Source organism: Nicotiana tomentosiformis, chromosome 2, assembly GCF_000390325.3.
Source record: "Nicotiana tomentosiformis chromosome 2, ASM39032v3, whole genome shotgun sequence".
Lineage (NCBI taxonomy): Eukaryota > Viridiplantae > Streptophyta > Magnoliopsida > Solanales > Solanaceae > Nicotiana > Nicotiana tomentosiformis.
The window spans coordinates 88,478,138-88,622,316 of NC_090813.1; the positions used below are offsets into that span (position 1 = coordinate 88,478,138).

Sequence of the window (144,179 nt, forward strand, 5' to 3'; positions counted from 1 at the left end):
CGACTCCGCCTCTGCGACCTTCACATCGTACATGTGACCACATGCCATTTCCTCTAGTTCCGCTCTGCTCCCAAATGCTCGCTTCTGCAGGTTCGCACATGTGGTCAATCTTGCGCAGGTGCGATTACACCAGAACTGGTGCCTTCAGCCATTCTCACAAGTTAAAATTTGATCCGTTAACCATCCGAAATCTACCCGAAGCCTCCGGGACCTCAACCAAACCTACCAACAAGTCCTAAAATATCATACGGACTTAGTCGAGCCTTTAGATCGCATAAAACAACGCTAAATATACGAATTGCACATCGATTCAAGCCTAATGAACTTTAAAACTTCCAACTTCTACATCTGACGCTGAAACCTATCAAATGAAGTCCGATTGACCTCAAATTATGCACACAAGTCATAATTGACATTACGGACCTATTCCAACTTCGGGAATCGGAATCCGACCCCGATATCAAAAAGTTCACTATCAGTCAAACTTTCCAAAAATCATCCAATTTTCCAACTTCCGCCAATTGACGCTAAAATGACCTACAGACCTCTAGTTCAATATCCGAACATGCTTCTAATACCAAAATCACCCCACTGAGCTATTGGAGCCGTCGAAACTCCATTCAAGAGTCATTTTCACACAGTTCGAACTACGGTCTATTCCTACGACTTAAACTTCCATTTTAGGGTCTAATGTGTCTCATTTCACTCCAAAACCAAAAACAAATCATCCCGGAAAGTTATGTAACCAAAAAATGAAATAGAGGGAGCAATAAATAGGGGTGCGGGGATAACTGTAATGACCCGACTTGTCATTTTAAGAATTAACACCCCGTTCAATGACTTAAGGTCTTGGGCAACTTCATAATATGTATTATGACCCGCGGGTGTGGTCGAGTTTGATTTTCGGAAGATTTAAAATTTAATTGAAAGAGAAATTCTCAATTTGAAGCTTAAATGGAAAGAGTTGACCAAAGAGTTGACTTTTTAGCAAACGACCTCGGAATAGAATTTTGATGATGTCAATAGCTTCGTATGGTCATTTTGGACTTACGCGCGTGTTCGGATTTGGATTTGGAAGTCCGTAGGACAATTCGACGCATTTTGGCAAAAGTTGAAAAATAGACGATTTTCGGAAAGTTTGATCGAAGGTTGAATTTTTGATAACGAGGTCGGAATCTGATTCTGGAAATTGGAATAGGTCCGTTATGTCACTTATGACTTGTGTGCAAAATTTGAGATCAATCGGACTTGATTCGATAGGTTTCGATATCGAATGTTGAAGTTGGACATTTCATAATATACTAAAGTTTTAAGTGAGTTTACACAAGAACTAACTTCAAATGAGCATACCTATCTTGATATGAAGAGTTATATGGTGTGTTACCTATCAAAAGAAATATCTATATGTCTAGTTTCCAACGCTTTAAACCGTTTGTTATTTGGACATTTCTACAAGAAGTTATGACCAAATTACCAAAGGCTGATAGAATGCGATTCTGCGACCAATTATGCGACCACTATGCGACTATTATGCTATCGCAAAATGGTTATGCGACCACAAACTGGTCGCAAAATGGTCCAGAATAGCCCAGTTCTGGGCACCGATTTGTGCGATCATTTTGCGATCCGCACACCAATTGTATGATCCATTGTGCGATCGCATAACTAAGTTCGAAGGGTTAATTTTCCTATTTTCATAACCCGACCCCATTTTAATAAATAGGCTTTGGGGTTTATTTTGGGGCAATTATCTAAGGTTTTTTAGATATAAGTGAGAGTGTTCTAGAGAGAGGAAGTAGATGAAGTGTTTTGTTCATCAAAATCTTGTCCAAACTTTGAAATCCAACAAGGAAATCTCACAAGTTCTTCATCTAAGAGGTAAGGTTCCATACCCTAGTTTTCAATTTCGAATTTGGGGTAGAAGATGGTTGATTAGGAGTATGATTCTTGGGTATGAGAGTATTATTTATACATGTATGTACCAATAAGATTTGTGGGAAGATTGTTGGGCTAAAATAAGTAAAGATTGGGTTGAGGAGTGAAGGAAATCTTGTAGAAGAACCTTGTAGCCAAATTTGCACACCTAATGATTGATAAAATACTCAAATGAGCTGCAACCATGAAAATCTTCCTAATTATGGTTCACTTTTGTTATGTTTCTAAATAGATTGAAGTTGCTAGGATTTCTGAAACCTCGTAGTAATGTAAGGAAGGCTCAAGAAAGATTGGAGCCGTCCGGAGGTCAATTCACGTGAGAAAGCTATTTTGGAATATCGACCTAACTTCAAAAAGGTAAGTGTCTTGCTTAACCTCGAGTGGGGGAATTTCCCCTTAAGCATTGAGTCTTATGTGCAATTTGAGCAATTGAAAACTATGTACGCGAGGTGACGAGTACGTACTTGGTTTATATGTGCAAATTTTATTGAGTTAAAGTCTTGAGCATATTGTGCAGTAAATTGGATAATTGTTGGCATATATTTAATCATCTATTTGTCGTGCCTAAATCCTTGTTGTTGACTCTGTTATTATATGACAATTTGATGTGATTGTTATTTGATTATTTATGAAATTCCGTGAATTTGCTAGTTTGATAATTATTGGAATTTAATTTTATTTTGGATTCTCTCCTGTGTAAATAATTAATTAAATGAGCTTAAGAAGAGGTGTTTATATAACTATTCAAAATTTGGAGTTAATGAAGACTTTGCTTTATGTTGAGTAATTTCTATCCCTGATGATTTTTTTGGGTGTTGTACACATTGTGTGGAGCCTTCGGCTATTTGTTGTGAAATTAATTGATTTGGTTATATCTTTGGAATTTTGGTTGTAGCCATTGGGAAAATTGTGATATGAATTGATTTTGTAATGTTTCCATGATAATTTCCCACGTAAATTATTGTGTTGTGTGTAATTATTATTTTGAAGATATAAGGGTGGCATTTCACCGTTGATATTATGTGGGTATAAGGGTGGCATTTCACTGTGGTTGTGTTTGTTGGAATATTGTCTGGACGGAGCGATAAGGATGGAAATAGGAGCGATACGGGTGGCTATTGATATTGTCTGGGCGGAGCGATAAGGGTGGCAATAGGAGCGATAAGGGTGGCTATTGTCAAGGACGATATGTGATGATGTGGGGTTGTTGGGTTGATGATTTTCATGTGATGTTGTGATATTCTTGTGTTTATTTTTATACCTTGTGCAATTTTTTTTTTGTTAGTAAATTGATGACAATCTGATTTATGTTGAAATTGAGAGCTTGTGGCTATTGCCAGGCGGATTATAAAATAAAATATGGGCATGAGGTATCGTGAGTAAATAATGAGGATATTGGCACATGAATTATCTGTGCAGTTGTGATATGAATTGTGGGCACGAGGTGTTGTGATTAAATGATAATGATATTTGGTACGTGAATTGTCCGTGCAGTTGTGATATGAAATGAGGGCACGAGGTGCCGGGTAAATATGATAATTTAATTATGGACATGAGGTGCCGTGGAAATATGAAAAATGGGTTAAGACCCGTGTTTACGAAAAATATGAAAATGGGCTGAGACCCGTATTTTTATGATAATGAAATGAGGTGTCACATGGTGACTTTTTAATTGAAAGAATTATATTCAAAATATTTATTTGAAGGGATTTTTATGTAGAAGGTATTATATGAAAGAATTATATTTGAAAGGTAATTATTTGAGAAAATTATATTTGAAAGAGAGTTATTTAAAAGAATTATATGTGAAAGACATTTATTTGAAGGATTTAATTTATTGTGTGCAATCGTATTTATTAATTGTTGAGCGATATTAATGGTATTCTTGTTGTCTGTTGTGCATATTACTGGTTGTTTTATGTTGCCCTTATTGTTATCTGCTTCCTATTATTTTGTATATTATATTGCACAAACTATTAGACTAGTGAGTGTCTTGACTATACCTCATCTCTACTCCACTGAGGTTAGTCTTGATACTTACTGGGTACCGACCGTGGTGTACTCATACTACACTTCTGCACATTTTTGTGCAGAGCCAGGTATTGGAGTTATTAGACTTGAGACAAGTTAAAGCGGGATCGTAAGGATTCAAGGTAGAGCTGTCTGGTCGTCGCAGTCCCTTGGAGTCTTTTCATTTTATTGTACTGTTAATTTTTAATCAAACAGTATTGTATATTCGGTCCTCGTGATCATTCCATGTATTCAGTTAGAGTTCGTGACTAAACCAGTCTTGGGAGGTTGTACATTCATATTTGTTCCGCTGTTAGTTTTGGTTACTTATTTAATAAAAAAAAATGGCTCCAAAAATGTAATTGAAATTGGCTTACCTAGTCTTAGAAACTAGGTGCCATCACGACGCCTGTGGTGGGATTTTTGGGTTGTGACAAGTTTGTATCAGAGCTCTAGGTTCATAGGTTCTACGAGTCACGAACGAGTCTAGTAGATTCTTGCGGATCGGTACGGAGACGTCTGTACTTATCTTCGAGAGGCTATAGAACTGTTAGGAAATTTCTATTTCTTTCATTCTTGTCGTGCGGAATTTGTTGAATTTGGAATTTGAACCTTTGTATCTCCATTCTCTCACAAATGGTGAGGACACGTGCTACTGGGTTAGCTGAGCAGGCATCCGCACATACTACTAGGGCTGCAAGAGGCTGGGCCGATGTAAAGGCCGAGGTAGAGGTCGAAGAAGGGCACGTGTTGCAACTAGAGTACCTGTCAGAACAACAATTGAGGAGCCACTAGTAACTCCAGTTAGGGGACAGGTACTAGAAGCACCTGTTGTTACCCCAGGACTTCAGGAGACTTTAGCACAGTTCCTGAGTATGTTTAGTACATTAACTCAGGGGATTGATCTATGTTGCACCAAACATTCCACAGATTGGGGGAGTAGCTCAGACTCCTACCACAACTCCAGAGCAGCAGGTTCACATTGGACAGGTTCCGGGTGTAGTACCGGTACAACCTGTTATTCTAGTTCGGCCTGAGGTCAGGCCCGAGGCATCAAAGAAGAACAAAAGAGACTTGAAAGGTTTAAGAAATATGATCCACCAACTTTCAGTGGCACAGCTACAGAGGATGCCCAAGGATTTCTGAAAAATTGTCACGTATTCTACGCACCATGGGTATTGTGGAAGTGAGCGGAGTTTCCTTTACTACATTTCAACTATCAGGCGCAGCGTATCGGTGGTGGAAAATCTATGAAGAAGGTAGACCAGCCGATGCCACACCACTAGCTTGGGATCAATTTTCGGAAATGTTCTTGAAAGAGTTTGTTCCCTAGACTCTCAGAGATGCGTGGCGCACAAAATTTGAACGGTTGCGTCAGGGCACTATGACAGTGTCAGAATATGCTATCAAGTTCAATGAGTTAGCCCGTCATGCACCTATCTTAGTTCCTACAATCAGAGAACGGGTCCGCAGATTCATTGAGGGGCTCGATTATGATATTAAAATATGCATGGATTGAAAGTTGCAAACTGATGCTTCATTTCGACAAGTAGTGAAGATTGCAAGGAAGATTGAGGGTGTTTTAAGCGAGGAAAGGGACTCTAAGGAGGCCAAAAGGTCTCGAAGATCTGGAGGGTTCAGTGGGTTTTACTCTTCAGCTAGAACCCATTATAGCGGAGGCTTGAGCAGTCGGTCAGCTCAGTCCGTACATCAGATTACTCGGAGTGCTCCAATTTACAGTGCACCACCGACACGAGATTCTTACAGTGGTTATTCCAGTTATCCGACACAGACTCAGTACGAGCAGCGGCAACCTCAGAGGGGTTGTTATGAGTGTGGTGATACTAGGCATATCATGAGAGATTGTCCCAGACTTGGGAGGGGTGGATTTCATCTGAACACTCCAGCCACAAGCTTTATTCCAGTTGATACTCCACGTGCACAACCAACTAGAGGTGGAGGACAGACGGGTAGTGGGCGCTTAAGAGGTGGAGGCCCGACCCGTTGATTTAATCACTATGATTTGGCTGAGGCCAATACACCAGATGGTGTTGTTATAGGTACAATCCTGATTTTATTATAAAAAGGATATTTTCCTTAATTTGATTCGGTTCTGAATATTGAGGTGAGTCCTCCTATTATGCTCCACTTATGGGTGAGCTTCATAAATTTGTGACCCACTTATATGTTTATCCCTGTTGGGAGATTTAAAGATGTGAACCCGTGTCTGTCATTTTATTTTTGGTACACCATTGAGGGCTATAAGCCCAAAAGTAATTTTTATTATTCATTACAATGGATTTAATGTGTTTCAGAAATAATTGATTTCAATTTTTATGAATTATATGCCCTACCGGTAGGAGGGTTCATTATATGTTGTGAAAATTATTTATGATATATATTGAAAAGAAGAAAGAAAGGAAATTGAAAATTCCAGTTGGCACAATGTGCAACATACTTGTGATTCGGAGTTAAGGACGAGATCCTTGCATTTTTACATGATGTGAGATATTTAAACCGGACTGCAAGTCGTGATGGAAGTTATGTAAGGACGAGGTCCTTGTGGTAAAATATTTATGAGTTTAAAATTTTCCCTTTGTGAAATTTAATTGTACAATAGTATTAATAGGGAGTCATGCCTGTTAGGCTTATTTGATAATTCTTGTATATTTTTCTGTGCATATTCAGTCATTTTCGTGATGTAAACATTGAGTTTTAACCTATGAGTTGAGTGCCCAGGTGGCGTTAAATGTGACTCATTAATCCGAGTAAGTAATCATGAGGTCTTCATGCCTCACATTCTTTGTTAGTGTTGTGAAAATTCGAAATGAGGTGGTGGTTAATATGAGATTAATTGATGACACTGGAATAAATTATGAACAACTTTTAAGACCAGAGATGTGGTGATGAGCATACATATGATGTGCTTTATGTCCTGATATCATTAAGATAATGCAATGCTTGTAATGCTGAGATTGGTGTTATTGATATATACCTTGTAGTATTTTGTTGGGTTATGGATGTGTTGTTAGGAGTTATTTTGGTGCTACTCTGGCAGGTGGATAGGCCTAATTACAGGGGGGACTCTGCCGAAATTTCTGAAAAAAATTGGGAGTTAGTAAAATTTGGAGGATTGAGATTTGCAAAGGAAGAGATAAATATGTTATGTGATTGAGGGCGAATGATCCTAAGAGGGGAAGAATGTAGCAACCCGGAAAAAGTTTGAAGTACTTCAACACTATCAAGAAAGTTGATGTGTGCGTAGGCACGAGTTACTATAGCCAGTTAAAACTAATACCGCGTGTCGAATTGAAAATCATGCCTTTTGGAAATGATTGGAGAGTTAGGGAATTTGCTTTAAAGCTTATAAGAATGGAGAAAAGAAATAATCTCAATTGAGATGGTGTCGTCGAACCCGTTTAAATTGCAAGAACGAAGAATCACCCCAAGTATGTGTGTAAGAATACACTCGGTAATTTAAAGTCCTCAGAAAGATTCTTGGCACGTTCGAGGACGAACGTATGTTTAAGAGGTGGAGAATGTAATGACCCGACTTATCGTTTTAAGAATTAACGCCCGTTTAACGACTTAAGGTCTTGGGCAACTTCATAATATGTATTATGACCCGCGGGCGTGGTCGAGTTTGATTTTCGGAAGATTTAGAATTTAATTGAAAGAAAAATTCTCATTTTGAAGCATAAATGTAAAGAGTTAACCAAATAGTTGACTTTTGAGCAAACACCCTCGGAATAGAATTTTGATGATATCAATAGCTTCGTATGGTCATTTTGGACTTAGGCGCATGTTCGGATTTGGATTTGAAAGTCCGTAGGACAATTCGATGCATTTTGGCAAAAGTTGGAAAATAGACGATTTTCGAAAAGTTCGATCGAAGGTTGAATTTTTGATAACGAGGTCGGAATCCGATTCTGGAAATTGCAATAGGTCCTTTTTGTCACTTATGACTTGTGTGCAAAATTTAAGGTCAATCGAACTTGATTCGATAGGTTTCGGTATCGAATGTTGAAGTTGGACATTTCATAATATACTAAAGCTTCAAGAGAGTTCGCACAAGACCTAACTTCAAATGAGTATACTTTCTTGATATGAAGAGTTATATAGTGTGTTACCAATCAAAATAAAGGTCTATGTGTCTAGTTTCCAACGCTTCAAACCGTTCGTCATTTGGACATTCCTACAAGAAGTTATGACCAAATTACCAAAGGCTGACAGAATGCGATTCTGCGACCAATTATGCGACCACTATGCGACCATTATGCGATCGCAAAATGGTTATGCAACCGCAAACTGGTCGCAAAATGGTCCAGAACAACCTAGTTCTGTGCACTGATTTGTGCGACCATTTTGCGACCCGCACACCAATTGTGCGGTCCATTGTGCGACCGCATAACTGAGTTCGGAGGGTTAATTTTTCTATTTTCATAGCCCGACCCCATTTTGATAAATAGGCTTTGGGGTTTATTTTGGGGCAATTATTTGAGGTTTTTTTAGAAAGAAGTGAGAGTGTTCTAGAGAGAAGAAGTAGATGAAGTATTTTTGTGATGACCCAAAAGGTCATCTTATGTTTTAGAACTCGAATATGCGCTCTTAAGCATTACAAATCTCATTTTTACCCTCCTCGATTTGCGTGCACATTTCGAGTAGGTTTCCGAAAAGCTTTTATGTTGAAAACTGATGAAAATAAGAATTTTCGCCTTAAAAGTTGATTTTAGTTGATTTCGGTCAATATTTTTGGTAAACGCACCCGAATCCGTGCTTTGACGGTCCCGATAGGTCTGTATCGAATTTGGGACCTGGGCGTATGCCCGGAATCGAATTCGGAGGTCCTTAGCTCAAGTTATGAATTTATGATGAAAATTAAAAGTCTAAAAATTAATTATTTTTAAGAATTGATTGATATTTGACATTGTTAGTACCAGGTGCGTATTTTGGTTCCGGAGCCCGGTACAGGTTCATTGTGATATTTAAGATATGTCTGTGAAATTTGGTGAGAAATGGAGTTCATTTGACGTGATTCGGGCGTCCAGTTGAGAAATTATAAGTTTTAAAGTGTTCTTGAGAATTTCATTTGATTTGGTGCTAAATTTAGAGTTCTAGGTGTTATTTTGGCGATTTGATCGCGCGAGCAAGTTCGTATGATGTTTTTGGACTTGTGTGTATGTTTGGTTTGGAGCCCCGAGGGCTCGGGTGAGTTTCAGATAGGCCACGAGATATTTTGGACTTGGGAAAAATCTAGTTTCTGCAGATACTGGTGTCTGTCATATCCTTCTCCGCGTTCGCGAAGGTCCTCTCGCGAACGCAACTGGCTCAACGCGAACGCGAAGCATGTTGGGGACCTGCGGGGGGTCGTTCCTTCAGCGCGAACACGAGCCATTCCTCGCGAACGCGAAGGCCAGAAGGGAGTGATCATCGCGAACGCGAGCTGGGCCTCGCGAACACGAAGGCTTGGCAGCCAGTACCCTTCGCGAATGCGATGAACACTGTCGCCCAGCACTTAACAGAATCCAAAACAGGATTTTTTCCAAAAAACTCATTTTTCTCAAAAACCAAACGGTGATGGGCGATTTTTCAAGAGTCATTCCTTCCCCAAATTGTTGGTAAGTGATTCTAAACCATTTTCTTTCAATTACCCATTACATTTCTTGAATTTTCAACCTAAAATCTAGAGTTTTCATGGTAGAATTAGGGGTTAGGGTAGAAAATAGGGATTTCAGAAATTTGGGGATTTAGACCTCCATTTGAGGTCGTATTCCAAAACTAATTATATATTCGGGATCGGGGGTGAATGGGTAAAAGGATTTTGGTCCGAACCTCGGGTTTTGACCAAGCGGGCCCGGGGTTGATTTTTTGACTTTTTGGAGGAAAATTTGGGAAATTTAATTTATGCAATATAATTGATTCCTTTAGCAATATTTGATATTATTGAGTCATTTTTGAATAGATACGAGTGGTTTGGAGGTGAATTCCAAAGAAAAAGTTGTGATTGAGAATAAAGTGGCCTTCGGAGCGAGGTAAATGTTGTGTCTAACCCTGACTTGAGGGAATTAGGAACCTTAGATTATTTGCTACGTGAAATTCATGTGAGCGGCGTATAGGTGAGGTGAAGAGTACCTATACTCCGCCAATTTACCTGTTTTTTCATGTTTCTCTATTTTTCTGGTATTGTCTCATTCCTATGCCAAATTGCTACGTGTTACACTAGTGTTGTTCAAATTATCGTCCTTATCATGTTTACAGAATTTTCTGGTGATAATTGAGTTTTTATTTCAAAGTTAAGGTTGATATTATGGAACCAAATGTTGAAGTAAGGTTTGTACTTATTATTCTATCTCCCTGTTGTTATTTATGCATTGCATTATGGTAAGGGGAGTGTTAATGCACGAAGGGTGATGCCGTGCCATATTGTGAGTATTAATGCACGAATGGTGATGCCATGCCATATTGTGAGTGTTAATACATGAAGGGTGATGCCGTGCCATATTGTGAGTCTTAATGCACGAAGGGTTATGCCGTGCCATGATATGAGAGTAAAAGCACGAAGGGTGATGCCGTGCCGTTTCTATTAATTTTATGGTGAGATTGAGAGTAAAAGCACGAAGGGTGATGCCGTGCATTCTTCTTTACTGTATTCACAAATTCCTGTTGATTCATGGTATATTGACTGCTCTGGTGATCATTCTGTTGTAGTTCTTTATCTTGTATTCCCCACAGTATGTCTCCCCTCCCGACATTTCCTATTTAGTTCTTCATTCCTGTTATTTGCATATACACTGTTAAATTGTACAGGTTGATTGTAGGTGCCTTACCTTAGCCTCGTCACTACTTCGTCGAGGTTAGGCTCGATACTTACCAGTACATGGGGTCGGTTGTACTGATGTTGCACTCTGCACTTTCTGTGCATATTTTGATATCGGCTCAGGTTGATCGAGATTTGCTATTGGTCCGCTGTCCGGAGACTCAAGGTAGATCTGTCGGCGTTCACAGACCTTGAAGTCCCCGTCTATCTTTTATGTCCTACTGTTTTCTTTCATTCAGACAGTTGTATTTCTTTCAGACTATTACTTGTAGTAAGTTCTAGAATGCTCGTGAATTGTGACTCCAGATTCGGGTGGTAGTAGTTAATACAGATTTATGATATTCCGCACTTGTTATATTTCATCGTAGTTAATTATTGCTAATTACTAAACGGAAATAAAGAATTGGTAAATGATTCTCTAACGTTGGCTTGCCTAGTAAGTGAAATGTTATGTGTCATCACAGTCCCGTCGGTGGGAAATTTTGGGTCGTGACAGTTGGTATCAGAGCCGTAGGTTGCCTAGGTCTCACGATTCACGAGCAAGCTTAGTAGAGTCTGGAGGATCGGTACGGAGACGTCTGTGCTTATCTTCCAGAGGCTATGATGTCTAGGAACAAGTTTCACTTCTATTCTTCTTTGTCGTGCGATTTTGCTTTCTCAATACTGATTGAACTCTTCTACTCTTATTCTCTCGTAGATGGCGAGAACACGTACCGCTTCCTCAGCTGAGCAGCAGCCAGAGCCTCCAGTGATATCTCCTACGCGGGGCAGAGGCCGAGGCCGTGCTAGAGGCCGAGGCAGGGGCAAGGCTCAGCCTAGGGGCCGAGCAGCAGCCCCGGCAGTGGAGCCTCAGATAGAGATTGACGAGGAGGTTCCATCCCAGACTGTTCCTGTCGGACCAGCTTAGGTTCCGGAGGGGTTCATTGCTACCCCAGTACTTCAGGACGCTTTGGTCCGTTTGGTGGGCCTTATGGAGAGTGTGGCCCAGACTGGCGTATTTCCCATGGCACCAACAGTCTCTCAGGCTGGAGGAGGAGCCCAGGTTCCTACCACTCCCGCTCCGTAGCACAAAGCTCCCCAGTATCAGGCTCCAGCAGCTCAGCCAATCGGATTAGTTCAGCCGGTTATTGCGGCGCATGTCGGAGATGGGCCAACTATGTCTTCTGAGGCTTTATGGAGATTGGACAGGTTTACCAAGATCTTTCCTGTTCACTTCACTGGTGCTCCTTCAGAGGACCCCCAGGAGTATCTTGATAGCTGTCACAAGGTTCTACGGAACATGGATATAGTGGAGACCAATGGGGTCGATTTTGATGCATTTCAGATGAGTGGTTCCGCAAAGAAATGGTGGAGAGATTACTTGTTGACCAGACCAGCTGGGTCGCCTGCTCTTACTTGGGACCAATTCTCTCAGTTCTTCATAGAGAAGTTTCTGCCTATCACATTGAGAGAGGAGCGTTGTCGTCAGTTTGAGCGTCTCCAGCAGGGCGGTATGACTGTTACTCAGTATGAGACCCGTTTTGTGGATTTGTCCCGTCATGCCATTCTTCTGCTACCCACCGAGAGAGAGAGAGAGAGAGGGTGAGGAGGTTTATTGATGGACTTGCTCAACCTATCAGATTGCAGATGGCTAAGGAGACTGGGAGTGATATTTCTTCTCAGGCGGCTGCTAATGTCGCCAAACGAGTCGAGATGGTTCTTACTCAGGGAGGTCAGGGGTCTGACAAGAGGCCTCGTCATTTCGGTGAGTTCGGCGGTGCCTCATCTAGAGGCAGGAGTACTTTTGGTAGAGGCCATCCTCCCAGGCTGTTTAATTTAGCACTCCAGGCATCCCACGGTGCCTCAGGTGGTCGTGGCCCTCAGATGCATTATTTCGACAAGCTAGCCTACAGTGCACCACCATCTCCTATTAGTGTACCTCCACTCTAGAGTTATCAGGGTGGTCAATCAGGTCGACAGGGTCAGTTTCAGGGTCAGCAGTCACAGCAGCCGAGGTTATGTTATACGTGTGGTGATCCGAGGCACATTGCTAGATTTTGCCCTCGGGCAACGGGCAGCTCACAACACTAGAGTTCTCGTGCCATGGTTCCGGCACCAGTTGCTGCACCACCTGCTCAGCCAGCCAGAGGTAGGGGCCAGACAGTTAGAGGTGGAGGTTAGGCTGTTAGAGGTGGAGACCGGCCAGCTAGAGGTCTTCCCAGGGACATAGTTCAGGGTGGTGGGGCCCAGCCCCAGTGTTATGCTTTCCCAGCCAGGCCTGAGTCATCTGATGTTGTTATCATAGGTACTGTTTCAATTTGCAGTAGATATGCTTCAGTTCTATTTGATCCGAGATCTACTTACTCCTATGTGTCATCCTATTTTGCTTCCTATTTGGTTGTGCCCCGTGATTCTTTGAGTGGTCCTGGGTATGTGTACACACCAGTGGGAGATGCTATTGTTGTAAATCGTGTTTATCATTCGTGTGTGGTAACCATTGGGAGTCTTGAGACTCGTGTAGATCTTTTACTTCTCGACATGATTGATTTTGATGTCATACTGGGTATGGATTAGATGTCACCTTATCATGCTATATTAGATTATCACGCCAAGACGGTGACCTTAGCCTTGCAGGGGTTGCCTCGATTAGAGTGGAGAGGGAATCTTGGCCATTCTGCCAGTAGGGTTATCTCTTATGTGAACGCTCGGCATATGGTCGAGAAGGGTTGTCTAGCTTATTTGGCTTATGTCCGTGATTCTAGTGCGGAGGTTCCTTCCATGGATTTAGTGCCGGTTGTTCGTGAGTTTCCAGAGGTGTTTCCTGCAGACCTGCCGGAGATGCCACCCGACAGGGATGTTAATTTCTGCATTGATTTAGCTCCGAGCACTCAGCCCATTTCCATTCCGCCATACCGCATGGCCCCGCCAGAGTTAAAAGAATTAAAGGAGCAGTTGCAAGATTTTCTTGATAAAGGCTTCATTAGACCTAGTGTCTTGCCCTGGGGTGCACCTGTGTTGTTTGTGAAGAAAAAATATGGATTGATGAGGATGTGTATAGACTATCGGTAGTTGAACAAAGTCACCGTGAAGAACAAGTATCCATTGCCAAGGATTGATGATTTATTTGATCAGCTTCGCGGTGCCAAGGTGTTTTCAAAGATTGATTTGAGATCTGGCTACCATCAATTGAGGATTAGGGCATCCGATTTTCCTAAGACAGCTTTTTGGACTCGGTATGGGCATTATGAGTTTCTAGTGATGTCATTTGGGCTGACAAATGCCCCAGCAACATTCATAGATTTGATGAACTGGGTGTTCAAACCCTACCTGGATTCCTTTGTGGTTGTGTTTATTGATGATATTTTGATCTACTCCCACAGTCGAGAGGAGCATGAGCAGCACCTTCGGATCGTTATTCAGACTCTAAAAGACAGCAGTTATATGCTAAGTTCTCAAAATACGAGTTTTGGTTGATGCTTTCTTGGGTCACGCTGTATCAGTAGAGGGTATTCAGGTGGATCCTAAGAAGATTGAGGCAGTCCATAATTGGCTTAGACCCACATCAGCTATAGAGATCCGTAGTTTCCTGGGTTTGGCGGGCTATTACTACCGATTTGTGGAGGGGTTTTCATCCATAGCAGTCCCGTTGACCAGATTGACCCAAAAGGGTGCCCCGTTCAGGTGGTCAGATGAGTGTAAAGCGAGCTTTCAGAAGCTCAAGACAGCTTTGACTACGGCATCGATATTGGTGTTACCCACAGGTTCAGGATCTTATACAGTATATTGTGATGCATCTCGTATTGGTCTGGGTGCGGTATTGATGCAGGGTGGCAAGGTTATTGCATATGCTTCACGGCAGCTGAAGGTTCACGAGAAGAATTACCCTGTTCATGATCTAGAGCTGGCAGCCATCGTTCACGCGCTGAAAATTTGGAGGCACTATCTTTACGGCGTGCCATGTGAGGTATTCACTGATCATCGGAGCTTGCAGTATTTGTTCAAGCAGAAAGAACTCAATTTGAGGCAGAGGAGGTGGCTGGAGCTATTGAAAGACTATGATATCACCATATTGTATCATCCCGGGAAGGCCAATGTGGTGGCCGATGCTTTGAGTAGAAAGTCTGTCAGTGTGGGTAGCCTTGCATATATTCCAGTTCGTGAGGTTAGATGTTTCTGAGCCCAGTCGTGTTCTAGCTTATACAGTTGCTCGGTCTTCTTTATTTGAGCGCATCAGAGATCGGCAGGATGACAATCCTCATTTACTTGTCCTTAGAGACACAATGCGGCACGGTGGTGCCAAGCAGGTTACCATTGGAGATGACGGAGTTTTGAGGATACAGGGTCATATTTGTGTGCCTAATGTGGATGGACTTCATGAGTTGATCCTTGAGGACTCCCACAGATCCCGGTATTCTATTCATCCGGGCGCCGCCAAGATGTATCAGGACTTGAGGCAGTATTATTGGTGGAGGCGAATGAAGAAGGACATAGTTGCATATGTAGCTCGGTGCCTAAATTGTCAGCAGGTAAAGTGTGAGCATCAGAGACCTGGTGGTTTACTTCAGAGGTTAGATATTCCTAAGTGGAAGTGGGAGCATATCACTATGGACTTTGTTGTTGGACTCCCACGGACTCAGAGGAAGTTCGATGCAGTTTGGGTCATTGTGGACAGGCTGACTAAGTCAGCGCATTTCATTTCTGTGGCAGTTACTTATTCCTCAGAGCGGTTGGGAGAGATTTATATTTGTGAGATCATCCGTCTTCACGGTGTTCCTGTGTTTATCATTTCTGATTGAGGTACGCATTTTACCTCGCACTTTTGGAGGGCAGTTCAGCGTGAGTTGGATACGCGGGTTGAGTTGAGCACAACATTTCATCCTCAGATGGACGGGCAGTCCGAGCGTACTATTCAGATCTTGGAGGATATGCTTCGCGCCTGTGTTATTGACTTTGGAGGTTCTTGGGACCAGTTTTTGCCGTTAGCGGAGTTTGCCTACAATAACAGCTACCAGTCAAGCATTCAGATGGCTCCATATGAGGCATTATATGGTACACGGTGTAGGTCGCCAGTTGGGTGGTTCGAGCCGGGGGAGGCTCGGTTATTGGTACAGATTTAGTTCAGGAGGCCTTGGACAAGGTCAAGATTATACAGGATCGACTTTGTGCAGCTCAGTCCAGGCAAAAAAGTTATGCTGACCGTAAAGTTCGTGATATTGCATTCATGGTTGGAGAAAGAATATTGCTTCGGGTATCGCCCATGAAGGGTGTTATGAGATTTGGGAAGAAGGGCAAGTTGAGCCCTAGGTATATCGGGCCATTTGAGATCCTCGAGAGAGTGGGGAAGGTAGCTTATAGACTTGCGTTGCCTCCAAGGTTATCCTCAGTTCATCTGGTATTCCATGTGTCTATGCTCCAAAAATATCATGGTGACCCATCCCACGTGTTAGATTTCAGCTCTGTCCAGTTGGATAAGGATTTGACTTACGAGGAGGAGCCGGTGGCCATTCTAGACCGGCAGGTTCGTCAGTTGATGTCAAAGAGTTACCCTTCAGTTCGAGTGCAGTGGACAGGTCAGCCTATTGAGGCAGCTACTTGGGAGTCTGAGTCCGATATGCGGAGTAGATATCCCCACCTTTTCACTAGCCCAAGTATTTTTCTATGTACGTTCAAGGACGAACGGTTGTTTTAGAGGTGGAGAATGTGATGACCCAAAAAGTCATCTTATGTTTTAGAACTCGAATATGTGCTCTTAAGCCTTAAAAATCTTATTTTTACCCTACTCGATTTGCGTGCGCAGTCCGGGCAGGTTTCCGAAAAGCATTTATGTTGAAAACTGATGAAAATAAGAATTTTTGCCTTAAAAGTTGATTTTAGTTGACTTCGGTCAACATTTTTGGTAAAAGGGCCCGGATCCGTGCTTTGATGGTCCCGATAGGTCCGTTTCAAATTATGGGACCTGGGCGTATACCCGGAATCGAATTCGGAGGTCCCTAGCCCAAGTTATGAATTTTTGAAGGAAATTAAAAGTCTGAAAATTAATTATTTTTAAGAATTGATTGATGTTTGGCATTGTTAGTACCGGATCCGTGTATTGGTTTCGGAGCCCGGTACAGGTTCATTATGATATTTAAGACATGTCTGTGAAATTTGGTGAGAAATGGAGTTGATTTGACGTGATTCGGACGTCCAGTTGAGACATTAGAAGTTTTAAAATGTTCTTGAGAATTTCATTTGATTTGGATCTAAATTTAGAGTTCTAGGTGTTATTTTGGCGATTTGATCGCGCGAGCAAGTTCGTATGATATTTTTGGACTTGTGTGCATGTTTGGTTTGGAGCCCCGAGGGCTCAGGTGAGTTTCGGATAGGCCCCGGGATGTTTTGGACTTGGGAAAAATCTAGTTTCTGCACATTCTGGTGTCTGTCATATCCTTCTTTGCATTCGCGACGAGTAATCTGATGAGGCTGAGACTTCTTCTTCGCGAACGCGAAGGCCTGGTCGCGAACGCGAAATGATGGGGGATTTACCCTTCGCGAACGCGACCGGCTCAACGCGAAGCATGTGGGGAATTGGGGGGGATCGTTCCTTCAGCGCGAAGGCTTGGCAGCCAATACCCTTCGCGAACGCGACAGTGCTCTCGCGAACGCGATGAACACTGTCGCCCAGCACTTAACAGAATTCAAAACGGGATTTTTTCCAAAAAACTCATTTTTCTCAAAAACCAAACGGTGATGGGCGATTTTTCAAGCGTCATTCCTTCCCCAAATTGTTGGTAAGTGATTCTAAATCATTTTCTTTCAATTACCCATTACATTTCTTTAATTTTCAACCTAAAATCTAGAGTTTTCATGGTAGAATTAGAGGTTAGGGTAGAAAATAGGGATTTCAGGAATTTGGGAATTTAGACCTCAATTTGAGGTTAGATTCCAAAACTAATTACATATTCGGGCTCGGGGGTGAATGGGTAAAAGGATTTTGGTCCGAACCTCGGGTTTTGACCAAGCGGGCCCGGGGTCGATTTTTTGACTTTTTGGTAGAAAATTTGGGAAATTTAATTTATGCAATATAATTGATTCCTTTAGCAATATTTGATATTATTGAGTCATTTTTGAATAGATACGAGTGGTTTGGAGGTGAATTCCAAAGGAAAAGCTATGATTGAGAATTAAGTGGCCTTCGGAGCGAGGTAAGTATTGTGTCTAACCCTGACTTGAGGGAATTAGGAACCTTAGATTATTTGCTAAGTGAAATTCATGTGAGTGGCGTATATGTGAGGTGAAGAGTACATATGCACCGCCAATTTACCTGTTTTTCCATGTTTCTCTGTTTTTCTGATATTGTCTCATTCCTATGCCAAATTGCTACGTGTTACATTAGTGTTGTTCAAATTATCGGTCTTATCATATTTACGAAATTTTCTGGTGATAATTGAGTTTTTATTTCAAAGTTAAGATTAATATTATGGAACCAAATGTTGAAGTAAGGTTTGTACTTGTTATTCTATCTCCTTGTTGTTATTTATGCATTGCATTATGGTAAGGGAGAGTGTTAATGTACGAAGGGTGATGCCGTGCCGTATTGTGAGTATTAATGCACGAAAGGTGATGCCGTGCCATATTGCGAGTGTTAATGCATGAAGGGTGATGCTGTGCCATATTGTGAGTGTTAATGCACGAAGGGTGATGTCGTGCCATGATATGAGAGTAAAAGCACGAATGGTGATGCTGTGTCGTTTCTATTAATTTTATGGTGAGATTGAGAGTAAAAGCACGAACGGTGATGCTGTGCATTCTTCCTTACTCTATTCACTATTCCTGTTGATTCATGGTATATTGACTGCTCCGGTGATCATTTTATTGTAGTTCTTTATCTTGTATTCTCCTCAGTATGTCTCCCCTCCCGACATTTCCTGTTTAGTTCTTCATTCTTGTTATTTGCGTATACACTGTTAAATTGTACAGGTTGATTGTAGGTTCCTTGCCTTAGCCTCGTCACTACTTCGTCGAGGTTAGGCTCGACACTTACCAGTACATGGGTTCAGTTGTACTGATGCGGCACTCTGCACTTTCTGTGCAGATTTTGATACCGGCTCAGGTTAATCGAGATTTTCTATTGGTCCGCTGTCCGGAGACTCAAGGTAGATATGTCGGCGTTCACAGACTTTGAAGTCCCCGTCTATCTTTTTATGTCCTACTATTTTCTTTCATTCAGACAGTTGTATTTTTTTCAGACTATTACTTGTAGTAAGTTCTAGAATGCTAGTGAATTGTGACTCCAGATCCGGGTGGTAGTAGTTAATACAGATTTATGATATTCCGCACTTGTTATATTTTATCGTAGTTAATTATTGCTAGTTACTGAACGGAAATAAGGAATTGGTAAATGATTTTGTAACGTTGGCTTGCCTAGTAAGTGAAATGTTAGGCGCCATCACGGTCCCGTCGGAGGGGAAATTTTGGGTCGTGATAGTTTTGTTCATCAAGATCTTGTCCAAACTTTGAAATCCAACAAGGAAATCTCACAAGTTCTTCATCTAAGAGGTAAGGTTCCATACCCTAGTTTTCAATTTCGAATTTGGGGTAGAAGATGGTTGATTAGGAGTATGATTCTTGGGTATGAGGGTATTATTTATACATGTATGTACCAATAAGATTTGTGGGGAGATTGTTGGGCTAAAATAAGTAAAGATTGGGTTGAGGAGTGTAGGAAATCTTGTAGAAGAACCTTGTAGCCAAATTTGCACACCTAGTGATTGATAAATGCTCAAATAAGCTGAAACCATGAAAATCTTCCTAATTATGGTTTACTTTTGTTATGTTTCTAAATAGATTGAAGTTGCTACGATTTCCAGAACCTCGTAGTAATGTAAGGAAGGCTCAAGAAAGATTGGAGCCGTCCAGAGGTCAATTCACGTGAGAAAGTTATTTTGGAATATCGACCTAACTTCAAAAAGGTAAGTGTCTTGCTTAACCTCGAGTGGGGGAATTTTTCCTTAGGCATTGAGTATTCTGTGCAATTTGTGTAATTGAAAACCATGTACGCGAGGTGACGAGTACGTACTTGGTTTATATGTGCAAATTTTATTGAGTTAAAGTTTTGAGCATATTTTGTAGTAAATTGGATAATTGTTGGCATATATTTAATTATCTATTTGTCGTGCCTAAATCCTTGTTGTTGACTTTGTTGTTATATGACAATTTGATGTGATTGTTATTTGATTATTTATGAAATTCTGTAAATTTGCTGGTTTGATAATTATTGAAATTTAATTTCATTTTAGATTCTCTCTTCTGCAAATAATTAATTAAATGAGCTTAATAAGAGGTGTTTATATAACTATTGAAAATTTGGAGTTAATGAAGACTTTGCTATATGTTAAGTAATTTCTATCTCTGTTGATTTTTTTGGGTGTTGTACACATTGTGTGGAGCCTTCGGCTATTTGTTGTGAAATTAATTGACTTGGTTGTATCTTTAGAATTTTGGTTGTATCCATTGGGCAAATTATGATATGAATTAATTTTGTAATGTTGCCGTGATAATTTTTCGCGTAAATTGTTGTGTTATGTGCAATTATTATTTTGAAGATATTAAGTGGGTATAAGGGTAGCATTTCACTGTGATTGTGTTTGTTAGAATATTATCTGGACGGAGCGATAAGGGTAGCAATTGGAGCGATAAGGGTGGAAATAGGAGCGATAAGGGTGGCTATTAATATTATCCGGGCGGAGCGATAAGGGTGGCTATAGGAGTGATAAGGGTGGCAATAAGAGCGATAAGGGTGGCTATTGTCAGGGACGATATGTGATGATGTGGGGTTGTGGGGTTGATGATTTTCATGTGATGTTGTGATATTCTTGTGTTTATTTTTATACCTTGTGCAATTTTTTTTTTTGTTGGTAAATTGATGATAATCTGATTTATGTTAAAATTAAGAGCTTGTGGCTATTGTCAGGCGGGTTATAAAATGAAATATGGGCACGAGGTACCGTGAGTAAATAATGAGGATATTGGCACGTGAATTATCCGTGCAGTTGTGATATGAATTGTGGGCACGAGGTGCTGTGATTAAATGATAATGATATTTGGCATGTAAATTGTCTGTGCAGTTGTGATATGAAATGAGGGCACGAGGTGTCGGAAAAATATGATGATTTAATTATGGGCACAAGGTGCCGTGAAAATATAAAAAATGGGTTGAGACCCGTGTTTACGAAAAATATGGAAATGGGATGAGACCCGTATTTTTATGATTATAAAATGAGGTGTCACATGGTGACTTTTTAATTGAAAGAATTATATTCAAAATATTTATTTGAAAGGATTTTTATGTAGAAGGTATTATATGAAAGAATTATATTTGAAAGGTAATTATTTGAGAAAATTATATTTAAAAGAGAGTTATTTGAAAGAATTATATGTGAAAGACATTTATTTGAAGGATTTGATTTATTGTGTGTAATTATATTTATTAATTGTTGAGTGATATTAATGGTATTCTTGTTGTCTATTGTGAATATTGCTGGTTGTTTTATGTTGCCCTTATTGTTATATGCTTCCTATTATTTTGTATATTATATTGCACAGGCTATTAGACTAGTGAATGTCTTGACTGTACCTCATCTCTACTCCACTGAGATTAGTCTTGATACTTACTGGGTACCGACCGTGATGTACTCATACTACACTTCTACATATTTTTGTGTAGAGCCAGGTATTGAAGTTATTGGACTTGAGACAAGTTAAAGCGGGATCGTAAGGATTCAAGGTAGAGTTGTCTGGTCGTCGCAGTCCCTTGGAGTCTTTTCATTTCATTGTACTGTTAATTTTTAATCAAACAGTATTGTATATTCGGTCCTCGTGATCATTCCATGTATTCAGTTAGGGTTCGTGACTCAGTACTACCAGTCTTGGGAGGTTGTACATTTATATTTGTTTCGCTGTTAGTTTTGGTTAATTATTTAATAAAAAAATGGCTCCAAAAATGTAATTGAAATCGGCTTACCTAGCCTTAGAGACTAGGTACCATCACGACGCTTGTGGTGGGATTTTTGGGTCGTGACAATAACACTCTCAAAACGACCGGTCGGGTCATTATATTTTCTGCTGAGCCAAAAACAGAAAAATATTTTAATTTTATTATAAAATTTTGCAATCAACCTTTTATTTAGTTGATCAACATATTCATTTTTGGTAGCTAAGATATATTTTTAATTATATCATGCGATTTGTACAAATTATATTTTAATCTAATGATAGAAATATCTCTCTTATTAAATGTACTACTATTACCATTGGGATTGATAATCAAGTGTTCAGGAAGACCCAAATCATCTTTTATTAGATGCTCTTATTCGTTTCCGACATGAAGCAAGAAGACATTTAATACTAGATCTGTTCTTACTTTATATTTGTTGTCAGTTGAATCTTTTTTATTTGAGGCCAGAAGTATAACTTGGCAAGCTAGCTGTTACAGTCTCTGCTTTTGTCGATTTTGGAAGTACTGGTAGTGCTTGACATAAATTACCTCCCAAATCATTAATTTTTCACTAAACAGTTCATTAATATCCAATATATCTCTAGAACTCTGTTTGACACTTAGCTTTATCCCATATTGTCAATTTTGCTTTCCTTATAAATTTAGCACCATTGTTATACTTTGATATATTTGCGGTGGTTATTTAAGTTGTTTGAAGAGGTATATCAAATCTAAAGTGGGTGGCCTCACAATAAAATCGTAGTTGGTACACCACTTGCTATTATTGCTAATAATGACATGCCTTTTGGTATGATATTTGCAAGTAATGCATGACATAGAAATATTATTTCGATTTCGCCAGAGGCATCTACAAAGAATGATCCCGTTATAGCAGAGTCGACTCTTTATAATATAGTCTTGAAAGCTTGTTCTTGTTTAGGATTTAGCTTTAATTGTGCTTCCTCATACACTTGTATAGCATTTTGATTCTTAATAATATATTAACCTTTTTACTTTGTGTTCTAACTCTCTTTTTATGGAATAAATTTATGTACCCTAAGATTTTTTTAACTTGAATAAGAATTTTACTCATATGATGAATTTAAAAAATACTATTGAATTAGATTCTCTTGCTAAATAATTAATTAAAAGATTTAATTATTTGATTTTAACATAAAAAATAATTTATTCTGTGTTGATTCAGATCTTAATTTTATTCTGTGTTGATTCAGATCTTAATATTAGTTCATATCTTGTTTTGAATATTTAATCTTAATTATAATTTTATCCACCATAAATTTTATATTCAAAGAGTAAAAGATTGATATGACATTTTACTTTTAGATCTGTATGTCTATAGAATCATTAGTGGTATTGACTCTTACATATTATTTTTTTTATCTTTCTCACACATTTATATTCTTAAATATTTTTTTAGTTGTTGTTTAATAATTAGATATTTTTTAATAAGACACAAAAAATTGATAAAAAAATATTATTTGAGTAGAAAAATAATTCAAATATAATATAAGCATATATTATCGTTGGGGTATTTTTTTTTTTAATCAATTTCAACTCTTTATGCAGTCCATTTAATATTACTTTTATTTTGGTATTGGACATTATGGAGTGGTAATGTATTGTCAATATGGATGATTCTGATGAAAATGATTTTATTAAACCTTCCTACATATTTTTAATAAGAATTTAGTAGACAAATTTTATTAATTTTAAAATCTTAAATATTGAAAATTAGCATAGAAGGCATTGTAGTCCAAAAAATAAGTTATTGCAGTTATGCCCTTTCCATATGAGTTCTTCCGTTTAATATTTTAGGGTTATTTTGGTATATTAATATTATATTTATGCTTTAATAATAATATAGGCTCACATTTATTTCTAAATGGATTTGGACAATATAATACATTCTCAAATTAAATTAGTATTAGGACATTATAATACGTTTTCAAATTAAATTAGTAATAGGAATTTTTAAGAAGTATATCTTAAAAGCAACAAGATTACTTGACTAAAGATATTTACTTGTGCAATTTTATATGAATTAGACATCCGGAAAGTAACTATACTAATAGGATTCCTAAAGGTAATCATGTAGGATTCATAACGTGTAGTATTATGTTGTAAAACTAATATGATTATAAGGCTAATATCTAGAATTCCGGTGATGTTATTTTATTATGAGTTATTATGTTTAATATTATATGGTTATTTTTGTAAACTGACATTATATTCATGCTTAGATAGATATAGATGTATTTTCAAATTACAAGAATAATTATTACAAAACAATACTTTTATAATAAAAATCAAAGAGGAATTTGAAAAAAAAACGTCGTAGTAAATCAATATTTAAATTGATTTGAGCTCCTCAAAACTGTCAAATGCTTGGCTAGTGTTAATTCTCTGTTAGCTAATCGAAGATAAAAGCAACAAGATTATGATTAAAAGAATAAGGAGTCCATTTGAATGAATCACAATTAGCCAATGAAGTAATTTGCCTAGATTCCTTGCTAATCTAGTCACAGTAGTCAGTACGTTCTCGGCACTTGTCACAACCACATCCGTGAGTTTATGTTAGAATAATAGGTTGATTATCGTGTGATTAATTAATTAAAACTAGTATACCTACCATGGCCAAGTCTGATTTTTTTTTTTTTTTTTTTTAATAATTGCCGTCATTGACATAATTTGTAGTATTTCTTTTGTCGTCTAACTAATGATAATTACGTGACAAACACATCAATGGCCTACCTTTGATTGGGAAGGCACTTTGATGAAATGAAGGCTTGATTATGATTTCTTATTTCTTTTTCATTTTTGTTATCTAATGCTTCAGGATTATGAATTTACTGGACTTATCTTTTAATTTTGCAGAGGGCTAGATGAAAAAAGAGTGTCCGTGATATATTAAGGGATACAACCGCAACTCTATCGAATATATAGTGGGTCTAAAATTTGACAATTCACTCATTCTCAATGGCCATCCTTTAGTTGGGTTGTCAATATCCAGAACTGTAGTAGTGTTTACCCGTAAAATAATACAGTTAATTTGCAGCGTGATTTATGTTGGAAAAATATTGGTTATGAAGAATAAGAATTAGTTTGAGGCGTGTCAAGGACACTGTCCTTAAGGATATTTTGTTCACACAATGATAAATAAAATTAAACGTATCCCTCATGATTCAACAAGCTCTCACAGTTATAAAACTGGGAACAAAAATGACAAAAAATTCAAGAAAGAAACGAATCATATAGAAGGAAGAAGATGATTCAGAAAGTTATGTTAGAAAATATGTCTTTAGCTCTTCAAAGACCATATTTATATAGGTGTTGCTCCAATAGCTAGTTTGACTCTATTAAATGTAATAATTTATTAACTACTAAGTAGATGTCATAATATTTCAAAAGGAAAAGATTTTCCAAACCAAGATGAGCATTACCTTTTGAGATATCACTAATTTTCCAACAATCCCTCTCATATCTCAAAAGGTACAAAAAAATAAGTAGTAAATAAATAAAGAAAGAGAGATAATTTGTTGGGTTTCAGGTATAATGAAATTAATCTAGTGTCTTAAAAACTATGAACCAGATATAGATAAAATAAGATTTAACTTACAGAATAATTGGTGAAGTTGATAACTTCTATGAACCAAAAATTCTTGTTGTAAGCTAGGGATCTTATTCATCATATTACACCCCCACAATTTCTGTTGTTATTGCAGTTTTGTGCTAATAGGCCATGCGCGCGCCTGATTTTCATGAGTGCTCTAGAAATTTTGCCACAAATTTCATAGGAGCGGCCCCACTCCACACTCATATAAGTCCATCTACCAAGTGCATTCTGCATCACAATACACCACCTACAATAGGCTATGGATTATTAGATTAAGAGTATAATAACTCAATCTCACATTACGTACAGTCTTGTACTATATATACATACACCATATGAAGAGATATAATTTAATAGTGCATGTTTGATCAACTAATGACTTGTTATTACCCATATGAACCTACTTCATGGGATCTCCAATCACATAGGTTGGGTTACCATCATTGTTGATACATCTCAAATTGGCAAAAGTCTCAACCCTTATAAGTCAAAGAATAGGCCAAATCCCTTTTTGACTACACATAATATGTATAAAAAATTCTCATCTCTAAGCAATTGCTTTAAGATATTATATCTTAAAAAAATGTGTCTACTCTTCCCATTGAAAGAATTATTTTCTTATAATGGTTATTGCGCATTGGCAATCACAATTCATCGACATAATTATTGTCGGTTTAACTCACCAAAAGGTTGCTTAATCACCTCATTGCCAGACAATTCCAATATCATAACACCCAACCAAAAGGTAATCACAATTAATAGTGAATTTTTTCTCATTTGAATCAAAGATTCTATCACTGTATCCTTCTAATACAGTGAAAAATTCACACACACAATAGTAATATTTCTCAAATAAGGAATAAATACATCTCAAAACAAACTTTAACTTCCACAACTTATCTCATATTTGTAGAAACCTATCATAATTCAACAATTTCCTCAATATATTTTGACACAAAAAATCTCAATTGTGTAAGGCTTCATTATAATTTTAATAAACAGTTTTCTCACTTTTTTTTCCTTTTCTTAGGATCACACAACTCGGGCAAGACACTCAGCCCCCCACTTCAAAATTTCAGGTTAAAAAGATAATCTCTCCACAACTCGTAAGAAGTTTTACTAGTTTCTCATAAGAAAATCCATTAATTCTAACTAATGCAAATCAATACTCTTGATTGATTTTCTTCAAAAGAAACCAAATAAAATATTTGAAAATCCAACGGCACAATAAATCTAACCACATCAACAGTAGACAATAACACCAAATGCTTGTTGCAACACTTCAATGTGGTAAATTTATATAACATCTCATGTTTAATACTGAAAATATATAATGATATAATCTTAATAAATCTTAGTTTACTTTCCTGTGACCTCGCAAAAGCATATACTCATTTATTCTAAAAAATAAATTCTCAATAATTAGGTTGGAGACCATACCAGATTAATATTCATGAGGAACATCAACACCAAATGGATCCAATGTCTCCAAATAATGGTGTGACTCAGAATCCTTGCCAAGTTGTGACATCTTCTTTCATAAAGTAAAAAGAGTTAGAATCGTTTGACACACTTTACTTACTTTGAAGAAAAGAAGATCGATGAAAAAACCGGTATGTCGCTGGTCTAATTAGAACAATAGTTGAAATAGTCTGTGCATCAGGTATAGGAGCATCGGCCGAAATATTGCAATCGGTATTCTCCATAAGAACAAAGTGTGAAATATCCTTAAGATTGTTGGAAAAATATTGGTTATGGAAAAAAGAATTAACTTGAGTCGTATCAAAGACACTGTCCTTAAAGATATTTCGCCCACACAGTGATAAATAAAATTAGGCGTATCTCCCAGGATTCAACAAGCTCTTCCAGTTATAAAACTAGAAACATAACTAGTAGAAAATTCAAGAAAGAAACCCAGCATATAGAAGGAAGAAGATGATTCAGAAAGTTATGTTAGAAAGTATGTCTTTATCTCTTCAAAAATAATGTTTATATAGGTATTGCTCCAACGGCTATATAACGGCTAATTTCCAATGGCTAGTTTGATAGAAAGCAAGTAGATTGATAGAATAAGAACAAATTTAGCTTGTGTGTATAGAATATTTCATGTTTTACTATGGATACAAGTTCTATTTATAGCTATATTCAGGGAGACAAGATTCATAAATCAAGTTCTTCTTTAATGAGAATAAAACCCTCTTGATGGCTACATAACAACTGGATATAAATGATAAGATTCTTTGAAACAACTGCTCATTGAATGTAGTGTTTCCCAACCGATGTATTCCTTTCAAATCTTCGTCCTCGATTTTGCTGTCCTCAAAACTAACCCAGTACTGGTCACGTGTTCATAACCGATACCAATCTTTTGCTGACTCATATCTTACTCGATCGTCTTTGCTTACACATGTCAATTCATCAAACGACCACATGTCAATAATCAATTTTACCCGTGGATATAAAGTCTTTGGGAAATAGCATAGTAGATTATAGTATTTGGCTTTTGTGTTTCCTAAAGGACAACTGCGGTAGATACAAATTAAAGTCCCAATTCCAACCTCGTCTTATTTTATTTTATTTTAATATGAAAAAGGTCAAATTTGCTCGTTGATTATGAACAATTGTCCTACATTATACTTAGTCTAATATTATCTCTAGCTAGAAAAATATCGTATTTATCCTTCCCAAAATATGTATGACAGTTAAGGACTTTAAATCATAACCAAAATTATATTGGATAAATTTGAACCTTCTTTTTCAAAGTATTTATAAATAAAATCTACCCATTTTGCGCATGAGCTTCATAAATAGCAAGACAAATACGAGACTATTCGCTAACCAGAAGAATATAGATTATTTTAAATTATAATTGAGGATAAAGTAAATAATTCGAGTAGTATAGACTATAGAGACATTTGGGCATGTCTTTTTTGCTACTACTATGTTTAATTAGACATTTTATGTGAATAGAAAAACGAGTGCGTGTAATACCGATCCACCTAACCAAGTACTATGTACGTCAAAAGACTTTTCCACACGTGTGAATTATAAAGTCAGGAGTAGGCAACTGCTATTCTTGTAAATTCTTATTCTTATTTGAGGTCAAGTCAGGTCAGGGATTTAAATAAATTTGACACCGATAAGTATTCTCTTTAGTCTTTTCTCAGATGTTAAAAATTAAGTGTTGAGAGTAGTTGGAGTTGATAAGGCGTAGTAAGTAGTTACCATGAGAAGACAAATATCCAACTCAATCAAATGAAATCAACAATTGGACACAATTTAGTGTCGAAAAAAAATCTCCATTATAAAACCAATGACACACAAACCTTTTCCTTCTGTATCTTCGACAGCAACCAGTAATCTTAAGCTTTACAAATTTGAAGGGCAGAAAACCCATTAACAAGGACGTCATTTTACTATCCTTCTATTGGAAAATAAAATTAAAAAAACATAAAGGTATCGCCTTTATCCCACTGCCTTACATGGGAAAAATGTATGTAAAAGAAGAAAAAAACTCATTTCTTGAAAATTGCTGACAAGGCCATACCTTTTCTTTTATCTTTTTCCAAGATAAGAATTAATCAAAGGCCGACTTTTCTATTTTCTTGTCGAAGTAGTAGTCAATGAAACTGTTTGTTTGTATGAATTAGAAATTTTTCAACAATTCATTGCGTGAAGCTTTCTCCTTCTTCCCTCTCTGCTTCTTTCTTTCGTATATTAACACACGAAACCCATAAAAGTTAATTCATTTTATCTAGACCCTGTGGTTCTTGGTCTTCAATATTTTTCTAGGTGGCTGCTGATTTTTTATTTATTTATTCCATTCTGGGTTCTTGATTTATTCTTCAATTTTGTAAAAGAAGATTTATCTCAAAGCCTCCTGCTTTTTAGTTATTTCAATCCATTTCAGGTATGATTTTAGTAATCTGTACGCTTTAAAGCAAACTGAATAGATTCTGCTTTGGAGAAGCTTTATTTAATTATGCCTATTGCTTACCTCCTAATTGGTTTTAAAAAAATTGATACAGTATTGTTTTGTTGTTGAAACTATTGATGGCCACTTAGTGGGCTTAATTGTAGTTAGAAGGATTTAGTTTTGACTCTTTAACTTATGTAAATAATTGGACTTTTCCCTAATAATTGTTTCACTGGTTTAATTATTGTTTTAGAATGTTTGAAATCTCAGAAATGGATATTAGAATCTTAAGACTGATACTTGTTAAGTGCTATGTGCAGATTTTTTTCTAAAGGGACCAAAAAGTGTAAGGTGGTCTGTACATATAGTTGGTAAAGTTTCTAGTTTTCCGCTATAGGAACTGCAGAATTGAAACATGACAATTGGAAGCATTAAACCTGTAAAAGAGAAGAAACCAAGAAAGAGCAAACAAGCAGTGGTTGATGAGCAATCACCATTATTGCCTACCAAGCACCAGGAAGATGGCGGATTTGATGAGTTTAATGGGGCTTCTTTTAGTGGGGCTGTGTTTAATTTATCAACCACAATTGTCGGTGCTGGAATTATGGCCTTGCCCGCGACTATGAAGGTGTTGGGACTCATTCCTGGGATTGTTATGATCATCTTGATGGCTTTCCTTACAGAAGCTTCGATTGAGTTGTTAATCAGGTTTAGTAGGACTTCAAAATCAGTTTCTTATGGAGGTCTTATGGGCGATGCTTTTGGAAAATATGGGAAGATGTTGCTTCAAATATGTGTACTAGTTAATAATATTGGTGTTCTTGTTGTATACATGATTATCATAGGTAGGTGTGAACTATTACTTAATTGATTACCAACGCCTTATAGACTTAGTTTTCATGAGTACCAAGTTTACTGCTTTGTTACCCTCCTTTAATTCCATGATGATTGTTACACTCACTCTTTATATTCTCGTTTTAAAGGTGATGTTCTCTCCGGAACAACTTCAAGTGGAACCCACCATGCTGGTGTCCTGGAAGGTTGGTTTGGAGTTCATTGGTGGAATGGACGATTCTTTGTTCTTCTTGTCACCACCCTTGGCGTATTTGCACCGTTGGCTTGCTTAAAGCGTATAGGTAATCCTTTCCCGGAGATGTATAAGCTTTTCAAAGTATATTTAGTTATACAATCCTTTCATGCTATTTTTATTTCCCATATATAAGTTTGTACGTCCTTTTTCCTTTAAATAGAAGTTTTTCTGTACAGCAATAATCTCAATATCAGTAGTGCCATCTCTTTGTATTTTAAGTGCAAAATATGGCGATATTAAGTTCCTCATTTTGGTATTACAGATTCATTGAGATATACATCCGCATTGTCAGTTGCCTTGGCTGTTGTATTCCTGGTCGTGACTGTGGGAATCACCGTATTCAAGCTGATAAATGGATCTATTCTTATGCCCAGATTGCTTCCCGATTTTTATGATCTTACATCATTCCTCAATCTCTTCACTGTCGTTCCTGTACTTGTCACTGCATACATCTGTCACTATAATGGTAATAGCCCAATTATATCTTTTTCTAAGATGTTGCTGTTTGTTTGTTTTTGGCTGATATTTGAGTAATGAAGGATGAACTGCTAATACTTTATGATAAGAAAGGTACACATAGTTTCAAGTTTCAACCAAATATTAAAGGTAGAAACATTTATGTTAAGTCTGTAGTAATTGCTCTTCATTAATCTTTGGTACATACTTTCCGTAGCTTTTTTATTCTTATCTTATACTTTCAGACTTCTAAGTAGAAGGAGTCTTGCATATCTCATATAGCACTTTTAAGTGCAAAATGTTTTATCATATTGAAAGTACTATTAATGCAAAACTTCTGGTTATGTGGTGCATTAGCTGATGATTACCATCTGAATTACTCAAGTATATCATATCGATCAAAAGAATTACTCGAATATATCATCTCTCAAGGTCATTGATCCTTGCATTATGATTTTATTCTCATACTTTTGTATGTTAGTCTATCGCCCTTGATTTGATCTGTATCTATGAATGGTATCGAAACCATCAAGAATTCCTATTAGCTTAAATGATCCTACTTATAACTACTTTGGCCTCTATATAGTACTTTCAACCATCTACTCCACTTCATATATTATCTCTATTTGACTTATTTCAATATCCTATGTGAATTTTCTTCCTTGATGTGCATGCTTGTCAATCTGGACGATGCAGTTGTTAATGGAAAGTTAACTGTACATCCATCTTACGACCTGCCACAAAATATTAGACTAAAAAATGTACATCTGCAGTCCACTCCATAGAAAATGAACTTGAAGACGGCAGGCAGATCAGAGCGGTGGTGCAAAGTGCGCTAGCTCTTTGCTCAAGTGTGTATGTGTTGACAAGCCTTTTTGGATTTCTACTATTTGGCGATGCGACTCTTGATGATGTGCTGGCCAACTTTGATGCTGATCTTGGAATTCCATTTGGCTCCTTGCTTAATGATGTTGTGCGTGTCAGCTATGTTGCTCACCTTATGCTTGTCTTTCCCATTGTTTTCTACCCACTGCGGCTTAACTTGGACGGCCTTCTCTTTCCCTCTGCGAGGCCTCTAACCTTGGACAATTCGAGGTTTACATTTTTAAGCAGTGGGCTTATTGCCATCATCTTTTTGGGGGCGAATTTCATCCCAAGCATCTGGGATGCTTTCCAATTCACTGGCGCAACTGCTGCTGTTTGCATTGGGTTCATATTTCCTGCTGCTATTACACTCAGGTAATCACATTTCTGTTTGACAATTTATTTCAAGTATTACTTAACTGATGCTTTGCAAATCCAAAACTTGGATAATAGCTTGACTTGTTGCAAGCACTGAGTTTTATGGGAACGGGAACCGAGGAAAATCATTGTTGGCGCATTCGTTGGCCTGCATTTGCCCTTCATAAATTTTGGTGGTCACATTTTTACTCTGCCCTCCAGTCAAGAAAGCCATTAAGCTAAGAATATTTTGTTATCCACCTTCTCTCCCTTTATAAATAGCGAAATGTGAGACTAACATCACAGACATCTAACTTGTATGGGAGAAGAGTTGGTCAAAAGGCTAAGAATATTTTGTGATCCAAGTGTTTTTGCATTTGTGAATAGAAAGAGGTCATGGTTAAGAGAAAGGTCACATCTGTGAATTCTGTGGTAGTAAATATGGAGGTTCTTGGATATCTCACGGTTAAATACAATTAAAGGATGATTCTGCAACATCTTGACAACTAGCTTCAATCACTGATACAATTGAAGGATTAAAGAACTTGCTGTTTTTACATTCAGAACTATATGATCTACGGAATCAGATATATTTATATTTGCAATAGATTTTCTTCTCCGTGTTTTCCAAAGCCCACCATCCTCTTCTACCAGATGTATGGCAAATCAGATAAGCATTTATTGAATTGTTTGTATTTCTGTTTCAGGGATCGGTACGGCATATCAACTAAGAGGGACAGGATCTTATGTATTTTTATGATTGTCCTTGCTGTCTTTTCGAACCTGGTGGCCATATATAGCGATGCCTATGCCTTGATTAAAAAGAATTCATCACCGCGTGAGTAATTTCTCGTGTGCCTGTGCAACAGAGGAAGTGGAAGTATTAGTTGTACTCCTTTGTGAAGATCGGGCGAAGGCGGGATGATACTGGTTCGGGAATGGTGCTTTTCTTTGAAGCTGCTGGAGTCGCATTTTAATAAGTGTATAAATACTGCTAAAAATCAATATTTGAGTGCTTTGCTCAACATGTATTAAAACATGGCTCGATATTCTTGTACACTGTCCAGTAGCAGTTTGTCTTACATATATGATGTGTCAACTGAATGCAAAAACAGCAAGTTCAACTTGGATATTGCTTCAGTTCTCTGTATGATGTATGTTGATTCTTTTGTGTATTCTTTTTCCTTGGTTGGCTTTGATGTAATTTTCACATGCTGGTCCTTTTCTTCCTTTATGGATCTCCTCGTCCGATAGACAGGTCTATGTAGTTGGCTGGTATTTGCAATTCAGCCTATTTGTACTCTTTCATTTTTTTTTGCTGACAGTGCTTTTCTTTCATAGGAGATTTTTTATGGTGAGAGGAGTGAATGAAACCCTGTCAACCGTTTGTTATAATAGTTACTATCTTTTAACATGCATCCAATGGGCGATTTTCATTCTCTTGTTATGTTCCCTTGGCAGGCATAAAAACTTCATCTTCTGAAGGAATTCAAGTGGGTTGCACTTCCAATAGAACGATTTTTGAAGGATCTGCAAAACCATTTCAGTGGTGAAGCATAATTTGTCATTTGATAGATTAGATGCAAAACCAAAGTAATTAGCAGAACCTTGCTAGACTAATTGAAATATATAAAAATTGACTAATTGACTAGAGGCAAAAGCTATAGCTGATAAAAATCGATGTTTTACACGAGGGAGCTTGGTGCATTCTGAATATAGTAACTGAACTAATTCTACATAGTGAAACAAGGACTACACATATTTACAAAGCCAATCCCTGGATCTTCAAACTTTGTTCTACCAAAATAATGTGCAAAATAGATTTCTATAGGTTCCCAGTACTTGTTACAAAAGGAACCAATCTTCTGTAATCTCTCCTTCTCCCAAGTGCACAACTATCAAGCACTCTCCCTAGCATCAGCCTCGTGTTTTGCAGTGCCAACTCTCTGGCCGATAAACCCGATTCAGATGCATTCGGTTGGGAAACTGGTGTAGAACCAGCTCCAAGTCCAAAGCCCATAGCGAACTGCAATGGCCCACTACGAGCCTTAAATGAGGTTTGAGGTGCAAGAATCTTCTCTTCAGCGCCAGCAAGTCCACTCTCAAAATGTGCCAGCTCATGCGGATGTGATCCAGGTAAGCTACAGCTTTGCAAGAGGGCTTCCAATACACTAAGTGCCTCCCAACACAAAGTGCTCTCTACCAACTGAGATACAATTGCATACATATGTGGACTCTGAGCAGCATCCATTGGAGTATGCTGAAGCAATGCCTTCAGCATAAGAAGTATGACACGCTGATATTCAACTGGTCCCTTCTCAAGAAGACGTAGGAGGTGCCCAAATGCTAGAGCCGAGTGCTTGGGGAACCATTCATTGCACAGTAATGGTGAAACACAAGCTAGAAGGTTGTCTATACTTTTGATCTCACCTCGGGAGTAAGCCATGAACACAGCAGCCAATTCATCAATTGATTTAGCTCGACACCACACGGCTATATTGGTTGCAACAGAGCACGCCTTTTGATAATTGTGATGGAGTGGTGAAGCAGGACCGACCACTGCATCCTGGCTAAGCTGTAAGCAGAGCCAGGGAAGTAAGCCTGTGATGTGCATTAGTAGGCGTGTTTCTGTATCACCAAAGATGGAATCACACGAAGGCACAGTGATCCTTGATAGAACTTCAATGGAAACACCATGACTGACAGTTGACATAAGCCCTTTAAGAACCAGTGGCTGCACACCTTCAAAGACTGGCACCTTTGCATTGGAGGGTGATGGCTCACAAGCATTCCGTGATTCCAGACGCTGGAAGTCAGAACTGTCACTAACAGTTGAATCGAGCTCATCCCGGGGCATGCTTGAAAGAAGCACGTTCTCAGTAGTTCTATCTCGGAATGATAAACGATCAATTACACGACAAAAGAGCTCCAGCACCTGACAATACACATGAACGAAGTCTGTATGCATCATGGCAACACAACCCCAAAAAAGCTGGGGATATAATATCACCTTTTCTGGCTCCATGTTCTCCACCATCACCTGTAATGTCAACAAGATCTCCATAACAAATCCTAGAACAGCTGGTACTGGATTACTCAAGCACCTGTGAAGGCAACGTAGCAGACATACACAAGCATCATTAGTTACATTAGGCCGCAGAGCACGGTAGATCTGGTGCGAGCGGCATGCCAGGTGTCTAGATGTGCCTTCCATAGCCCATTTCAGTGCCTCTGCTCCCCAAGTTTCCCGTAGATCTCCTTGGAAGAAGATAGCATCCACCATACTCTGCACTAGAGCAGACAAGAGTGCGGCACTTGGCAGTTCTGTTCTCACAACCGTAGGGTCCTCGTTCTCCCACATCATGCTACCTCGCTTAGATTGAACATACTTTATCAAGCTCACTACTTGCTGCTTGTTCTCTCCATCACTATTTTCAACATCATACAGCTCCAAGTGACGCCCAGCAAGGGAATATAATAGATTAACAAGAAGATGCTGACAATGCTCCAAAACAATATCCTCTGAACTATCCATGGAGACGAAAGTGACATGAAAGAGCAAAGGTAAATGCTCTCGGAAATCTTCATCATTCTCATAAGCAATTTCAGCAAGTAAAATCAAGGCTATGTCTGCATGAGTGAGCAAGTGCTGCTGATGACCTTGCAATGCTGATTGAAGTTCTTTTGCATTAACAGCATGTGTTCCAGCCGCCAAGTGCAACCCTTCTTCCCCAGATTTTGGAGTATCAATGTGATAGTCTCCACTGTCTCGAGAGACATGGCGACTTCGCAGGCTTCCTGTTGAACTCCGTACTCCCATTAATGGCCCTGACATGTTCACCAGTGATGGAAGAAGTTGGCCAGACCGACCAGTTGTTAAAGGAACAATATTCATCTCAGGAGGCATAGGACTCAAGGGGCCCGACGCACTTCTGCCTCCAACTGCTGCTGTTCTCCAGCTCAAGCTCCCACTTGTGTTTCTTAGAGGACCATCAAGGGATCCACGAACTAATAAAGGTGACATGTGAGGTTGACTGTCTACAACTGATGCAACTTGAGCCACAGATGGCCCCTGAGAAAATTCCAATACGAAGCTTCCATTACCATCTCCTCTGTTTGCACTGGGCCTCAGAGGCTCTATGTTATCTTCAAGCATACGCTGAGCCAGTTGATAAACCAGGTGATCAATAGTACGTTGGGGGCAGATACGAGCCAAGTATAAACCAACCCTTTTAGCAACAGAGAAATATGTAGCAAATGCACCACTTATTTCAGCTGAAGCATTTGAATCACAATCTTCAATCCCTTTTGCAATCAAAAAGTCTAAAACTGGACTTATGTTCCTGGGCTTGCTAGCAATTGTGCTCCAAAGCTTTTCAATTTCATCAGGAAACTGATCACCATGTCGCCATGTCACATAATAGAGACTTTTCAATAATCTCTCACTCCAGCCAGAGTCCTTGAGTTTCCAGAAATTGAGATTCTCGATCCATGGAGCCATGCAGGTGAGGACTTGATGCTGTGCAATTATATCAACAGCATCAAGCTGCCTCTGCATAATTTCTTCACAAAGCAACTGGCTCAGTTCAGGATGATCTTTAGCAAGTTTGCAAGAGAGTTTGTATTGGAACTGTTGATATGAGTCTGGAAGGTTCCCAACAACAGCAGCTCTGTAGCTTCCTGAACCCTCCATCCCATCATCAGCCCATTCACGGATAGAAAGCGTCTCAAGCATTTGAAGGGCATCATCACGAATCTGTCTGGAAGGATCCACCACCTTGTAGAGGATCAGGCTTAAAAGTCTCTGTATTTCACATTTTGGAATCTCTTGACGCATGTAGACTTCAGCTAGCACGCTGAAGTAGCCATCTGCAATTGCAGCATCAGAGTAGTAGCACTGTAACAAAGAAAGACTTAATAAGTAATTCAAAGGTATAACAACGTATATGCTAAACATCTGCCTAGGGCAAGAAAAGTGATATAACTTGCTCCATGTCAAAAAAATTAAAGTAAAAGGATTTGAATGTTGAACTGTATTCACTGATGCTAAAAAGAGAAACAATAAAAATAATATAAGAATGCCAGTGCTGTACCAATTAAAGAGAAAGGACAACAGAGGCAACTCATTTCCATTTTCTCAAAAGAAACAGAGGCAACTCATTTTCCAACAAAAAGTTCCGTGAATATTATTAACCTACTAAAGCGGTTTACCTCCTAAAACAGCTGGGGGATTGTATAGCACATAAAATCACGAAACTATACACACCCCACCCACAATATTGACAAGTCACATAAAATTCATTTTTCAGAAGGTGAATATGATTATGGAACTTATTGATCTTATAAAAGCTTCAGCAAAAACAAATGTGGTGTATAATAAATGAATGAATTGCACCATGAACTTCCTACAAGCTGTAGGAAAAAGAAGCACCTGATCAATGCAAGCAGGAAACAAGTCCAAATTTGTTATAAGAAGATTTCTTAAAGCTAATTTTGCAAGTGAAACTCGAAGATGGCCTCCTCTATGCCTATCACGACCAGTTGGTCCTCTGCCAACTTCACCAGTGTACTTTGAATAAGATGGAGTTCTTGGATCAGCAGGTGAATAACCAAAGGGAGCCCTTGGTGCAGGCTCAATGAATAGACTGTTTATCCAAGATATTACCCGGCCACTCATCTTTCTTGCATTGTCATCAAAGCAGGGTCCATACAACAGTGAAGCCATTGCATTCATGGAAGCCCATTGGATGGCTTCTACCTGTTCATTCAGTTCTTTATCAAATGTGAGTTTGTCTATAGAATCTTTTGATCGAGAGTGCTGAGTAGATTTGTATCGTTCTACTTCGCGTCGATAATCATTAACACCATCCTGATTCCATGTATTGCCAGCATCGTCGCTCCAGGAGAGCAGAAGATCAAAAAGCCGCTTCCTAGTCCTAATATCAAATTTCTCCGATTTTGACTCAACAAATTCAGGGGCCAGAGATCTCAGTACAGAAGCAAGTGCATAACGGAGTGGTTGCATCTCGTGGAAACTCTCAGCAGACGCCGTTAATATCTGCCTGGTTGTTTCTTCAATGAACTTCAAATAATGTAGGCGGAAAACAGGCTTCCTACTAAGCATTCCAGGCCAGATGTTTTCAGCTACTGTGCGGTATATATTTGCAATGTGGACACGAAGTTCTTCTCGACGGGACCTTTGGCTCTGCAATAAAACAACTGAAATTCTACTAAAAAGATCCAGAGCACAGAATTTGTACTGATAATGACAGAGAGAATCAGCAATGTACAAGCTTTGGCATGGGGTATTTCAAAGGACTATATAGCTGCAGTTTCAGCAAGTTTCATCCCTTGCTGAAACTAGGAAATCTCATACGCATGTGATCAGTGTTGTGAAAAGCGCTCGCTACAGCGCTTAAAGCGCGAAGCGAGACCTCGGGCGCTTCTGTGATGTGAAGCGTAGCAGGTTGAATAAAGCGAGCGCTTCTGCAAAAAAAGCGAGAAGCGTAAAAGCGACAGAAGCGAGCGCTTCTACATATTAAGGGCTGCCAACGTTAAAAATTTAAAAAGTTTATCAAGTTCAAGCCCAGGTATGTGATTTCTTCCTCCTCCTCCTCCTCCTCCTTTTTCTTCTTTTTCTTTCACTGTTTCAATCCCAAAATAGCAGCGAAATGCTGGCAATTTTTTTTTCCCCTTCAGTTCTTTTTCTCATTCTCTTCTTCATCTTCTTCTTTCACTGTTTCAGTGATAAATTGCAGCGAAATGCTTCCCAATTTTTTTCGTTTCAGTTACTGCCATTTTTTTGTATACTTACTGCCATTTTTTTCATTTCATTTAATCTTGTAGAAGAATAGGATGCTCATTTTGTACTTTAATTGATGCTACTCTTTAGTTTTTACATTGAAGTATTGAACATTTGCTTACAGTTACATGTGTTGTCTATGCAGTATTTATTTTAATTTTTTTTTAAAATTCCACTTCACTTCAAAAAAGCGAGCGCTTCGCTTCTCGCTTTAAGCGAAAAGTGGCTTGTCGCTTTTCCTCGCTTCACGCTCTTCACAACACTGGATGTAATATATGTGTCTGTAAACTGTAGTATAGTTTTACAACACATGACTTTGACATCTCATTTCCTTCTTGCTTAACATCAATAGTAAAAAATTGTTGAAATTTTATGAACAGAGTAAGATGCTAGTATACAAGAACGTCATCAGCTATGCGCAACTATTAACATACCTACAAGCAAAAAAAAAAAAATTAACCTGGCATTTCAATTAGGCTTATTTCAAGCACAACTCTACAACTGAAAAAGCAAAGAGCTCATGACGACTCAAAATAACTGTTCTCTTTCCTGGCCCAAAAGCAATAGAGGGAAAAGAAAAAACAAAACAAGGGAAAGAACTCTGGTTTTGGAATACTTGCATAGTCTAACTTGTTCTATATGTAAAAAAAATTATCAAGTAAGCTATTCCATAAGTAAATTCTGGCTTTGCTTTACTCCAAATTCTTCGTGATTTCCATTGAACAAAATTTTTTGATAGTTCTTAACGATATTTTTTTTGACAAATGTGTTTCTTAACGATATTATCTGTCAATCATCATGGTTTTCACACCTATAGACAGATGCCTTTGGAAGTTCATAAAAGATATGACCATCTCAAGCGACATAATCTCATTTAATCCTCTAGTAGCACACATAGAGGATAAAGTAAGAGAAGGTTGCTTCAGATGGTTCGTAAATGTCCTACATAGACCTCCAAATGTGTCCTCCCGTAAGTGTGAACCAGGACAAAGTAGACCTAAAATCTCATGGAAGGAAGTTATCTCAAAAGACCTACAATCTTTCAGAGAAAATAAGACAAATTGGAAGCAAAAGATCCATGTAGGAGACACTGACTAGTTGGAATTAAAGCTCAGTTTTGAGGTATGCTTACATTAGGCCCAATGTTGCTAGGAGCCTTTATGTCTGTTTAGATATATGGATGTCAGTAAAACATGTAGAGAACCTTAGCATTTCTTTTATAAGTTAGAACCTCTAGTGTTAGAGAACACCCAAATATTAAATATTGGAATAAAATGGGTCCAAAAAGAGTGAAATGAATATGTCGACTCCAACTAGCTTAGGATTAAAACCCTAGTTAATTGTTGTTGTTTCTTAAATTGTTGTTTCTTAACAATATCATCTCCTTGCTGACCATTTCAAGTTTTTCTACAACACTGTATGCCAGATCGTTCTTACTGTAGTATTAGAACCATAAGGAGTTAAACTTTTAAATGTCTTAATACTAGCACACACACATGAAAAAACTCCCATACTTATTAGTACATAAAATGGATAAAACATCATTTTGCTCAATCCATCTGAAGAAACAAAAAGGAAAGGATGATCACATAGTTACTGACATTATATGTAAAGCAAGTGAACACAAAAAGAGAAGTGCAATGACAAGAAAATGTTTGAAAAGATTACCTTCCATTTTGGTTTCGCTTCTGTCTCCAGAGAGACCTCGTCAATGAAAGATGCAAGCTCACTAAACATTACCTCGCATATTTCAAGATGGGAGTGCCCTAGAGCCATTGTAGCGGTATGCTAAAACAAGCAAAAGAAAAAGCCATTTAACACATGGACACCAATTCAATGAAGAGTTTTATTTCACCCCTTTTAATCTTCCCAAACATGCAAATATTTCTTTATGGAAAAAAAGAAGAACTTATCTATAACATAGTTTCTTGGGCTCTTATATTTAATTTTAAAAAATCGGACAATAAAAGATCCAAATAACTTATTTCGATAAGTACCAATACTACAGCATTTGATGTGCACATGAGGCTTATCAGTATGGCTCTGTCAAATAGGGACCGGCTCAAGGATTATAAGAAAACCCTTAATATTGGATATAAGCGATCTCAGCCCACCATTCCCACGAAAATTCTTCCAGTGCTTACCAATTAAATCTTGATTTTGACACTCTTCAAAGTTCCAGCATCAAGGTATTTGTTCTAAGCAAGTCATTAATGGCTATATATCAGAAAAAAATTCAAAAAGTAGCGGCTTAATAACTTTAAAAACAAAATATACAGTTGGAGCTTGGATGCTCAAGTATCCCCAGTGAAAATAAAGGTAAGAGACAAATCAATCCAGGTTAATCACAATAATGCCATGTGTGAACAACAACAACAACAACAAAAACAACCCAGTAAAATCCCACAAGTGGGGTCTGGGGAGGGTAGAATGTACGCAGATCTTACCCCTACCCGGAGGGATAGAGAGGCTGTTTCCAAGAATAATGTCATGCGTGTGTTTCTGCCATTACAAATCTCCTACGTGTTAGCATGGGATTGTCTATAAATTTATAACACCGACATATAAATGTAGTGATATGAACACATAGGCAATATGACAACTTTGCTACCATGACAGATTTCTGGTAGTAGCTACTCACTATATTTGCTTCAGAACCAGACTTTAAGGACGGGAAGATGAGGTGAAAAAGTTCTTTTATTGCAGCCGAGCCACCACCTTCTCTACTATCAGGTGGACATGAGCATGCGAACATAGCATACATCAACCATTGATCTAGCTTGTTGTCAGTGTCCTGTGACTGATGGGCCTTTCCTCCCAGCTCAGCAGGTGTGATATGAGCAAGACGCTGAATAACTTCCAATCTGCAAGCAACATCAACATAACATGAAACTTCAAGCTTTCTGCACAGAATTACTTAAGTTTGAGACTTTAAAATAAGGAATTGCATGGATGATCAAGAAATGGAACTTCAAATATTCAATCTCTTTTACAATGACCAAAATAGCCCTACGGAAGGCATGTGTCATGGTAGAATATTTTCTGAATGATAAAGGAGGGATGCAACACAAGGACTTCCCAGGGAATGTGCCATGGTAGAATTGTGATATCCATCAAGTAACAAGCAATGCACAGCATAAACATATACCAAAAGTCAGGAGAAAACTATCACCTAACATAACGGGCATTCATAGATACTTTTCCTGAAGAAAGAAGGAAAAACTACTTTGTGAGTTAAGGGTAAATAGAGAATTTTGCTACATTTTAAGTTTTTTACATTAGGCTATTTGCAAAATTGTAGTTGTAGGTGGAATACCGTTACACACAAATCATTACACAACAGGGTCGTTTTGACTTCCCCAAATATACCAAGAAGTGCTCGCGAAAGATAAATGACATACTAAATAAGGAAGCTTTGCACATTTTCACGTGTTTCAGATGTCTAAATTTCCACAACTTGCTTACTTTGCTTCCTGAACAGAACTTGGACACAGCTCTGCTGCATACTTGACAAGCTCACTAAGACAGCGGGCCCATCTGTTCTTATCCGGGATCTCAAAGAGCATAGACTGGAGAGTAACATCAGGTGGTACAGGATCAGACTCTCGCCTCAAATCAAATGGACGCCCCGAATCCCAGTAGCAACTCTGAACAATATCATCCTGCAAAAGCAAAGATCCTTACTAGAAATGCACTTGAACTTCCTAATGAAAAATACAAGAATGTCAGGATGTATTAAAAGGGAAAGAGAATTCTGCCCACCCCATGCTCTTCTAAAACATCAATTATGAATATGGGCTCAGCTTCATTTTTCAAAATCTGATCTGATCGCTCAAGCAATGAGACTTCCCTTATATCGTTTCTTAAAGCACGAACACAGCGCAGTAACTCCAGTGCTGTGTGCCGGATCTGACTATCCACAGAACTAAGGAATATAAGACCAACTGCATCTATCTCTGAAGCACGAAATTCAAGTGTTTCTTGAGAGTGATGGAAAGAAGACTTCTTGAATCCCTCAGTTCGCTGCACACGCTTTGCATCGGAAACATCAGACTCCACCTTATCATCAGCTAGACAAGCTCTCCAAAAACGCATGAGCTCCAGAAGGCGCCCCAGTGAAGTTTGAATGAGAAGAGGGAACTCATCGGGAAGGCGTAAAATGAAGTTTGCCATCCCTCTCATAACTGAAAAGCGACGATGTGGCAGGTATCTCACGATCCGATTGAGTACCTGTACAGCTTCCTCACGCACACCAGGATCAATGCTGATGCCATGTTGAGGTATTATCTCAGTAATTTTATCACTTCGGCCAACTTCTTCAATCAGATATGGTATGCACTTCAGAACTGAGCGGAATAGATATCCCTGAGACTTCTCCTTTGTTACAGCATCTGGGCCATCAAAAGAGTTTTATATATAAAACCGCTACTTCAGACAATGTAGAGGGTAGTTCAATCTAACAAAATGAAAGATACTATTTAGGAGATCAATGGAATGTAAAGATGGCTAGTTTATTAAGTAGCAACCCAAAAAATGTGGGTGGTAAATCAAGATTACATCTCAAACAGCAAGTATTGAACAAAGCAGATATAAAGGCAAGCAGCAACTAGCAGGGCCAAAAGAGTATTCACCGGTGAACGGAAGACTATAAATGTTGTAAATTTTAGAAGTGAATAACGAAAGTTTAATATGTCAAATGGAAAAAGAAGACTGAACATGTGCTACATATCAATTATCATACAGTTTAATGGAACTACAAAATGAAAGTACAGGAAGAGTACTTCAAGCTTAAAATTATTAAATATTTATCCAAGCTGCCATAGAGCTTGATGCTGAAGAAAAAAGTTTAAAAAGCTGCTCAGGCAAATAAATAAAATAGATAATCAGTAAACAGCATAGAGTAGAAATCCTAAAAGAAGAAATAGCAATGCAGAAACTTCAACTGACTCAAGAAATTATATATGGCTGAGTAGTTGTTACAAGACAAAAGGCTGGAAAAGGGCTTGATAAAGTCCTCATCCTCGCCCCTTTTCCATAAGGAATGTTATAAATTATAGTCAGTAGCCACAAGAAAGAAGCACGATTGATACCAAAACTGAGGGGAAAGGTGCATCGACTGTATCCATTTTTGATACTAGCAACATCAATTGGTCTTATTACAAGTACAAAATTCTTGAATTAAATTCTCAGATGTCAGCTAAAACTATCATACAGATACACAAGTACCTATTAATCTTCAAGAGTATAAGCTATTTGTACCATAGATAATTACCTATGGTGGTCCTTGAAGAAGTAAGAAGAGCCTGGCTATACATCCTATGACAAGATCTCAAAATTGACTCAATTGCAGCCTTCACTTTTGGGATGAAATGGCCAATGCCACGAACTGGCATATGTGATAAAAGAAAGTCATGAATCCAGAATAGAAATGCCAAATGATTAGATAATGCCAATGAGACCAAGTACATTATCATTACCATGGAGAATTTCCAAGCCAACATGCTGACTGGTAGGAGACATGACAATGGCAAGCAAAGCACGGAGACCAATAACTTTCGCTTCACTTGGACTGTCTTGCTTGAGCAACTCCAATATCATATGATTCATAGCAAAATCAATGTTATGTTCAGCAATAGTCACACAGAATTCTACGAGCTTATCATGTTGTACATCCTGTGTAAGCAAGCCTTTTCTGAGAACTGTAAGGAGTTGTGATGTCACACTGTCTAGGTAATCCCATACACGATTTGGAGGCTGTGAATCACCATGAACACTCAAGTAGAATCGCAGCACACGATGTAAGCAGTCTAAGGCCATGAATCGGTGGTTCTTGTCCTGTGAAAAGGATCAACATTATATGTGTGCGGAAAATCTACAAAAAGGCAGTCACAACAAGGTTTCACTTTTTTGCCAATAAAAACTTTAATTATAACTCACCTTTAGATGCTTATACAGTTGCTCCATATGAGGACCAAAGTTACTGAGAAAAACATGCGGATCACCAAGACACAGAAGAAGCGTAACTAAAGGATAGCCAACCTGGGGTTGCAAAGCACATACAAATTAGAGAAATTACCAACAGTCTAAGAACATAGAAATAAGTAATTACAACCATTGGGAAGGGGGGGGGGGGTATGACCATAATATTAGCATTTATGGGAGGACTCTTCACTATATTCTGGTGTTCCTTCTAACGGAGAGGGCATGTGCTCTTCACATACTAAATCCACATGAAGCTGGGTGGTCATTATCCATTGTAACTTCTTAATGGCTAGTATATAATTGTGGTAAGCACTATGGTTTGATCTCTAGATGCCAATTTATACAGTCCATTGAGCTGACTGAAGGAAACAAGTAAAACAAGTTCCTGTTATTCCCTGGATTCCAAGTTTTTCTTGCAAAAATACCAGAATACTACAATAGAAGATTAAATCCATGAATCCTGTACGCGCTTAAATGACATTGTAGGCACAAACGATATAAAATATCTGCTAATAGTCGAGAAATGAGACAGCAACACCAAATGACAAATCCGACCCCAAAACCAATATGTAAGAATTCTTGCATGCTCTATGGAGAAAAGGATGATAAAGAAGCTAACTTGGTCAACAAGCAGGAAGTGGAAAACCAACTGACTTTGATATAGAACAAACTTGAGGTACTGTTTGACAGCAAACTACAACTTTTAAATTTTGAGACTCTTCCTTAAGTATTACTAAAGAAGATCATTTTCACATCTTATGACCAAATAAAGATGATACTGACAAGTGGAAGCTCTATAAAAGGCCTCCTATGCTTACTGAGATATGTTTGCTCTGTTTATCCATCCAATGCATGAGCTGCACCCTTATTCGTGCCACAGCTTCATACCATAGAGTTAGTGCAGGATCTACGCCTGAGGGAGGCCATTGACCTTTGCCACCATCTGCCAGAGGTGCTAGGATGTTTGATAGCATATTGCATAAGGCATGATGAAGTTCACTCTTCCGTTTATGAGGAGCACGATTCAGAGGGTTTGCTTTAGCCACAAAGGAAGCTGAAGCATTCAGTCCACCCTCTGTCTTCACCTGGAAATAATATCATTATGATACTCCTACGCATATTTATTCAGCAAGTACAAATAACACGTACCCCTAACTTCAGATAGCGCATCCCATTTATAATACTAAGTGCTTCACTTCGAGCAACACTAGTATCTATACGACGAGTATTGAGTTCCATGAAAAAGCGCTCTGTCACTGAGCTAAATCTGTTGACACATAAAGGGAAACATTAACACTCATATAAACTAACCATGGCGCTGAAAGTCACATTCTTATTTATCATCATGGTCTGTTGCAACAATTACAAATTCTATAATGTCTCCAGCGTAAAGATTTACCACACTTGTATGGAATTAACATGTCACTTTTCACGTGAAACACGTTTAGGGGTAAAGCACAGAGTTCTTCTCGCTTTGCTCTCTTAGGAGTAACTATCGAAGGATCAAGTGATTGAGTTTGAAGATTGAGCTATGAAAAGTTGGGTCCCCTTCACTTACCTGATCCGTGATAGAGCACCAAGGAGTTGAGCAACTAAGTCCAGAAGAAGCCCCCGCAAATCAACCAATGAAGGATACTCAACTTGGCTAACAACCCTGCAACAGGTAATATTGGCTCAGCATATAGACTTCAAAGTTTATCGTTACTTCATACTTTGACATCGGAGTCGAGAATGAGTAAATCAAAGTTGATCAGATAATCTCTCTTAGCCGTCTAAATAGCTATAGAAACAAATAAATATTTCTACAAAATAAAAGCAATGTTTTTTGGTAAGTACAAAATAGAAGCAATCATGCAAGAGTGATAATATCAGTACATCCGACATGGAAAGGCCTACAGAAATCCATTTAAGACCAAAACGTCTAATACAAATGAGGAAGGTAATAAATATTATACACATTCACTTCAATTACTTCACTATTCCAATACAATAGAAATTTTTGAAGAATAACCTATCAAAAAAAGAATTTTTTGAAGAATACACCAATACAATAGAATTATTGTGCTTTGCCAGTCATACCCTCTATGAAAACCAGGAACTTTTTTTTAAGGATGGTAAATTCCAATACAGCAGAAGTTGGAAATTATGTTGCTAGAATGTTGGACAAGACAAGGTCTTGAAAAAAAATTGTCCTTCGAATATGTTATGGCAAACAAGAAAAAAATGGAAAAAAAAAAACAAGAAGAGGAATGAAAAGCATACTGAAGTTACATTTATGGCTCTAGTAAATACGGATAAATCACAACAGGAGAAACGAACGAAAAAGGTGGACCAAAGCAGTTGCCAACAACTTATACTGTTATTCTGGAAAAATCAATAAACCGAGTGCCATAAGTTATGAACCAGCTTTATAACCGACCTGTCTGCATTTATTAGCCAATCGAATACAAAATTTTCAACTCCAATCCAAAGCTTCTCTGCAGTTCGGAAAGCACGTTAAACTCAAATAGCAGTGGATTAGGTCCCTAGAGAAAGGTAGATCTGCTGAATCTGTGAATCTACCTGTAAGTCCTTCTTGTGGACAACACTCCACAAAGCGAATACATGCAGAGCAAAAGATGCACTCCACTGCAAGCTGAACCACAGCAGAACTTACTATTTTAATAAGGATGTGAGAAATGCTAAGAACCATGGAAGAACTTACTCAGGAGCTTAAGCAAATATGACCACTTAAGTTGCTAAACCATACAAAACTTATTCGCATACTTAAAAAGGAATATATGCATGTATAGTTTGCCCATAAAAAAGCGCATGTAAAATACCTATGATATAGTACCACTTTGGTATCATTAGGCACAAAATGAGTAGTGGTCTAAATTATACATCAGTAATGTCTTCATGCTCGTTAGTCGTTACTCTACTATTTGAGGTTAAAATGTGTTACATATTAAAAATACTTCAGTTAGAATAGTTCAGGTTTATTTTCATATATTATAAGGGCAATCTCTTTCTAGTTTCTTCCTTCGCTGCATGGGCTTCTGTTTCTTTTTCTTTTTTTACAAGGCCAACTGCATGGGTTGCACCAATTTTTATTGGATGTCCCTGAGGGGACCCAACTGCATGAGGTTCTATACTAGGAAAGTTAGGTTTCTCTAAAAGTGAGAGCATGAGCACAACCATTTCACCCGGAAATAGTTAGGGCTGTATAACACAGATGTAATTTTGGCAGACATCTGTGATTAATAGAAGTGGCTTCCATAGTTCCATTCTTTTGCTTTTCCATAGATTATGTGATAAGTCATTTTCATCCAACTTGTTCAACAACCAGAAAATGGAAGTGCAGAGGAACAATCAGTTTGATACTTCAATGCTAGGAGTCAGGACTAGAGAGTTGGTAGATTAACAAACCTTTCTCTGAAATGTTGATGCATCATTTGCACCTTTGGGAGATTCACTGCAACCAACCATAGTACATCATTGGAATGGTGGCAAATATTTTGAGATGTCCCAAAATGAAAAAAATATTTATATTAATTGTTAACAAAGCTAATGAATAACCTATCACGGTTTATCATGTATGTGAATTTTTTTGAAATGAAAAAGTAGCTGTTGGCATCTTCATACAGCACATGTAAGGGGAACAACTGAACAATATATATTTACCAAATGGATCTGCTAGCACAAGTGCACAACTGTACAAAGTACAAAATTTATTTCACCTAAATGAACTTGCTCGAATTGGTAGCGAACGATGAAAAATACACTTGAACTTGACACATAAACAAAAACCACGTGCAATGCTTAGGACGAATTGTAAGTGGAAAAGTGCACCTTTCTCTCCATCTTAGAAGGGCTTCGAGAAGAGGAACAGGTGTGTGACGTGCAACCATGGCCAGTGAATCCAGTACTTGCTCATATGCTGGATCAGATGGCCGAAGGTACTGTCCATCCTGTATTTTCCCCAAATTTCAGATAAAGTTGCAAAACCTAAGTCAAAACAAAATTAAGCACAAATACCTATCAATTTTTTTAAAAAAGTACCTGAGCTTGAGCGGTTTCAATGCGACGTCTAGCAAGTGGAAGGAACCTCTGAAGCAACGCGTCAACTATTAGCTTTGCTGCACTCCCTGCCTTCATTTCTTCTTCTTTTTTCTCAATTACGAACTTCAGATTTCATATCCAACAGAAATATGTCCACTTTGTAACTTTGTGTGATCCCCAATTCAGATGGAAGCAAAAACAGACTTCGAAGTTTCTGAATATTCAACGGCGACTGAATAATTGTTCTTCGTCTTCTAATTTGATCATTGGGATCTTTTTTCCCAGATGGATACACCAATATTTCTTGTTTTTATTTCTGCTGCATCGTCCTGTCTGTTGCTGATTTCTTTCTTTTTTTTCCTTTTTTTTTTTTTGGTAAAGGAAGAAAAGGGAACCGGCTTAAAATGTGTTTTACAACCGGTTCTTTTCTGCAATTTTTTCTTGCTCTGCTGATTGGAATTTAGCTGTAGACCGGTTTTATGCTTACTCCGACCAGTGCTTTCTTCGCTGTCGTCAATAACCCCTCTTTCTTTCTTTTTCTCTTTTTCGTTTTTTAACAATTTCCGATTGACTCTACGTTGTCATAAATAATACAAGCTTATAATTGAACATTCTTACGAGTTAAAAATAAGAATTCCCAATATTAAAAACATTCTCAAATTACAATATTATAGTTTATAATCTTTTTAGAAAAAAAAATTGTGAACTATTAACTGTTACAGATAGTATGAATGCGGCATGTATAATTTATATATTTTTTTTTGGAGAGTGTTGAGGTGAATGTCAAACACAATCAAACCTTAGAGAGAGAAAATATAAGGATAGCGTGAAACTACTTGCATGTCATATTCTCTCGTTTTATAATTTTAAAACGCAACGTGATCTTATTATTAATATATCACATGATTGTTTTGGAACGAATAAAAATGACAAAAAAGACATATTTATTTGCTTGTATACAACTTTTGTGACTTTAACTTTGTACGTACAATGCTCGTTTTTTTTTTTAAGATGTAAAATTGACAATATTTTGTTATTTAGAACAAGAGTTGTCAAAAATTATAACATAAAAACGACACTATTATATATCTTATGGTTTTTATGATGACATTCACTTTGATATAAAAAATCGAATATTCATTGTGGATTGTATATTAGTCACGATGAAAAATAATTATTCTGAGCCGAAAGTCTATCGGAAATAACATCTCTATTTTTATAAGATAGGGTAAGACATCATACACACTATCCTCCCCATACCCATTTGTATAATTACACTAAGTTAATTGTTATTATTATTATAGTGAATAATAATAATAATAATAATAATAATAATAATAATAATAATAATAATAAAAGTAATAATGTAAAAAAAAAAAGAGAAAATATAATGTGACTACTTTAACATGTGAGTAATAGGAATTTGAACTATTAAAAGATGTTAATGAAAATTAAATAAGGATAAAATAGTGTCAAACAACTTCAAAGGACCCAGCTAGGAAAAAAATTACTTTTACCTTCCTATACACTATTCGAAACTTTATTACCCTCCCTACTCAAATTTCAATTTAATTAAATTATATACATTTTAACAATTAAATGAGTATCCCTATATATTAGGATTGAATAAGGAATCAATTATTTTTCATCCTTATTCTCTCCCTCCAACGCTATATCTCTCTCCTGCGCGCTCTCTCTCTCCGTCTCTCTCTGTTTCTCAATCTCTTGTTCTCTGATGTTCTCTATTTTTTATCCTTTCATGTTGTATATATTTTTAATAGAATTTATCAATGTATTTCAATTGTTTTACTATAGAGTTTTAACTTAGTAATTTCCTTTCGTGTTGCACAGTTGGTGTTTAAATTGAAATTGTCAATCAATCAATTTTGAAGGTATTTGACTCTCCACCATTGACAGCCGTTAAAAAGCTTTGAAGCTTTGAATTCAAATTTGGGTTTTCAAAAATTATTATTTTGTTTGGATTGGGTGTTGTTGCAAATAATTGAGAATATTATTTGGAGTTTATATCTCAATTTTGAGGGTTTTGGTAAAGATTAGATTTGATTTTGGCGGAATTTCATATTGAAACTTGAAGAAGAAGAATACATGACATACAATATACTTATGAAATTGTAGTAAATTAAAGTTGTAGTATAATTGTAGGTAAATTGTATTTTGTTGTAGTTATATATATTTTTTTATTTGAATGTTGTATGAAAGTTGAAAAATAATTGTATAATGTATGAATAGTTGTATAAAATTTGTATTTAAGTGAGCAATACTATCTTTTTTACACAAAGTTATTGGTATGTATCAAAATTATATTAAGAGAGGAAGTTTTGATTGGAATTTTAGAGAGGAAGAAGCACACACCACATACAAAATATATACAAATCAGATACAAAATATACAAAAGACATATTGTATAAAATTTGTATGAAAATTATATTTAAGTTGTATGGTGTTGCAGATGTATTTTAACAAGTAAAAAAAATATATGAAAGTTGTAAATAAGTGTATACTTCATAATTAATTGTATGAAATTTATTTTTAGTATGTATGAAAGTTGTAGATAAGTTTATAAATAAGTTGTATATTATATAGTTAGTTGTATAAAATTTAGTTTAAATTTATATGATGTTGTAGATGTATCAAATTTATACGAAATTTATTTTTAATTTATATGCTGTTGTACTATATAAATTTATCATCTCTCTGTTCTACTTACGTTTCAACTCCAACTAATCTCGAGACCATTGATATATATGTTATGTTTGCGATATTCACCGCCGTAATTTAAGTTGGGTACATGGCTATTGTTGGGTCCTTCACATTCTTAGAATAATTGTACCTTTTGTGATTATCTGAACATATATAAGAAACAAACAAAAAAAAGATTTGTTGAATGATGAGGGACAAAGATGAAATCTTGACAGCAGTGATTTTGTGTTTTGTAGGCACTAGTTAACTAATAAGAAAGAAATAAAGAGGAAAGTATTTGCCCACGGTGCATACTGTTGCTTTTCCTTTTCAACAATTTAACGAGATCAATCATGAATAGGGAGAATACGGAAATTAAGGGTAGGAGAGGAAAAAAAAATTGTGTAACTAAATTTTTTAATTTAAGGTATTAATAATGGATTATATATAAATAATAAAAAAAACTTAGCCGGTAATATACTAATTATGAATAATTTTAGTAAATAAATTTTAAATATTGTATAAGAAGGAAAAAATAAAAATAAAATAGAAAAAAGAGGAAGAAGAAAAAGAAAGAAAGAAAGAGACAAAACGAAAGAATCCTAAGCAAAACGACTTCTCTTTAAGGACGTCCAAGTTCTCCTTCTGGGTCGGTTTAGACCTGGATTCGGAGGCCAAATTTGGATCTCCACCGCCCCCTCCAACTCATCTTCGATTCTCCGCGTTCCTCCTTGCGATTCCGTGCCGCTACCGCCACCGCTATGGAAACTCCTGGTTCAAACCTAGACGTTGTTTCGTGTTCAAGCTCAACTCAGACTTCAATGAAACCTCCACCTCCGAAATTTCTAAGCAATTCGGACCCAAATTCGTCGCAAGAGAAGTCCAAATCAGACACCCCTGTTATTCCTCAAAGCTCTACAGAACCTTCTGGAAGTGGTGATGAGTCCAGCTCGAGCTCTGTTTCCTCCCAAAGTAGTAGTAAAGACATCAAGCAAGAGCAACGATCCTGTGCTGCTGCAGTTCCCTACACCATTCCCACGTGGAGTGGGCGTCCATGTCATCAGTTTTATCTTGAAGTGCTTAAAGATGGCTCCATCATTGATCAATTTGACGTGTACGTATTTCTGCAGACTTCAATTTTTTCGTTCCTCATAAGCTTTTTCTTCTGCTACGCTGGTATTTAAGTGCCATGCTTGTCACATTATCAACTGAATTGGAAAAAGGAGAAATTTACTGTGTCCCCTCCAGCTACAAGTTTTGTGAATAAATTGAATCTTTTTCTAGATACATATTTGCAAAAATTGAATCTTTTGGTAGAAACTACTTGAAGGTGTTATGGACTTTCTAATCAAGTGCTATTTTATTTTTGTTAGTTACTTATAATAAAACTATTTAAATTTGGTAGCTAGAACATTCTGTACGTATTTCTGCAGCTCTCTTACTATTCATCCTCTCATATGGAAAGGATGGTTCATTTGCATTGTCTGTGAAATTCTGTTAGACTTCACTATTTTTATTTACTAGACTTTTATTTTCTTTAAGGGTATCTTATCACCTTTCTACTGTTATCCAGGCACAAGAAGGGGGCTTACATGTTTGGTCGTGTTGATCTTTGCGATTTTGTCCTTGAACATCCGACCATCTCTCGCTTCCATGCTGGTATTCATTCTTCACTTCTACCACTATATACATGACTCGCTTTGCAGTTTTGGTAACCTTCCTTTTAAGATTTATCACTAGAGTTAATTCTGTAACCACATTCTCTTTGCAGTTTTGCAGTTCAGGGGAAGTGGCAATGCTTATCTTTATGACCTTGGCAGTACACATGGGACATTCATTAACAAAAATCAGGTACTTTAATGTATCTTGTTATACTTTCTTTGTTATTCCATTTAGCTCGCAATATATTACAGCTAAGGATGTTCAGATGAATAAAGAATCTTTTATAAGAAAAAAAAATTAATAAATAATTGCATGTCTTCAGCTTATGCTTCATGATTTGATTTGGTTTGTTGCTCTATGTTCCGCAGCTCTAGTTTTTAATCAATTTAAGCACTTCTCAAACTCCTTTTTAATCCACTACTAATGCCAATTGATTGTAATAAAAACAGAAATCTAGGAGAAGTTTGTGTGGTAACTTGGTGCTTCAGTGGAAAAAGAAATTGCCGATAATTGATATCTATTCAATTATTTTTTTCCGGCGATTAGATGTTACCCTGTCATTTTTAATGGAGTGATTTCATTTTAAAATCAGTAAAGAGCATATTCTAATGGCTGCCCATTTGCAAATTACTAGGTGGAGAAGAGAAATTATGTGGAGCTGCATGTTGGTGACGTCCTTCGATTTGGAAAGTAAGTCATAGCTCCTGCTTGTTTACTCCCGTGAAAAGAAAAATTGCATCCTCGTTGAATCCAACAAAAAGATCTCGCCGAATCCGTGTGCAATGTTTGCTTAGAACATAGATCTTTTCTTCTTTTATTATTGAACTCAGTATTCTTTAAAATTTTCTGGTCTTCTCATAGTATTGGGTTTTTATGTTTTTCATTGTCCTGGTTACTTTAAAAGGTCTTTCTTTGTTTTATCTTCATAATTGGAAGCAACAGGTTTTCTTATTAGTTGTGTTATAATGTTTTGTCATCATTCTGATGTTCTTCACTTTTTACAGCTCGTCACGGTTATATATATTTCAAGGACCAACTGACCTGATGCCACCGGTATGACACTTGTGCTACTGCATCTCCTTTCTCTTGCTTTGTTTTCTCTTTATTTCCTTAAGCATTTTATACAGTTACTCCTGCTTGTCTTGCTTGTGCAATGTAGTATTTTTTGTCAAGGAGTTCTACGAGAAATGATCAATGAACCAAATGATACGTACTTAACTACTCTAGGGAAAAAATTAAAGAAAAAGAACCCTCCCATTAGAATTAATGTCCTGTTTCAAAAGCATTACTTTGTTTTTATTTTGAAGGAAGCTGACCTGAAGAGGATAAAACAAGCTAAGATCCGGGAAGAGGTGCAAGACATGGAAGCATCACTTCTCCGTGCAAAACTGGAAGCATCTCGTGCCGACGGGATCTCATGGGGAATGGGTGAAGACGCTATCGAGGAGAACGAGGTCAGTTTGTTTGTCTCATTTTCCTTTTAGGTATTTGGGGATACATTGCTTTTTGGATAACAGTTATGAGTCGTTTTGCTCTTCGCCTTATTACAGATAGATTTCTAGGAGATGTTTACCCCATAGTAAAGTATACACATAACGATGAATTCTCCACCTACAGGCTTTTATCGTTGACTTCTCTCTTTTTTTCTAAAAATTTCCTCTCTTTGTGGTGCTGGGCAGAGGTGCAAAGTCCAATTCCCAAACAAGTCATTGTTTTTCTTCGTTTTAAAAAAAATGTTTATGTATCAAAAATATTCAGCGACACCTTCGACAATGTAAAGACACATAGTCAACTTATGATAAGTAATACTTTCAAGGAATGAGAGTCATTGGGTTGAGCAAATAGCTGACTGCTATGATTGCTTTCACCTGTTATAGATGAAATATACTCTTCATCCGAGTGTTGGTCCCTTGCACGCTGCATAATTTTCCTGCTATTATTTGTTTTTTTGAATTCTTATAGCATGCAATGCATCCTGATAGAATGCTAATAAATTGATTTTGATGCTAGGATGAAGTTGACGAAATAACTTGGCAAACTTACAAGGGACAACTTACAGAGAAGCAGGAAAAAACACGTGAAAAAGTTGTGAAAAGACTTGAGAAGGTAGCAGTTTACTTAAGTTCTCTATGTTACTGTTTCCTTCATGTACTAGTGAATTTTTATATTAGCTATTGTAGATCGAGGGAATGATATTCATAATAGAGGTTGACTGGCAGTATATAAATCATCTGGTCTTAATAATTTGCTTAATCACTTTTTCTTTTATCAGTAAAAAATAATTTTATTCAGCAAAAATGCACCATGAAAGTTGTTTGCTGTCTCTTTGTATCTGTTCATATCCGAATAATGGTTATTACTCCACCCCCACCAAAAAAAGGAAAAAAAAAAAGTAAAGAGCAAAAGTCAGGCAGATCACATTGTTGAAGATGGTTTACACTTTTAAGTACCGAAGACATCAGTGTTCTTAAATATTCCTGTCATGTTATGTCTTGAGGTAAGTTTTAAAAGCTTGATTCACACTGGTATCAGGAAAGGATAAAAGTGGACAAATAACTACATTCCTCTGTTTTTTTGCTTTACCTTTTAATGTTGTTTTCCCCTTCTTTATGTTGTATTATTTTTTTGCTGCTATTCTTCCCAAATAGATAATGCTAAAAGGATATCCAACTTGTAGATGGAGGATTTATGTTGAGGAGTTTGTATGACATGTCCTGCCAAGATCTTAATAATTAGCCTAGAGAAGCTGAGAGTTTCTTTATTCCATGTATAACAATCATGACTAGGCGTGAAGTGTAGAAGTGTAGAAATGTGTCTAGGTCTGCCTTCACTGTATAAATTTGGCATTACTTGGTGCTGCTTTTCTGGTGAGTAGAATCTAGCGCGGGGGGGGGGGGGGGGGGGGGGCACAACAAATTTATCTTGGAGTTGCTTTGATCTCTTGGCTGACCTAGATGAGCTGAATTGATTGAATGTTTTTGGTTGGGAACTTAGTTAGTACTAGGCAATAGCATCCAGGGTGTAACCTGGTGGTAAATAAAGTGGGTGCAAACCTTGGAAACATTCAAATCCCAACAAAGACAAAAACACTAGTTAATTTTTTCCCATCCGCTTAAGCCTTAGTGGATAGAGTTTACCAATACTTGTGCCAGTAGGAGGTAGCAGGTACCCGGAGGAATATGTGAGAAAGCACAGCAGAAAATATATTATTGCTTATTTTTCTATGTTACAATAAGCCCTATTTATAATTATACATAACAAATAACTTACTCCTATTACATAAGGGACTAAGACTAATTACATATATTCACATAACTACTCTAACACTCCCCCTTAAATTGGTGCATATAAATCATATGTACCGAGCTTGTTACATATGTAGCTAATACGAGGACCAGTGAGGGACTTGGTGAAAATATCTGCAAGTTGATCAGTCGACTTTACAAACTTCGTAGAAATATCTGCCGAGAGTATCTTTTCTCTGACAAAGTGACAGTCAATCTCAATGTGTTTAGTTCTCTCATGGAACACTGGATTTGATGCAATATGAAGAGCAGCTTGATTATCACACTCAACTTATCTGGCTCATCTCACCAAATTTCAACTCCTTGAGTAACTGTTTGATCCAAATTAGCTCACATGTCGCCATAGCCATTGCTCGATATTCTGCTTCTGCACTAGACCGAGCAACTACATTTTGTTTCTTGCTCTTCCAAGACACCAAATTACCTCCTACTAAGACACAATATCCAGATGTAGAACGTCTATCAGATGGTGATCTTGCCCAATCAACATCTGAGTATCCAACGATCTGCTCATGACCTCGATCCTCAAACAATAAACCTTTGCCTGGAGTTAATTTTATATACCGAAAAATGCGTACAACTGCATCCCAATGACTATCACAGGGAGAATCCATAAACTGACTCACAACACTCACAGGAAAGGAGATGTCAGGTCTAGTCACTGTGAGGTAGTTTAATTTACCAACCAGCCGCCTATATCTTGCAGAATCGATCGCTAAGAGGCTCCCCCTGTCCTGGCAGAAGTTCAGAATTCGGATCCATCGGAGTGTCAACAGGTCTACAGTCTGTCATTCTTGTCTCCTCAAGAATGTCTAAGGCATACTTCCGTTGTGAGATCACAATACCTGAACTAGACTGAGCGACCTCAATACCCAAAAAATACTTTAATCTGCCTAGATCCTTGGTCTGAAAGTGCTGAAAGAGATGTTGCTTTAACTTAGTAATACCATCCTGATCATTGCAGTAATGACAATATCGTCAACATAAACGACTAGATAAATACAGAGATTTGAAGTAGAATGCCGATAAAACACAGAGTGATCATCTTCACTATGAGTCATGCTAAACTCCTTGATAATTATGCTGAACTTACCAAACCAGGCTCGTGGAGACTGATTTAGGCCATAGAGGGACCATCGCAACCGACATACAAGGCCACTAAGACCATTTTTTCATTAAAAATATCCACGTGCACCTAGAATAATCATCCATGAAACTGGCAAGTAGCGGAATCCCAAGGTAGAACTGACTCGACTAGGACCCCAAACATTTGAATGGACTAAAGTAAAAGGTGACTCTGCTCGATTATCAAGACGCCGAGGGAAATGGGAGCGCGTATGCTTACCGAGCTGACATGACTCACACTCTAGAGTGTATAAGTGAGATAAACCAAGTACCATTGAAGTTTTGACAAACTGGGATGTCCCAACCGTTTATGTAATAAATCTGGTGAATCAGTAACAATACAAGTTGTTGAAGGAAGACAAGATGTGAGTCCATGTGATTTAGCAAGGATAAGGTAATAAAGTCTATCTGATTCACGCCCGGTACCAATGATCCGTCCCGTACTGCGTTCCTGTATAAAAACAAGGTCATCAAGAAATAAAACATCGCATTTAAATGATTTGGCTAAGCGACTAACGGCGATGAGATTAAAAGGACTACTTGGAACATAAGATGATACCCTCATTTTTTGTGATGCTGATGTGACCCAAGTAAAGTATCTAAGAGTGATCCTCATAATTTTCGAAGCTATTTCTGAACTCCATATCAACGGGAGGAAAAGTCAGATTTTTCCAGTCAATGAGGTATCTAATATCCAACTTTTGGCAGGAATTCTGGGAGGTGAAATTGGTTTTATCCCAACCATTTATTTGGGGATGCCTTCGGGTGCTAAAAGCAAATCCAAGGATATGTGGAATGGAGTTCTGGAAAAATGTGAGAAAAAGCTAGCAAGATGGAAATCTAACTACATTTCTTTGGGTGGTAGATTGGTCCTCATTAACTCTGTGCTAGATGCCCTTCCCACATATATGTTGTCCCTATTTCCTATACCTGCCAATGTAGAGAAAAGACTGGACACCTTGAAAAGAAACTTCCTCTGGCATGGAAACAAAGAGAAGAAGGGCTTTCATCTAGTCAAATGGAAAACATTGACCCTCAACAAAAAGAAGGGAGGTCTGGGGGTCAGGAACTTGAGAATGCAGTATAAAAGCCTATTGATGAAGTGGCTTTGGAGATTTACCAGGGAGGATCAAGCTTTGTGGAGCAAGGTAATAAAGGCTAAATATGGAAAGGAAGGATTCTGGATGACTAAGCAGGTAAACAATGCTTATGGTACCAGCTTGTGGAGAACAATAAGGAACCTGTGGACAAATTTTGCTGACAAGCTTCAATTCAACGTAAGAGATGGAAGGAAAACTCTTTTTTGGGAAGATAACTGGTTAGGATTTGGTTGTCTTATGAATCTTTTTCCAGACATTTATGCCCTGAATCAACAACATAGAGCTACAACAGTACATGAACTTCGGGGTACACATGCATGGAATCTCACCTTCAGAAGACCTTTACATGATTGGGAGTTGCCCAGAATTACAGATTTCTTTAACACTCTGGAGCTATGTAATGGACTGCAGGAGGGAGATGATACACTTAGTTGGAGCCAAAACAGCAGTGGGGTGTACACAGTCAGCTCAGCCTACAAGTACCTAAACCAAGATAGTGGACAAGTCAATCTATGGCCTTGGAAACACATATGGAAAGTCAAGATACCATACAAAGTGGCATGTTTTTCTTGGCTGGTAGTTAGAGAAGCAGTTTTAACACATGATAACCTGAGGAGAAGGGGAATGTCAATCTGCTCGAGGTGTTACTTATGTGGCCAAGAGGTAGAGACAATCAACCATCTGTTTCTACATTGTAGAGTGACTAGTCAGTTGTGGGACTTATTCATCAACCTCAGAGGCATTAGATGGTCAATGCCAGGAAGAATACCTGAACTATTGCCAAGCTGGAATGAAGGGGGGAAGTGCACTGCTTCCAACAAAGACAGATGGAAAATTGTCCCTGCAACTATTTGGTGGACAATATGGAAGGAGAGGAACGCAAGATGTTTTGAGGATTCAACTAGTTCTATTCAGAAAATCAAGATGAATTGTATTCTTCTTTTTTGTTTTTGGTGTAAAGCAGAATATAGTGACGACTTAGAGTCAATTCTACAGGTCCTAGATTCCTTGTAAGAAGAGCAATGATTGTAATAGGGAGCTTGTAGGCTTTTGTAAACTCTTTCTTTTGGCTTCCAGCACTTCCTTTGTGCTGAAGATTGATTAATACAAATATACATGTTACATTGTCAAAAAAAAGGACTACTTGGAACATAAAGAACTGAATCTAACGGTAAGGAAGGAAGTGGGCTTGCTTGACCTATTGCAGTTGCCATGGTTTGAGACACATTGGCCATTGTGATTGTTGGAAGAGATTGAGAATACGAAATACTAGTGAAAAGAGATTTGTTACCAGAAATATGATCAGATGAACCTGAATCAATAATCCAAGAATCGGAGGATGAAGACTGAGAGACACAAGTCACGCTATTACATGTTTGAACGACGGAATCTGTCTCTGAAGATGTCTGTTTACAAGCTTTATTAAGGAACTCAATATAATCTGGTAAAGAAACCATCCAACTATTCATAGTATTAGATCCCATGTTGCTACAATTAATTTCTCAAATTCTTGACTAAAAGTTATAGGGTTAACTTGAAATAGTGAAAATCAGTAACCTTTTTGAAAACTGAAGATATAATCTAGGAAAACACTGTTCACAGCAGAGAAAAGGAGCACCATTTTACTCCGGAAACACTGTAGCTCGCGCGGAAAATTCCAAAGTTGTTGGAATCTGTCGGAAATAGTACTGATGGACTCGGAAATTCTATGCGACCAGGCTGTCTTGAGGAAGCTTGGCCAAAAATTGGCCGGAGAAGCACGCGCCGACGCGTTTGACAGACGCGCCGGCGGAATCACAGATCTGGGTGGCGCGTGGGGCGTCTGTTGCCGGAGAATCTTTTTGGGGTTTGGTTGCCGGAGAATCTTTTTGGGGTTTGGTTGCCGGAGGTTTCTGAGTCTAATGGTGGTGTTCGTTTGTGCACAACACTCACCAAATGTGAGATGACACAAATCAGTCGCTTAGGTCACCGGAAAATTGCACGGTGACTGAGTTATTTCTTCCACGATGTCGCTGGAATGGAATGACGCACAACGATCTTTTCTCACTAATGCTCTGATACCATGTGAGAAAGTACGGGAGAAAATATATATTATTGCTTATTTTTCTATGTTACAATAAGCCCTATTTATATGTATACATAACACATAACTTACTCCTATTACATATATTCACATAACTACTCTAACAGAATAATTGAGGTGCGCAAAAGTTTACGTAGACACCACTATTATTAAAAATAAAAGGTAGTAAGCAATATTGAAGTATGGGTTGAAAAGTTAGTTTAATGAGAACATGACATCAAAGTTCATATTTGATTAGTTAAATGTATTTGAATTATTGAAATTTGTGCAAGTTGTATAAGATAATGTTATTAGTGGATTGGAATGATGTCAATTACTTTTTGTCGTAGTCATATAAATTGGGACTGATGGAGCCCATCATTAGGACATCTTCAGGAAGCTAATCCATTGCAATTTTATGCTCTTCTTATTATAACTCCTTTGGTTTCAGATTGCTCATATGAAAAAAGAGATAGATGCTATTCGGGCTAAGGATATTGCTCAAGGTGGATTGACACAGGGACAGCAAACTCAAATTGCTCGTAATGAACAGAGGATATCAGAGGTTGATAGCTCCTCCTCATTTTCTCTCTATTTTTGACCTTAGTACTCCTATTTTTTATTCTCTTTGGCGATGTATATCACATGTTCATTTAACTCTAGTGTTTTTGACCTAGCAATTTCTTAAGGTAGCTAAGGCAATTCCTTTAATCCGTGTGCTCAAAATTCTTTCAGCTAATGGAAGAGCTTGAAAACTTGGAAGAGACTTTAAATGAGAGTATACGTGAAAGTCTCGGTGCACGTACTGGAATGACATCCCGTGGAAAGGAAAAGGCGCCTGAAGAAGAAGAGATTTCGAGGTACATAATTTGCAGATCTTCGATTGTTTTGACAAACTTCATTGTGTGGTAATGCTTTATGTAGTGCGTGTTGCTTGAAATGATCTTTGTAAACTTGGATTTAGTACCACTCTTGGGATTGTTGACTACAAAGACAGGAATAAAATTCAAGTACGAGGTTAGCACGTTATTTGCAGACCTTCAATAATTTCAACAAACTTTATTTGGTAAACGCTTTCTGCAGTACTTGTTGCTTGAAATGATCTAAATAAGGTTGGATGTAGTACTATATTTGGGATTGTCATTAGCGAGTAGAGTTAGCTAGCACATTAACAAGGTGAACTTTGAATTTCTTTACACACAGTGAGGAGGATGAGTTCTATGATCGGACACAGAAGCCTTCGAAGAGAAAAAGTGGTGAAAATCAGTCAATTGAGACAGCTGATTCTCTTCTTGATAAGAAGGATACTATTGTCAGGCAGATGGACGACAAGAGAAGATTGCTTCTAGATGAAAAAGATGGTACAGGTCAGGAATGTGAGGTTGAAGCTGGAGATGAACTGGATGCTTACATGTCTGGGCTTTCCTCGCAGCTAGGTGCATATTTCTTTTATTAAACTCCTAAATTGTCTTGGTTTTCTAACATTTTTGTCTTATCACATTGGAGGTATTATTTAGGTTTCTTTTTAAGGTTCCTATAAATTTGAGATTTCACTTAAATGGTTCGAAGCTTGTGGAGTATCTTGTGGTATCTTATCATGCACTAATCCTTTACTTGTCTCTTCTGTTCATCATGGTAGTATATCTAATGATTGGTACTATTAAATTCTTGACAAGTTTTTGTGTGTGATATGCTTAATTTAGGAATATGATTTAGCATTTAACAAAAAGAAATGTGATTGAATAGCTTTTATTCATCTTTCAACATGCATATCTGCTGAATGGAGTAGCTGGAATTGCATATTTTTAGCTGCGCATATTTTTTATGTATGTGCATTAAAATAAGCAAGAACCATTGCTCACAATGAAAGGATGGGTATCCCATGAATTGCATTCAGGTTTCTTCGTTGAAATAGATGTTTGTTAGAATTTAACATGGGCTTTTTGTATCTGATCCCAGCTCATGAGAAGAAGGAAAAGCTTCATAAGGAACTCTCCACCCTTCAGTCAGAGTTGGACAGGGTACTCTACTTGCTAAAGATTGCTGATCCTAGTGGTGAGGCTGCTAAAAAAAGGGATCTGAAAGTACAAGAACCAAATACCAATTTGACCAAAACCATCACACTGAGTGTCCATGAGCAGCCGCCACCAGAAAAGAACAAAAAAGACAGAGTAGAACCTAAGGACTTAATGGAGAAACAGGGTACTGTTGATGCAAACTGTACATCGAGTCAAGAAACAGCGAAGGAGATCGCCGCTGATATATCTGATGGTAAAAAAACAGAGAAGGAGATTGGCGCTGATATATCTGATGGTAAAAATGTTGTATATACTGCTAGTAAGCCCCAATGGCTTGGTGCTGTAGAGGAAAAGAAAAAACAAGAGACAATTATTGAACGACCGACAGAACTTCAAGAAAATGATCAATTTGTTGACTACAAAGACAGGAATAAAATTTTGGAAAAACCAGATGTTACACAGTTGACTGCTGACTCTGTAATTGAAAATGCTGCTCCTGGACTGATAATAAGGAAGCGCAAGCAAGTGGAGAAGTCTGATGCCACTGAAAAAGATTCTCAACAATCCTCTGGAGCTGATATGAAAGCAGAAGATGCGGTTGCTCTGCTGTTGAGACATTCTCAAAGATACCACGTTTCTGATGATGAGGTGGAACATAGTGGACTGGATGTATCCCGCGAAAGTCAAATCAGGAACGATAAGAAGAAGCACAAGAAGGTTCTTGGTCCAGAGAGACCATCATTTCTCAAGAGTGAGACCGACTATGATTCTTGGGTTCCTCCTGAAGGTAAGTCACCTCTCTTCATGCCTAGCTTAGTTGCTTACTAATGGATGTTTGAGTTTTTGGCAATTTTACTTGTGCTTGCGACACTTTTTACCAGGGCAATCAGGTGATGGACGAACCTCACTGAATGATCGTCTTGGTTATTGAATGGCTGAGATTCCAATGTGCAACACATGCTGTGGGATGGTGTATCTGACTAAAGTCAGCTGCTGGATCACCTAACTGAATATCATCTGCTGCTTGATTCGAGATCTTGCCAAAAATTTCAGAACAGGAATGTGTCTGAGGGGAAAATAGCACAGGGGCTCACATCTGAGCGGCTTTATACTCGGCTGGAACACCAATCTTGATATTGCGGGCGTTATTTTTCCATGAAAGATTGTTGTTTGAAGAGGAGGAAAAAATGGAAAGAGGGTGTTTTATGGTGTTTGAGCCTTTGAGGGGTGGGGTGGGGAGGGGAGGGAGGTTGGTGAGCAATGAGATGCTGGAGAAGAAGGGGATTGTAATCCAGCTCTTGTACCTTCTGTTGGGCACCAAGAACCTAACAGCTTCCCATTTAGAACTGTATATAGACGATATTGAGTAGCAGAGATGCGTGTGATGCGATGTTCTGTGACCACTTGAAAAGGCATATAAGCGAATGTGTCCCTGATTGAAGTCAAAGTATTTGACCATAGTTAAAACTGAATAAAATTTATCCAAAGTTTATCTAGTTTAAACAAAACACATGTTTTATATTATACCCCATATATCCTATTTTTAATAAGTGAACTAAACATCTACTAATAGAGTATATTCGCTAAATAATCTTGTTATTGTTCAATCTTTGTAGTATAATCCTCGTATTATAAGTGTAGTATAACTTGTTTGTGTGCTCACAAATCATAGGACCTTTTAGGGGTTGATTGCTTACCGAGATTGGAACACTAATCTCGATATAAAATTTGGTGTTACATGTATCAGCTAATATCAGTATAACTTTTATACTAATACTAGTAGGGGGTGTTGCCCGAACTAAGCCCGAGCCCAATAGTTGTTTAGAGATGATGTTATAAAAAGCAACAATAAGAAAAATAAAAGAAGCAACAACATTCCACAATAACCAAATATGAGCCAAGTCAAGCTGTTAAGCTTGAACTTTTACTCTATAAGAACATCTGCAATAGTCCGAAGTGACAGATATTTGATAAATACTTACTGAAGTATAGTACCAAAATATAATGACTGTTTTTGCACGGGAGTTCAACCGCCATGATAAATAATCACATCTCATGAATCCTATAGGCAGCTTATGCCTTCTAGAAGTTGCAAGACTCTGGTTGTATCAACAAAAGAAAACACAGCAGCCCAAAATGGAGGAGAAGAATAAGTTGTGCATCCAAACAGTAGACTGTTGTCATTACAAACAAGTTTTCTTTATGAACGGTAATAAATCTTTTGTCCATAGGGTAAAATTTAAAGTCTCATTCCCAAATCAGTATTCGAATGATGGTGGTTGAGGTGTATCAACCAGCATACACAGCTGAGGCAGCAATCGTCAGTGGATAGCAGACAGCGGTAGCAAAATTTATCAGTCCTAATGGAGCCAAAAACTGTATCATGTCTCTGCAACTGCATTGCTTTTCCTTGAAGTAAAATACGAATAGCTATATCATTTCTTACATTGTGTTGCTTAAAGAGAAATGTCTGCAAGGACCCAAAGTCAAGACCTAAATGCTATTACAGTTTGTTCTGCTCAGATACTAAGCATTATGTGATCTAAATGTGTCAGCATGGTACATGTCGGAACAATCTATCCAAATCTTCTACGATGCTAAGAAAGTTCGAAACGGACATTTGCTGCTATCTCTGAGAGAAAATGCTACTATATGCATGCCAACATCCTTGAGAGTTGAGACAATCTAGAAATGTGGCAATTCTGTCAGGTAATTCTCCATGATGATTCTATAACACCTTGCAGTACATAACAGTACTTCTAAATCATTTGCAGTCATATTGCAAAAATATCAAGGTGAAAGATGTGAATGATAGGCACGCACAGATTTCAAAACCTCAGAAGTTCCTTCTGTTCACAAAAATCAATAAGAAACTAATAGACTTCCACTGTTTTTTTTTTCATCAACTCTTCATGAGCAAAGTTTGCATTTTAAATTCACATGCATTTCATGTAATTTCAGTAAGTATCTCAAAGCCAAGTCTTACAATTTTACAGAATAAAGTATGACAGATGACAATGTTTCATAAATTAACTTAACTGAATGGAAACAAATCCAAAATCGAACAACTGTGAACAGAGTTGCCATCAACGAAATACGTTTTCAATGTGCTCCTATGTTTTTCACTAATCAATCGGAGATTTGCTGAACAATTTCTTATTGTAATTATGATCAGTTTGATATGTCATAAAATGCACTGAACAAATAAAGTTTATAATTTTGGCGTATACTTGGATCTGGGATTTATTAGACCATGATGTTTTTGACAATGCAATTCCAATGGAAAAAACAAGAATTAGTTGTTTAATCCTTTACAACTTACCTATAATAGCTGATGAATAAATCACAAGTTAAATCTTAAACAGGCGAAGCTATGATTTTGATGAGGGAAAACAGAAGGCTACAAACTTCTATAAGATCACATTTTTCCTCATTTGAGGAAAAAGTAAACAAGCAGAACTCAACATGTCAAAACTATAATATACTCAATAACAACCAGTAAGCACTTCAAACGCAAATGTGATTTAGATTTTATCTATTCAGCCACTAATAACCGTAAAACTAAAGGCGCTCGTGATGACAAAATGATGCCATAAATTACCTCTGTTGCAATGTGACGTGGTTGATGCTTGAATTCCACGGAGTCTGGAATAAACCTCAAATCTACTTGGTTTGATGTTCTTTCGAAAACCCCGTCGCAAGTTTTTTAAAATCTGCATAATATAATAGAAGAAACTTTAAAAAGAAAATCATGGGAGATATAATGAAAGACATATAAACTATGAAACACATAATAGAGGAGCATAAGGAAAAAAGGAGAAGAAGCAAAATATATTTCAAAAAAGGTTTGTCAATAAGTTTTCACCTTTGATCAGCGAAAAGTGCAAGAATCAGTCAATGTACTTGACTCAGGGAAAAAACAGAACAATATCGTCACCTAAGCCGACTAATTTCAGAAGTACGTAATTTCTCATTATTACTGAGAATTTATTGGGTTAACGACCAAACAGTTGTAGAAGAATGCTAGTCCATAATGGAATATTGGCTTATCTAATCGTAACTCGAATCGAACCAAACAGAATCCAATTCATAGATAAACATTTAAAGTAATAAAGTTGTATCAAATTTCAGATAGATAGATAGATATTTTAACTATCATTATGAAGGAATAAATACCTTTTGTTAGCATCCGTAAAAAGATCGGTATACCTGTCCCTTTTTAACCCCAATTATTTCTCCACCAGCTTATTTGCCCAGACTTGCACCAGGACAATCATACACTGAGAATGTTCCTAGGATAATTTGCATAGCTTGGAACTTCAAAACCCCCAAAAAAAAACGAAAGAAAGAAAGGAACAACAAATAAGAAAAGAAAACAATAACAATGCAAACAAATGTCCCCCATGAGATCGCCCATATGTTAATATTTTACATTTGACTTCCTCAAAAATTATGAGTTTTTTAATACTGAAAAATACATAATACATTAGTTATGCAAGGATGTATACCAAAAAGGTTCTATACATCACATTAGTTAGAGATCTATGATGCAAATCAAACGGCCCTTATGATCAAATCGAGGTGCAGTTCACATTTTTCCGATGATGGATTGAGATGCAGTGCACATTATGACTAAAGTACGGTACAGATAAATTTTATGGTCTCAGGATAAATAACATCTATCACTATCATACATGTTAAACAAATGCATGAACTTACAGTCGTCTCCCATATATTCTGACCATCTTTTATTTATTTTATTTTGCAAGTTCAACTGGAAAAGAAAAACTTTCTGCCTGAAACTCCCTATCTGCAAGTTGAACAAATGAATTTCAAAGCTAATCAAGTCTTCTATGCAAAGCCCCAGTTCATAGCTTCTTTTTTTTCGGCTGCACCTATTCATAGCTACTTTTATGTTCACAATTGAATGCTCGGCACAATCTCTTAACAATATACTTTAGTATCAAAAAATGCACAAATTGTTATTCCAAACATTCTTCATACACATTAAAACAAACCCAGTAAATGATCAAGGAAAACTGAATGAAATAAATCTCCCAAACAATTCAACAGGCTGCAGGTTAAAATTTATGTATATAGGATAAGTTTAAGCAATTATAATTACCATATAAAAAATAAAAGTTCCATTTGACACCTTTCTAGGGAAAATTCAAATTTCCATATTGCAAAGAAGAAAAAAGAACAAAGAAGGTACCTTTACTCTACCCAAATCCATGTTAACACAAGCTAGTTTGAAATAACCGAGAAAGAAGGAGTCGAGCAATCCATATGTTTGAACTTCATAACAAAAACCTAGTTAAACCAAATAAGGACTATAAACTATTCCCTAATATCATATCAAAAGAAGATAATATCAATCAAGAGAACATTAAATTATTACCCGAGCAGGGTCATTTCAATCGAGTGAGCTTCTTTATCTTCAGTTGTTCCTACCTTCATATTAACTCATCATTTTCTCAGTCAACTTCAGTCACATATTTGCTTATTGTATGCATTCCCTAGTTGAGAAGTAACCGGCAAAGAGATTAAATAACTAATTTGTAACTGACCGCAAAACAAATAAGTCAATACATTGAACGGAATTCTAGCGTTAGCTATGGTTTTATCCTGGAGCAATATTAAGACCTAAAAGTAAATAAATTATATGTATCAATTATTAACTGAAAGTGAAATTTTTCTCCACCACATATCGGAAAAAAAATTCTAAACTCGTTTTTATCTTGCTTCAAAGTTTGTCAACTTCTATTGTTCCAACTCATTTTGCTATCTTCCTCCTCATCATCTATGAACAAGCAGAGACGTCTTAATGTGATACTCCTCATCCTCATCATAGAACTATTGTTTGTACATAACTGCTGACTCAATTAGCTATTTATCCTTCTAATCCTATGCATCTCTACTATCTAAAAACGTGGAAGAGTTTACCAATCCTATGCTCTTGCGGTTTCTTTGAACATGGAATCAGAACTAATCCTATGTTTACTTATCCTAAAAATGAAATTCTTAGCTATCAGAACTAATGTAAATGATTATCTAACAAGTGCATAAAAACAAGGCGAGACACACAACAGAACTCATATGCTAAAGATGACTAAGAGAAGTGAAGGTATATATGCAATGTAACTGTTAGTCCCGCCAATATTGCTGTATTTGTAAATAATAATTCTGCAAAATATAAGTTAACGTAATGAAACAGTAATTAATTCGAGCCCACTGAATTCACAGTATTTCCTTAAGGAATTTAATCCCCTCCTAGTACCTAAGGTAATGGATTATTTCCTCCCAGGATAGAACGAATCACACACTAGTGTAGCGGTACTTCAAACCCCAGTGTTTCAACGAACACAAAGTTCGGTAGCAAATCACACTTACAGTTGCTTTGTTTGAAGTTAAAACAATGCAGAACGAAGGAGTAGAAACTCAGAAAATCGTATGGAAATGCTGAGAGGAAGGAGTGTAATGTATAGCCAAATCTGTTGAGCGATTTTCAGTTTGTTGGTCTTGTGTATTGTGTGTGTCTTTCTTCAACAGCTGCTGCACATATATATAGCAGCCAGTGTTGAAGAAGACCAATCGTCCACCCTCCATGGTAGAGCAAGCATTAGCTTGTTTGTGGAGCAAGCACATTCATGGTGGGAAGAGCATTAGGCGGTTGCCAAATGGTCAATACACGGATTTGAAAATATCCGTTATAAATGCGGATAATCTTACGTTAATATTTACTATTAATAAATAAATTTGGTCCAAAAAATTAATCAATCAATCATTTGATCAAATCCAAATCCAAATCCGTATCCGTAGCCGTAGCCATAGCCGTAGCCGTAGTCGAAGTCGAGCCGAGCGAGCGACGACGACAACGGCGCGAGGCTTGCTTTCTTCTTAACTCTTTAAGAGCTACAAGAAGAGCAATTATATATATACCCACCAAAAATCTTTTTCTCTTCCAATATGGGACAATGTCTCATTGTCAAGAGGGAAACTTAAAATTTTACTCAAAATTTTATTTTCCCTCCATTTTCCATTCACCCTCATTTTAAAACTATTTCATCTTAAAAACAAAACCTCAACAATCCCCCACATGAATGGGGAATGGCTATATCACGGAAGTATGCATGGAAAAACTGTGTGATTTACAAGCAAGGATTAATCGCATCTGGATAAGTAGGTTTCCCTTTGAACTTTCCGTAGTAAACTTATGTCGGATATACTCGGTCAATCGGTAGATTTGATATCTTTGAACCGTCGATCTTTGGTGTATACCTAGACAACCATAAGTCACACAATCAACCCTTAACCATCTTTGGTTCTCATTGTTGTGTTCGTTTCAACCATGAACACTGTCTGGTTTCATAAGTGCGTAGAGAACTGGCCTTACAAAGTTCTCCTTGAAGCGGCTAACACTTTACACTTACATAGGTGATTCCTAAACGTGTCATCCTGTAGATACACTATTTGATATACCCCGTATCAAATTTAGAAATTATTAAAAAGCCTTAATGCTTTATCCTTGGTACTGAACATTGTCTCATCACGAGAACGGACTAAAATTTTATTTGACAATGTTGAACCGTCATTAATGACTTTGTTTGATCTCCTTGAACCTAGATCTTGGGATCTCCAGTCTTCTAGGTAGAGTTACCGCCACAATGACTTGTTCTCGGCCATAGCCCCATTCCCCTTGATGATTTCTCAACTACCTCTCTAGTTAGGCCTTTTGTAAGTGGATCCGACACATTATCACTTGACTTTACATAGTCAATCGTGATAATTCCTCTAGAGAGTAATTGCCTAACGGTTTTATGTCTTCGTCGTATATGACGAGATTTACCGTTATACATAACGCTCCCAGCCCTTCCAATTGCCGCTTGACTATCACAATGTATGCATATTGGTGCCAACGGTTTGGGCCAAAATGGAATGTCTTCCAAGAAATTTCGGAGCCATTCAGCTTCTTCACCGGCTTTATCTAAGGCTATGAATTCAGCCTCCATTGTAGAGCGGGCAATACATGTTTGTTTGGACAACTTCCAAGATACCGCTCCTCCACCAATAGTGAATATATATCCACTCGTGGACTTAGAATCAGTTGAACCGGTGATCCAATTTGCATCACAGTATCCCTCAATCACCGTAGGGAATTTACTGTAGTGCATGTCAAAGTTCTGGGTATGTTTTAAATATCCCAAAACTCGTTTCATTGCCATCCAATGAGATTGGCCTGGATTGCTCGTATATCGACTCAGTTTACTTATAGCACAAGCTATATCTGGTCGTGTACAATTCATGATATACATTAAGCATCCCAACATACGAGCATAATCCAATTGTGATATGCTTTGGCCTTTGTTCTTTGCTAATGCAAGATTCACGTCAATTGGAGTCTTTGCAACTTTAAAGCCCAAGTGCTTGAATTTTTCAAGTACTGTCTTAATATAATGAGATTGTGACAATGCCAGACCTTGAGGAGTCTTATGGATCTTAATTCCCAGAATTAAATCAGCAACTCCCAAGTCTTTCATATCAAACTTGCTATTGAGCATACACTTAGTAGCATTTATGTTGGCAATGTCATTACTCATTATCAGCATATCATCCACATATAGGCAAACAATGACTATGTGATTTGAAACATTTTTAATGTACACACATTTATCACATTCATTTATCTTAAAACTATTTGACAACATTGTTTGGTCAAATTTCGCATGCCATTGTTTGGGTGCTTGTTTTAGTCCGTAAAGAGACTTAACAAGTCTACATACCTTCTTTTCTTTACCTGGAACCACAAACCCTTCAGGTTGTTCCATGTAAATTTCTTCCTCCAACTCTCCATTTAAGAAGGCCGTCTTAACATCCATTTGATGAATTTCAAGACCATACACTGCAGCTAATGCTACTAACATCCGTATGGACGTAATTCTTGTAACTGGAGAGTATGTATCAAAGTAGTCTAGACCTTCTCGTTGTCTATACCCTTTGACTACGAGTCTTGCCTTGAATTTATCAATAGTGCCATCATCTTTGATTTTTCTCTTAAAAATCCATTTAGAACCCAAAGGTTTATTTCCAGGAGGAAGATCAACCAATTCCCATGTATGGTTGTTCAATATGGATTCTATTTCACTATTGACTGCCTCTTTCCAAAACAATGATTCCGAAGAAATCATAGCTTCTTTAAATGTTTGAGGCTCATTCTCCAATAAGAAAGTCACAAAATCTGGTCTAAATGAAGTAGACGTTCTTTGACGTTTACTACGTCTTGGATCCTCCTGACTACATGTACTTTCTTTTGTTTCTTCCCGAGGTCGTTTGGATCCTTCACCAAACGACTCACATTCCTTTTTATACGGATATATATTTTCAAAAAACTCAGCATTATCTGATTCTATAACCGTATTATTATGAATGTCGGAATTTTCTGATTTATGAACCAGAAATCGATATGCTTTACTATTTGTCGCATATCCTATGAAAACACAATCAACGGTTTCGGTCCTATCTTTACCCTTTTGGGTTTAGGAACTTGCACTTTTGCCAAACACCCCCACACTTTAAAATAATTCAAGTTGGGCTTCCTTCCTTTCCATTTTTCATATGGAATGGATTGTATTTTGCTATGGGGCACTCGATTTAATATTCGATTAGCCGTAAGAATGGCTTCCCCCCACAAGTTCTGTGGCAAACCAGAACTTATCAACAACGCATTCATCATCTCCTTTAATTTGCGATTCTTTCTTTCCGCAATCCCATTAGATTGGGGCATATAAGGGGCTGTTGTTTGATGAATAATTCCATATTCTAAACATATTTCTTCAAAAGGAGATTCATATTCACCACCCCTATCACTTCTTATCATTTTTACTTTCTTGTTAAGTTGCATTTCAACTTCATTTTTGTATTGCCTGAATGCGTTTATTGCTTCATCTTTACTATTCAGTAAGTAAACATAGCAATATCGAGTACCATCGTCAATAAAAGTTATGAAATACTTCTTTCCACCGCGAGATGGTATTGACTTCATGTCACAAATATCTGTGTGAATTAAGTCTAAAGGATTTGAATTCCTTTCAACTGACTTATAAGGATGTTTAACATACTTAGATTCCACACATGTTTGACATTTTGATTTTTCGCATTCAAACTTGGGCAGTACTTCCAAGTTAATCATTTTCCGCAAGGTTTTATAATTGACATGACCCAAACGTACATGCCATAAATCATTTGACTCAAGTAAGTAAGAAGAAGCTGAAATATTATTATTATTTTCCACAACCATTACATTTAGATTGAAAAGGCCCTCGGTGAGGTAACCTTTTCCTACAAATATTTCATTCTTACTTATGACAACCTTGTTGGACACAAAAACGCACTTAAAACCGTGCTTAACAAGAAGTCCAGTAGAGACTAAATTCTTTCTCATTTCGGGAACATGAAGGACATTGTTCAAAGTCATGACCTTGCCAGAAGTCATTTTCAGAAATATCTTCCCATATCCTTCAACTTTTGTTGTTGAAGCATTTTCCATATAAACTGTCTCTCCGGGTCCAGCAGGAGCATAAGTAGCAAAAGCTTCTCTAACTGCACAAATATGGCGAGTGGCTCCTGAATCAAACCACCACAGTTTAGGATTTCCCACCAAGTTACATTCAGAAAGCATGGCACACAAGTTATCAACATCATCATGGTTTACTACTATGTTTGCTTGACCCCTTTTCTTGTCTTTCTTCGGAGCACGACACTCCGTAGATTTATGTCCGATTTTTCCACAGTTGTAACAGTTTCCACTGAACTGCTTCTTGCTTGGGTTGTATTTCGGACCAAAAGCCTTCTTCCTCTTTTTTTAATCTTCAACAATATTTGCTCCCATTATTGTTGAATTTCCACGGCCTCTCCTTTCAGCAGCTTTATTGTCCTCTTCAATTCTCAACCGAACAATGAGATCTTCAAGGGACATTTTCTTTCGTTTGTGTTTCAAATAATTTTTGAAGTCCTTCCACAATGGAGGCAACTTCTCAATCATTGCTGCTACTTGGAATGCTTCGTTGATGACAAGACCTTCAGCAAGTAGATCATGAATAATCACTTGCAATTCCTGGACTTGGGTAATAACAGACTTGCTATTTACCATTTTGTAGTCCAAAAATTTTGCGGCAACAAATTTCTTCATCCCGGCATCTTCAGTTTTATATTTCTTTTCAAGCGCATTCCACAATTCTTTTGACGTCTCCACGCTACTATATACATTATACAGATTATCATCCAGTCCACTAAGAATATAATTCTTGCATAAAAAATCAGAATGCTTCCACGCTTCAATCACCAGAAAGCGTTCATTCTCTGGAGTTTTATCTGGCAGATCAGGAACATCTTCCTTGATGAACTTCTGTAGACACAACGTAGTTAAGTAGAAGAACATCTTCTGCTGCCAGCACTTGAAATCAATCCCGAAAATTTTTTTGAGTTTTTCTGCCGGTGCCAACGCCGGTGTTCGGCTTGTCGATGCATTGGCAGTCACCATCGGAACAGCTTGGTTTTCGCTTTCAGTCGTCATTTTTTCTGTAAAAGAATGACACAAACAAACGTTTAATACACGTTTTCAAACAGGAGTAAAAATCACGTAGATTTTAATCTCCAACAAAACGCCACAAAGGCTTTACTCTCCAAACCAGGAGTACACAAAACCACAAAGGTTTTAGTTTGCAGAATAATAAGAATAACACAAATACAGAAATAAATATTAAATTCCTTAAGATTGTTAGTCCCGCCAATATTGCTGTATTTGTAAATAATAATTCTGCAAAATATAAGTTAACGTAATGAAACAGTAATTAATTCGAGCCCACTGAATTCACAGTGTTTCCTTAAGAAATTTAATCCCCTCCTAGTACCCAAGGTAATGGATTATTTCCTCCCAGGATAGAACGAATCACACACTGGTGTAGCGGTACTTCAAACCCCAGTGTTTCAGCGAACACAAAGTTCGGTAGCAAATCACACTTACAGTTGCTTTGTTTGAAGTTAAAACAATGCAGAACGAAGGAGTAGAAACTCAGAAAATCGTATGGAAATGCTGAGAGGAAGGAGTGCAATGTATAGCCAAATCTGTTGAGCGATTTTCAGTTTGTTGGTCTTGTGTATTGTGTGTGTCTTTCTTCAACAGCTGCTGCACATATATATAGCAGCCAGTGTTGAAGAAGACCAATCGTCCACCCTCCATGGTAGAGCAAGCATTAGCTTGTTTGTGGAGCAAGCACATTCATAGTGGGAAGAGCATTAGGCGGCTGCCAAATGGTCAATACACGGATTGAAAAATATCCGTTACAAATGCGGATAATCTTACGTTAATATTTACTATTAACAAATAAATTTGGTCCAAAAAATTAATCAATCCGTAGCCGTAGCCGAGCGAGCGACGACGACGACGGCGCGAGGCTTGCTTTCTTCTTAACTCTTTAAGAGCTACAAGAAGAGCAATTATATATATACCCACCAAAATTTTTTTCCTCTTCCAATATGGGACAATGTCTCATTGTCAAGAGGGGAAAACTTAAAATTTTACTCAAAATTTTATTTTTCCTCCATTTCCCATTCACCCTTATTTTAAGACTATTTCATCTTCAAAATAAAAATTCAACAAATACATCATAAAGAGGAATTTTATCAAATACCTACGGGACAAAGGGGTAAAGATAAGAGCACAGAGGAAAACAACAGAGACCTTAGTACTAAACAGAAGCGGAGCAAAGAAAACCAGAGTAGATAGAATTGAGATGTAAGAAATTTTCAAGCGGTGCTTTCTACCTGGCAGCGAACGTGTCAAGAGCACAAAAAATGACAAAGGTGCCCTCACGATGAAGCACACATGTTGATCATTACGTGCCTGCTTATCTTCTCTCATATATTAGTAGTAGATCATGATATAATTTACTTTAAGTACTTCCTTCCATTTAAATTTACGTGAATCCATTTGACTTGACACAAAATTTAAGAAAAGAAAGAATACTTTTAAATTTATAGCGTAAAATGAGTCACATATATTTTTTGTGAATATAAATCATTGTATTTTTAAATAAGAAAATAAATAATTCTTTTTGATAATAACTAAAAAGGAAATAAGTTGGGGAGTATGATTTTTAAACAGCAGCCTTAAAAAAACAACCAAAGGAAAGGGTAAACCATTAAACCCTTAACCCCGTAGTCTTTCCAACAACTTGGGTTCTCCATAAGCAAAAAAAACAACTCCAAGATTTCCAATTTCAGCAAACCAAATGGAATCACAAAGAGTTGAGGCCGTCCCTCGACACCCAAAAGAGAGCAAACTCCAAAACCCAGCTCATGTTCCATCCATTTCAAGAAAAGATTCAATATTTTCTATGCCTAACCTTCCTGCAGAACTCATCACAGAAATCTTGTTAAAGCTTCCGGTCAAACCCCTCTTGCGATTTAGTTGTGTTTCAAAATCATGGCTTGCACTAATCTCTAGCCCTGAATTTGTGAAAACCCATCTCTTATTATCCGCTAGTAATAAGAACTACACCCACCATGGAGTTATTTTTGAGGTATCTAATGATAACCACAACGTTAAGGACTGTTCTCTTAGCTCTTTACTTTACAATTCTGTTACTGAGGCATTTGACCTGGATTATCCTAGTAAAAATCCCAATCATTTTCCTCGGATTGTGGGTTCTATCAATGGTTTGATTTGTCTTGTCATTAGTTCGTTTGACGGTTTACCTGACTTGTTTCTATGGAATCTATCAGTTAGAAAGTACAAGAAATTGCGTAATTATAGACTCAATGTAAGCCGCCGTTACCATGAGGATGAATGTGTTGATTTTAATTTTGGTTTTGCTTATGATGAGTTCCAAGATGATTACAAGGTAGTGGGTGTTTTCCCTATTTACAGATATGTACATTTGTGTCGTATTGAGGTTAAAATATATAATCTAAAGAGTAATTCTTGGAGAAGTATTGATGATTTTAAAGGTAGGTTGTTGTTGGATGATCATTCGGGTAAGCTTGTGAATGGGAAGCTTTATTGGCTTGACAGGGGATGGAACATCGTTTCTATTGATTTGACTGATGAGAAATGGGCAGAGGTAGAGCAGCCCTGCTCTTTTAAAAAATGTGATTTTTTGAGTCTAGGAGTGTTCAGGAGTGATCTTTCTGCGTTTTGTAATGAAGCATGGACTCATGTAGATGTATGGGTTATGAAGGAGTATGGGGTAAAAGAATCTTGGGAAAAAATATTTACCATCAAGTCTCCTGTTGATTCTACGGGAAATAGATTCCACCCACTGATTTTAATGTCAAATGAAGGTGAAATTTTGCTTCAGTTTGGATCACGTTTCACGAATTACAATTCAAAGGATGACTCGATCAAATATCTAGATGTCACCAACTTTGCTCCATCTCTTGAAGCACAAATCTATGTTAAAAGCCTAGTTTGTCCCTTTTTACCACGAACGCAACAACAACAACGGAGCTGAAATAACTCAGATGAAGACAATCATGTGACTAATATCATGTAAGAGTTACACTCGCATTTTTCTTAAGTGCTACTAAATTCTAGATCCATATTACTTGGGAATCTTGTTAGTCATTTTCCTTTTTTGCACTATTTTCAAGAAATGATGATCTTTTGCAAGAGCAGTTATTTTGTTTATTATAGTTTACCTGGTTTCTTGGGACTTTGTTTCTCTTCTTGAGCAGTGTTTTAAGGAGGATGTTGTGCCTATAGAATCATAGATAGAGTTGCACCCATGTTGTTTTTTCTTTTATAAGGTCCCATAGGGTTATTTTTTTATCCAGAGGATTTCTTACTATTCTTCTTTAGGTGAAAGCTTAATAGGGCAAAAGGAGGAAACCAAGGAATCATTTCTGATTATATACTTTTAATCTTCTTAATGGTATTTTGTAGTTGTAGCATCTCCAGAAGGCCTTCTTCATCCTTCGTCTTTAACTCCAGCAAATGTTTCTACCGAGCTTTGTATGGTTCAACTCTGTAAAGTTCAATAAGGTATAGTATGAAACACTCGTGCATGTAAAATAAATTGATGCTGCAAATACCTATTGCTTTAAAATTATCACTACGTTAGCATGCCTTCAGAAATGAAAGAAGCTAAGATAGAGACAATGATTCACCAAAGCATCAGTCAACATTACTACAAGACAACTAGTTACTACAGGAGCATAGTAGTATCACTAAATACTCCATCATGAATAAGAAAAACCTCACTAAAAAAAACCTAAATGGACAAAATTCAGTTCTCTGCTTCAATACTACTTCAGTATAAATATGCCTTTTCTTTGGGTGCTGCAATGGCTGGAACGATGCCTAGCTAGTTTCTTACCAATGGATGTTGTCGCTCTTGGGCAATTTTAATTGTGACACTTTTACCAGGGCAATCAGGTGAAGGATGCACCTCACTGAATGATCATCTTGGTTAATGAATGGATGAGATTCCGATGTTTGACACATGCTGTGGGCTGGTGTAGCTTGACTTACTCTCTGCTGATGGATCACCTTAAAAAATATCATTTGCAGCTTCGAGTTCTTATCTAGCAAAAGTTCCAATGAGAATGCTGGAGAAGGGGATGGTAATCCAGCTCTTGTACCTTCTGTTGAGTATCAAGAACCTAACAACTTCCTATATAGAACTGTATATAGAGATGTTGGGTAGTAGATATGCTTGTGATGCAATGCTATGTGAGACTGTGACCACTTTACAAGGCATATAAGCTTATTTTCGTCCTTGATTGAAGTCAAAGTATTTAACCATGGTAATTCCCGATTCAGGTATTGTTATTTCTTGTGTAATAACATGCATTGTTATTTATTTTATATAGATAATATAGATAATTCATGAATTATTATTCATGTATAATTAAACAGTGAAACAGACGACTGCTTACGAGTTCCATTTCGATGGACGTCCTTGAGATTGTAAAGAGGCACAGAATTTTTTCTCCATGTGTTTTGGTTCCTTATTATTTCTTTTCCTCGTTTGTTTCATTTGTTTTCTAAACACGTTTAGGCGGAAAGTTAACGCTCAAAATTCAATGGTGCCAGATTCTTGTGTGGTATGCCAGTCTCTATCTGTCACTCCCCATTCATTTTATTATTGTAACATTAGTCTTGATAATTGCCAGTTGCTTTAATATAGAGCATCATTCACATATTGGTAAGGAACACCAATTAGAACGTGGAGTATATAATCTTAAAATACGGGTTCTTAAGCAGAAAGGTAGAACAGTAAATATTGAGAAATTGATAACATTAAAACTTATTATAAACACAGCTCGTTTATAGGTTGCATACAAGCACGGAGTATGACGAGAATACAGATTTCTAGTAGCAATTGCTAGTGCATAATTACTGTCATTGCATTATAACTAATATTCCTGGCTTTGCCAAAAAGTGGTTATATTGGAGCTTAATTTGATCGTTGGCTAGCTAACACAGACCACTTGAACCAAGTGCTAGTTAATAGACTTGACAGGTAAATGAAAACTGACAGAAGTTGGGTGTCTGTCACACAATATATAGATGGATATATAGATTATAGTGAAACGAATTCGTGTAAAATCAGGGGCACTTGGGGCCACCTTCCTTGGTTTTCCAGTTATTGTAGCAAGGGCAGGTTTGTTTGTTGCCATAGGTACCAGGGGGCACACACAGACACTTAGAACAACATTTCTGGCAGAAAAACATGCAGGGTTTCTTGAATGAAGTCTGTGAGCAGCGATACGTGCATTTCGGTAGACAATCTGTACAATCCAACCAAAAAATAAAGTTAAATAACGTAAATTACCAACAAAAAAGAGAACATTAATAATGTAAATTAAAAAAAGAAGGTAGAAAGGAGCCCCGAGAAGGGAAGCCTTGAGGCAACGTATGACCAGGAGGTCACGAGTTCAAACCATGAATTGCATACTATGTATGGAACATAATGAATTTGGTCATGTCCCTTCCCGGACCTACATATAGGTAGGAAACTTTGTGTGCCGAGCTTTTCTTTTTTTTTAGTTTTTCCTTTTTTGTTCTTTTTTTAAAAGAAAAAGTTCCGAGTGAATATTAGACATTTTGATTGAAGTAGGATAGTAGCTGCACATATGTCATGTTGAAGTGTCTATACCTTGAGGATGGAGGCTTCCCTGACTAACACCATACTGCAAATTAAGCAGACATAATAAATAGCAAATTAGCCACGGAAATTAGTTAAAAAGTTTATAAATCATAAGGTCCCAAAACAAAAATGGATCTTACCATTTGGTAATTTCTCTGTGTTTGCAGCTTCGAATCAAGCACTAGTTTGGCCCTCGAAACCTGACCACACAAATTATTTATTATTATACCATAAAATTATTGAAAGAATAAAAATGCATGCATGAACCGCATGGGTTCAGACTTCATTTATATATATTTTCAACTATATGTATATAATTCGAGTTGAAAATAATAAGGTACATTGACAAAGTAATTGCGCTCACCTGATTTTGGGCAAAAAAAACTACCAAAAGAACGAACAAGACAATGCTCAGTTTCCCAGCCATTGCTATAATTTGTCGTAAGTGTCTGAATTAAAGGAGAATAATTTGAAAGAAATAGAGGAAGATAATTGTGAAGAGCTTTGAATGAGTAGACTGCTTATTTATAGAGAGGAACTTCTCTACTAGATTAAGCTCTTTAGCTAGCACTTGCTGTTGTCACACTCGAACAGTAACCCCTCTGCACTTTTCATTTAATTCAAAAGATATTCTCATATTCGAGTTCGAAAAGGTTCTCTTTTTCTTTCATTTTAAAATAAATCAAGACTATTGACACATAATCTGAAAATATATATGTTAGGTACCAAAATTGCCCTTATTATTATCAACAATTAAAAGAGGTGGTAAGAGCTCCCATATGTCCTTTTCATATTTTTCTTTCCTCATAAAAGGAAAGCTTTTATATGAAGTGGTCGTCCTCACAAGGCATGCCATTAAAGAGTAAATAGTTTCCAGAAAATAGAAATGTACGCGACATGAAAAAGTGAAGTATCGGAGTAATATGAGTAAAACATTTCAACTTAATTATTCTTAAGGTCATTATCGTCTTTTCAACCTTGGAATGCACATGAGCTGTTCTTTCATTTTTTGGGGATAAATAAAAAGAAAAGTTGAAAGCTAAGAAGTTTCTCCAAATAGTCATGCAAATAAGATGGAAAGGAAAAGAAAGGAACAAAAAGATAGAAAACACAATACTTCTACATGGCCAATTCCTTTACCCTTCCCCACTTAGTATCAATCTTTTGTCAATGATAAGGTTCGAACATGTGATGTGCGCCTAACTCGTACATTATGCGCTCTTACCACTAGACTAAAGCTTTATGGAAAATCAATAGACCATTTTAACGTCAATTTTAAATAATCGTTGAAATTCGGTGAATTCATCTTCAATAGACTTCCTCTTTATAACTGAGAAATTCCAAAGCAGCATCGCTGCACGGTTCAAAATTCGGTGAATAATTAGCTCATTCTTCTATCTTTCTTTACTTAATATCGGGTTTCTGTCAGTGACACAGTTCAAATTCGTGATCTACGCCTAACCCATACGTTACATATTGCGCTCTTACGACTAGACTAAAGCTCTATGGACAATCAATAGTCCATTTTTACGTCAATTTCAAACAACCGCCATTTTTCTCCTCTCAAGTATCTATAGAGTTTGTACCCATTGTCATAAAAGAGTCCGTGCAGGCAGCACTAAATAATTTAGGGGAAACAAACAAGCTGGGATGAGGAAATTTTCCAAAATCTCACATCAGCATGTGCAAATGAAAACAATGAAAATGACAGGGTTCCCTTCTGCATGTGCTTTCACATGCCCTTTTTAGAGGTACACAACGCCAGCTTTCAATTGCTCCACCAGACACTACTGTTAGTAACTAACACCAACAACGTAACAATGAACAGCAAATCCCAAAATATAAATGGACTTCCAACTATAAAAGATCTTCTATATCCAACTAACTAATAAAGTGCCTGAGTCACAGGATATATCTACAATTGTTTTGAGTGGCTACTATTCTTCCCACTTTATGCTTACTTTTCTTTTTTTGAAGTATTATACTCCAACCATCAAGACAAAAGAGAAGAAGAGTAAGCTACACTTTGATATTATAAGCTTACTATGGAAAAAAATAAAAATAGTCAGATTTATAATTGGTATTTGAAAAATAGTCACAGTTTCAAAAGCAATTGATTTAGCCATTTTTTCATGTAAAGATAAAATTTGAACAAAAACATCCTTAAAAATTCGAAAGTATTCTAGCATAATGTCGGAGTTCGAATTTTTTACATATGAGATTCCAGCATAATGTACTAGAGTTCCAGCATAATATCCTGGAAGTTTATACGCAGGAGCTCTATAATCTTGCATATTATGCTGGAACTTTCAGTGTTTCAGTAAAATATTGGCTATTTTTCAATGACTTTATAAACGCTGGCTATTTTGCAATACCAGTCCGAAAACTGGCTAGCCTGTGTTATTTTCAAGCTTACTCTTCTTCTCTTTTGTCTTGACGGTTGGACTATAACACTTCATAGGCACATCCACGTGATGGATAAACATTTAAGGTTTTTATCACGGAATTCACAATTCCTTTGATATTACTATGTGTTTAGAATATTTACACACTAAAAATTTATGATTTTTCACAATCACATTATATTTACGTTTCAATGTCGAAAATATTGAGCTTGGTTGAACTTTGTGGCTCAAAAGCTACTTCCGCCACTGTTTAATGGGGCCTTATTAGCAGTCTCTACTTTCCCCTACAATTTGCTCAGCCCGTGATACATTTCTTACACGATCCAAGTTCAATAATGCAGCCTAAGTTTTGCATTTATCTCTTTAAATTGTGGTGGCCTACTCGATGTGAATCCTAATTAACTGAGTAGCAAAGCCGGATCTAAGATTTCTAGTATATGGGCGCACCACTAAAGAAAGGAGAAAAAAAAGTATTAAGTGAGAATTGATCCTTATTCCTTTGAATAAATAACACAGTATTTACCAGTACACCATTCAATTTTTGCGGAACAAAGATGTAAGCAGATAATATTAAACCAATTCTAAAATATATATATATAAAATACGTAGTTCGGCAGAGAGACCATGGGTTCGCGTGCCCTGACTAGCAAATTTTAGATATTGGATGATTAAAATTAAATTAAAAAAGCATATGCACATATCACCATTTGCTTGCAATTACAAGCAAGTCACTTCACGGTTCACATTTAGGTACTTTTTTTTTGTTGCCTAAATTGAGTCAAAATCAAAACGTCCAAGAACCAGAAAAGTATACGCGAGAAAAAAGAAGTACATGGACGAATTACTCTTCTCTGTCTGAGATTACTATTTTGAAGCACCGCAAATTTTGTTCAAGAAAATACATAAAGAAAAGGAGTCCCCGATTGTCTATGAACTCGCATCGAATCATATAAATGTGAGATAATATTATTCCCAAATAACAATACTACCCCCTCTACCCCCAATGGAGAATAATTAAACATTTCTGGAAGAATAAAAGAGAGAAAGCATATCCAAAACACGGTATTAACAGATTTTGTTAGCATCTATACAAAGGATTCACCACCAGAACATATCGCGACAATATTTTCTCAACTACTATACATCTTTTTAATCTCAAACACATGCCTCAAAGCTTGCAAATTTCGCTCCATCGAAATCGAAACTTGCTCTCTCATAATGGTGGTAAAACACAAACTTTTTCTATTTACAATTTGAAAATACAAAGAATACAGCCTGACGAGCAAGATACATGAGCTGCTAAATACTTAGGAAGAACAGCCTGCAAAACCTGGAGATCATTTGCATCCTTGCACCTCAAAAGCTTCTTCAGAAGAAATTAGTCCCCACAATGATCATCTATATTTCTCGACAACCATTCTTGGAACATGTGTAAATTACGAGACATATCACATATTCTCCATATTCTGTTAGAAACTGGCCAGGGAATCTGGATGCTCATTGCATACATGCTTGGACTGGAAACTTATGCCCCGGCAGCACCAGAAAGTGCAGGCTACACGATCAAGAAAAGAACCAGAGCGTCCCAAATTTGAGACCCTAATCATGTTCATATATACAATAGAATCTGCATCTCATCAAACGCTATGTTGCACAAGATGACACCGGCCAGTGCAGTACTTCAAGGGGTGTGAAGTTATACATGAACCCAATCAATTGAAGAAATAGGGAGATTCTAGGACATCTCGCAAATCAAAGTCCCCACGTTCAGGTAAAGGTGGGAATAGCAATGTAGGATAAGAAGTTTGGAAGCTCTCCAACAACTGCCCAAAGATGGAAAGAAACAAATATGAGCAGATAATGAAGTAATATTTTCCAGATTTTGACACATGAAACGCCTTGAACTAACATTAGATGGTTCAATCCTTTGATCAACGGGACAGGTTCTCATTCTTGCAACTATTTCGGAAGGAAAAAGAAAGAAGAGAAGAAAAAAGATCATAGACTTTGGATTATTGAAATGAATAAATCATTAAACTTCACCAGCTCCGCTTGATAACAAGGAAGAGCTGCAATCAATCTATAGAGAATTATTTCTTCCAGTGGTCAAAGGCTCACAGGCAGCAACAGAATTAAGTTATAATGCCCTCTTACATATTTGTTTAAAAGGTGGAGAGTGGATTCTTAAGGAAGAAGAAGCACTTGGAAATTAATAATATGATATATTCTACTTTTCTAATAATGTTTACTTACTTTCTCAAGAATTGGAGTTTCATAAAGCTCTACAAACTTCTCTCTCAATATCCTGTTCAACTTATCAACATCACATGCATGCGTCCAATACGAGTCATGAACACCTGCAGCAAAAAAATGCTTAATTGTTTTCCTTCTACAGAACCCGCTTAAAGTGGGGCGAAAAAGAGAACTAAAAAAACCTGCAAAATTTAAGCCTGCCCTTCTGCATGCAACTGCAGTCATCATCATATGTGAACCATCAAGGGAGTGAATAAAATTTGGCGGAAAAGCTGTCCTTTGCCTCTTGACCATTACCTGCAAAGGGCATAGAGTTTTAGAAAATTTTCAACTGGAAATTTACCAAGTTCAATCTCATAGAGGAAACACTGAAGAATAATATGCAAATGAAAGTACAAAATGAGCACTCATTTGTATCCCCATTAGTTCCCACCTTGTTGATAAAGAGATCGAATATAAGATAACACGAAGCATGAGGGCAAAGACAAGAAAAGCACCTTTTCTGTTTCCCGTTGCAAAGTCAAAATCTGGAGAGACGTCTTAATCTGCACAAGATTTACCAAATAGAGATTTAATGACATGAGTATTTTGCTAGAGCATGGTGACCAAAAATGAACAACATAGTAATACTCACAAGATGTCTTCCAATTTTGCGGTAAGGCTGAACAACTGGAAGTCCAAGAGGAGTTGTCCATCTGACTGGTTCATTTTCAGAAGCAATTATCTGTAGAAACTTCGAGGTCAATGAAGGTAAACTGTAGCAGGAGCTAGATTCTAATGCACCTTCATCATTGTGATCAGATATTTATACAAGATTTCCAGTCTCAGTTTTTTTGTATCATTGAACAAGCATAGTCTTCTATAATCTGATAAGCCTACTTCAGATGGAAAATCTTTGACTGACCTTAAAATGCCTCATGGAAGAATTAGAGAAAACTCGGAACATGTATCGACAAAAACTAACACTGGATCTCGGGCACTATACCTAGTATAAGTTCCATCTTTAGACTCCCCCCAGGACTAGTACTGACACTGGATCTTAGGTTCTATGGAGTGAAAGAAATAGGAGAGCTTTTAAGGAAATAGAGGACACAATTGCACAACTCAAGACATATCACTTGTTTTTAGTTAGTCGTGGAGCCACGTGATCCCAGTTAGTGTTGAGAATTAGGAGCATTTCGTTGAAAACCATGTCGTGATGTAGGTTCTACCACTTTCGGTATACCAGACTTCTCCTCAATTATCTCTGTGTATCCATTTTATCAGGAAAAAAAAACTTCCACCAATTTAAAATCTTTGCAATCATGTGTCACGAACAACAGGAACATATAATCACAGACGTACATGTCCATACAGGTAGCTTTTTATCATCATCAGAATGAAAGTAGAAAAAACAGGGTCGACCGAATTAACACAAGTAATTTTAACCAAGATAACTAAATGATGACAATTGAAGAGTTATTACACAGTAAGAGCTTTGTCCAAGAAGTTAGCCAGTCCAGTAATTGACACCATAGTATAGCAACATTTTAACTGCTCAAATGACCTAAACAGGAGAGAGCTGAACTTAAAAATACATATCGGTGGTGATAATGTAAGAAATTAGGCATACCTTAGCACATTCTCCAAGCCAAGTCATGATGCTGCGTGCAGCTTCAAACATCTCCCCTAATGCAGTTAATGTGACCTAATGAATGCATCAAAAGGTGCTGGTTATTGACCAAGATAAGAAGTAAGAACTTATTATATGATGTAATGAGCGTTTATTTATTGGCAAGTTTGTTAGCACTCTATAACCATCACGACACTGGTAATGTCCTTTTAAAGATCTTCATGTGATACAATACATCGATTATGCTTAGAGAAAGCAAAGAAAGCATGTGACAGAGGGCTATGTATGGGTGTGAAAACACACAAATTGACAGTCATTTTCAGGCAAAGCAAAAACCAGATCCAACTGCCACCTGAAGTCTAGCAGTTCTGATTCTTTGGTTTTAAGCATTTGAAGAGTCAATTCTCAACTGATAACAGTTAAGCCAGTAAGGAGCTATTAAAGGAGTATAAATTATAATCTCCATCTTGCCCTTACTTTTGCAGCATAGCAAGCAGCACCAAATAGCTCAGAATCATCAGCAATTGCTCCACGCTCCTTTAACCTCCTCTTTATTTGATCACGAGCCCCAATGTAAGTGACCCCATAGACTGATGTCATCACAGTCTGCTTCACCAACTTCCTGTCAACCTGTCAAACCACTGCACTTCAAACTGCCAACAATTGCAGAAATAGGGAGTATGCTGTTGGTAATAAAACAACAGTGGCCTTAACAAGGTGAACAGTATGATACCTGATTAACTAAAGCCCTCGCACGCACAGCGTCTGGAAATTCTGCAGGATCTCTCTGTGCATCTCTTTTCATAATATCAAGGACTCTGAAAAAATAGCAACATCAAAATATTGTTCACTGTGCCTTATTCCTCAATACTAACTTTAAATGTTTAAACTTAATTAGCCAGAATTGGTATACAAAAACGAAAATATTCCAACTCAATGCTGCTTTTGACAGTTAAGAACTCTGAACCTATAAGCATTTGAACTTGTTATAAACTCCGAAATGAGTACAAAAATCTTAAAAAAGAAAGAGCTTCTAGTTCTAATTCAGCAATGATAAGACCAGTCCCATGCATATGACGAGCATTTTTTTTTTTTTTTTAAAAAAAAAAAATAACGTGGTGTTCGGGCCAGCTTGCGCGCACCTCGACTAATTTCACGGGATACCTGCTACCTCCCACCAGAAACAGGTATCCAAGGCTTGGACAGATGGGAGGAAATCACCTAGTGTTTTTGTCTCCGCTGGAATTTAAACCTGAGACCTCAGGTTCTCAACCCACTTCATTGACCACTAGGCTACACCCTTGGGTAGCCATAACGAGCAAGCTTTTTTCATCTTTTTTCTGATAAGGTAAGATTTTAATAATAAAGGTACCAAGATGGTACAAAAGCAAACACAAGCTTCATCTTCTTTAAGTTTTTTCATATGATCACAACATGGCGAGAACTCCATAAATAATTTAATGACATACATTACTCCAGAAAGTTCAGTTAAGCATTCTAGATTTTGTCTTACACTATCTGATGCGCGGAGCAGTCAATTTTGAAGCCAAATCATGTCATGTTGGTTTGTTTGAGGCATATGGGTTCATTTTACACTACAGTTCCTTCTCTCACACGACTACATAAACTACCTAAAGATTTGTTATGGCAGGAAAGGTCAATCTGCACCCACTCCTGACGTTATAGTCTCTGGTCAGTGGTTTGTCAAATGCTAATGATTAAGTGTTCGCACTCACTATGCTTTAACATGGGATAATTGTTTGCCTCACATGAAAATAAAGGCCAAGAAAGAGAATAGGAGCACCTCAAGTCCTCAAGTCTAATTATGTCTTAGAGGGAAGAGGATTGAAAAAACTCACCTAGCTGCTATGCCAGAGTAAACATCAGCAGGTTTTTCTCCAGCAACCAAATTAACTGCAGCAGCTCCCAACTGAACCGATGATTGTCAACAGAAGAGTTGATTAAGTAGATGCCAGAGATCGTAAGACTTAGAGAATGAAATAGAAGTGAAATAATTCGTTTGGATTATCTCACAGAAAGAAGGAAAATGAACTCTATGCTTGAATTGATAAGATGAGAAAACAAAGCAAATGGCATTCAATGTAATCAAAAGTTAATAACTAAATAATCACTCAAGAGATGCAACATGTACGATTTTTTTGAAATAAGAATGTCAGCACCAAACTTCATGCTTTTTATAACCTCATCTCTTCCAAGGGCAGCATAATGTTGTAAACCATTGCAGGAACCATCCTGAAAAGTACAACAAAAGTTTATAAGATAAATTCTAATACATTCTACACACAAACTCAAAATACTACAGAGAGATTCAATTGCAGAAGAGGAAGGACTTCGGCAGCAGGTGGTCCAAAGCCATAAACAAATATAGTCTCTTCAGTTGAGAACTTATATCAAGTAAAATCACTCGAACAGCAGTTAGTTTGAGACATGAATAGGTGTCCAGGTGCAACTTGAGTTGTAGCCCAACTCCTTTGATCTACATATGAATTGATAACTTTCATCAACCTATATTCAAGAAACTGAGATACGACCAAAAAGAATAATCCTTTTGTTTGAACTTTTTCGCTAGTCTGGGGAACCAACTAATGAAAATCTGCCAGCTTGACCAAAATACGTTAGTTTTTTATGGAATTCAAACCCCCCAAAAAACTGCTTGAAATACATAACCCATCAATTGACGAGGAAGGTATTAAATAAAAACATTCTTAAATAAAAACATTCTTAAACCATTGCAAATCATGCCAAAACTAAATTAATAAAATCCAAATACATCAGTGACTTCCACATAAGACTATGTGCTCCCTTATAATCATACTGACATGCTTTTCATAACTCGAAGCAATGACTTGAAAAGAATTTGCAAAGTACGCTCAATGTGAGCCAAACATCAAAAGACAATTTTTTTCTTTTTTGAGAAATGGTAATGTGTAATCAGCATAGCACTAAGGAAGTGCAGTCAAATATGTACAAAGGGCTATTTGAGGCAAAGATGGAGCCCCATAAATATCCCTAGCCTATTCCTGTGGGGTTTTCATGAGTTCTAGCATAAATTCTGCAGTATTTTCATATACTTCTTTACATCAGAATGAGTATAGTGTTGAATTTGTCCTCAAAGGTTTCTTTCTCTTCCAAAATTTCAAACAGACAAATTAAATGTGTAGGACCCTATTAGTAGTTACACTTACCTGGTGCACAGGAATATGAGAAATGGATGTCTCTGGGGACGAGCTTCTGACGGCTTCACTAAGATTAATGCATACAGCCAGGCACTGAAAGGGATCCTCTGCATTCAACCACCAGCGCCTTCCTTCAAGTGGTTTGTCAGCAGAATCAAATATATCATCCATGTGATTTTCAGTAAAAGCTATTCTACCCTCGAGAGATAATTTCTCCACACCACCAGCAAATAGATTTGCCAAGTGTATCTTCAACCAGCGCAAGCCTGACTCTCCAAGAGGACGACCTTCGGCAAACTCCAGGACACCCCGACAGATATCAGAACCAAGATGGTTTAAATGTGGATGCATCGGGTATGCACGACCTCGGAAATCAACATTGTGCGGGTAGAAGAAACCTTCTTCATCTTTCATTTTACGCGCGACCTGTCAAATCATGAGAAGCAAACCTCAGGAGGAAAATCAAACAGATACAGAAATTAAGGATCTGTGATTGCAACTGTGCCCGAATAAGTTTTCTATGTATGTTTCCAGATGTTATTGGAAGAATTAGTATCTTAAAAGATAAACGAGAGAAGCAATTGGAACCTACAGCGAGTTTGAGCTCGATGTCACATCGTTGTGAGTGCCTTTCTCTGTTCTCTTTCTTGACAGATTTTACTTTCCACCTCCACTTCGTGCGCAGTGCCTCATCTTCTGTATCTGGTTCTTCTGGCAAAGGGGCCTGCAAACAACAGAAATTGCAGCAATTGCCAGTTCCTTCATCACAAACCATTTACGCAACTTTCAAATTCATTTGCTTAATAATGAAAACGAAAGTAGCTTTTGAATCTCAATCCGATAGTTAAGAGTATAGAGTAACTAACATCATCACGGTCAACCAAATCAGCCAGACGACCGCCACCAGCCCATATTCTATCAACGACAGAAAGTACCCTTTTGTTTATCCTCCATTTGGTACTTCCCAGAGTATCAAGAGCCTAGATACAATTAAAAAGGACACGAGCCTCAAGTTTCATGATATGAGCAAACAAAGGAAACATACGATCCTCAGATTTAAGATTGAATAAATTATTGGTCCATGAACCTCAAAAACTGGTTGCAACTGGTTCCTAGAGGCTCTCTTTACTGCTTCACGTTGTTGTCTTGCTCCATGTGTCCGCATTACATATGAAGGCAGATAGAGGTGTCCACCCTTATCATAACTGAAGACAGATAAACAAGATTTAGATACATCTATTTATATGGAAAAACAAGATATAGATACACACACACATCTCTCTCTCTCTCTCTATCTCTCTCTCTCTCTCTCTCTCTCTCTCTCTCTCTCTCTCTCTCTCTCACACACACACACACACACACACATATATATATAAAATATAGAGACAAAAAATTACTATACCCTGTCCACTTCACTGGAGGCACCAACATTGGCATGTAAGGTATCACCATGTGCCTTGCCTACTTGCAGGATAAAGGTAAACAAAACACTGAGGAGAGTTCTCATATCTGGTAGCTCAATTAAACAAGCGTAGCTAATCAACAAAAGAAGCTTTTAAATGAGACATATACCTCCTAAAGAATAAATAATTACTTACAGTTCTTTCAAGCCCTTTGAAAACCAGTTCGTCACATTGGATAATACCATATCTTCTGCTGGCACTCCTGTAATGGAATAATACCACAATAATCATCAATTGGCTGTCACAAATAAAATCAATTGAAAGTAAATGGAATGAACCAGTACTTTGTTTCTTTAGCCACAGTTCTAACACTGTGTAAAAAGGCAGGTCGAATGTCAGGTGGATCAACTGCTAACTGATTAGCAGGAGGCTGTATATAAGCGGTCTGCAGAAGCAGCTCAATCAATCGGCTTCCAACCTGGTGGCAACAAAGGTACTGTCAAAACTTCATAAATAACAAAATATTGAATTTTCAATGACATCAACAAGGGTAAGCCCAGACCTTCGCTTTAGCATCTTGCCCCCAGGGCTTTGAATCGTCTTGACGTCTCACTATCTGGCCCACAGCACGTAACTTCTGCTTTTTCATCAGATTAGTGACTTTCTTGCGCAGTTTCTCTTGTTCTTGAGTGACATGTTCCCCATCTTCCTTTTGCTTGTCTTTCTCGGCTTTCTGCTTCTTTGTTTTCTCTAAAAAGTTGTGTATTCTAACCTGGTGCATGCGGAAGTGCAAGATCAGCTCAGGTACAGTCAAATAGAAGTCTATGTCAAACAACAACAACAATAACAGCCCCGTAAAACCCCACAAGTGGGGTCTGGAGAGGGTAGTGTGTACGCAGACCTTACCTCTACTCCGGAGTAGAGAGGAGTAGAGAGGTTGTTTCCAATAAACTCTCGGCTCAAGAAGACGAAAAGAGACAGTAGATCAGAAATAGCAACATAAGCCACAAATATAATACCAGCAACGTAGGAACCAAAAAATAGAAAGACAAGCAATAACAATAAACAGTAACAATGGCACAGTACTACGAACACGAGGAAGTGGTATGGACACAATATGAACCACTAGCAGTATAAGACAAAACACTATCAGACTAGCCCCACACCCAGTACGAAGTAGAAAAACTCTCAACTACATCCTAACCTTCAACCCTAATGCTCGACCTCCACACCTTCCTATCAAGGCCATGTCCTCGGAAATCTGAAGTCGCACTATGTCCTGCCTGATCACCTCTCTCCAATAGTTCTTAGGCCGCCCTCTGCCTCTTCTTATACCCGATAAAGCCAGTCGCTCACACCTCCTTACCGGGGCATCCAGGCTCCTCCTCCTCACGTGCCCCGAACCATCTAAGCCTCGTTTGCCGCATCTTGTCCTCTACGAAGCTACGTAGGAACCAAAAAATAGAAAGACAAGCAATAACAATAAACAGTAACAATGGCACAGTACTACGAACACGAGGAAGTGGTATGGACACAATATGAACCACTAGCAGTATAAGACAAAACACTATTAGACTAGCCCCACACCCAGTACGAAGTAGAAAAACTCTCAACTACATCCTAACCTTCAACCCTAATGCTCGACCTCCACATCTTCCTATCAAGACCATGTCCTCAAAAATCTGAAGTCGCACTATGTCCTGCCTGATCACCTCTCCCCAATAGTTCTTAGGCCGCCCTCTGCCTCTTCTTATACCCGACAAAGCCAGTCGCTCACCCCTCCTTACCGGGGAATCCAGGCTCCTCCTCCTCACGTGCCCTGAACCATCTAAGCCTCGCTTGCCGCATCTTGTCCTCTACGGAAGCTACGCCCACCTTCACCCGAATATCTTCATTCTAATCTTATCTGGCCTAGTGTGCCGCAAAGCCATCTCAACATCCATATTTCTGCTACTTTCATCTTCTGGATATGAGAATTCTTGACTGGCCAACACTCACCCCATACAACATGGCCGGTCTAACCACCGCTCTATAAAACTTACCTTTAAGTTTCAGTGTCACCTTCTTGTCACACAATATGCCAGATGCTAGCCTCCATTTCATCCACCCGACCCATGTCGGTGCGTGACATCCTCGTCAATCTCCCCATACCCCTGGATAACCAACCCAAGGTACTTGAAGCTTCCTCTCTTGGGGATGACTTGTGACGCAAGCCTCACGTCCATGTCTGCTTCCCCCGACACGCCGCTTAACTTACACTCTAAGTATTCTATCTTAGTCCTGCTCAACTTAAAACATTTTAGCCTCAATGGTCTGTCTCCACACCTCCAACCTCGCGTTAACGCCGCCTCGTGTCTCATCAATCAGAACTATATCATCATCGAATAACATACACCATGGCTCCTCCCCTTGAATATGGTGTGTCAATGCGTCCATCGCCATGGCAAACAAGAACGGGCCGAGCATAGATCCTTGGTGTAACCCATAACAACCGAGAAATGCTCTGAGTCACCTCGCACTGTCCTAAAAAAAGATGTCTATGTCCTCTTCAGTTTATCCCACTGTTTCTTGAACTTGAAACGTGACACAGGGTAAAGCCAAAATAAGCTCTTTCACCGGTTAGCCAACATAACACCATAATACACTATCGAATATGCTTGAAATCTATCTTGTCTAACATATAAAGATGTCAACAGAACAGTTCAATTTATCACTTACATTAGATCTAACAAATAAACATTATTGAATATTCTTGTTATTAAGAGTAACCACACGCACCAATACAGTTTAACCCATCAAGCCAGAGTTAGTTAAACTACCCTGACACATTTACATCACAGCAATAATTAGACATTTTGAACATCTTGTGCAAATTTAGAGGCTAAAGTATGACATATTGTGCAGTTATTATGACCAGACTATGTTTTTGAAACATGCAGTTCATTTTTTGATATTCAGACTTCAGAGCCTTTTTCCAAAAGCTATGCACTTTGGACTAATCAATGAACATCGCTCCTCCTTCGACCTCCTTGTTCTTTATTAAATTAATTTTCTTTACATCTCCTTTCCAGTTTAGAACCCTAAACTTCCTCAGATCTTTCTTACGAAGAACCTACAAAGGTAACTAGTCTGCCATTTAGTAGGAGTGACGGAATCTAAAAACAATCACATGAAAAATGTTAGCAATATCTTACTAAGGTAATCATATTTGTTTCAGCTACATCTAGCCAAAACCAAAGCAGGTGAACATTTACATTCAATTTTTTCCTGGAACTACACTGACAGTGTCAACAAGGCAAGCGAAATTTTCTAGCCCATAATATTCAAACTGGTAGCATTGACTTTTTTGTTTGCCCTATATCATACGTCTTTAAATTTATGCCAATTACGTCAAATTTACAAAGATACTATCATGCAAGCATTTGATGTCACTAGATTGCAACTTAGCTATTTTCTTGTTGGCATAGATTACTAAACAGACATATAGAATGCTGAAAAGACTTCAATATAATTTGCCTTCACATTTTTAGATGCTTAAAGAGTCCCTTAATTAATCAAGATGGAAGTCAGTCCGGCCTAGATTACTATTGCCTTTTGACCAAAATGGAATTTCTATTACATTCATATATATTTTCCATATGCGATTTAAGGATCCTCCCACTTTCACTTCAAGCTTTGGCAGTTCCACATGAACTACACCAAAGAAGAGGGCTGAATAACACAGATGAAATACTTAGAGAAAATTCATAATGCAGCAAGTTTGATGCAAAAATTTGTGTTCTCTATATCACACAGAGAAATTTCATTTACTTACAACTGAGATTAGCAAACAGCAACAGATAAGCTCCAGACTAACTAACCTCCTGTTCGATTGCATCACCAATAACAAGCGCAGCTTGTACCACTCGTGCAGTACCATGGTCACCACCCGTCATCAACAATCCCATCAACTTATGCATTGTGATAACTGCCATCATATCTGCAGGTAACTGATACAAGTACTTAGCATAAGCTGCTTTACTCTTCCCTTGACTACATAATTCCTGCTCTTCAGCTATCTTATCGCGCAATGGCTCAAACCATCCTAAAAACAATGACTTCACATAAGGCAAATTGGGTGCTAATTTCTGCTCACACATATCAAACAAAAGCTCCTTATACTCCTTTGCTGCTTGTTCCCATGCCTCTGTCTCTACTTTAACTTGCCTCCTTTTAAGTGTTTGATACTTCCTATGGCCCATACCACTAGTCAACATCCTTTGCTTCCGCCGCCTAAAAGCAAACTGCTTTTTCTCTTCTTTCTTCAATTCTGTTAACAGTTCTTGAACTTCATCAACCACAGACACATCTTCTTCAGCATCAGTGGAAGATACTGCTACAGCCTCAGCTACACTAGCATAGCTCTTTCTACAACAAAAATCATTGCTATTCACTTGGCTTTTGAGTAAGGGTCTGCTCAAAAACTCATCCCCAGGCAAATATTCGCCAAGATTCTGAAACCCCATCACAATATTTGAACAAGAAATTGGAATTAAGGATCTAAATTTCGTATTGTCCTTAAAAACTGAATCTTGACCAAAACCAAGAAAGCTATAAGTACGATTCTTGGAGCTAAAAAGAAGCTTTTGTGGGGTTCTTGAAGAGAGCTGTTTGATTATATTTCTCCACATAATAGGGGAATTGTGATATCGGTTTATATCTAAACCTGTGGGTTTATCAGTGAATTGGTTTAATTTGATGGTAAGGGAAATGGGGGTTTTAGTGCTGGACATCAAATTTGTTCAGAAAAATTTAGGTTGGAATAAATATAGGAGAGAAGTGAATTGATGTATCAGTAGAAGTGCAGAAATTCATGAGACTGAAGTCTGAAGGGCAAGTAGAGGGAAAATAGGGGAATTGGATATTTGATCTTAGGGAGGTGGCTATAGAAGTAAACCGACTTTATAAACCCTCCTTAAACCTTTGGGTCCGATGTGGCTAATCAGCAAATCTGTAGCCTATGCCCTCTGGTTACTTTTTGACACTTTGATATATTTCATCTGCTTTACGGGCTAGCCCCGACCAAGCGACACGTGTATGCCTCTTTCAGAATTTTTGGACGAAAAGTTTTTCTTTCACTAAGAGACAAAAAGAAAAGCCATAATTTGGATTTTTAATGCGTTTTGGAAGTGAGAATTTCTTTTAATATGGTTTAGTCAGTTTTAAAATGTTTATCAAAATATATTGATTTTGAACCAAATCTTCTTCCGCTTAACAAACACTAACAGATTCAAAGTGAACTTCTCAATGCAAACATGGTATCAGATATGTGGAAAACCAAAAAAACAAACACTAATAAAAATTTTACAACGACAAATTCGATGTAATCCCACAACTAACAAAACTTTTAAAAACTACAATATTATAACATATTTACTTTACAATTTAGGAAAAGAAATTCTAATGATTTGCCAAAACAGCTGAAAAGTCCTTGTAAATGTAGATAAATTGAGGAGGGTTTTTTACAAAGCCAACATATGTATTGACGACTAAGCCAAGATCGAGGAAAACATGTAGAAGATCCTCAACGTGGCGGATTTCCGTATGTGTTACTCGTTCACAGAGGTGGTAAATGATTAAAAGAAAACATTTATTCACCCATATTATCCATTAAAAAATAGATTAGATAATGAATTTTTAAAAAATTGGTCGAATATTGATAAAAACCATATTATCCACCTAGAAAATGGTTAATCAATGAATAATTAATGTGTTTAACTTTTACATTTGTAAAACCTCAAATTGGGGGTTCCTCAAGTTTGGGAGACTAGTAATTCTCTCAAAAGTGATCATATTCAAGAAGCCATGGATATCCATATTATCCGCCGAATAACACATTTTTTTATCCGTCTCAAATACGGATCGGATCAGATAATTTATTCGTTTTAAATTACCCGTTTTCGACCCGACCGGCCCGTCTGCCACCCGTCTTTCAATAAAAGTGTTAGTTATGCTACAGTAGTAGTTTTGAAAGTAAGAATAGATATAGTTTATTTTTATTTCAGCGGCTGCTACAACGTCACACAAGGATTAGGTGCCTTCTGAATCCATAACAAAGTTGGGTTTGCTTCCAAGAGTAACAGGTTAAGAGCATATCTCCAGGGTATTCTAGTATAACATTTCCCATTGGCACAGGAACGGGGACAGAGGAAATGGTATAAAATAACCAATTACAATTTGAATAGAAGAAAATAATTTGTTTTATAGCACTGATCTCCTACGTCTTAGCATATAGATCTCCTATGAAATTGGTCATATAAATAAAGAACACTTGTAATGGGTCATATATATATAACCATCCAACCCGAAGGGAGAAAACCCAACCAATTTTCCCTGGTTACCACCCCATTCATCCGAATTGTAGGATCTCGTGTGAGCTATATCATGCTAAGACCATTTTGGTTTGCCGTGGTATCTACAACCAGTGTTTGCATTGGAAAGTTCAGTCGAGCTCAGAAGCATGCACATCCTTGGTAGAAATTCCAGCAACGTTGCCTGGTATGAAACTGCCCTTTGAAAGCAATCGGATAACTGTAAGCGAAAGTGTTCCACAAAACTCTATACTAACAAAACATGCAGGTTCTGGAGATCCGTCTAAGCGAAAAATGGGCAGAAGTTGAAACAAAAATCGTTACAATCTCTACTAAACCAAATGAAGCATGGATTAATCAAGTATTACATTCTATAATCAACCAAAACACTGTTTATTTTTTATTCACACCGGCTAATCACAAGGGAAATTAAGTGGAAGGATGTGGGATCTCCATGCACTGGTACCAGCAAAACAGTGGGAAAATGTTTACTTTGCAAATGATCAGTGACCTGCATTCTTCCTACAAAGGGCCAAATCCATCCCTAAACAACAAAGGAGATCCTTTCTGCGATTTCTGCAGTTTATTATCTAATCACCAGAAATTACTCTTGAGGTGGTTCTCAGCCAGCTTTTCAGAGATTAAGGTTTTATCTGAATGCCTTATTTCACAAATATTTTAGAAATTTTTGTGATAAATTAACACCTTTTGCAGTGATTTATACTGCACAATGATGTAAACATATAGCAACCACAAGAACCTCAATTGCACTTAATTTCAGTGATTCATTAAAGGTTTCAGCTGGATGATTCATCAACAAGACTGGAGGCACCAAACTTCAGATTACAGACATAACCTTCGGGATCAAATATATGGAATTGTTTCCAGAACAAAAAAGCAACATATACTCCATGTAATTGGTCTTACAGGTGAAAGATTTCCCATTCTAGCATTTTGGCAGGAAAATCAAATTTTAGGCAATCAAGAAATAAGACAAACATAATAGATTTTGGCCACTGAATACCAAAAAGGAGTATATACAGCATAGGTTTGCCAACTTGCACTTGCCAGTTGCCAAACAACTTCTTCAAGTAATCATCAAAATTTCAAGCATTCTTACTCTTTCATTAGAAGGGCTTTGCTCATATCAAGATTATAGGAAAGGACAAAAAAGGCACACCCCCACAGCCAGGATAATAGATAAAATCTCTTTGCTTTTGAAGCTGTTGAATTGTAAAAGATGTCTGATAAAGGGAACACATTGATAAAATGCATTAGAAGATCAGATCCATTCTTCATGACTGTGCACTAAAGTAGGTAATCAGACTAACACTGAGTTATTTGAGGTGAATGAACCTAGCCCAAGGACTTCAAACATCGACCAAATGGCTAGCCAATGTATTACTAGGAGAAGACATAAAGACACCAAAATTACGAAGCAAATCAGGCACGAGAAAGAAGAGAAAAAACATTTAGTTTTTCCTAGGAACATATTGCATACACGATATAGTCCGGAGAAGGTAAAAATCGAAGATGACACCATAAAACCCAAATAAACAACCAAATTGCTCAAAAGTCTAAGGTGGAGTTGACTATCATTTTAAACTAACCTTTACCAGACATTCAGACCTTTGCTCCCACAGGCTTGAAACAGTCGATATTGCACAATACAGCAGATCTCATCATGTCACCAAAGCTGCCGCCAGTGGCATCCATTAGTCATGAAAGCAGTTATTGCATTTTATACAATATCAGGCTATTATGAATTAACATAGAGGTAAATTGAAGTACTCTTAGCAAGTGGTAATCTAACCGGTCAATGCTGTTTCTAGATTTCTCTGGTTGTTCCATATTATTGTTCGCCTTTTCTGAAAGATCCAAACTCTTGCTTTTCTTTTCCTTGCGGTCCACGCTAGATCTGGATTTATCTCTTCGATCTGTGCTTGTTCTAGGCTCTCTCTTGTCTGCACTTTGCCTGGATTTCTCTCTCTGATCTGTGCTTGGACGAGGTCTGCAATCTGTGCTGCTTCGAGGTTTATCTATTTGGTCCATACATAGTGCAGATCCATTTCTAAAAACAGTTGATTTCTCAATAGCTGATATGAACTTCTTCAGATGTTTTATGTACTCAGGGAAGACCTCCAAATCACAATGGTTACCATTTTTAACCCACAATGGTTCATATTTCTGCTTGGATAGCTCAAAAAGTTGTTTGCCATGGGAGCAATCAACTACATCATCTGCAGTGCCCTGGAAATTCCCCAAAAAAGTGCATATATATCAACTAGAAATTCTGAATCCAACTAGAAATTCTGAATCCAAGAGTTAACATTATATCACATCCGGAAAACAGAATAAATTGGCCTTCAGAGAAGGTACATCCAGAAAACAGGATACTACTATAATGCTGTAGAAAAATTAATTTTTGGCGGAGTTTGTGATTTTTTGCATTACAACGAATTATTGATGATAAAATATGAAAGGGAAATCAATTTTTCTACATGATACTACTCTTAGCCTTCGTAAGACAATAACTCATATTTCCCTGTCCTATTTTGAATCGCCTGCATTGACTTGCATGAAGCTCAAGAGCAAAAGGTCTGATTGAGCTATTACATTTGAATTTTCAAGACATCTGCGGAACGAAATGGCTGAAAATGTAAAAAGGGAATAAACATGTAGACACAAATTCAAGATAACACAAAGTGGGGTGTGTGTGTGTGTGTGTGTGTATATATATATATAAGTTGACTATTTGAATGTGGTGGACTTATCCCATTTACCGAAAAGAGGTCATATGTCAACCAATACAATATTTAGGGAACATGAACAGCCAACCAAACAGAAAGCATGATATAGAAATCTATTAAGAAAAGAAAAAGGTTATAAAAAATCTAAAACCCAAAAAGAAAGAGGAAAAACAGAGGTGAAGATTAGCATGGCACGGGTGGAGTTGAGGCTCGTAAGTGGAAGCTAAATGGGAGAGATCTGGAGGCAGAATTCCAGACATTAATCCAACCTCTAATCTAGGTCCTCCATAAACACAATCAAGCAAGGAAGATTTTACCTACTCCAATATGCATAATCAGAATGACCCTAGTTTATATCCAAAGATCACAGTTTAACCAGTGAATTGGTTTTGAAATTTATGATACAACACTTCAATTTAATCTAAAGAAATGTAGAAGAAGATGTAGAAAGTTGAAGAAGAAACATGGATACTCACATGAATAACAAGGACAGGACATTCTACCAATGGTATTTTGTCAACATTCTGCATCGTAAAGAAGCAACTAATTACACAATGAACTCAAGTCCTTCAACTAAACTTTACAAACTGCTAGAAATATTATGTTAACCTTATATATGTCAAACCAATATGTCCGCTTCACTGGATACATTACACGAAGTCCGGAGAGTATTGGGCTGTGAAGAACCACCGCTCTCAATCTTGACAATCGCGATGCCAGATCCAATGTGGGTCCACTCCCAACTGACTGTCCATATAATATGATATCTTCCTCTTTCACCCCATATGTCTCTTCAAGACATCTATATGCTGCTTCTATGTCGGCATAAGTGTTCTGCTCACTTGGCTATAGGAAAATAAGAATATAAGAGGTTTAACACTTTAACATCAACAAATCTCCAGTCTAATTTATCATCAAAATAAATCCTTAATACCTTGCCGGTGGACCGTCCATACCCTGAATAATCATATCTGCCAGAAGAAAGGTTTAAGGTAATTTGAACTTCAAAGATGTATAAACCCACTAACATGGTTTAAAATCAAAATTTTCAATGTTCAAAAGGACGAGGGTAATCAGCTTCTTTCGAAAACTCACAGTACACTTTCCTCCACCTTTCATTCAGATGTATGCAATCAGCTAAAAAGGACGAAAGGAAGCAAAACACAATGGAAACAGCCAGTGGGCATCTCTCACTTTTTGGAGATCATAAAAGTTCTAACAAGAGGTAAATTTCAAAGACAATACATGGGCAAGGTCTAAATGTTACTTGTACAGTCCACGTAGTCCAGATGTAATAAAGCTTATCTCTTACAATAAAGAAACAAGCTTTCTCGGCATTACTTCTCATTCACCAGATCTGACTGGAAAAATAATCCTAGCTTTCATCAATCTATCATCTTAACTTCAGCTGTGCCATAAGAAGACAAGTTCTCAACTGGTCTTCTCTTCATATGAAAGAACATACAGAAAAGCATCAAGAATAATGCTCCTTCGTTCCAAAGTATTTGATACCATTTAATTCTCATACAACTTCTACAACTTTGAAGAAATAAAATAACTTTCATTAATTATTTTTTTGATAAAAACAAATGACAGTTATTTATTTCTTCAAAGTTGTATGAGAATTTAAAACTTCAATGTGATGTTTTCTCACAAAAACTAGCTTTTTAACCATTATTAAAGCATTTTCTTCAACTACTGCTACTATTATTCACATACACAAACATATACATTTAAGTCAAATTAATATCCTAATTTCAGTATCCAATCAATAAGATGGAACAGAGGGAGTATTTCAACTTCAATCGTACTACGAGAGTATAAGTGTTCAACCAAGTCTCTCTTTGTATCAAAGAACATACCAAAAATTCAAGGATATTATACAATTATGACACTTAAGAATTTCTTTTATGAAGTAACTGAGATATCACTAAAAGCATGACATTTAAGAATTTCTCAGATGCAATCACTAGTTTATTAAGCCGAATCTGAAGTTGCATCAGCTGTATTTTTCTGATGCAATCACTAGTTTATTAACCCAATCTGAAGGTATATCAACTGCATTAGGCTTTAGGACGTTAATTATATACTCCTATTATTCATTGGGAAGGGTAGACACAAACAAAGTCCCAGACATATAAAAAGAAACTTATAAACTAACCAGTTGATGCATACACTGGATTCTACAATTGAAACAAAAAAAGTCACTGTTTCATTCTCATCGGACAGCAAGACATCTACTTTTCACACCAAAAAGTAAAGAAAAAAAAGAAGAAGAAAAACAGCCACAAATAACTGCAGTTAATAAAAAATATTATATGAGCATGAGAAAGTATACCCCATCAAATTGACCCGGAGATGGTGACTAAGTTCAGTGAATAACTCGTACATTTGCCCCAGATCAGCAGCGTTACCGTGCGAGTAAAGCAGCGTCAACGTCGCCGCCGGATTCTTTACGTACACCGCCACAATCGCCTTTCCTTTCTTCGTCGATAGCCTCAAGACGTCGACGTTTTCCTTCGCCGCCACCTCAGTCATCTTCAATTTCCCTGTCGATTCTTCCACCACCACTCCATAAGACGGCGGATTCGGCGGAAAAAAGGCAAACTTTGCTGCCATCGATGACGTCACTCCCCCCATTATCACTTCCCCTATCTATAACTATATCTATAAACACACACACACACACACACACAGTGTACTATATGAAGCAGTGATCAGCGTAACAGTGTAAGTGTAGGATCCACAGACTTTTAGATTTGTAGCGCTAGGGTTTAAAATCGAATCTGTTAACTTATGCTAATAATCTCAATTTATGTGATACCGTATAAATCTACGGCGATACATATAGATTTGGCTGTGTGCTGCGTTTGAACGGAGAACGTAGAGAAAAAGGAAAAGTGGAGGGATTTCCGGCGTTAAAATGGAAGAGACCACGTGTAATAAAAATGCTGGTTGCAAAATTATGCGGTACACTGCCGTTGTACGGAGGACAATGTACTACTCATGTCTTCGCTTGACACGTGTTGGCTTGGGTTTTACAGGTACCGTTGATGGTACAGACATGTCTCTTTTACTGCCATGATGGAGAAATGAGTGATACACAATTTTTAATGATAAATTTCTAAAATTTAAAATTTAAGTGTGATTTTTTTTATTTTCCCTTTATTTGTAATAACATGATTTCATAGACAAATGTACTGACATATTTTACAATATAAAGTTTTAATTGTTTTTTACTATATATATAAAACAAGTTTGCTAACGCTAAATAACGGAACTCGGCTTCTCACTGACTAAACTTTAAATACTATACGAGTTGGAACGGGATTCCCTTAGCTACTTTGTTACATATATTTTGTATATGTATTTCCATCTTTAAAAAGAGTATTACTTAATCATAATTAATTGCATGTTTTTAATTCGTACTCTTCTGATTAAATTATCTAACTTGATGCAACAGCCAATATTGAATGTGAACAAATACTTTTGGTAAAGGAAGTGTGAATGATTTTGTAATAATGGGGTTAGGAAACATGGGATTTTGGAGGGTTCGAAAACAACGATTTTGAACAGTGTTTGGATTAGACTGTCTAAAAGGTTATCATGTCTGTCTAAAAGTCATTTTCGGTTGTGCAGAGCTTATCGTGTGGTGTATACTTTATTTTAATGAAAATGAACTCTATCCAGCTTGAATTTATAGTCACGTCTCAGTCCACTATTAATTCAATCCTATTTGAATAAAATGATGTATACCAACTTTGACAATTTCAATGAAATAGAAACGCATTTATTTGTAATTAAAAAATAAATAAAAAATTTAACAACAACAATAACTCAGTATAATCCCTACTCTTGGGATGACTCGAACTCATAATCTCTTGGTTGGAAGTGGAGGTTGCTCACCACTAGAGCAACTCACTCTTGTCAAATAAAAGATTTAAACAGAGATTAATTAATTGTTCTTTGGTAAATCTTGTATATTGTTGTGAACTTGTACCACTGAATCTAACATGAGCATAAATATCAATAACTTATGACCATGATTATTATTTTTTTATATTTTTTGAAATTGTGATGTCGGAACCATCTTGCGCACGAGGTTCGTGCTACCTTCCACCAGCACATGTACCAGTAACTCTGTCCACCAAGACTTGGATATATATAACTAGGTGATATCTTCTCATCTGTCTAAGCATTGGTGTATACAGTTACGTGGTACATATTGCTAATGGAAAGTAGCAGGTATTTAGAATTAGTCGAGGTACGCGTAAGCTGGCCCGGACACTACGGTTATATATAAAAAAAAAACTTGAACATATTGAAAGAGATCAATTGTTATTTTTTTGCATGAAATTTGAACGCTAGGCAGAGGCGGATTCAGGATTTTGGCAGGATGGGTGCAGTATTAAGAAGAGGTGGATCCAGAATATAATTTTTACGGGTTCAACCTTTAGTTCTTACGATTGCGTACCCATTGCACTTTTGGAATTATAAGTTCAATTTTTTTTTTAAATAGTAATTTTCTTATATCTATATCTATTTTTCATGTTGAAAATATTGAGATCAGTTGGACCCATTGACTATATGCTACATCATACACTGCTACTAGTTTTAATATACACATTTTGTTTAATCATATAAGATTTTACAGCGACAAAAGAAGAATAGGAATTTCAATATGTGAAAATTTTAAAAGAATAAACCAAATAAAAAAAGAAATAAAAAGAAAAAGTACTTAATTAATACGCAAAAAATAACACCAGACACATTCATCTCCCGTGGGCGTCTGATTTTAGAAAAAATTGAAAAAATAACAAGATTGACATAAAATTTGAACTCACAACCTCATCTAGAGAGGCACAATCAATAACCATCACATTATATAATACTTTAAGCATAATGTGCACACATATATTTAAGTAAGAACATAATTATTTGGTTACGTAGATTTGGATAGAAATAGACTTTGAAGTAAGAACATAATTATTTTCAAATACCAATTTAGTTTGATAAAGCAAATAAAAAAATAGCAGTTTTGTTTGGTTACGTAGATTTGGATAGAAATAGACTATATTATATACTATACCTGTTCGAGGGCTTAAATGATTAGCTATTTTTCATGAGCACGTTAACATAAAGTTAAGTCAATGTCAACATCAAGTGACTTGCGGTTTATCAATTGATTGGTTAAATAGTTAATTTAAACTCGAACGTTTTTAAAATTGAGTTGGATATGCTTTGAGGAGTGCGTTGATTTTGAAGTACTTCATAAGTCCTGCAATCAATAGAAATGACAGTGTATTGTCTCGTGTGGATCATGCTGCAGCCTTCAAATTCCACTAATCAGAACGTTTTAATTGACTCGAATATTCTTAAACAATCAGAAGTTTTTGTTTTCATACTAGCTTTGATTAAATGCACTATAAAGTGGAATTAGAATCCTTTTTTCCTTTTTATCTTAAATTTGATCAATTGGACAGTAAGATGGAGTTTATGAAACTCGTATACGGTCAAAACCGAGTTTGCCCTTCGTATAATTAGTTAAGATTGGAGCATGATGGACCGAGGGTCGTCATTATAATATCAAGTTGTGATGTGAAGTTGGGTTATCGAGCTCAAGATCCAGGGACCGATCAATACCGAGTTCGAGTCAATATCGAGATCGATACCCAGAGACCGATTGATATCGAGCTCGAATCAATATCGAACTCGAGTCGATATCGAGCTCGAGTCCCAGAGACCGATCGAGCTCGAGTCAATATCAAGCTCGAGACCCATAGACCGACCAATACCTAGACCAACCAAGATCGAGATCGAGCCAAGAGACAAAGAGCAGTTGTAGCCGCACTAGGAAAGAGAATCTTGGTGGAAATTAAGGAAAAACTAATTAACTAATCTATCATGGCATCCCCACTATGTATTTTTAATTATTCCAAAGTATGATTCTTCCATTATATGAAGAGTGACTATCATTTGTGAAAGGCAAATGGAAATACATTGATACACCCTCACATTCAGAGATTATTGAGATTTACACACATATACCAAATGTTATCCTTTTTGGGGCTTTGGACATTGATTCATCTTGTTCGTTTATCAACCATTCTTTACTCAAATTGGGTTTGTATTCATTCTTTTTTTTACAGTCAATATTTAATATATTTCTACTTATTTTTCTAATTTGTACCAAGTTATACAACGTATCTTTAGAACTACGTATAAATTCAACTCTATTCGTTTTTCGGGTAAACAGTTTGGCGTCCACTGTGGGGCTAAGGATAACGGTAATTGTTTGGTATGAATATATACAAAACACACCATTTTACACTTGCTCTTGGAAGTGTCTTTGATTTCAGGTTAAAAACGACGAACCCTCAATTAATGGCTCTACCTATTGACAACGAAGTTGGCCTTCAAGATGAGAACAACAACCTGACGATCGGGGATGAAAGGCCACTCGTCGATCCCGTTGGATCTCGGGTCGTAGATCCAATTGACGTTAATTTACATGTGGCCACCAAGGCGAACCAACGTTCTGACCCCGAAAACAACATTCATGGTGGAACTCGATCTGTAGTTCGAAATACCCAAAATATTGGTGAAGACGGGATCAGCCTGCGTATGGTTTTCGAAATATTGCAAGCTCAACAGGTAGCAATAGCTCAGTTGCAGAGCCAAACCCAGGCACCGAGCAGGGCCGAGCCCGATCCACCCCCAGAAGTCACCCACAAAACAGGGCCAGTTGTAGTAAAGTCAAATGAACAAGAATCGGGGACTAATCCCGAAATTATTAGAATGCTCGAGTAACTGACAAAACGAATTGAGTCGGGAGAAAAGAGGATTGAAGCAAATGACAAAAAAGTATAAACTTATAACTCCATCGTTGATCAGATCTCCGGGGCACCACCGGTATTGAAGGGCTTGGATTCCAAAAAATTCGTACAAAAGCATTTCCCCCCGAACGCAGCTCCCAAGCCGATTCCCAAGAAGTTCCGCATGCCCGAAATTCCTAAATATAATGGGACGACCGACCCCAACGAACATGTCACATATTACACATATGTTATTAAAGGGAACGATCTAGAAGACTGTAAGGCGCCGTAAAATATTTTCCAAGAACTCAAGGTTTGTGGTGCCGAGGTGGGCTAGTGTGTAAGGCCCCTTGAATTTCTATTGCTAATTCGATTGATTTCGAGCTTAGGAATACAATTTAATTTAGACCCGAACCATATGAGAATTACTGAAGTGAATAAAGTTATTTGGATACTTGGGGATAATTATTTTATTAATCTTTGAGTGTTGTAATAATGGGGAACCCTTGGATGTTAATTTCAAAGCAATAAGACTAAAGAAAATACAGTGAGCTATCTCCCCATAGCGCAGCTATAGATTAGAGGGAAGCAGAAAAGTTTAGCAAACCAGTGAGCTAAAGCCTTATAATACAGGTGTAGCACCCCGAAAAAAATTCGAAATACTTAAGCGCTATTAAGAAAGTTGATGTGCGCTAATTATATTATTTTGTGTGCAGACGAGGACTATTAATTTGATGTATATCAATTGGATATGATAATAAGTGTATGAGGCATATTATAAGTGATGTGTGGTCTAAGGAGAGCGCTAAGTCTAAGTCAAGTTGGAAATTATATGATGGACTAAAGTTCCAAATGAGTACACACACGGCCAAACTTTGGACGAGTATATGTGTGTATGTATATATATATATAAGGAGTTATATGATATAAATCCTATCAAATGAAAGATCATCGATTCTAGTTTCTAATGCTTCAAACCGTTTGTCATTTGGACATTCCTACAAGAAGTTATGACCAAATTACCAAAGGCTAGCGGAGGAGCCTGCGGATGTGAAGCATCCGAGGCCGCATCTGAAAGAGAGGCTGGCAGTGAAGTGTTGCCATAGCATCCAAGGTTCGTATCCGAACTTCAAAGAGGAGTGAAGTGGGGATGCGAAGCATCCAGGTCCGAATCCGAAACCCAGAAATCTGGGCCTATAAATACAAGGTCGGGGGAGGGGAGTATTTTGAGTATTTTGGGGTTAGGGTTCTTGAGGTGAAGGGGAGATTTTGAGCTCAAATCAAGTCCAATCAACCAAGATAAGTTTTTAATAATGTTTTGGGTTGATTATTACTCAATATACATGAGTTCTAATATCATTCTTACATCCAAATACTAGACTTCTTCATCAAATCCTCAAGAACATAAAATCACTAAAGTTGTGATTTTTCAAGATTGATCTACTAGAGGTAATTCCAATGCTTCAAACTCGTTTATTATGAGTAGTTAGAAGTATTTGAAGCATTTGTTACGAGTTTTAATGGTTGAAAGATTGGATTATAAAACTCTAGTTCATAGCATGAATAGTACTTTTGAGAAAATAAGAGAAAAAATGAATGGTAATCTTGACGATGAAATTTATGAATACAATGAACCTATGGAATTATTTGTTAGCAAAATATGGAAGTGATCAACTAAGTAATCACCCGAATTGTATATTTTTCAAGTGTTGGTTATGGAAGGCGATGAATAGTAACTTGGTGGCAATGGACAATTGATGTAGTATCATTAATGACTACGAATGGGTATTAAAATATAAGAATGAAGTTGAATGGTCTAGCATGTAAAACTATTTGGCGATTTGAGTTGTTGGAGGCTTGTAGCCAACTTGTGAGCCATATATGGATGTTGATCAATATCTTCGGTCATATTCTGATGTAATTAGGATATCTAATTGTAGATATCGACTTGTTGGTGATGTTGAGCATTTTAATCAACATTAGAATAATGGAGGAGGATTGAAAGCTTATGAATGTTAATAAAGCAAAAGCGAGGTAAGTTGATTAAAACTTACTCTTCTTGAGGAACTTTCTCTAAAAGCATGTTTCGAGTTAATACTTAGGTTGTTTGTAAATGTGCTTTCGTGCTTGTGGGGACAAACAAGTACGGATGTCTCCATGTACTAGAATATTATGTTGCATATGTAGTGTCATGCCGTTTTATAAAATTTTATTTTAAATCTTGTTGGCAAAGTGACACTCAAGGTAAATGTTATAAGTTTTTATTAAAACTTACGTATCGACAAGAGTATACATATTTGAGCGCTAAAGATAAGTTTTCATGGAAAGTATTTCTTTTGAAAATTGACAAACAAAATAGCACTTGTGGTATCTTTTAAAGATTGATGTTAAATTACTAAAGGCTTTAACATGTAAAAGGTTATTTATTTAAATTTTGTTCAAAGGATTTAGATTTTCTATAAATGCTATGATTTGATAAAAATAGATCATTTGAGGCTACTATGCTATGAATCTATTTTGAAGTATCAATTATTTTGGGAGTTACTTGTGTTCACCTAGATTGACTTTGGATATATCGTGTTCGTTGTCATGAAACTGCACGTGCCAGTGTAGGCGTAGATGGCCACTTTGTGGTAAAGACTACGGCAGAGTGCTATCCCTCGAGAGAGTATTATTTTGTGTTATTATTAGCATGACTGAGTCGATTCGTACGACACTACGATAAGACGACCTGAGCAAGTAGGGTATATGATACTTGCCGCTAGGTACATAACCTAGTTGACCTTCTTGTGTCGGTGATGGTATGGTACTCCTAGTGAAATGTAAGGATGATTTTCTTATGTTTAGGCCTAAGGAGCCGAAAGTGATTTCGATGACTTAAAGTAAATGGAATGATTTTGTACTATTTTATCCAAAATCTTGGATTGATATAAATATTTTAAAAGTTTATATTGTGGGTTATATTTTACTTGGTTGTTATTTAAAATAACAAGGGTCATGAATTGATAGAATTTCTTATCATTTTATATCAAATATTGATGCATTATTTTTATAAAGTTTGTCCCAAGAACTTGAGTCAGAGAGAGTCTATGACACTTATTGAGTACCGCTGTGGTGTACTCAGCCCTTAGGGGCCCCCTCCAGGGCCCTGCTTACTTTACATGTTTCAAGATGATGTATGATACGTGGCATGTGGTCAGGCCAGGATGACTCTCTTTCCTAGGTATTATGAAGCACCACTTTTATTTCGTGGTAGCTATCATGTTCTTCCTTATTTTATTTTGTTGGAACTACTCCAACCGTTGGTTCTATTCTTTGGTATAAAGGATCCATAGATAGTTGTGAAAGGTTGTATTAACAGGGTTGTACACGACATACATGAAAGTATATTTATTTTACTTGGTCTCATTATTATTATCATGAAAGACATCATGTGTGATTTTGAATTGAAAAATATTTTATCATTAAACTTGAAAATGTATATGATTTTCAAGGAGCTTCCGCAATTAAATTGGTTTTCATGCATATGATTTGGGTGCATCACATGGTTTGGTTCGATTGGGTCGGGTAGTTTATTGGGTGCCGGTCACGTGAATTTTGGATCGTGACAACTGGGATAGCACCAGTGGAAAAATACTGCACCTGATTTTAGCAAACCAGTGAGCTAAAGCCTTATAGCACAGGGATAGCACCAACAGAAAAATACTGTACCTGGGCCTATTAATACATGAACGGGGAGAGAGAAGAATAAAAGAATTTCAAGACTAGGGTTTTTCTCTCCATCACTCATCCAGCCAAGGCTTCCAATATATACCTAAGGTGAGTTTTTAAGTATGTTTTTATGATGATTTCACTTCTCAATCACTAGTTACAACAACGTTTTGATTGGATTCCATAGGATTTCTTCAAAATTTCAAGAACACCCCAAAAGTTGACTTTCAAGGTTTGGTCTACAAGAGGTAATCTTTTACCCTTAAACCTACATGCATGGATTGTTAGTGATAAGGAATAAGTACTAGCACTTATGAAATGGTGATTGGAAGCCATAAATACTTAAACTAGATTATTGGGTGTTGTAGAGATTTTGTAATGAGCTAATTAGTGAAATTTGGTAGATGTGAGTTCATTGATGATTATAATGGTTCTAAGAAGGTATTTAGTGGACAAAGGATGTTGTAGTATCTCTTGTTGGTGGTAAGGAGGTATTGTTGGATGAAGAAACACCATTACTAGAGGTAGTTGGATACTATGCACTCTAGGTATTTGATAAAATGCCAAAATGACCAAAAACCTGGAAATATTTACTAATATTGGTCCAATTAAATTATATTGATGTAGATTGAAGTTGTAAGAGTAGTGGGTGATTTTAATATCGCTAAAGAGCCCCATCAAGGTATGTTGGCTAAACTACTCTCTTAGAATTGAATTCCATGACATTCCCGTAAGTTTCAAGTATGGTTGTATTAAGTTCCTTATTCTATGTTCCGAGATGTTCCCAATAAATTCGATTGTCCCGAATAAGCAAAGTGCCGAGAATTATATATTCAAAACGTGTTACGAATGTTCCTATCACATTATGGTATCCTTTGGGAATGTGTTCAAGAATGATATGTGTATTAAAATGCTATGTCTTTGAGTCGTGTTTCAAATGAAGGTTATGATGCCAAATTGTGTGAGAAAATCCCAATATGCTTAAGACTCTTAATTGCTCATATGTGTACCTAAAATCTTGATTGGAAATATCTTATTGTTGATAATCTATAAAGATAGTTGGAAGTGAAATAAGTGAATTGGGGATATAAAGTGTTGATATAAAGTGTGGCCAAAGATGGATGAGATTGATGTGATAAAATTATTCCCTTTATTTAGGATGAGATTGATGTGATAAAATCATTCCCCTTAATTGGGATGAGATTGATTGATAGAGAAGGATTATGTCGATCCACACAGCATTGTGGTGAGACAGTCTAGCCGATCGGATCGTGATCGGACATCATATCGCACACATGGTGGTGATTGTGTTCTGGAAATTGTAATTGAAATGGTGATTGTGGTTGATGTCCTTATTGGATAGCCTAGCCGATCGCGTCGTGATCGGACTCCGTGTTAAAGACGGTGGTATTGATATTGAGAGTAATTGTGTTCGATGTCTCTAATGAGATAACCTAGCCGATCGGATCGTGATCGGACGTTGTGCTGAGAGTACGGTGGTATTGGTATTGTGAATATCGGTATTGTGAATATTGGTATTGTGAAAATTGGTATTATAAAAGGTGATATTATGAACAATGATATATCGATGCTAAATATCTCCCAAACAAAGATAATATTATCATCATATTTTTGATTATCACTTCATAGTGTTATCTACGTATTTTAAAAATTATTATGTTTTAACTTGGCATTTGAATATCATTGATTGTTGATTGTTGTTTCCATGATTTTCCCTTTCTTACATAGGCATTCTATTTTGAAAGAAGACATTTAGCTGCATCTTCAATGGATGTAGGTGATTCAGCAGCGGGCGGATTTGGTCCTCGTTAGTAGTTACTCCCTATTCAGCATGTTTTGGTGAGCCCTACTGTATTCCGGGCCCAATGTCACTTGATGTTACACTTTGTGTCTTGAGGTATAGCCGGGGCCTTGTTGCCGACACTTCCATACTATTCTTCTGTCATACTTAGAGGCTCCGTAGACAGGTTTTGGGTGGTGTATGATGTTGGGAATTGTACTAGAAATGTTGCTATTTGGCAAATATATTTTTCATTATATCTATAAACTTGTAATACTTTGAAAATTATGAATGAAGTTGCTAATGGAATGAAATGAGAGTTGTTAATAAAATATTTTTAGTGTTTGATTAATGGAGTGCATCTCCTCTTTATTCATGGATGAGTTTGGGTAGAAGAAAATCTAATAGGCTTGATCGGCCGGGTTCACTCGGTTGAGCGCCGGTCGCGCTCCCCGAGTTTGGAGTATGACAAACTTGGTATCAGAGCCTAAGGTTTTAAAGTGTCATAGGATGTCTCGGAGCCGTGTCTAGTAGAGTCCTTCTTATCGGTGTGTTGTCGACCACATCTATAATGAGGAGGCTACTTGGACATTTAGGAATTTTACACTTCTTTGATACTTCATATCGTGCGATAGAGCTCAAGATAGAAAGCTAATTTCCTCGTCATGTCTCACTTTTCATATGAGTAACCCACGGGTTCGAGGCATCGAGGAGGAAATGAAAGAACCAGTTGCTAGGGGAAGTGTCCCTATTCCTATTAATGTCTCCACGCCACTACATCATGTGGTGAGAGAACCTAAGAAACGAAAGAGGGTTGTTTGTACCAATAAGCTGGAATGTTTGATATGAAATAATAGCCACTCGGGTTTATGTTGGATGATTTTTGAAATATGTTATGTCCTAGGTTGGATACACCCATCCCGATCTGCCCGATGTGTAGGAATAAACATTTGGCGTCATGTTGTGAGTATGCTCAAAAGCGTGTTAGGGTGGTAGATTTGGGCAATTCCAAAGGTCCACACAACGAGCTGAAGCATGATCAGGTTAGTGGGGCGAGTCAGTTTAGCGGACCCCATCCTCATTGTGTGAAGTGTATGAGATGTCATTCGGGGTGTGTCACTATGGTACTAATGTATATTTTTGATGTGAAATAGAGGGACATCAATTAAGGTACCGCCCTGTCAATCTAAAGTCATCAAGTAAGTCACTCCTTAGTATATCATTATGAACACCGCATTATTTTCCTTGTTGTATATGTACATCCATATTGAAAGGGGCTACATAAATATGGTCTTAACCAAAACGTTGAATCATAAAATATTGCATGTACTTACTCTTTGAACGAGACGCCTAATTCATGAAGCCACTTTATCACAAATTCTCTTATTTACAACCTCTTGAGGAATTGAGTGATATAATGATTTCCTTGGAATGAGTTATAACCCTAGGTTAATACTTCCCACTGCTTCCTGAATTCTCAACAAGGGACTATACCTGATGAATTTCTTATAGAAACTTTTGATTTAAATGTATAACAACTGCTCACTTATGCTTACTCATGAACCGTCATAAAGTTTACCTATGTGGTATCAAATCCAATGTAAAGCAGCCTAGTGTTGAGATCCTTCTTGAGCCAATCTTTTTCTATTCGGTGCATGTGGCTCCTATGGTTTGAACAATCACTTTGTTCCTTTGTGTATATTATCATGAATCCTTTTCACCGTCTAGTAACATAAGAGCATATATAAACACCTATCATATTTGTAGCTGTCAATTTAAAGGGGTCACTTGTCTGCATAATGTTTTTGGGAAATTTGAGATTTTCACAAATTCGTCACAGGAAGATCGTATGGTTCACTCATCTTAATATGCCTTTCATGTCCACCTAGATCATGCCTCAGTGAGTAACTCATATTGTTCCTAGAATATTTCCAGTTTCATTCGATACATGTTGTAACAACTTATCATCTTCGAAATATTTTGCACAAAACCGAGCTTTCGGGTCGATTGACCAAATGGGCCATAGAAAACGGCGGGTACGATATTGAGTATCGATGCCGAACCGCTGTCAAATATCAAATCTTGGTGGACTTCATGGCTGAATTTTCGCCGGCCTTCGTACCCAAGATTGAAAAAGAGCTACTGATAAAATCGGGTACCTCTTCGGGAGTTTGGACCCTCTTTACGGACGGTGCCTCGAACGCGAAGGGGTCCGAACTAGGCATTGTACTAAAATCACCCACGGGTAATGTAGTTAGACAGTCTATCAGAACTATAAAATTGACTAACAATGAGGCCGAGTATGAGGCCATGGTTACAGGTCTCGAACTATCTAGGAGCTTGGGAGCGGAAGTCGTAGAAGCTAAGTGTGATTCCCTCCTCGTGGTAAACCAAGTTAACGGGACTTTCAAAGTCCGAGAAGACCAAATGCAAAGGTACTTGTATAAACTACATGTGACTCTACGTCGATTTAAGGAATGGACTTTGCAATATGTACCCCGAGAACAGAACAGCGAGGCCGACTCTCTTGCAAACTTAGGTTCATCTGTCGCAGATAACGAACTCAACTCGGGGACTGTCGTACAACTCATGAGATCGGTAATCAAAGAAGGTCACGCCGAGATAAACTCCAAAAGTTTAACCTGGAATTGGAGAAACAAATATATAGAGTACTTCAAGAACGGGAAGCTTCCATCATATCCAAAGGAATCGAGAGCTTTGTGCATAAAGGCAGCACATTTCACCTTGTCCGAAGACGGAACGCTGTTTAGAAGGACGTTCGATGGGCCATTGGCAATATGTTTGGGACCAGGAGATACCGATTACATCCTACGGGAAATTCATGAGGTCACTTTTTGAAACCATTCCGATGTCGATTCGTTGGTCCATAAAGTAATCAGAGCAGGATATTATTAGACCGATATGGGCAAGGATGCAAGGGAGTTCGTTTGAAATGCGAGAAATGTCAATGACATGTGCCCATGATTCATCAACCCGGGGAGCTACTCCGCTCTATCCTATCTCCATGGCCTTTCATGAAATAGGGAATGGACATCGTTGGCCCCCTCCCATCGGTCCCAGGTAAGGCTCGGTTTATTTTGTTTATGACTAATTATTTCTCTAAATAGGTTGAAGCACAGGCTTTCGAGAAAAAGAAGTGATAGACTTCATTTGGGACTACATCATATGTCGATTCGGAATGCCACCTAAGATTGTATGTGATAATGGAAAATAATTCATCGGCAATAAAGTAACTAAATTTCTCGAGGATCACAAGATCAAAAGGATCCTATCAACACCATATCATCCCAGCGGGAACGGACATGTCAAATCGACCAACAAAACCATCATCCAAAATCTTAAGAAGAGATTGATCGACGCCAAAGGAAAATAGAGAGAAATACCACCCGAGGTCCTATGGGCATGCCGCACAACATCGAAATCCAGTACCGGAGCAACACTATTTTCGTTAGTTTATGGCGCTAAAGCCCTGATCCAGGCAGACGTCGGAGAACCTAGCATCAGGTTTCGATATGCAACAGAGGAGTCGAATAACGAGACCATGAATACGAGCCTAGAATTGTTGGACGAAAGACGAGAAGCCGCTCTCGTCCAATTGGCCGCCCAAAAATAGCGAATCGAGAGGTATAACAATCAAAGGACCAATATTTGACATTTTAAAATCGGGGACTTGGTACTAAGAAAAGTCACCCTAAACACCAGAAATTCGAATGAAGGGAAACTAGGTCCGAACTGCGAAGGACCGTATCAGGTTCTTGGAATCGTCGGAAAAGGATCCTACATGCTCGCTATGATAAACGGTAAACGACTACCGAGCAATTGGAACGTATCGCACCTAAAGCGATACTACTGCTAAGGTACGACCCTCCCATGTTCATTTGTATTTCAAAACAAACCCTTACAGGTGTTCAACCAGAAACAAGAATGGATTCTTCAACTCGAAGCCTTTAGGTCTGAAAGCACGTGTTGCACTCTTTTTCCCTTAGACTGGTTTTGTCCCAAATGGGTTTTTCGGCGAGGTTTTTAATGAGGCAACCATTGATCGTGCTAACTTAGAGCAATTCAACAGTATCTGAGGCCTCTTTACAATCAACATCGAATACTGGGGGGCATTGCCCTCGAATATATCGAGTTCGATACAAGGAAATTACTCCATGACAACAGGGTCTCGACAGGAAAAATTTGTAAGGGCCAAATAGTCAAACGAACCATGCCCGCATAGTTTGCTCGAGCTATGGCACAAAACATGTACACATCTATGATGACATATAAAGAGAAATTTCTTCTTTACCGATATCTCATACCTCAGAAAGGTTCTTCTACTTCATATTCTCGATCTATTATGCAAACAGGCTTAAGGGTCGACCACGACCGGAGTTTGAATGATTACCCCATAAATTGGGGGCTACCTTAATTCGGGTTTGAGAAATCATTCTCACTCGAAATCCTAAGGGCTGTTTTTTCTTCGAGTTCGAGCAAACACTCACTCGACCATAAAGCCTGAGGGATGTTTTTTCTTCGAGTTCGAGCAAACACTCACTCGACCATAAAGCCTAAGGGCTGTTTTTTCCTCGAGTTCAACCAAACACTCACTCGACCAAAAAGCCTAAGGGCTATTTTTTCTTCGAGTTCGAGCAAACACTCACTCGACCATAAAGCCTAAGGGCTATTTTTTCTTCGAGTTCGAGCAAACACTCACTCGACCATAAAGTTTAAGGGCTGTTTTTCCTCGAGTTCAAGCAAAACACTCACTCGGCCAGAAAGCCTAAGGGCTGTTTTTTACTTCGAGTTCGAGCAAACACTCACTCGACCATAAAGCCTAAGGGCTGTTTTTTCTTCAAGTTCGAGCAAATTCTCACTCGGCTACAAAGCTCAAGGGCTACCATTACTTCGAGTTCGAGAAATCAGTCTCACTCGACTACAAAGCCTAAAGGCTACAATACTTCGAGTTCGAGCAAATCTTCACTCGACTACTAAGGCCCAAAAGCTACCTTATTTCGAGTTCTAGCAAATCCTCACTCAACCATAAAGCTTAAGGGCTACCCTAACTTGAGTTCGAGCAACCATTCTCACTCGGGGACTATCTATCAAGCCCAAGGGCCGCCTCAGTTCTAGTTCGAACATTCACTCGGGGACCACCTATAAGAAACGGTAGAGCACAGTACTTGCTATCGGTCCTTACTATCTCATTCTTGGACCTTCAAATAATTATTCCATGCTAAGGCACTTTTTGACCTTTGTATAGATTAACAAAAAAGGCGAAAGATTCAGAAGCTACAAAAGGAAAAAAGTTTTTTATACATGTCAAAAATCATTTACAAGGGCAGCACGACCCGATTAAATTTCTCTACAAAAGACCAAAACGGTCTTATAAGAAACACAAAAAATACTAAAGGACTCGGTCCTCTCCGGTAGCAGCATCTTCACCCTTGAGGCACCCTTCACTTTCAGATTCGCTCGTACTCCCGAAATCATCATCATCGGAAAAGGCCAACGCTCTGGTTTCAACTTCAAGCTCCTTAGCTTTCTTAATCTCGACTGTAAGATCGAAGCCACGAGCATGAATCTCTTCGAGACTGGCATTTAGCATGCTCGGAAACCCAGTTTTCCCGAGCCTTAGCAGCTTCAGCAACCTTCTTTGCTCGAACTTGAGCAGCTTCGGCATCGAACCGGTAGATGGACACCATTGCGTCAACATTAACAGTGTCTATCTCGACCTCCGATTTTGCTGCTGCAAGTTCTGTGGTTAGTCTCTATCGATCAAAAATTATTGAGCCTAACCGAGACTAGAACTCCTCGGTTTTCTTGGCCTGCATTGAGGTTTTCTCTTTCAAACTTCGGAGTTGGGTCTCAACCGGTGCTAATTGAGCTCGGGAGGCCTCCTTTTCTGAGGCAAGGCGATCCATGTTCTTTTTCCACTCTTTAGCCGCCGCCCTCACTGCATCCACTTCAACACGAAGTTTCCTGATCACGACAAACTTTTGCTGGACATTTGGAACGTAACTGTTAGCCATCACGCCGAGGCAGTGTCATTAACTTCAAATATTCTGTTTACCTTCTCAAATAAATCGGCTTGTTCTTTCTGAGTTGCTTCTAGCTCAGCCCGAAGTCCATTTGCTTCTCTTTCTCTCTGTTCACTGAGAAGCTTAAAGGCATCTCTCTCCTCAGTAAGACTTCAGATTTCGGCTTCATACCAGCTCAACTCCCCTCGGGATCGGAGGAACGCTTCGTGATAAAGTGCAGAGGCCTATAAGAATAGAAAAAAAAAGAATTATACAAAGAAATAAAATACAAGTATGAAAATTGACAAAGACAAAATATAAACTTAACCGATTCGGGGCCTGTTGAGCTTCGTTGAAAAGACATGACACTCCCACCTCACCCGAGCTCTTCTTCAGAGCCTCAGAGTCACCAAGACCGGTGACATCTTCTACCCCGACAAAATAACCACGGAAAGGGTCTTTCTTTTCATGGGCTCCTTCCCCGTGATAGGCCTCCATGGTTTGAGCGTCACGTATCATCGACTGCGAAAACGATGGAAACAAGGGGGCATCCTCGATCTCTATTGCCCCAAGTAAGTTTTTCGGGGCACAACCTCCATCTTGGGGATCCTCAAGCTAGATTCTTGTACTGGCATCCACTGCCTCTTCGACGATCTCTTTGCCCCGAGGTAAAACATCCTCGGTCCCCCTCGTCTCGGGAGGAACTTGGGTCAAAATCTCCTCCTTGACCTCTTCAAGCCTGGACGGAGCGGTATCAACTCCCACCGATACCAGAGTATTTTGACTATCAGTTCTAGCCCGTGTACGGTCCACCAGCCCGGAATGACCTTCTTCTTCTTCTTCTTCTTCTTCTTCTTCTTCTTCTTCTTCTTCTTCTTCTTCTTCTCCGTCCCTTAGTGTTTGGACTGACTCCATAGACAGTGGGATTATGATCCCCTTGGGTTTATGGTCCACTCTCTTCTTAGGTTTTTGACCCTCAGAGTTCGAGGTCCTTTTTCTCTTATTTTCCTTCACCGGTTTTGAGACGGGCGGTAAAACTTCTTTATCACCAGACGGGGGCCTCATAGCCCATCCTTTCTGAGACATGCAAAAGGAGAAAATAAGAAAAACTCATGCTTCGGGCAAATATGTCGCCTCGAACGATAGGCAAATCGGGAAGCCAAGATGAAGGTTTACCGTGAGTACGAGCCTCCCACCGTGCCTTTGACAAATCATGCCATGCGCGCTCAACGTATTTTGATGTCAAAACCAGGCTCATTACCCAGTTCTTGAGATGGGGAACCGCACCCGGCATCCAAGCAACAGTTGTATCGAGAAAAATACTAATAAGAAAAGAGGAAGAAGTAAAACAACAAACAAAAATTTAAAAGGAGATCATACTTACGTTTCATGTTCCATTTCTCGGGAAATGGCATACTCTCAGCCGAGATCAAGTCCGAAGTCTTCACTCGAACAAACCGGCCCATCCAACCTCGATCTTTGTCTTCATCTATGATCGAGGTGAACGCCTTGGTGGCCCGACGATGAAGCTTTATCAGCCCACCTCGATAAAGCCGAGGACTATATAATCTTACAAGGTGGTCAAGGGTAAATGGAAGCTCGTCGATTTTCCTCACAAAGAAAGGAAGCAATATCACGATCCTCCAGAAAGAAGGATAAATTTGGCCGAGGATCACCTGGTACTTCTTGCAAAAATTGATGATGATCAGATCGAGGGGACCTAGCGTAAAAGGGTAAGTGTAAACACTAAGGTACCCTTCCACGTGAGTAGTAATCGCCTCCTCCGGTGCCGGTATCACAACCTCTTTATTTTCCGAGTGGCAATCCTTTTTCACAAAATCAAGAAGGCTTTTTGGTATCGAGCATATATATCTCGATACCGGTTCGCATCGACCAGCAACCGATGTGGGTTTCGCGACCTTAAAATCGTAATCAATAACGCACCCCCTGGGAACAAGTTCTTCAAGGCGTGGCTCCACCACTGTTTTCTCGCCGGCAGGCCGAGATGAGGAAGCAACCTCTTTCTGTGGAACAATTTTAGATATTTTTGCCATCTAAATTTTTTTGAACAAAGAAGAAGGGAGAGTGAAGTATTTGGTGTTTTGAGAAGAGCAATCAAAGAAATTCCAAAACCTAGAAATAGAGAGCTTTGGGGAAGACGAAGAACTGTGAAGATTGGAATAAGAAGAGATTTGAAGGTAAAAGTTTGAAATGATGAAGAAGGGGCCATTTATAGATTTCACAGCGACAGTTCAAAATTGGCAGTGGCCGACCATCGACTGACGCGCATTTAATGCCTTGGTAACTGGACCGATGGGACATTTGTCATATACGTCACAATCGGGCTCGACACAGACGTTAGTATGTATCTAGTCAGAGGTTGAAAAATCATATCTTTTCTCACCACCTTCTTTCCGAGAAATGAGGGGACTATCTGTATACGGTCAAAACCGAGTTTTTCCTTCGTATAATTAGTCAAGATTGGAGCATGATGGACTGAGAGTTGTCATTATAATATCAAGCTGTAATGTAAAATTGTGTTATCGAGCTCAAGATCCAGGGACCGATCAATACCGAGCTCGAGTTAATATCGAGATCGATACCCAGAGACCGATTGATATTGAACTCGAGTCCCAGACACCGATCGAGCTCGAGTCAATATCAAGCTCGAGATCCAAAGACCGACCAATACCGAGACCAACCAAGATCGAGATCGAGCCAAGAGACAAAGAGCAGTTGTAGCCGCACTAGGAAAGAGAATCTCGGCGGAAATCAAGGAAAAACTATTTAACTAATCTATCATGGGATCCCCATTATGTATTTTTAATTATTCCAAAGTAGGATTTCTCCATTATATGAAGAGTGGCTATCATTTGTGAAAGGCAGATGGAAATACATTGATACACCCTCACATTCAGAGATTATTGAGATTTACTCACATATAGCAAATATTATCCTTTTTGGGCTTTGGACATTTATTTATCTTGTTCGTTTATCAACCGTTCTTTACTCAAATTGGGTTTGTATTCATTCTTTTTTTACAGTCAATATTCGATATATTTCTACTTATTTTTCTAATTTGTACCAAATTATACCATGTATCCTTAGAACTACATATAACTTCAACTCTATCCGTTTTTCGGATAAACAAAACTTTATTAAAGATGACGCCATTAGTCATAACCAAGCTTTCCTATCTTCAATTATACAGCTACTAGTTAACCACTAATTTAGGGTTGAAAGTTATACCTTGCGCCAGTAGCGGAGCCAGAATTTTTATTAAGGGGACCAAAATATAAAGAAATAAACTCACCAAAAATTAAGGAGTGTCAATATATAGTATATATATACATATATTTTTTTAAAAAGTACCTATCTACACAGTATAATTTTTTAACTAAACGACACCCCTTGAGTGAATGTGGCTCTGCCACTGCAGCTTCCACGGTCATACTGTATATGACTTTAAACAGTAAGGTATAAAACAAATATCTATTAGTCTTGTTGGTACCCAATTTTGCCCTCATATTTTCTAAAATATATATATACTTTCAAAATAGCATATTTGCATCATTATTTAGTATAAAAATCTATACAAGCAGTTTTCTATAATTTTCCATAATTGTTAGAGCTTTAAATTAATTTTTCTTGTATTTAAATTATATAGAAATATCTAGTAATTATCCTTTTAAATTATTTTGTGATGACTTAGTTACCTAAAATAACTATTTTGCACCTATAATATATGTTTCAAACATTTTATTTCATTCCATATAATTACGATAGCATTTTTAATCTATTTATCTAATTTTGCAATAATGGCCTATATTCATACATAAAGGCTCTTTATTTTATATTATTTATGTCAAAATAGCATATTTATATTGTTATAATATAAACTTATTATTTTAAGTATTTTAGTGTATAAATAAAAATTTATTTTATTTATTAAGCATTTTTATAAATTATTTTTGATAAATTTTGCGGTATTTAAATAATAGCCCAATTTTTACCTATTTTCGGACCCAAATTAACCCAAACCTTAGCCCAACTTACCCACGCCCATAACCAAACTACCCTTTTAAAATACCCGGTTGGTACCCGCTCCAAATTATTCGCCTCATTCCTCTTACTATCCTGATCGTTGATCTCGAGTGATCAACGACCCATAATAATCCAAACCCTTTTAATTACCTAAAACTACTCAAAACCCTAACCCATTTCCCCCTTCCCAGCTGCCTTCACACCCTCTCTCAACTCTCTTCTTCTCTGTTAAACGCACGCTGGCCCCCGTAACCCTAACCTTCTCCGATTCCGACTCAAGCATGAAATCAATCCATGATCTACTTACCTATATTGTGATACTCTATCATTATACGCATGTTTATGGTGCTACTTAGTTCTTGCCCTATTTTTGGCAAGAACTACTTCTCAAGAACGGACCTATTTACTTTGATTCTGTGAAGATCTGGATGATCTTTCGTCTATATACATGTTATATTGAACGATTCTTGCATTATTGGTTCGATTCAAGTCGTGAGTCCCAACTAGGGATTGAGACTTTCCCTTTTTTTTTTTTTTTTTAACTAATTTTCGATTGATATTCTTCCCTTTCTTGTGTTTGACTGATATTTCCTTAATTTTTGTTTAATCTACAGTACCTCCTTATTTTATGTGTAATTTGCCCTAAAACTGACTCTAATTGATTCTCGCATGCTATATTTTCCTTATTCTCTGTTTAATATACCGTACTTCCTTATTCTATGTGCTATTTTCCCTAAGACTGATTCTAATTGATTCTGGCATGCCATATTTTCCTTATTCTGTGATTAATTTACCGTGTTTCCTTATTTTATGTGTTAAATCTGCTACTATATAAACCCCTCCCCTAAAACCCCTTGAACAGACCTTTTTTGAATCTCCTAATCTCTGCTACTGTTCTCACTACTCTCCTCTCTCACTCACTCACTCACTGTTCCACTCGAACCCTCTCTAAAATCATTGAATTCGGGGCCGGCTGAAAGTCAAAGCCATTAAACAACCTCCTCCGGTGCAAGCACTGCTCGGAGCCCATTCTCGAGGCTCTTGTGAACTATGAAGCATCGGGGACTTGGAGGTTTTGCTATTATGCTCTTTACTCTTTTGATTCTGCTACTAGTTAGTGTTTTAAACCTTTGCAATGTTCAATTTCTTTCTTTCTGCATATGTAGTTTAATTACATGAGCCTGATAACATTCAATACTCTGACGTCATTCTGTGATAAGTAAATGCATATGATAGTTTACTGTTGTGTTATGCTAATACGTATTCTTCACTATGATTTGCATTCTGTGATTTTTTGTCTTCTGAAATGGGTTTTATACCATTTGGCATCTTAGCATGTTTAGTTTTGAACTTCAATGAAAGTCTATTTTGATATAAGCCTGACTACTGTGATTGTATGTTGTTAGTTATAAAAAAAATTTCATACTTTGTTTTGGGTGCTACCATAACTCTATGGGAACCATCCCCACTTGAATGAATCTTTTAGTGCTAAGTCCTGTGTATACTGGATTTTCCCTTTGTGTATTAGTCCCAACTCTATGGAATGTTGTTTTAAAGTCTGCTTTAAACATGTTTCATGTTGTCCTAATTTTTAAGAGATAAATACTCTATTTTTCTATTAACTATGACTTTTCTCCTATGCTAATATGTTTTCCAGTATGCCTTGGTTCATTTGCTACCCTATCTTTTCTGTGATTATCACAATGTATGTCCATCCATCATGTCTAAATACTGATTAATATGATACTAGGTTAGACTTAACTTAATTTGGATCTTTCGGTTTCAACTAGTTCAACTTCATGCATCTATAGTTCTATACATGATAACCTATGTATGTCTGCAAACCGATTTTCTTCTCCTAAGTCCTATGAGTTTGTCTATGTGGTACTTTACTATGTAAACCTTGCTGAATCTACTGGCCTGCTTGACCAGTTGTATTGTATGCTCAATTTGGTATATTACTTGATTTTTGTCCACCCTCCTTACTTGCTACTCTGATATTATGAATTCCCATTCTTAGCCGGCTGAAAGCCAAGGCTATCTAGGTTCCATTGTTGGCCTCCCTAGTGTGAATACTGCTCGGGGTCCAATTGAGGCCCTTATGAACTCTGACACACTAGGGCTTGGTCCTAGTCATTCTCTCAACCTCCAAAACTGTCCCTAGTACTCTACTTCCCTATCATGTACTATATATCTATATTGGTTGTTCCAAGTGGTGCAACACTTGGTGCTGTGGCTCATTGAATTGGTATGGGCTTTTCTATGGACCCATGATCGTGTATTGAACGTGGCTCTTTGTTGAAGGCCCAGTAAGGCTAGGTATTTAGTTATTTTGTTTGGGCCTACTGTGGGTTTGTTCACTGTTATGTAATATTGTTACTTTACTCATTATTGGGTATGTAATAATTTTTGTATAAATAATTGGGGTTATTAGTAAAAGGGAATGGGGTAGATTTTAATATTAATATGCGATGGGTAGGTAACATGCCTATAGGACTGAATGATATATTTGTTATATATGTCGTTCACTCTCTATGCACACTATAGAAATCATGCCATTAGGAGAAGCACACACTTGCACTACTTGTCTACTAGCAAAACATGAACTCAAATGCTTCAATTATCCTTGTTGCTACATGTTGTTAGAAAACCTGCCCATAGGAAATAAATACCGTTGAACTTTCCTTTAATTTGCATTGCTGCAGCATATCCACTAGAGATCATGCTTATAAGACTCTAATCATTTCATTTGTTATTGCATCATATTTTTCAACTAGAAAACCTGCCTATAAGGTTAAAGTATAACAATAAAATCAGGTTCCTAAGTGCTAATCGTTAGAATCCTGTCTATAGGATACCACTGTTCGCCTTAATAACTGTTAATGACGCCCCATCTCAACATTGTTCATCGCTCACTTAGGCCATTATCAAGGGCATGAGTAATTATGGGTTTTTCTCGATAGATTTCACTATTTTTTTTACATAATCACCTAGGCGCAACATCTACAAGACTAATAACTGGGAATCTGCCATTTCAATAATCAGTGTGCAACACCCTTTATAATCTTGTCTATGAACAACGCTGGTTCCTGAAATTGCTTGCATGCCTTGATTCTTTATCACATAGAAATCATGTCTATAGGGATTTAAGTTCCTTAATTCTGAACTGCCTAACATGAAAAACCTATTTCGCGTGCATTTGTTGTTTAAGTGTGGAGGCTAAATTGAGCCCTTAACTGCCTATATGTGAGGTCCAATGTGCATTTTGTATGTCGCTTAGTTTTAACATTTCTGAGCAGCCTAAGTGAGGTCTAGAACCACCCAAAATAGAGGTCCAATACCTCCTGGACCATAGGTATGGGACGGGTAGTGCACGCATAAGGTATGACTTATAATTGAATTAGTGCGCTTTAGGTAACAACTTTAACATAGTAATCGGGTAGCAGGAGATGATAGTGTGTGCCCGCTGAATAATATGAGTAACACCTCATCTTGAGGGAGTTACGAAGTATTATTTATGTTGCACTGGCTGATCCTTTAGGCTAAAAAACATAGGACCCCCTCCTCTTTATATGTTGTCATTAGATCTAAATAGTTGTATCCTTATATTCGCACTAAGATCTGTATTAATTATGTTGTAATAAAGTTCTTTGACTTCTGAATTCCCTTTGTTTACTTGATCACCTAGCTTAATCGTAATCCATATAATCTTAAGTTCAACCGGGACCCACGGTTGTGGACCTCGAGGAGTGCCTAACACCTTCTATTTGAGGTAACTTGAGCCCTTACTCGATCTTTGGTGGCGTTGACTAGTCAAACAGAGTTATCTGCATAATAGGTGCCCTAACTCACCTTAAAAATCGTTAGGTGACGATTCTTCTCCTTTAGCACTCTATTTCCCATTCTAAAAGGAGCTGTCAAGTGTCTAAGCCCGTTTTGGCGAGAAAAACGGGGTCGCGACAGCATGGCGACTCTGCTGGGGATTTACTCTTAGGCTCTTACCGTAATAAACTTGGCTTATGTGGATTACTTTCTTTGTTACATGCGCATCTTTTCCCCTAATCACCTTTATTTGTTTAAATCTGCTACGACATGCACATCTCTTCCCCTACTCACCTTTATTTGTTTAAATCTGCTATGACAGGCACATCCCTTCCCCCTATTTACCTTTACTTGCTATGACCGCTCTTTTATCTTGTCAAAATTGCTATATCATGCCTACTTCCTTACCTACTTTATTACATTCCCGCATATATTTTTATGAACTAAACTAAATCCTTCCTTTTGTCTTTCTTCTATATTCTTTCCATGTTTACCTTTGCTATATTATTTACTGCTTTTACATATCATACAAATACTTGACAATGTGTTATTATTGTTGCATAAAGCATGCTCCACATCATACTCCACTCGTGCCAACTATTATTATAGCGGCACTTGATGAGTGTCCGCGCTCTTCCAAAAATTACTCTTTTAAATCAGAAAGGCTTATTTGCAGTAGACTAGTCGATAAGAGGTGTAATCGACGGTCCCGTGCCTTTCCCTCTCAAGTTGTCCACTTGGGAGTACCAGTCTAGACCATTCTAGAAACCCTACTCCAAATTGAAATGTGCATGCATCATGCTAAACCTAGTACGGGTTGAAGCGTTATTAACGTAACAACCTGCTAAGATGAACCTCGTTCAAAGTCCGATGGGAATTCCACAATCCCTATGGACGCTATCATACTATGTGCATTACTTGGAGAAAAATATGCCAATGTGTTGATCATTATTACGTAAACATTTTTGGCATTAATGAAATGACGCAAATGTTGGCATCAATTTTATCCAAGTCTACGTGTCGCTTAGGCCTACCTCGGGCACAATGAGATCCCCAAATTAGGATGCGAATTATTGCATGACTTTGTAAAACATGTTTTAATATCTCAAACACTTTTTAAATATTCCTTACTAACTTGGTTACTTTTTGCTTTTTCTTTCTTTTGATTATTCCCATTCCCAAAGGTTGGTTCGTGCATACTGGCATCTTCTAAAGAACTGGACCGTTGCACCATCCCGGGCCCGTCGAGTTCCTGGGTAGCCTGGCAAATTAGCATGAATTACTTTTAAAAAATAGTTTTGAGCATTTGAGACATTTTTTAATATTCTGTTTTGAAATAATTACTCGAGCCATCAAGCCGCACTTGTTGACATTTTTAAGATTCTTTTTAATGCATTACTGCTTTTCGTATTTATTATTATTTTTATACTTTTCTTTTCAGCATTATTATTACCTATCCCGGTGAACCTATGATTGTGACATGTAATGAGACAACGCAACATAAGGATAGTGATTGGGTCAATCATCACTGAAAACGCCGCCTAAACAGTGATTTGATGAAAGCCATGTGTGAAACGTTCAAGATCAAGTATAGGAACTCCACGACATACAGATCGCAAATGAACGGAGTCGTAGAACCGCCAACAAGAACTTCAAGAAGATACTGAGGAAAATGGTAGATAATTACAAACAATGGCACGAGAAGCTACCATTTGCTCTGCCCGGGTATTGTACCACGGTTCGCACATCAACTGGGACAACTCCCTACTTATTGGTTTATGGTACTAAAGCGGTTATTCCTGCCAAAGTTGGACCCCTTCTTTAAGAATTATACAAGAAGCTGAGCTCAACGATGCAGAATGGGTATGGAGACGATACGAGCAACTAGCTCTCATTGATGGAAAAAGAATGAATGTGGTATGTCACGGTCAACTTTACCAGAACAGAATGGCACAAACTTTCAACAAAAAGGTACGACCAAGGCAATTCGCACCGGGGCAATTGGTGCTAAAGCTGATCTTCCCACATCAAGATAAAGCCAAGGGGAAGTTCTCATCTAATTGGCAAGGTCCCTACATGGTTCATCGAGTACTAACAAGAGGATCACTTATACTTGCATAAATGGACAAAGAGATTTGGCCAAAACCTATCAACTCAGATGTATTCAAGAGATACTATGTTTAGGATCGTTTACATTTCTGCATTTGATGTAACTGAATTATGCTTGATCTGATTCCCGTATAAGAGGGGATACATAGGCAGCCCTGTGGGTTCAGTCACATTTTAATAAAATCTCCATTTTCCCATGATCAGAAACTGGGGCAAGATCGCAAGTTCAGCCAACTTCGTCATATGTGGAACAACCAAAAAGCATTGTCAGAAGTATGCATTTAAACTGGAGAAGAATTTTGAGGAGGTCCCTCAAACTTCTAAAGCAAGGAGGTTGCAATGTCTCTAAATGCGTCACAGTCACCGGTTCATCTAAATTATTTGATATCACATACTGCAATACATTTCAAACAACAATATTTTTGCAAATAATTTGTCAAATACACACATATTTTTCGAAAACTTTGTTTCTATGACAACCAAACGTTACCCAAGGTAACTCAAACAGGATCTCAAGACAAGAGTAAAGGCAAAGCAAAGAGTCAAGAGCACGAACCGACCTCCCCCCCTCCCCCCGCAAAACTCACGATTTTTCTTTGAATGCAGATACGATAAAATAGCAATATTCGCAAATACATACGCACATCACTACCTTCATAATGATAAGTTACCAAACGCAAACACATCCAACTAAGAAATACTTCACTCTCTCACTGTCACTCATCGCTTTTCGTGCATAAGGCTAAGCACTGCCTTTCCTTTGCATGAGACTAAGCATTGTCTCCCTTTCTTTGCATGAGGCTAAGCATTGTCCTTTCTTCTTGCATGAGGCTAAGCATTGCCTCCACAATTGTATGAGACTAAGCATTGACTTTCTTCACATGGGACTAAGCATTGTCTCTTTTTCTTTCACGAGTCTAAGCATTGCCTCCCCAATTGCATAAGGCTAAGCACTGCCTTTCCATTGAATGAGACTAAGCCTTGTCTCCCTTCCTTTGCATGAGACTAAGCACTGTCTCCACTTCTTGCATGAGGCTAAGCATTGCCTCTGTAATTGCATAAGGCTAAGCATTGCCTTTCCCTGCATGAGACTAAGCATTGTCTCCCTTTCTTGCATGAGGCTAAGCATTGCCTCTGTAATTGCATAAGGCCAAGCACTGCCTTTCCCTGCATTAGACTAAGCATTGTCTCCCTTTCTTGCATGAGGCTAAGCATTGCCTATGTAATTGCATAAGGCCAAGCACTACCTTTCCCTGCATGAGACTAAGCATTGCCTCGCCAATTGCATAAGGCTAAGCATTGACTCCCCAATTACATAAGGCTAAGCACTGCCTTTCCCCGCATGAGACTAAGCATTGTCTCTTCTTCTTGCATGAGGCTAAGCATTGCCTCCCAAATCACATAAGGCTAAGCATTGCCTTTATTTGCATGAGACTAAGCATTGTCTCCTATTTGCATGAGGCTACGCCCTGCCTCTCCAATTACATAAGGCTAAGCACTGGCTTTATTTGCATGAGGATAAGCCCTATCTCCTCTCCTAGCATAAGGCTATGCATTGCCTTCCCTTGCATCGAAACTAAGCACTGTCTCCTCTTCTTGCACGAGGCTGAGCACGACCTCCCTAATTGCATAAGGCCAAGCACTACATTCTTTTGTATTGAGACTAAGCATTGTCTCCTCTTCTTGCATGAGGCTAAGCACTTCCTCCTCAATTGCCTAAGGCTAAGCATTGCCTTGTCCTTGCATAAGACCAAATGCTATCTCCACCACACAATTTAAAACCTAGCACTATCCTCTATTTGCCTGGGGCTAAATACTGCCCTAATCTTATACAAGACTAAGCTCTGTCTTGTTTTACTTCGCATACGACCGAGCATCATATCTTTGTATCTCATGGGTTGAAACATCGCCATTTTGTCCAAAGGCGTCATAGTCCGAAGGCATTATCCTCATAGCCGGAAGACACCATTCCATGGCCTGAGGATCTCTCAATATTGCACATTATTATTCAAAGCCATTATGGTTCAGAGGCACCATTTTCATGGCCAGAGGACATCATTTCATGGCATGCGAATCACTTATCACATGATTCATGGCCCAGGACGTCATGGTCTAAGGACATCATCCTCACCGTCCAAAGACAACTTTCATGGTCCAAAGGGAATTTGCATCATGTTTAATCCATATATACTTGCATGCATCGTGTTTTAAGTTTTGCAAGTAATCCAGGAAGTAACCGTTCTCCTAATGGGAGCAATCTTCGCTCTGATTTCCGTTCAACGTTCACATCCTGCAATTACTTCAAACACAACTAATCACCATCCGTTACCCACTCTTACTTGATAACCATTCAGATACTCGTTTTGAGACACATCTATAACGTTTCAGATTTGCATTCACGATTTCGTATAAACTCATCCGATATTGTCCTACCCAAAGGAACCCTTTCCGAAACATACGACCATTCCTATAACAACTCCATCGGTTCATTTCACCGTTGGATCCAAAACTACACACGGCCTGATTCCCGTAACACCAGGGATATGTAGGCAACTCAGAAACTAGGGTTCGGCCTCCATTTTTTAAATCACCTCATTTGGTCAAAATCGGTCATCATTTTCTTTACCCGACAACCCTTTCATCATTCCCGGGTAAAGATAGGCAGCTGTTGATACCCAATTTTTCCCTCATATTTTCCAAAATTTATATATACTTTCAAAATAGCATATTTGCTTCATTATTTAGTATACCAACCTATACAAGCAGTTTTCTATAATTTTTCATAATTTTTAGAGCTTTAAATTAATTTTTTTTGTATTTAAATTATATAGAAATATCTAGTAATTATCCTTTTAAATTATTTTCTGATAACTTAGTTACGTAAAATAACTATTTTGCACCTATAATATATGTTTCAAATATTTTATTTCATTCCATATAATTACAGTAGCATTTTTAAGCTATTTATCTAATTTTGCAATAATGGCCTATATTCATACATAAAGGATCTTTATTTTAAATTATTTATGTCAAAATAGCATATTTATATTTTTATAATATAAAGTTATTATTTTAAGTATTTCAGTGTATAAATAATATTTTATTTTATTTATTAATCATTTTTATAAATTGTTTTTGATAAATTTTGGGGTATTTAAATAATAGCCCAATGTTTACCTATTTTCGGACACAAATTAACCCAAACCTTAGCCTAACTTACCCAAGCCCAAAGCCAAACTATCCTTTTAAAATACCCGGTTGGTACCCGCTCCAAATAACCCGCCCCATTCCCCTTACTATCCTGGCCGTTGATCTCGAGTGATCAACGACCCATAATAATCCAAACCCTTTTAATTACCTAAAACTACCCAAACCCCTAACCCATTTCCCCCTGCCCAGACGCCTTCACATCCTCTCTCATCTCTCTTCTTCTCTGTTAAACCCTAGCCATCGTAACCCTAACCTTCTCCGATTCCAACTCAAACATGGAATCAATCCATGATCTACTTACCTATTTTGTGATACTCTATCATTATACGCATGTTTATGGTGTTACTTAGTTATTACCCTATTTTTGGCAAGAACTACTTCTCAAGAACGGACCGATTTACTTTGATTCTGTGAAGATCTGGACGATCTTTCGTCTATATACATGTTATATTGAACGATTCTTGCATTATTGGTTCGATTCAAGTCGTGAGTCCCAACTAGGGTTTGAGACCCTTTTGGTTTTTCTTTACTGATTTTCGATTGATATTCTTCCCTTTTTTGTGTTTGACTGATATTTTCCTTAATTTTTGTTTAATCTACTGTACCTCCTTATTTTATGTGCTATTTGCCCTAAGGATGATTCTAATTGATTCTGGCATGCCATATTTTCCTTATTCTGTGATTAATTTACCGTGTTTCCCTATTTTATGTGTTAAATCTACTACTATATAAACCCCTCCCCTAAAACCCCTTGAACAGACCTTTTTTGAATCTCCTAATCCTTGTTACTGTTCTCATTACTCTTATCTCTCACTCACTCACTCACTGTTACACTCGAACACTCTCTAAAATCATTGACTTCGGGGCCGACTGAAAGCCAAGGGCATTAAACAATGTCCTCCGGTGCAAGTACTGCTCGGAGCCCATTCTCGAGGCTCTTGTGAACTCTGAAGCATCACGGACTTGGGGTTTTTTGCTATTATGCTCTTTACTCTTTTGATTCTGCTATTGTTTAGTGTTTTAAACCTTTGCAATGTTCAATTTCTTTCTTTCTTTCTGCATATGTAGTTCAATACTCTGATGTCATTCTGTGATAAGTAAATGCATGGGATAGTTTACTGTTGTGTTATGCTAATACGTATTCTTCACTATGATTTGCATTCTGTGATTTCTTGTCTTCTGAAATGGGTTCTATACCATTTTGCATCTTAGCATGTTTAGTTTTGAACTTCAATGAAAGTCTATTTTGATATGAGCCTGACTACTGTGATTGTATGTTGTTAGTTATAAAATTTCTTCATACTTTGTTTTGGGTGCTACCATAACTCTATGGGAACCATCCCCACTTGAATGAATCTTTTAGTGCTAAGTCCTGTGTATACTGGATTGCCCCTTTGTATATTAGTCCCAACTCTATGGAATGTTGCTTTAAAGTCTGCTTTAAACATGTTTCATGTTGTCCTGATTTTTAAGAGATAAATACTCTATTTTTCTATTAACTATGACTTTGCTCCTATGTTAATATGTTTTCCAGTATGCCTTGGTTCATTTTCTACCCTATCTTTTCTGTGATCATCACAATGTATGCCCCTCCATCATGTCTAAATACTGATTAATATGGTATTAGGTTAGACTTAACTTAATTTGGATCTTTAGGTTTCAATTAGTTCAACTTCATGCATCTATACACCTATGTATGTGTGCAAATCGGTTTTCTTCTCCTAAGTCCTATGAGTTTGTCTATGTGGTACTTTGCTATATAAACCTTGCTGAATCTACTGGCCTGCTTGACCAGTTGTACTGTATGCTCAATTTGGTATATTACTTGATTTTTGTCCACCCTCCTTACTTACTACTCTGATATTCTGAATTCCCATTCTTAGCTGGCTGAAAGCCAAGGCTATCTAGGTTCCATTGTTGGCCTCCCTAGTGTGAATACTGCTCGGGGTCCAATTGAGGCCCTTGTGAGCTATGACACACTAGGACTTGGTCCTAGTCATTCTCTCAACCTCCAAAACTGTCCCTAATACTCTACTTCCCTATCATGTACTGTATATCTATATTGGTTGTTCCAAGTGGTGCAACACTTGGTGTTGTGGCTCATTGAATTGGTATGGGCTCTTCTATGGACCCATGATCGTGTATTGAACGTGGCTCTTTGTTGAAGGCCCAGTAAGGCTGGGTATTTAGTTATTTTATTTGGGCCTACTGTAGGCGTGTTCACTGTTATGTAATATTGTTACTTTACTCACTGTTATGTAAAAACATAGGACCCCCCTCCTCTTTATATGTTGTTATTAGATCTAAATAGTTATATCCCTATATTCGCACTAAGATCTGTATTAATCATGTTGTAATAAAGTTCGTTGACTTCTGAATTCCCTTTGTTTACTTGATCACCTAGCTTAATCGTAATCCACATGATCTTAAGTTCGACCGGGACCCACAGTTGTAGACCTAGAGGAGTGTCTAACACCTTCGCTTTGAGGTAACTTGAGCCCTTACCCGATCTTTAGCGGCGTTGACTAGTCAAACAGAGTTATCTGCATAATAGGTGCCCTAACGCGCCTTAAAAATTGTTAGGTGGTGGCTCTTCTCTTTTAGCACTCTATTTCCCATTCTAAAAGGAGTTGTCACGTGTCGAAGCCCGCTTTTCGCGAGAAAAAATGGGGCCGCGACAAGTCTCTTATACCAACTTGTCGCTAGCTGAAATTCCCACATTCAGGACTGTGATGACACCTAACATTTCACTTGCTAGGCAAGCCAACGTTAGATTAATATTAGCCATTTTAAAACAATTTGAAATTAATTAATAACAAAGAAACAAATGCCGAAATAAAGTCTGAAATAGAGTGAATAATTCATAATAAAAACGATGTCTAAATACCATCCCAGAACTGGTGTCACAATTGCACGAGCTGCTAGAATAATACAAATAAAGGTCTGAATAAAATTCAAGTTGTTTGAAGGATAATACACAGCTAAGATAAGATAGAAGGGGACTTCAGAACTGCAAACGGTGTGCAGTTATACATCAAGTCTCTTTTGGGTAGTTGAATCTGAGCAAATCTTCTATACGCCGCTGGGACCAACTCCAAAATCTACACAAGAAGTGCAGAGTGTAGTATTACCGACCCCATGTACCCAGTAAGTGCCGAGTCTAACCTCGACAGAGTAGTGACGAGGCTAAGGCAAGTCACCTATATTAAACTGTACACAATAATAATAATAATAATAATAATAATAATAATAATAATAATAATAATAATAATAATAATAATAATAATAATAATAATAATAATATAAATAAAACAAGTATCTCATTTCAACAGTTGAGGCCAACTCGGCAGTCATAACCAATTATTATTTCAATCAGTTTCCGTTGCGGCGTGCAACCCGATCCCACAATATATTCATATTCAATTCCGTTGCGGCGTGCAAACCGATCCCACAATATATTCATATTCAATTATGTTGCGGCGTGCAACCCGATCCCACAATATATTCATTTTTATTTAATCCCGTTGCAGCGTGCAACCCGATCCTCAATATATCTTTCAATCAATTCTGTTGCGGCGTGCAATCCGCTCCTCCAATATATTCATTTCAATAAATTCTATTGCGGCGTGCAACCTGCTCCTCCAATATATTCATTTCAATAAATTCCGTTGTGGCGTGCAACCCGCTCCTCCAATAATATAATTTACCAATTCTTATAAAAGAAATTACTCCAATAAATGCAACAATTAATATGAAATTATAAGACAACAAGCATACAATAATTATGATTTATTTAGAAATAAGTAATGACAAGTAGAAATTAATTGTGGAAATTAAGGAGGAGATAGGCAATTTAATAATCAGTGTGCTAAATGTCAAATAGCAATTAAGTCACATAAATCAAATAAGCATGTAGCAATTATAGCATGGATTCAGGGCATAATATTGAGCAAGGAATATGAGAGAAATAATTAATATAATAATTAATTCATGATTTAAAATAATTTATGATTTTAAAATAATTATGCAAACAATTAATTCAACGACGTATAGACACTCGTCACCTCGCATATATGTCGTTCACGTGAATTTCACGTAACAAATAATTCAAGGGTTCTATTCCCTCAAGTCAAGATTAATCACGATACTTACCTCGCTTCGCAACCAATTTCAAGATTCTAATACACCTTTGCCTCACGAATTCGTATCCAAAAGCTTTAAATCTAATCGCAAACAATTCAACATACTCGACACGAATCGTAGGAACTAATTCCATATGAAATTATAAATTTTCCGGATTAAAATACGAAATTTATTTAAAAATCGATAGTGGAACCCACGTCTAGAATCCCAAAAAAACTCACAAAATATGGACACCCGTTCCGATACGAGTTCAACCATACAAAAATTATCGAATTCCGACATCAGATTGCCTTTCAAATCCTCAATTAAAGTTTTTGAAGATTTCTACCATTTTCAATCCAATCTTTACCCATTTGAACTCAACAATTTTCCCACAACCTTATTGGTACAAGCATGTATAACTAATACTCTCACATCCAAGAATCACACTCACAATCACCCATCTTTACCCAAACTCGAAATTGAAGACTAGGGGTTAGAACCTTACCTCTTGGGTGAAGATCTTGTGATATTTCCTTGTTGGATTTCAAAGCTTGAACAAGATTTTTGATGAACAAAGCACTTGAGCTTCTTCCTCTCTCTAGAACACTCTCACTTCTCTCTAAAATCATTAGATAATTGTCCCAAAATAAGCTCCAAAGCCTATTTATCAAAATGGGGTCGGGTTATAAAAATAGAAAAATGGACCCTCCGAACTCAGGTATGCGATCGCACAATGGACCGCACAATGGGTATGCGGGTCACACAATGTGTATGTGGGTCGCACAATGGACTGCAAAACTGATGCCCAGAACTGGGCTACACTGGTCAGGTCCACGACTATTTTGCGGACGCACAATGGGTTTTGCGGTTCGCATAATGATTTTGCAGTCGCACATCTGACCGCAGTTCTTATTCTTTGGTATCTTTGTGTCAATAAAAGTATATTTAACTCAAGGGTGGCTAGCTTTCCTAGGCTGAAATCATCCAATTCATGTGGTTTGTAGTTAATTTATCGTTATTTATTTTAATTTACAATCAAAATTATCGCTATGTATCAAGTTAATCCGCATATCCTTTAAACCACTAACAAATTCAATTGTTATCAGATTTTGAGGGTAAACAGTTTGGCGCCCACCGTGGGGCTAAGGATAATAGCGGCAATTTGATACGATTCACCATAACACACCCCATTTTGCACTTGTTCTTTGAAGTATTCTGATTTTAGGTCAGGATCGAAATGTCAGATACACAGTCTGTCCCTCTAAACATAGGCACATAATCCGGCCACCATGGCAGAAACAACAATGCAGTGCTCGGTAACGAGGCAACACTGGTCGATCTTGATAGAATCCTAGTGGTGGTTCCCATCGACGCCTGTTCGCATATGGCCATCGACGCCTGTTCGCATATGGCCATCGACACAAACCAGCCTACCGACCCCAAAAACAATGTGCGTAGGGAAGTACATTTGATTGCCCAAAACACTCACGACGGAGAAAATAATGGGATCAACCTGCGTATAATCTTCGAAATGCTACAGGTTCAATAGACGACGATAGCTCAATTGCAAAACCAAGGTCGAGCACTGAGCAGGAATGAACCCGAGCTCCCCCGAGAAGCCATCCGCAGGAATGAACCTATCTCGGAAAGAACGAACGAGAGTGAATCGGGGACTAACCCCGAAATCATGAAATTGCTCGAAGAATTGACGAAACGGATAGAAACAGGGGGAAAAAAAATCGAAGCCAATGATGAAAAGGTGGAAACCTATAATTCCAGGGGCGATAAATACCAGGAGCATCCCTCGATATTGAAGGGCCTGGATTCCAAGAAAATTATTCAAAAGCCTTTTCCCCGGAGCGTGGCTCCGAAGCCGATCCCCAAAAAGTTTCGCATGCCCGAAATCTATCAGCAGCACCGGTATTCTGCCTCTGAGCCTGAGCAGCTACTAAGCTACTCAACAACTGCACTGCACTGCGCATATCGTGGTCTGTAGTGCCAGACGGAGGAACTGGATGTACTGGGTGCCTCCTAATATCCTCTGGAGGAGACAGAGAGGTATGAGACGGCATCTCACTCTGAGGCTCACTTTGGCCTGCTATGGCTGGAGGCACCTGAATGTTACCCTCTCCTACAGCTGTATCAAGCCGTTTACTAATCGCTTGCTTCCTAGTCGAAGGCATCGCTAAAAGAAAACAAGGTGAATATTAGATATGAACACTTACGACTCAACTCTACGCACGATCTAGATTCAGGAAGAAGGTAACAACCCTAGATGTCACGTAGCCTCCTGATTATAAATGTGGCGCGCTACACATCCATAATCAAAACTCTACTAGACACGGCTCATAGACAACCCCTAGGACAGACTTGCTCTGATACCAAGTTTGTCACGACCCAACTGGAGGGTCATGACTAGCACCCGGGCCATACTTGCCGAGCACCAACGTACATTTTATCTAACCTTCCTTATTATCTTTAAGGGCCGACAAGATCAATATAAATAGTAGACATGGATCATGAACATCCAACAATGAAAGATAATGTCATGAACATACATAACATGGGACGACAAGACTGTCAAGAAACTATATATAAGGTACGAGCTACCATGCTGCCATGAAAGAATATACAACAAGAATCAGCTAACAAGGCATTCCAAACCATACATAAGTTGACACCTGTCTATGAGCCTCTAAAGGAACATAAGTGCTACAACATTGCCGGAACAGGGCCCCGACATACCCATACTGTCTATAACAAAAATGCATACCAAGACCATGGCCAAGTCCGGAGAAGGGATCTCGCCAATAACCGCTGAACTGGACAGCCTACTGTGGTGGGGGAGCTACGTCTACCTGTCTATCAGGACCTGCAGCACGACATGCAGCGTCCACAAATAAAAAGGACGTCAGTACGAATAAAGTACTGAGTATGTGAGGCAAGAAAGCATAAGTAAGAACAGTAATGTAAACAGGGATAGAGAATATACAACCTGTGACATCTGGGTACCTCTGAGGGCTACTGACATGAAATACATGATACATACATATATATACATAAACTTTTAAAACATACGCCTTTGTGGGCATCACCATCATCATATCGTACCCGGCCGTAATAGGCTCGGTAAAACGTACCCGGCCATCATAGGGCTCGGTAGAATCGTACCCGGCCACGTGGAGCTCGGTAAAACCCAACTGATCAGTGGTTGCACAATAGGTGCCGTACCCGGCCGACTATAGCGCGGCTCGGTAGAGTAAAATAGATACATATATATGATGCATGCTGGACTCATTGGAATCACATTTTGAACCTTTCGGAGTGACGTAAGGTCGATATCATTCGTACACGTTATTAGGATTAACTATTCATCAAGAATCTTATAAGAATCAGGAAGTAGCAACAACATTGATAACATAAGAATAAGAGAAGTAACATCAACCTCAATCGTTCCATAAGAAGGGCAGCAATGTAAGTACTGCTAGCTTCTAAGAGTAGAATATCTTTGGAAGCTCGTTCATTATATTATGTACAATCGGAGTCGTGCAAAAGAATGAAGGGGATAGCCTCACATACCTTGTATATACTGCCCAACCTCAAGCTATGCAAATGTCACGACTCCTTAGTCTACAATAAGAGAAATGACACTATCATTATCGTTTAAGCGTCGTAACTATTATGTATCGACCGCAACCTATTTTACGATGAAACGGACAGCACCTCCCCTATTTATATGACTTCCCACAAGTCAATACAATCACCAAACAGCCCAAACAACATCATTAATAATCATATTGAGCCTCCAAAACAGTCCACCAACCAACAACATTACTACCAAGCCTTTCGATATATATTTCACAAGTTCTAGCTTCAACGACTTAGCCGCAACTTGGATAATCTTAAATATATATAGAGTAAGAGGTTCCTTTACCTTTAAACAGAAAGAACAACTCCAATTTGACCTTAATTTTCCACGAAATATCCCTCCAATTCTGCCACAAGAACAAGGAAGCGAAACTAGCAATTAATTAGGATTTTTCGGCACTAGAATTACTTTAGAAGACTTGAAATCACCTAGGGTTGATATTAAAAATTTGAAGGAGTATTTACAGAACATAAAACACTTAAAACAACCTCCCACACGAGCTGGAACAATACAGAAATCAGCAACAATAAGAAGAATAAGAAACTTACTAGCGCCACGGGATTCCCGACACTTGATTTGTGTTGTTTGCTCTTTGTTTGGGTCTTGGATCATGAGAGAACCTTGAGAGAGTGTTTTTAGGGTTCTAAGGTCTGAATATACTGAAAAAGAATGACTTAAAAATGGGTTGAGGTATCTTATATATATACAAATGTCTTAAACCGCCTATGTGGGCCCCATAGAGAGCTGCTTGGCGCACTCTCGCAAAAATATGAATATCTCTCCATTCCGAGATCGTATCGACGAACGGTTTAATGCGTTGGAAACTAGCCTCATAGATATTCAATTTGATAGGTAGATCACCCCATAATTCCAAGTACATTGGGATAAAAATGTAGTAACATTTGACCTAAAGTTTAAGTAAAATTATGAATGTAAGTTGCGACAACTTTTATCGACTTTTATTTCATAACTCGCTTGACTTCAAGACTTATGATACGGATATTACATGATTCAAATACATTAAAACATGACCTCTTGGGACAATTAATCACCTCTAGTGTTACCCGAAAATACGGGTTACAACATACTTGATTCGTTTAACTTCTAATACTTGTTAACCACTCTTATACACCCTTGTATGGTTTAAGACCAATAGGATTAACTTCTTATCATCTCAAAGATAATATCTTCTTGGATTTACGTCGACTAACTTACGGCGTGATCTAAGGTACGCGAATTTGGGTTGTAACACCCTCTCCCCCTTAGGAACATTCGTCCTCGAATGTAAGGGTTTATGGGGTGTCTAACTCATTGTGGATTCCGACGAAAATTTTCGGCTGAGTTTTCCCTATAAAATTGATACTAGCCAAACTTGCAAGCAGTTAAAGAGAGAGAGAGAGAGAGCGAGAGAGAGAGAGAGAGAGAGAGAGAGAGAGAGAGAGAGAGAGAGAGAGAGAGATGCTTGTCAAAAGTTTGGTTTTGTGCGTACTCATTTGGAACTTTAGTCTATTATGAAATTTTTCAACTTGACTTAGACTTAGGCCTCTCCTTAGACCCCACATCACTTATAATATGCCTCGTACACTTATTATCATATCCAATTGATATTCATCATATTAATAGTCCTCAAATGAGAAGTAAAATCCGCCCCCAAACACATAACATAACTTATCTCTTCTTTCACTCATTTCAATTTCCCGAATTTTTACTAACTCCCAAAATTTTCAAATATTTCGCTAGAGTTTCCTTTGTAACTGGGCCTATCCACCTGTCAAAGAATCCCAGAAACTAATCCTAACAACACATACATAATCGAATCAATGTAACACAACATGAGAACAATACTAACAGTGGCCTCGTAAGTAATATATTACTAGAAAAGGAACGCCATTAACATTAACTATTTAGGTGATACGTAACTCATAGCATGTAAGCTCTCAACATCTTCATAGAACACAGAAATGAACGTTTAAATTAAAGATGACATTTTTGGATCATCACAATCATATATTACATTTTTTTCTGTGGGTAATTAATTTTCAGTTAGACTCTTGAAATATTCATCCTAGAAAACGGCCCTAAAAAATCTCTCTTTTTTTAATTGCACCGACGAATTGTCAATTAGCAGCGCACTATAATTTGTTTGGAACAATGGAAAGCCTTTTTATGTTATTAGTATAGATTTTTAATTTCACTATATTTTGACCAATATATGGTGACCTTTGTTTGAAATTGTTCCTTGCAAGCATAACATTTTAGGAAAACTTTTTTGCTTCTAACCTATACTTCACAAAATTGCGCTCTTATCACTAGAATAAAGGTTTAAGAAGCTAAAAACGCTTTAGGTACTAATTAACCAAATAAATGGCTAAAATGCCAAAAAAACTTATGTATTACAAGAAAAATGATTCATCTTTTCCTTTTCCAATAATCGGAAGCACCTTGAGTTATCATGTCAAACAAAATTAAAAAAAATTATAAAAATTAATTAGGACAATGGAGTGTCGAACTTTAAACTAAATTAGGATACGATATATTTTCCGCTCGTATAAATCTCTATAATTTCTCTTAACATTGCATAATGAATGGTGCATACATGCTTGTAAAAACACATTGTATCCATACTTACAACTTCTCCCTTAATATTAAATACGGGACCACCTGAACTACTAACTCGTCACTTAAATACTAGTTTCGAAGTCGTACTGATTCACTTCACAAGCAACGCTATTGATTTGTATTACGGGAACATAAAAGTGAAGATATATTTCATAACACATTTTATTTTCATTAAAGGTCCAAAAGTCACTCATAACTCGATAGATGCTTTCAATGTAACAGTGGATTGATTTTTTCACATATGAGATTGTTTATAAGTGGAGTTACGTCATTTACACATTGATATGCAATTCTATAGAACAAAAGTGATTTCATCAAAAAGTCATAATTGCCTGTAATAAATACATTTTGACTTAATACCAGATCCACCATCATGATCATGTGGATGTATACCATAATATATTCCTATTTTTACCATCAATTTGAAGCAATACAATATCTGACTCTAGTTTCTTATGTACTATTTTAGCCTATAATCTAAATCTTTCTTAATTTAGTTGATGTACTTGAATTACATAGTCTTGTTTTGTTAATTTAGTTGTTTTTATTTACTTTTTGTCTTAATTTAAACGTATATTTACCTTTTTGTACATAAATATTGTTTTTATTTTCATTGAAATGTATATTTACCTTTTTGTATATTTATCTTCATTGGAATAGTTTTTGAATTTAATGGTAAAATCGTCACTCGATCTTTGATGGATAAATTTGTAAATTAACTTTGACTTAAAGTATTCCCATTTATAATATAGTATATGATATGATGATTTATAGTTCTACTTTTCTCACAAGAGATAAAATCTTTTAGCTTCATAACAAGTACTATATGCTAATGCTATTATTTATATTCATGACAAGGGGTCGTTCAAGTAAATAGTATTAGCCATTTATTTCAATATGATATCTTGGTTCTTGCTATCAAAAAATTTATTGATAGATATGAAGATTTAAATTATTTAATTAAAAAATCTAAAACATTATACAGAATTTTACTGTCAGCAACTTGAAAAGTTTAACTAAAAACTTTGAACGAGAATTTACTATATTTCGGAGAAAATAATGAACTTTCCAAATATTTATTATAAGGCTTAATTGTAACTTTGTGACACATGTAGTATTCTCTAGTGATTATAAGAAGCCATTTGCAGGAGAAGAAAATTCACTGTAACTCGGGATATTGAAATAAAAACTTAAAAACTTGAAAAGAATATTTAATGCATTCTTATATCACTGTACAAGAAAATTATTAAGTTTTACATTAAAAAGAGTCAAAATGGTATTTAATGTATTCCTATGTCACTTACTGCCTTTGATAGTTTTAATATGTGAGATTATATAAATTTGAAAATTTGGAAAAGAGATTGGATGCATTCCTAATGTCAACATAAAAGGATGTAATGTTTTTTAAAATTCCATATGATGAACCCTAAAAGTAAAAAGATCAAATAATAAATTTTTTAATCGTTAATTATAATTCTAATTTTATCTACCATTTTATACACTTATGAAGGATAGAAAAGTCTATCCACATTAATTTGTGTTGGAGTTCACAAACAAAGAGTTTTTTTTATTTGGTTGAATTGTTCTAGCAAATTAAGATAAGTTTCTATCTCTCATTAATTAGTACATACCTTCCTTGTTGGTTCTGATTTTTCTTTTTAGGAGTACGTTCATTCCATTTTTCCTCTGTATATGACGATTTTATACTCTAATTTTCAACTCAACCTTTTTCTCATCAATTGTTTCGACTTGTCTATTAAAAAAATATTTGAAATAAATAACTCTTAAAAAGATAAATATATAGCTTTGCATCTCAAAAAGTTAGAAGAGCGAACTTTAAATAAAATAAATAAATTCTATTAAAAGTTTTTGATATCTTTATAAGTTTTTAGCTTTAGGTCACTGAATTGAGCAAAATTTCTATAAGTAAGAAAAGCATATCATTAATCTTAAATATTAATTTTAGTTCAATCAAAGTAGTTTAGGTAATTTCGTGTCCTAGATAATAGAAATTTAGAATAAAGTACATCGTTAAACGGGAAAAGATATTCTATGGTGCCACAAGTATGTTAGTACTGATTGGGTTAGTAATTCTCATATATCGCGTTATGATTTAAATTCAAATAAGCTACAATTCATGTACTTTTAAAACTCTATATATTACGGAGATCCATAAATTTTACCAGTAAAATTCAAGTCAATTGTATTTGTATACGGTCAAAACCGGGTTTGCCCTTCGAGATTGGAACATGATGGACCAAGGTTCGTCATTGTAATATCGAGCCATGATACGAAGTTTAG

General features: G+C 37.5%; 7 protein-coding genes and 1 long non-coding RNA gene across 24 annotated transcripts; 3 read left to right on the plus strand and 5 right to left on the minus strand.

The window, feature by feature from the left end:
• Positions 1-28,646: 28,646 nt before the first annotated feature.
• On the plus strand, positions 28,647-33,163 carry LOC104111301 (amino acid transporter AVT6A). Of its 2 annotated transcripts, none has more exons than XM_070195705.1 (6): positions 28,647-28,806; positions 29,587-30,111; positions 30,250-30,402; positions 30,619-30,822; positions 31,586-32,051; positions 32,741-33,163. In XM_070195705.1, exons 2-6 carry the CDS (start codon positions 29,682-29,684, stop codon positions 32,877-32,879), a joined length of 1,392 nt encoding a protein of 463 aa, XP_070051806.1. In that variant the 5' UTR covers positions 28,647-28,806; positions 29,587-29,681; the 3' UTR covers positions 32,880-33,163. The 2 variants fall into 2 exon arrangements, with proteins under 2 accessions (XP_070051806.1, XP_009619272.1); XM_009620977.4 differs by lacking the exon at positions 28,647-28,806 and adding an exon at positions 28,926-29,260.
• A 519-nt stretch (positions 33,164-33,682) lies between these two features.
• LOC104111302 (uncharacterized) lies at positions 33,683-49,433 on the minus strand. Of its 2 annotated transcripts, XM_009620978.4 has the most exons (17): positions 48,859-49,433; positions 48,649-48,767; positions 48,226-48,271; positions 47,380-47,452; positions 47,237-47,294; positions 46,376-46,471; positions 45,967-46,084; positions 45,636-45,902; positions 44,773-44,874; positions 44,313-44,670; positions 44,108-44,221; positions 42,598-43,226; positions 42,301-42,497; positions 41,477-41,699; positions 40,504-40,623; positions 37,465-38,238; positions 33,683-36,930 (listed from the first exon to the last, which is right to left on the minus strand). In XM_009620978.4, exons 1-17 carry the CDS (start codon positions 48,952-48,954, stop codon positions 33,859-33,861), a joined length of 6,462 nt encoding a protein of 2,153 aa, XP_009619273.1. In that variant the 5' UTR covers positions 48,955-49,433; the 3' UTR covers positions 33,683-33,858. The 2 variants fall into 2 exon arrangements, with proteins under 2 accessions (XP_009619273.1, XP_018631504.1); XM_018775988.3 differs by lacking the exon at positions 48,226-48,271.
• Positions 49,434-52,157: 2,724 nt separating this feature from the next.
• Positions 52,158-63,908, plus strand: LOC104111303 (uncharacterized). Its single transcript, XM_009620979.4, has 12 exons — positions 52,158-52,672; positions 53,132-53,217; positions 53,330-53,409; positions 53,855-53,910; positions 54,225-54,273; positions 54,528-54,674; positions 55,231-55,326; positions 61,264-61,377; positions 61,548-61,672; positions 62,016-62,248; positions 62,772-63,617; positions 63,712-63,908. The coding sequence occupies exons 1-12, from the start codon at positions 52,320-52,322 to the stop codon at positions 63,759-63,761; spliced, it is 2,235 nt and encodes a 744-aa protein (XP_009619274.1). The 5' UTR covers positions 52,158-52,319; the 3' UTR covers positions 63,762-63,908.
• Positions 63,909-64,973: 1,065 nt separating this feature from the next.
• On the minus strand, positions 64,974-68,367 carry LOC104111304 (uncharacterized). 10 transcript variants are annotated; one of them, XR_004510840.2, is made up of 5 exons: positions 68,232-68,364; positions 68,046-68,143; positions 67,040-67,122; positions 66,432-66,543; positions 64,974-65,567 (listed from the first exon to the last, which is right to left on the minus strand). It is a non-coding gene; the product is annotated as an uncharacterized lncRNA (long non-coding RNA). The 10 variants fall into 10 exon arrangements; XR_004510836.2 differs by having other exon boundaries at positions 67,007-67,122; XR_004510837.2 differs by having other exon boundaries at positions 67,007-67,122; positions 68,046-68,128; positions 68,232-68,352.
• A 7,639-nt stretch (positions 68,368-76,006) lies between these two features.
• Positions 76,007-78,824, plus strand: LOC104111460 (F-box/kelch-repeat protein At3g23880-like). Of its 3 annotated transcripts, XR_004510894.2 has the most exons (4): positions 76,007-77,378; positions 77,772-77,870; positions 78,255-78,650; positions 78,747-78,824. XR_004510894.2 is itself a non-coding variant. In XM_009621163.4 (2 exons), exon 1 carries the CDS (start codon positions 76,120-76,122, stop codon positions 77,338-77,340), a length of 1,221 nt encoding a protein of 406 aa, XP_009619458.1. In that variant the 5' UTR covers positions 76,007-76,119; the 3' UTR covers positions 77,341-77,378; positions 78,255-78,824. The 3 variants fall into 3 exon arrangements, 1 of the variants encoding a protein (XP_009619458.1); XR_689724.4 differs by having other exon boundaries at positions 78,255-78,824; XM_009621163.4 differs by lacking the exon at positions 77,772-77,870 and having other exon boundaries at positions 78,255-78,824.
• A 289-nt stretch (positions 78,825-79,113) lies between these two features.
• LOC104111461 (protein GAST1-like) lies at positions 79,114-80,704 on the minus strand. The gene is made up of 4 exons (XM_009621164.4): positions 80,345-80,704; positions 80,121-80,180; positions 79,990-80,023; positions 79,114-79,621 (listed from the first exon to the last, which is right to left on the minus strand). The coding sequence occupies exons 1-4, from the start codon at positions 80,405-80,407 to the stop codon at positions 79,440-79,442; spliced, it is 339 nt and encodes a 112-aa protein (XP_009619459.1). The 5' UTR covers positions 80,408-80,704; the 3' UTR covers positions 79,114-79,439.
• A 2,730-nt stretch (positions 80,705-83,434) lies between these two features.
• LOC104111462 (DNA-directed RNA polymerase 2B, chloroplastic/mitochondrial) lies at positions 83,435-95,854 on the minus strand. Its single transcript, XM_070195707.1, has 19 exons — positions 94,711-95,854; positions 91,413-91,622; positions 91,195-91,328; positions 91,046-91,112; positions 90,850-90,908; positions 90,535-90,652; positions 90,314-90,427; positions 90,040-90,171; positions 89,457-89,873; positions 88,453-88,503; positions 88,110-88,180; positions 86,984-87,068; positions 86,728-86,880; positions 86,251-86,325; positions 85,273-85,362; positions 85,136-85,183; positions 84,821-84,935; positions 84,639-84,742; positions 83,435-84,208 (listed from the first exon to the last, which is right to left on the minus strand). The coding sequence occupies exons 1-19, from the start codon at positions 95,620-95,622 to the stop codon at positions 84,098-84,100; spliced, it is 3,066 nt and encodes a 1,021-aa protein (XP_070051808.1). The 5' UTR covers positions 95,623-95,854; the 3' UTR covers positions 83,435-84,097.
• A 1,161-nt stretch (positions 95,855-97,015) lies between these two features.
• LOC104111459 (uncharacterized) lies at positions 97,016-102,881 on the minus strand. Of its 4 annotated transcripts, none has more exons than XM_009621159.4 (7): positions 102,289-102,881; positions 100,885-100,921; positions 100,560-100,796; positions 100,427-100,474; positions 99,014-99,450; positions 98,811-98,896; positions 97,016-97,395 (listed from the first exon to the last, which is right to left on the minus strand). In XM_009621159.4, exons 1-6 carry the CDS (start codon positions 102,588-102,590, stop codon positions 98,824-98,826), a joined length of 1,134 nt encoding a protein of 377 aa, XP_009619454.1. In that variant the 5' UTR covers positions 102,591-102,881; the 3' UTR covers positions 97,016-97,395; positions 98,811-98,823. The 4 variants fall into 4 exon arrangements, with proteins under 4 accessions (XP_009619454.1, XP_070051809.1, XP_009619457.1 ...); XM_070195708.1 differs by having other exon boundaries at positions 97,016-97,402; XM_009621162.4 differs by lacking the exon at positions 97,016-97,395 and adding an exon at positions 97,506-98,146.
• Between the last annotated feature and the right edge of the window lie 41,298 nt (positions 102,882-144,179).

Coding starts and splice junctions, on each gene's coding strand:
- LOC104111459 (XM_009621159.4), bottom strand. CDS start 102,590: ATGGGGGGAGTGACGTCATCGATGGCAGCAAAGTTTGCCTTTTTTCCG. Junction 100,922..102,288: donor CTCCGGGTCAATTTGATGGG/GTATACTTTCTC, acceptor TTCTTCTGGCAG/ATATGATTATTCAGGGTATG. Junction 98,897..99,013: donor TCTAGAAACAGCATTGACCG/GTTAGATTACCA, acceptor CACTGGCGGCAG/CTTTGGTGACATGATGAGAT.
- LOC104111461 (XM_009621164.4), bottom strand. CDS start 80,407: ATGGCTGGGAAACTGAGCATTGTCTTGTTCGTTCTTTTGGTAGTTTTT. Junction 80,181..80,344: donor TTTTTTTTGCCCAAAATCAG/GTGAGCGCAATT, acceptor TTGTGTGGTCAG/GTTTCGAGGGCCAAACTAGT. Junction 79,622..79,989: donor GGGAAGCCTCCATCCTCAAG/GTATAGACACTT, acceptor TGGATTGTACAG/ATTGTCTACCGAAATGCACG.
- LOC104111303 (XM_009620979.4), top strand. CDS start 52,320: ATGGAAACTCCTGGTTCAAACCTAGACGTTGTTTCGTGTTCAAGCTCA. Junction 52,673..53,131: donor ATCATTGATCAATTTGACGT/GTACGTATTTCT, acceptor ACTGTTATCCAG/GCACAAGAAGGGGGCTTACA. Junction 53,410..53,854: donor CATTCATTAACAAAAATCAG/GTACTTTAATGT, acceptor GCAAATTACTAG/GTGGAGAAGAGAAATTATGT.
- LOC104111462 (XM_070195707.1), bottom strand. CDS start 95,622: ATGTCCAGCACTAAAACCCCCATTTCCCTTACCATCAAATTAAACCAA. Junction 88,181..88,452: donor CTGCCCTTGGAAGAGATGAG/GTTATAAAAAGC, acceptor TCATCGGTTCAG/TTGGGAGCTGCTGCAGTTAA. Junction 86,326..86,727: donor CTGCTTGCTATGCTGCAAAA/GTAAGGGCAAGA, acceptor TGCATTCATTAG/GTCACATTAACTGCATTAGG.
- LOC104111302 (XM_009620978.4), bottom strand. CDS start 48,954: ATGAAGGCAGGGAGTGCAGCAAAGCTAATAGTTGACGCGTTGCTTCAG. Junction 46,085..46,375: donor GGTGCTCTATCACGGATCAG/GTAAGTGAAGGG, acceptor ATGTGTCAACAG/ATTTAGCTCAGTGACAGAGC. Junction 42,498..42,597: donor ATGTTTTAGAAGAGCATGGG/GTGGGCAGAATT, acceptor TTGCTTTTGCAG/GATGATATTGTTCAGAGTTG.
- LOC104111460 (XM_009621163.4), top strand. CDS start 76,120: ATGGAATCACAAAGAGTTGAGGCCGTCCCTCGACACCCAAAAGAGAGC.
- LOC104111301 (XM_070195705.1), top strand. CDS start 29,682: ATGACAATTGGAAGCATTAAACCTGTAAAAGAGAAGAAACCAAGAAAG. Junction 30,112..30,249: donor TGTATACATGATTATCATAG/GTAGGTGTGAAC, acceptor CTCGTTTTAAAG/GTGATGTTCTCTCCGGAACA. Junction 30,403..30,618: donor GGCTTGCTTAAAGCGTATAG/GTAATCCTTTCC, acceptor TTGGTATTACAG/ATTCATTGAGATATACATCC.